General features: G+C 41.0%; 1 protein-coding gene and 1 pseudogene across 1 annotated transcript; one reads left to right on the top strand and one right to left on the bottom strand.

Annotated features, from left to right (window-relative positions):
* Positions 1 to 18,730: 18,730 nt before the first annotated feature.
* LOC138922036 (regulator of DNA class I crossover intermediates 1-like) lies at positions 18,731 to 93,258 on the bottom strand (annotated as a pseudogene).
* Positions 93,259 to 93,301: 43 nt separating this feature from the next.
* Positions 93,302 to 114,288, top strand: LOC138922037 (ATP-binding cassette sub-family D member 2-like). Its single transcript, XM_070258821.1, is given in 8 exon segments — positions 93,302 to 93,453; positions 95,880 to 95,983; positions 97,952 to 98,636; positions 98,639 to 99,573; positions 101,117 to 101,297; positions 109,750 to 109,871; positions 113,222 to 113,390; positions 114,128 to 114,288. Coding segments are annotated over 6 exon segments (1,869 nt in total). The 5' UTR covers positions 93,302 to 93,453; positions 95,880 to 95,983; positions 97,952 to 98,278; the 3' UTR covers positions 114,232 to 114,288.
* Positions 114,289 to 144,179: the final 29,891 nt, after the last annotated feature.

Genomic DNA, 144,179 nt, shown 5'->3' on the forward strand with positions numbered 1-144,179 from the left:
TCACACCCGAAACCATGCAACGCCCACAAGAAAGCATAGGCAGTATGCTCTTTGACATCAGTCTTAGCAGCCTAGTTTCAAGTACCACGTCTGACTGGGCAATGCAAACAAAACACAAAAGGAACAAATGGGACTACGTCAAAGTAAAAGAAATCTTCCGCACGGCAAAGGAAACCCTCCACAAAACCAAAACACAACCTAACAGCTGGCAGAAGAGACTTGCAAACCATATATCGGATAAGGGGTTTCTAGCCAAAATACAGAAAGAACTCACACAGCTCAACAACAACAAAAATCAACAACCCAATTAAAAAGACGGGCAAAAGATCTGAGCAGTGATCTCTCCAAAGAAGACATGCGGATGGCCAACAGGCAAATGGAAAGGTGCTCAACATCATTAGCCATCAGAGAAAGGCAGATCAAAACTACAAGGAGAGGTCACCTTCCTCTGCTCAGAACGGCTCTAATTAACGACACAAGAGACAAGTGTGGGAGAGGATGGGGAGAGACGGCAACTCTCCTACACTGCTGCTGGGAGTGCAGACTGGTGCAGCCACTATGGAAAGCAGTATGGAGCATCCTCGGAAAAACGAAGAATCCGTCTACCATATATATGATCCAGCTAGCCCACGGCTGGGTATTTATCCAAAGCACTCGAAAACACCAATGCAGAAAGACACCTGCACCCCTAGGTTCACTGCAGCATTGTTCACAACAGCCAGAACTTGGAAGCAACCTAGGTGCCCACCAAGGGAAGAATGGAGAAAGAAGACGTGGTATGTATACACAATGGAATGCTACTCAGCCCTAAGAAATGGTGAGCTCCGGCCATTTGTGACAACGTGGATGGACCTGGAGGGTATTATGTGAAGTGAAATAAACCAGAGGGAGAAAGTCAAACACCACACGGTGTTTGTGATCTCACTCATAAGTAGAAGATAAAAACAATGACAAACGCACACAGAGCCACGGAGACTGGATTGGTGGTCACCAGAGGGGGAGGGGGGAGGGGAGAGAGCCAAAGGGGTGATGAGGCTCACATGTGAGGTGACGGACTATCATTAGTTTTCGGGTGGTGAACACGATGTAATCCACACAGAATTCGAAATACACTACAACGTACCTCTGAAAGCTACATAATGTTAGAATCCGCTGTTACTGCAATAAAATAAAATAAAATAAAATAAAATAAAATAAAATAGAGAAGTGTTGCAGCCTCAAGAGGCTAACAGGCTTTTGAAAAGTTATTCTAGGGATTTGTATGGCTTAGCTCAGGGCGGCACACACCAGCCTGAGACACAGCTGTGACATAGCCCCTAACTTCAACTAAACTCTATTCCGCCTGGAGGGAAATCAAAACTACTGTAATCATAATTGATTGAAGGCTTCACTTTGTGCCAGATCCTGTGCCAACTGCTTTGCACCAAGTGTCTCATTTAATCCTCACATCCAAAAGGCAGGTTACCGTTATTCTCCCCATTTTCAAGGTGAGGAGGCGGAAGCAGAAAGATGGCCATCTGCCTGGAATTCACACAAGGCTTCTCTAGGTAATGACATGACTTTTGGACAAGATTTAAAGGTTTAACACATTCCAGTGAAGACGCAGATCCCAGTATCACAGAACGTGAAAAACACTGAGTCCTGCCAAATGGATTAAAACACTAACTATGGATCCTCACAATCTCTTGGCCTGTTTTTTCAGAGGAGGGAAAACCCAGGGTGAAAACCCGTTGAGGAGATGTCTGCAGATGAGGACTATGTCTGGTCTTTAAAGCCGGGAACTATCCCAGTAGATTCTGAGTCAGTGGGTCCAGAGTAGGCGTCGAGCGTCTCCGTTCTTTGAAAAAGCCCCACAGGCTACACTTCCGTGCCCTTGGAGTTGGGAAGTACAGTCAGGCCCTACATCGGGACGTTTCAGTCAACAACGGGGGTCCCATAAGATTAGTCCCATAGAGCCTAGGTGTGTAGGAGGCTCTGCCGTGTAGGTTTGTGAACTCCGTGGTGCTTGCACGATCACGCGATTGCCTGACCGTGACGCACTCCTCACAGCTTAGCCCCACTGTCAAGCAAAGCATGACTGTACTGCCTTAGATTCTCCACGGTTCCAGACCCTGCGCTGTTTAGATGACTGCACACGCAGAGGGCACCGTGTCTGAGGCAGAGAGCGGCTGGAATCACAACAGCTCTCGACGGAGAGTCAAGGAAAGGCGTGCTCTGCTTACACGACTCTCTACTTTTCTCTGGGTCTGAACTATTTTACAGCTAATCTACTTTTTTTAACCAAGCAGCTGTGCCAAAAGAATGTTACCAAGCAATACTAAACAAACCAATATCAACCATACATATTAAATAAGCCTAACCCTACTAGGCTACGGAAAAGGCTTTTATTTCCCTGGGATAATTTGGACAGCATTAGATTCTTTCACCAAGAGCAGCCAAGTCGAGGGAGATTATTTCTAAGTCCACAGTGCTGCAGATGCGGTCAGTAGCAACCGCAAGCTGGAAAGGAAACAAAGTTGGGTGTAATCCATTCCAGTTCACACGTTTCACCAGGGACAGCCTCCAAGCCTTGAATACTTATGTACGCATTTATCCATTTCTTTAACCAACCACTACTAACGCCTACCAAAGGCCAGACACTGCTCGAAGTACTTTACGGATGTGAAATATCCTCTAACCTTTACGCTCGCCTACGGAGTGTGTATGATAATCATCCCCGTTCTACAGATCAGGAAACTGACACGCAGAATGGTACAGTAACTTGCCCAAGTTCACACAGCCCGTAGGCGGCAGAGCCAGGACCCATTTGACAGAGTCTGGCCCCAGAGTCCACGTGCTGAATCACCACGCTTAGTCTCCAAAAACCTGTAGAAAGCGCCAGGCTTAATCGAAAAGTTTGGTTTTCCCCACCCCAGCCTACAGTCCCTACGCGGCCCCAGTCTCCAGGGCATTCTTTCAGCTCCTCTGACAGGCCATGCTCCTCCCTTGCCCTGTCCCAACACTCTCCCGCACAAGTCCTCCTTTTCTTTTAGGCATCCGCTCTCGGCTTCCACATCACTGCCTAAGTCACAAAGTCTAACAGTAAATGCTGCATTTCTCAGCACTCAACACAAAATTGCTTTTACGTATCTCCTAGGTAATTAGTTGCTGCCTGTCTGTCCTTTCCAACTAGGCTGTGAGGTCCAGTACGTCAAACAGCCTGTCAGTCTTGCTCACCAAGTGTCCAGACCACTGGACACGCACCGACCAGAGGAAAGGAAGGACCGGTCCCCAAGTCAACTCTCCAGACTTTCTGTGGAAGGAGGGAACGAACGGAGCACCCTCGAGCCTCACGCTTTCTTTGCCGGACTTTCAAGTGTGGGACACACACCTGTGCTCACAATGCTCCCCGGACAGACCCCACTGCACCCCTATCAGGTAGACCTCTGCACAGGCAAGGCCTTTGGAAAGCACCGGCTCTGCACACAAATATTATGTGGCCCTCGACAGGCCACTTCCCCCGAACCGGCCTGAGCTTCAGGGCCACAAGAGGCTTCGTGAAGACCCCAACGGAACGTAGCCTCGAAAAGAGGGAGACCTGCACTCCTCAGAACGCATGGAGACCAGTGTCGTTACCGACGTCGCGTCTGTCCTTCCAAGAAGCCAAGACCACGGGTGCCGCTTCAGCGCCCGACTCCCGGGCACCGCATCCCCAGGCTGGCCCCTGGGCAGGTGCCCGGCACACACCGCCCGTTCCACGAACGCGTGAAGGGCACGAAGAGACCCCCTCGCTCCCCGCGCCGCACAGCTGTCCCGCCACCTGACCGGGCACCTCTCGGCGCACAAGCCTATTCCTCAGGGACACGCTCGCCTCCCACCAGCCCCCAGGCCCACGCCCCCAGGTACCTCTCCCAGACGGAATCCTCTTCGCAGGCGCCCTGGTCGTCCGTGTCCGGCGAGCAGGAAGAGCGGGAGCTGAAGGACGGCCTCCTCAGGCTAGCGGCCGGCCGTGGCTGTGGAAGGCCCGGGCTGCTGTGCCCAGCGGGGACACGGAGCGGCGTCCACGGACGCCGGGGCAACGGACGAGCCCGGCCCGGGAGAGAGCAGCAGAGCGCGGCCGGACTCCGCCGGGCTCGGCTCTGGGCAGGCAGGCGCGGCTGGCCGACGCCTCCCCGGACGGCGGCCCAGCAGCCGCGCGCTCCCCGCGCGCGCCGCCGCCCCCACGCTCCCCGGCCGCTGCCCCGCCCCCCCTCCGGCGGTGTGGACTGCGGACAGCCACAGGGACACCCTCCTGGGAGAACTCCTGGGGCCCCGCCCACACGCTGCTTCGGCCCTCCGCGGAGCGGCCAGGTGCGCTGACAGGGACGCAGGGGCCCCGCTACGCTCGCTCTCGGGGAACTGCAGCCTCCTCGGGTTTGACTTGAATGTCACACCCGAAACCATGCAACGCCCACAAGAAAGCATAGGCAGTATGCTCTTTGACATCAGTCTTAGCAGCCTAGTTTCAAGTACCACGTCTGACTGGGCAATGCAAACAAAACACAAAAGGAACAAATGGGACTACGTCAAAGTAAAAGAAATCTTCCGCACGGCAAAGGAAACCCTCCACAAAACCAAAACACAACCTAACAGCTGGCAGAAGAGACTTGCAAACCATATATCGGATAAGGGGTTTCTAGCCAAAATACAGAAAGAACTCACACAGCTCAACAACAACAAAAATCAACAACCCAATTAAAAAGACGGGCAAAAGATCTGAGCAGTGATCTCTCCAAAGAAGACATGCGGATGGCCAACAGGCAAATGGAAAGGTGCTCAACATCATTAGCCATCAGAGAAAGGCAGATCAAAACTACAAGGAGAGGTCACCTTCCTCTGCTCAGAACGGCTCTAATTAACGACACAAGAGACAAGTGTGGGAGAGGATGGGGAGAGACGGCAACTCTCCTACACTGCTGCTGGGAGTGCAGACTGGTGCAGCCACTATGGAAAGCAGTATGGAGCATCCTCGGAAAAACGAAGAATCCGTCTACCATATATATGATCCAGCTAGCCCACGGCTGGGTATTTATCCAAAGCACTCGAAAACACCAATGCAGAAAGACACCTGCACCCCTAGGTTCACTGCAGCATTGTTCACAACAGCCAGAACTTGGAAGCAACCTAGGTGCCCACCAAGGGAAGAATGGAGAAAGAAGACGTGGTATGTATACACAATGGAATGCTACTCAGCCCTAAGAAATGGTGAGCTCCGGCCATTTGTGACAACGTGGATGGACCTGGAGGGTATTATGTGAAGTGAAATAAACCAGAGGGAGAAAGTCAAACACCACACGGTGTTTGTGATCTCACTCATAAGTAGAAGATAAAAACAATGACAAACGCACACAGAGCCACGGAGACTGGATTGGTGGTCACCAGAGGGGGAGGGGGGAGGGGAGAGAGCCAAAGGGGTGATGAGGCTCACATGTGAGGTGACGGACTATCATTAGTTTTCGGGTGGTGAACACGATGTAATCCACACAGAATTCGAAATACACTACAACGTACCTCTGAAAGCTACATAATGTTAGAATCCGCTGTTACTGCAATAAAATAAAATAAAATAAAATAAAATAAAATAAAATAGAGAAGTGTTGCAGCCTCAAGAGGCTAACAGGCTTTTGAAAAGTTATTCTAGGGATTTGTATGGCTTAGCTCAGGGCGGCACACACCAGCCTGAGACACAGCTGTGACATAGCCCCTAACTTCAACTAAACTCTATTCCGCCTGGAGGGAAATCAAAACTACTGTAATCATAATTGATTGAAGGCTTCACTTTGTGCCAGATCCTGTGCCAACTGCTTTGCACCAAGTGTCTCATTTAATCCTCACATCCAAAAGGCAGGTTACCGTTATTCTCCCCATTTTCAAGGTGAGGAGGCGGAAGCAGAAAGATGGCCATCTGCCTGGAATTCACACAAGGCTTCTCTAGGTAATGACATGACTTTTGGACAAGATTTAAAGGTTTAACACATTCCAGTGAAGACGCAGATCCCAGTATCACAGAACGTGAAAAACACTGAGTCCTGCCAAATGGATTAAAACACTAACTATGGATCCTCACAATCTCTTGGCCTGTTTTTTCAGAGGAGGGAAAACCCAGGGTGAAAACCCGTTGAGGAGATGTCTGCAGATGAGGACTATGTCTGGTCTTTAAAGCCGGGAACTATCCCAGTAGATTCTGAGTCAGTGGGTCCAGAGTAGGCGTCGAGCGTCTCCGTTCTTTGAAAAAGCCCCACAGGCTACACTTCCGTGCCCTTGGAGTTGGGAAGTACAGTCAGGCCCTACATCGGGACGTTTCAGTCAACAACGGGGGTCCCATAAGATTAGTCCCATAGAGCCTAGGTGTGTAGGAGGCTCTGCCGTGTAGGTTTGTGAACTCCGTGGTGCTTGCACGATCACGCGATTGCCTGACCGTGACGCACTCCTCACAGCTTAGCCCCACTGTCAAGCAAAGCATGACTGTACTGCCTTAGATTCTCCACGGTTCCAGACCCTGCGCTGTTTAGATGACTGCACACGCAGAGGGCACCGTGTCTGAGGCAGAGAGCGGCTGGAATCACAACAGCTCTCGACGGAGAGTCAAGGAAAGGCGTGCTCTGCTTACACGACTCTCTACTTTTCTCTGGGTCTGAACTATTTTACAGCTAATCTACTTTTTTTAACCAAGCAGCTGTGCCAAAAGAATGTTACCAAGCAATACTAAACAAACCAATATCAACCATACATATTAAATAAGCCTAACCCTACTAGGCTACGGAAAAGGCTTTTATTTCCCTGGGATAATTTGGACAGCATTAGATTCTTTCACCAAGAGCAGCCAAGTCGAGGGAGATTATTTCTAAGTCCACAGTGCTGCAGATGCGGTCAGTAGCAACCGCAAGCTGGAAAGGAAACAAAGTTGGGTGTAATCCATTCCAGTTCACACGTTTCACCAGGGACAGCCTCCAAGCCTTGAATACTTATGTACGCATTTATCCATTTCTTTAACCAACCACTACTAACGCCTACCAAAGGCCAGACACTGCTCGAAGTACTTTACGGATGTGAAATATCCTCTAACCTTTACGCTCGCCTACGGAGTGTGTATGATAATCATCCCCGTTCTACAGATCAGGAAACTGACACGCAGAATGGTACAGTAACTTGCCCAAGTTCACACAGCCCGTAGGCGGCAGAGCCAGGACCCATTTGACAGAGTCTGGCCCCAGAGTCCACGTGCTGAATCACCACGCTTAGTCTCCAAAAACCTGTAGAAAGCGCCAGGCTTAATCGAAAAGTTTGGTTTTCCCCACCCCAGCCTACAGTCCCTACGCGGCCCCAGTCTCCAGGGCATTCTTTCAGCTCCTCTGACAGGCCATGCTCCTCCCTTGCCCTGTCCCAACACTCTCCCGCACAAGTCCTCCTTTTCTTTTAGGCATCCGCTCTCGGCTTCCACATCACTGCCTAAGTCACAAAGTCTAACAGTAAATGCTGCATTTCTCAGCACTCAACACAAAATTGCTTTTACGTATCTCCTAGGTAATTAGTTGCTGCCTGTCTGTCCTTTCCAACTAGGCTGTGAGGTCCAGTACGTCAAACAGCCTGTCAGTCTTGCTCACCAAGTGTCCAGACCACTGGACACGCACCGACCAGAGGAAAGGAAGGACCGGTCCCCAAGTCAACTCTCCAGACTTTCTGTGGAAGGAGGGAACGAACGGAGCACCCTCGAGCCTCACGCTTTCTTTGCCGGACTTTCAAGTGTGGGACACACACCTGTGCTCACAATGCTCCCCGGACAGACCCCACTGCACCCCTATCAGGTAGACCTCTGCACAGGCAAGGCCTTTGGAAAGCACCGGCTCTGCACACAAATATTATGTGGCCCTCGACAGGCCACTTCCCCTGAACCGGCCTGAGCTTCAGGGCCACAAGAGGCTTCGTGAAGACCCCAACGGAACGTAGCCTCGAAAAGAGGGAGACCTGCACTCCTCAGAACGCATGGAGACCAGTGTCGTTACCGACGTCGCGTCTGTCCTTCCAAGAAGCCAAGACCACGGGTGCCGCTTCAGCGCCCGACTCCCGGGCACCGCATCCCCAGGCTGGCCCCTGGGCAGGTGCCCGGCACACACCGCCCGTTCCACGAACGCGTGAAGGGCACGAAGAGACCCCCTCGCTCCCCGCGCCGCACAGCTGTCCCGCCACCTGACCGGGCACCTCTCGGCGCACAAGCCTATTCCTCAGGGACACGCTCGCCTCCCACCAGCCCCCAGGCCCACGCCCCCAGGTACCTCTCCCAGACGGAATCCTCTTCGCAGGCGCCCTGGTCGTCCGTGTCCGGCGAGCAGGAAGAGCGGGAGCTGAAGGACGGCCTCCTCAGGCTAGCGGCCGGCCGTGGCTGTGGAAGGCCCGGGCTGCTGTGCCCAGCGGGGACACGGAGCGGCGTCCACGGACGCCGGGGCAACGGACGAGCCCGGCCCGGGAGAGAGCAGCAGAGCGCGGCCGGACTCCGCCGGGCTCGGCTCTGGGCAGGCAGGCGCGGCTGGCCGACGCCTCCCCGGACGGCGGCCCAGCAGCCGCGCGCTCCCCGCGCGCGCCGCCGCCCCCACGCTCCCCGGCCGCTGCCCCGCCCCCCCTCCGGCGGTGGACTGCGGACAGCCACAGGGACACCCTCCTGGGAGAACTCCTGGGGCCCCGCCCACACGCTGCTTCGGCCCTCCGCGGAGCGGCCAGGTGCGCTGACAGGGACGCAGGGGCCCCGCTACGCTCGCTCTCGGGGAACTGCAGCCTCCTCGGGTTTGACTTGAATGTCACACCCGAAACCATGCAACGCCCACAAGAAAGCATAGGCAGTATGCTCTTTGACATCAGTCTTAGCAGCCTAGTTTCAAGTACCACGTCTGACTGGGCAATGCAAACAAAACACAAAAGGAACAAATGGGACTACGTCAAAGTAAAAGAAATCTTCCGCACGGCAAAGGAAACCCTCCACAAAACCAAAACACAACCTAACAGCTGGCAGAAGAGACTTGCAAACCATATATCGGATAAGGGGTTTCTAGCCAAAATACAGAAAGAACTCACACAGCTCAACAACAACAAAAATCAACAACCCAATTAAAAAGACGGGCAAAAGATCTGAGCAGTGATCTCTCCAAAGAAGACATGCGGATGGCCAACAGGCAAATGGAAAGGTGCTCAACATCATTAGCCATCAGAGAAAGGCAGATCAAAACTACAAGGAGAGGTCACCTTCCTCTGCTCAGAACGGCTCTAATTAACGACACAAGAGACAAGTGTGGGAGAGGATGGGGAGAGACGGCAACTCTCCTACACTGCTGGTGGGAGTGCAGACTGGTGCAGCCACTATGGAAAGCAGTATGGAGCATCCTCGGAAAAACGAAGAATCCGTCTACCATATATATGATCCAGCTAGCCCACGGCTGGGTATTTATCCAAAGCACTCGAAAACACCAATGCAGAAAGACACCTGCACCCCTAGGTTCACTGCAGCATTGTTCACAACAGCCAGAACTTGGAAGCAACCTAGGTGCCCACCAAGGGAAGAATGGAGAAAGAAGACGTGGTATGTATACACAATGGAATGCTACTCAGCCCTAAGAAATGGTGAGCTCCGGCCATTTGTGACAACGTGGATGGACCTGGAGGGTATTATGTGAAGTGAAATAAACCAGAGGGAGAAAGTCAAACACCACACGGTGTTTGTGATCTCACTCATAAGTAGAAGATAAAAACAATGACAAACGCACACAGAGCCACGGAGACTGGATTGGTGGTCACCAGAGGGGGAGGGGGGAGGGGAGAGAGCCAAAGGGGTGATGAGGCTCACATGTGAGGTGACGGACTATCATTAGTTTTCGGGTGGTGAACACGATGTAATCCACACAGAATTCGAAATACACTACAACGTACCTCTGAAAGCTACATAATGTTAGAATCCGCTGTTACTGCAATAAAATAAAATAAAATAAAATAAAATAAAATAAAATAGAGAAGTGTTGCAGCCTCAAGAGGCTAACAGGCTTTTGAAAAGTTATTCTAGGGATTTGTATGGCTTAGCTCAGGGCGGCACACACCAGCCTGAGACACAGCTGTGACATAGCCCCTAACTTCAACTAAACTCTATTCCGCCTGGAGGGAAATCAAAACTACTGTAATCATAATTGATTGAAGGCTTCACTTTGTGCCAGATCCTGTGCCAACTGCTTTGCACCAAGTGTCTCATTTAATCCTCACATCCAAAAGGCAGGTTACCGTTATTCTCCCCATTTTCAAGGTGAGGAGGCGGAAGCAGAAAGATGGCCATCTGCCTGGAATTCACACAAGGCTTCTCTAGGTAATGACATGACTTTTGGACAAGATTTAAAGGTTTAACACATTCCAGTGAAGACGCAGATCCCAGTATCACAGAACGTGAAAAACACTGAGTCCTGCCAAATGGATTAAAACACTAACTATGGATCCTCACAATCTCTTGGCCTGTTTTTTCAGAGGAGGGAAAACCCAGGGTGAAAACCCGTTGAGGAGATGTCTGCAGATGAGGACTATGTCTGGTCTTTAAAGCCGGGAACTATCCCAGTAGATTCTGAGTCAGTGGGTCCAGAGTAGGCGTCGAGCGTCTCCGTTCTTTGAAAAAGCCCCACAGGCTACACTTCCGTGCCCTTGGAGTTGGGAAGTACAGTCAGGCCCTACATCGGGACGTTTCAGTCAACAACGGGGGTCCCATAAGATTAGTCCCATAGAGCCTAGGTGTGTAGGAGGCTCTGCCGTGTAGGTTTGTGAACTCCGTGGTGCTTGCACGATCACGCGATTGCCTGACCGTGACGCACTCCTCACAGCTTAGCCCCACTGTCAAGCAAAGCATGACTGTACTGCCTTAGATTCTCCACGGTTCCAGACCCTGCGCTGTTTAGATGACTGCACACGCAGAGGGCACCGTGTCTGAGGCAGAGAGCGGCTGGAATCACAACAGCTCTCGACGGAGAGTCAAGGAAAGGCGTGCTCTGCTTACACGACTCTCTACTTTTCTCTGGGTCTGAACTATTTTACAGCTAATCTACTTTTTTTAACCAAGCAGCTGTGCCAAAAGAATGTTACCAAGCAATACTAAACAAACCAATATCAACCATACATATTAAATAAGCCTAACCCTACTAGGCTACGGAAAAGGCTTTTATTTCCCTGGGATAATTTGGACAGCATTAGATTCTTTCACCAAGAGCAGCCAAGTCGAGGGAGATTATTTCTAAGTCCACAGTGCTGCAGATGCGGTCAGTAGCAACCGCAAGCTGGAAAGGAAACAAAGTTGGGTGTAATCCATTCCAGTTCACACGTTTCACCAGGGACAGCCTCCAAGCCTTGAATACTTATGTACGCATTTATCCATTTCTTTAACCAACCACTACTAACGCCTACCAAAGGCCAGACACTGCTCGAAGTACTTTACGGATGTGAAATATCCTCTAACCTTTACGCTCGCCTACGGAGTGTGTATGATAATCATCCCCGTTCTACAGATCAGGAAACTGACACGCAGAATGGTACAGTAACTTGCCCAAGTTCACACAGCCCGTAGGCGGCAGAGCCAGGACCCATTTGACAGAGTCTGGCCCCAGAGTCCACGTGCTGAATCACCACGCTTAGTCTCCAAAAACCTGTAGAAAGCGCCAGGCTTAATCGAAAAGTTTGGTTTTCCCCACCCCAGCCTACAGTCCCTACGCGGCCCCAGTCTCCAGGGCATTCTTTCAGCTCCTCTGACAGGCCATGCTCCTCCCTTGCCCTGTCCCAACACTCTCCCGCACAAGTCCTCCTTTTCTTTTAGGCATCCGCTCTCGGCTTCCACATCACTGCCTAAGTCACAAAGTCTAACAGTAAATGCTGCATTTCTCAGCACTCAACACAAAATTGCTTTTACGTATCTCCTAGGTAATTAGTTGCTGCCTGTCTGTCCTTTCCAACTAGGCTGTGAGGTCCAGTACGTCAAACAGCCTGTCAGTCTTGCTCACCAAGTGTCCAGACCACTGGACACGCACCGACCAGAGGAAAGGAAGGACCGGTCCCCAAGTCAACTCTCCAGACTTTCTGTGGAAGGAGGGAACGAACGGAGCACCCTCGAGCCTCACGCTTTCTTTGCCGGACTTTCAAGTGTGGGACACACACCTGTGCTCACAATGCTCCCCGGACAGACCCCACTGCACCCCTATCAGGTAGACCTCTGCACAGGCAAGGCCTTTGGAAAGCACCGGCTCTGCACACAAATATTATGTGGCCCTCGACAGGCCACTTCCCCCCAACCGGCCTGAGCTTCAGGGCCACAAGAGGCTTCGTGAAGACCCCAACGGAACGTAGCCTCGAAAAGAGGGAGACCTGCACTCCTCAGAACGCATGGAGACCAGTGTCGTTACCGACGTCGCGTCTGTCCTTCCAAGAAGCCAAGACCACGGGTGCCGCTTCAGCGCCCGACTCCCGGGCACCGCATCCCCAGGCTGGCCCCTGGGCAGGTGCCCGGCACACACCGCCCGTTCCACGAACGCGTGAAGGGCACGAAGAGACCCCCTCGCTCCCCGCGCCGCACAGCTGTCCCGCCACCTGACCGGGCACCTCTCGGCGCACAAGCCTATTCCTCAGGGACACGCTCGCCTCCCACCAGCCCCCAGGCCCACGCCCCCAGGTACCTCTCCCAGACGGAATCCTCTTCGCAGGCGCCCTGGTCGTCCGTGTCCGGCGAGCAGGAAGAGCGGGAGCTGAAGGACGGCCTCCTCAGGCTAGCGGCCGGCCGTGGCTGTGGAAGGCCCGGGCTGCTGTGCCCAGCGGGGACACGGAGCGGCGTCCACGGACGCCGGGGCAACGGACGAGCCCGGCCCGGGAGAGAGCAGCAGAGCGCGGCCGGACTCCGCCGGGCTCGGCTCTGGGCAGGCAGGCGCGGCTGGCCGACGCCTCCCCGGACGGCGGCCCAGCAGCCGCGCGCTCCCCGCGCGCGCCGCCGCCCCCACGCTCCCCGGCCGCTGCCCCGCCCCCCCTCCGGCGGTGGACTGCGGACAGCCACAGGGACACCCTCCTGGGAGAACTCCTGGGGCCCCGCCCACACGCTGCTTCGGCCCTCCGCGGAGCGGCCAGGTGCGCTGACAGGGACGCAGGGGCCCCGCTACGCTCGCTCTCGGGGAACTGCAGCCTCCTCGGGTTTGACTTGAATGTCACACCCGAAACCATGCAACGCCCACAAGAAAGCATAGGCAGTATGCTCTTTGACATCAGTCTTAGCAGCCTAGTTTCAAGTACCACGTCTGACTGGGCAATGCAAACAAAACACAAAAGGAACAAATGGGACTACGTCAAAGTAAAAGAAATCTTCCGCACGGCAAAGGAAACCCTCCACAAAACCAAAACACAACCTAACAGCTGGCAGAAGAGACTTGCAAACCATATATCGGATAAGGGGTTTCTAGCCAAAATACAGAAAGAACTCACACAGCTCAACAACAACAAAAATCAACAACCCAATTAAAAAGACGGGCAAAAGATCTGAGCAGTGATCTCTCCAAAGAAGACATGCGGATGGCCAACAGGCAAATGGAAAGGTGCTCAACATCATTAGCCATCAGAGAAAGGCAGATCAAAACTACAAGGAGAGGTCACCTTCCTCTGCTCAGAACGGCTCTAATTAACGACACAAGAGACAAGTGTGGGAGAGGATGGGGAGAGACGGCAACTCTCCTACACTGCTGCTGGGAGTGCAGACTGGTGCAGCCACTATGGAAAGCAGTATGGAGCATCCTCGGAAAAACGAAGAATCCGTCTACCATATATATGATCCAGCTAGCCCACGGCTGGGTATTTATCCAAAGCACTCGAAAACACCAATGCAGAAAGACACCTGCACCCCTAGGTTCACTGCAGCATTATTCACAACAGCCAGAACTTGGAAGCAACCTAGGTGCCCACCAAGGGAAGAATGGAGAAAGAAGACGTGGTATGTATACACAATGGAATGCTACTCAGCCCTAAGAAATGGTGAGCTCCGGCCATTTGTGACAACGTGGATGGACCTGGAGGGTATTATGTGAAGTGAAATAAACCAGAGGGAGAAAGTCAAACACCACACGGTGTTTGTGATCTCACTCATAAGTAGAAGATAAAAACAATGACAAACGCACACAGAGCCACGGAGACTGGATTGGTGGTCACCAGAGGGGGAGGGGGGAGGGGAGAGAGCCAAATATAGTAACCAAAGAATATAGTAACTAAGGATAATTTAACCAAGGAGGTGAAAGACCTGTATACTCTGAAAACTATAAAACACTGATGAAAGAAATTGAAGATGACACAAATAAATGGAAAGACATATCGTGCTCATGGTTTGGAAGGATTAATATTGTTAAAATGTCCATACTATGCAATGCAATCTACAGATTTAATGCAATCCTATCAAAATTCCAATGGCATTTTTCACAGAACTAGAACAAACAATCCTAAAATTTGTATGGAACCACAAAAGAGCCCGAATAGCCAAAGTAACCTTGAGAAAGAAGAACACAGCTGGAAGTATCAAGCTCCTTGATTTCAAAGTATACTACAAAGCTATAGTAGTCAAAATAGTATGATACTGGCACAAAAACAGGTACCTAGGTCAACAGAACAGAGAACCCAGAAATAAACCCATGAGTTTATTTCATTGTCATTTAATCTATGACAAAGAAGGCAAGAATATATAATGAAGAAAAGACAGCCTTTTCAATAAATGGTGCTGGGAAAACTGGACAGCTACATGCAAAACAAAAAGAAACTGGACCACTATCTTACACCATATACAAAAATATATTTGAAATGGATTAAAAGTTTGAATGTAAGACCTGAAACCATTAAACTCCTAGAAGAAAACATAGGCAGTATGCTCTTTGACATCGGTCTTAGTAATATTAGTAATATTTTTTTAGACCTGTCTCCTCAGGCAAGGGCAACCAAAGAAAACATAAACAAATAGGACTAAATCCAACTAAAAAGCTTTCAAACAGTGAAGGAAACCATCAACAAAATGAAAAGGCAAGCTACTGAATGGGAGAAGATATTTGCAAATCATATATCCGATGGGTTAATATCCAAAATACATAAAGAAGTTATACAACTTAATATCAAAAATCAAACAACTTAACAAAAAATGGGCAGAGGGCCTGAAAAAACATTTTTCCAAAGAAGACATACAGACAGCTAACAGGCACATGAAAAGATGCTTAACATCACTAATCCTCAGTGAAATGCCAATCAAAACCACAATGAGATATCACCTCACATCTTTTACAATGGCTATCATCAAAAAGACAAAAAATAACAAGTGTTGGCAAGGATGTGGAGAAAGAAAACCCTCATGCACTGTTAATGGAAATGCAAATTGGTGCAGCCATTGTGGAAAACAATATGGAGGTTCCTCAAAAAATTAAAAATAGAACTACTATATGATTCAGCAGTTCCACTGCTGGGTATCTATTAGAAAACAAAAACATTAATTTGATAAGATATATGCACCCCTATGTTCACTGCAGCATTATTTACAATAGCCAAGATACGAAAGCAACCTAAATGTCCATTGATAGATGAATGGATAAAGATGATGGGGTATATATACAAAGAAATATTATGCAGCCATAAAAATGAATGAAATCTTACCGTTTGTGACACCATGGATGGACTCAGAAGGTATTATGCTAAGTGAAATAAGTCAGACAAAGATAATTCCTTTACAACTTCAGTTATAGCGGAATCTAAAAAACAAAACAAGCAAACCAGCAAAACAAAAGAGGAACAGACTTATAAACAAACTGGTGGTTGCCAGAAGGGAGGAGGGTTGGGGGTAGGTGAAATAAGTGAATGAGATTAAGAGGTGTAAACTTTCACTTATAAAATAAAGTCATGGGCATATAATGTATAGGGAATATAGTCAATTATATTGGAATAACTTTGTATGGTCACAGATATTTCAGTTAAATATGTGTTGGAGCTCCTTACTCTATTCTCCTTATTAACTCTCTCTCATATTTTCTACTACTTTTTCTCTCCTGCATTCTGGATAATTTATTCTGATGTATATTTCATTTCACTAATTCTTTCTTCATTTATGTCTAATATGCTGCTAGACCCACTTATTGAGTCTTCAGCAGGTGGCAGAAATGGAAAACTGGGACTAGAGACTTGTAAAAGTGAAAAAATTAGCAATGTTAACATCTGAGTTATACCTATAAAAACAATTCATTCATCCATTTGTCATGGTTCCTAACCTGTCAACGTGGATTACACCAGGAGCAAACCCTAAGTCAAGTATTCAAGTGCAGGTAGTTTATTTGGGGTGAAACACTGGACTGGAATTAGAGAAGTTAAACAGGAAAGGAAGGAAGTTAATAAAGGGTTTATTATCAAGAAAGTTAACACTGTAAGCAAGTGAAGCTTAATCCTTGTGGAGAACTCTGGAAGAATGGTGTTTCTCCAACTTCAAAGTGCACAACATCACCTATTTAAGCAGAGATTCCTAGACCTCACTCCCAGAGATCCTGATTCAGTAGTTTTGGGGTGGGTTTTGTGAAAATAAATACAGGAAACCAAATTTAAAATGGAGCTGGGGAGCCCTGAAGGGGAGCTTTCATGCACTATCACTTGCCATACCTTACAGACCCCAAACAGGAAAAAGCATACCTCACAATCCCCAACAGGAAGAGGCTTACCTGACACACCCCAGCAGGAGGAAGGAAGAATTTCTCTTTGCCCAGCAACAGCGTGGCCAATGAGAAACCATCACACTCAGTCAATGAGAAGTCATTACCACCATGAACTCAGTCTCCTCCAAAAGACTTTTGTTCAAAACAGCCCCTCCCAGCTTTCATCTTTCCTCTGTAAAAGCAAGCCCATCTCCTCTCTTCTCTGGACTTGCCTATGGGTAGCCATAGTTTGCATGTCCCAAATTACAAGTCCTCCGCTCTTCCCAAATACATTCATTTTGCTGGTAAAATAACAGGCTCTTTTGTTTTTTAAGGTCAACAGTTCTAAGAATTTGTATTTCTAACCAACTCCCAGGCAGTAGTGATGTTAATGCTACAGGTCAGTGGATCACACTTTGAGTAAGCAGTAGTATAGAACACACTTCTGAGGGAGTTATCTTGCCCAAGAGGCAAGGAAACTGGGGTATTTATCCAACAACTCCCAACAGTCATTGTTTTACAAGGCTGCTCTCAAACAGCATTAATTCCCTGGTACTTCCTGCCTGACTGCACATTGGCAGAGCAGGTGTCTGCAGCCAAGAGAAACCCCTCAGGAAATGAGTCACATGTGCTGGCAGCTGAAATCAGTTTGGCATGTGTTGACATGGAAAATGCCAAGGAAATGTGAGCAGATCATTGACACCATTTGCTACACTGCTATGTATAGTGTCATGGGGAAAATACACATTAAGCAAGAAATTACACAAATAAATTACAATGATAAGTGGTATAAAAGTAAATTACATGAGGCTCCCACTAAAGATAACCTCATATTATTTCAGATGGCAACCTCCTAGAGTAGTTGATGCTGACCAAAACAATGCACTTTTACAACTCTGTTAAACACCAACTCCAGATCGGTATTGTATACATCTGCCATTACTGAATGCACAGTATCTTATTTGAAGTCACTGTGATTGGCAGTTTACATTACAAATGTGTGCGTAATTATTATTAAGTTTTCCATTTGTTTCATTTGGATAAACCTTAGCTAAGATTTACTTTGTTTTATAAACCTTAAATTGCAAATATGAAAAGCAAGCTATGTTTATTTACTTCAATTATTTTTTTTATTAAATGGTTTCACCAAGAGAAAACCTAAACCAGTATTGTATTTTGAGAAGTATGTTATAACTTATTCTATGTCTTTTTTATTTTGTAAATCTATACTCACTTTCCTTCCTAAATATATTTATCTCCTTAAAGCATCTAAAGAGTTAGCAACTGCAAAGTTAGGGAACAGTCCACAAAACTATCCTTACTTCAGTGGTTTCAAGCGCACACTCAGATTTGATAATTTGCTGGAAGCACTCACTGAAAGCTGTTGTACTCACAGTTACAGTTTATGACGGGGAACGGATATAGATTAAAATCAGCCTAGGTTAGAAACACATAGGACAGAGCCTAGGAAAGGAATAAGTGTGGAGCTTCCAGTTGGCCTCTTCTATGGACAGTGTTATTTTCATGGTATCAATGTGTGACAACACCCACAGAGTACTGCCAAACAAGGAAGCTCATCTGAGCCTTGGTGTCCAAAGCGTTTATTGAGGCTCCGTAACAGTCCCATGGCTGATTGCCCACATGGCTGATCTCATTTTCTAGCTCCTTAAGAAGTCAAGCTGATACCGCTTGACTCTAAGTACCATCCTAAATCACACTGTTACTATCTGGCTTGGCCCAAGGTCCCCCCGCAAACAAAAACATTTCTGTCAGGCATGATATCCCAGGGCTTAGCAATTACCTCCCAAAAGCCAAGAGTTCAGGCCAGATTTCTTTTTGGGCAAGTTTAAATTCTCTACTACACTGTGCCTTACTCATTTACATGTAAGTAGCTAAGAAAATCTTATAATGAGGTTAGAAAACATATTTGATATTTAGTATTATTTTGTGTCTTAAAATCTTGGAAGAGAACATTTTGACTAAAACATGCAAATGCACCAAATCTAACAATAAATGTGACAAGAAAGCAAGTAAACATATTTTTAATCCACAAACAGCAGCATATCATAGTATAATGAATAATCACCATAAGAATGATAGTAAATTTACATATATATTATTTTCTAAAAACTTGAAGATACTAAAGAAATATCTATGCAAAGCAAATGGATAAATTAATAATATTAAAATGTTTAAAAATAAACCATAAATATATCTTGTGACTACTTCCACCTTGTGCTTAGCTGCATTTTCTCATTCCTTATTATGTTAATGAAATTCTGAACATTAAGTGAAATGCTAAATCTCAGGCTGAGATCTTAGCATATTAGTTGTTCTTAAGGATTTCCTGCCCTCCAGTGGTATCTGCCTTAATATTTTCACTGCACCTTTCAACATTACAAAGAGAAGACACATCACTTATACATTTACATTTTGAAATTATATCACACTGTATGGCAGCATCTAACTTTTCTTTCATTACAGGTTCACTCTCAGTTTGTACCCATGCATCACATCTTGCAACTTGTACAGTGCAATTACTGCTTTTGTTTTGCACAATGTGTGCTGAATCACACTGAGACTGTGGAAACTGATCTGTCTTATCTTTAAGTGAGAACTGGTGAAAATTCTCATTTTGTTTATGAATTTTGGCATTGTTTTTAGCAATCCTATCATGTGGAAGTTTTGCCATCCTTTCTAAATAAAAACTGTTAGTTGTTTCTTTGGTTTTGATGGATCTCCTATTTGAATCTTCAATTTGCTGCAATATTTGATCTTCATCTTCAGACAGCTAAAAGAAATTTAGTAATTTTGCTGTAAATGATGCTTTAATTTTAAAAAATCATTCAATGACTTCAAAGCAGACATTCTTAAATTCACATCATGGAAAATTTCAAAATACAGAAGAGACTTTGGCAGGTGGCAAGTCAACCTGGACTTTTGATTTTTAAAAATCATGGAGGTTATGGATTTTTTAAATAACAAGAACAATAATGATAATGACAATCCTTGTATTACAAATTCAAAAGAAAGGGTCGGCCCTGTAGTGTAGTGGTTAAGTCAGGCGGGCTCCACTTCAGCAGCCCAGGTTCATGGGTTCAGATCCCATGGACCTACACTACTGCCAAGCCATACTGTCTTGGCAACCCATATACAAAATAGAGGAAGATCGGCACAGATGTTAGCTCAGGGCTAATCTTCCTCAGCAAAAAAAAAAAAAAAAACCAAAGAGGAAGATTAACAACCGATGTTAGCTCAGAGAGAATCTTCCTCACCAAAAAAAAAAAAGGAAAGAAAGCAAAAGAGCTAAAAAAGAGAAGGGGAATTTTGTCTCTTATCAGTCTCTATAATCACAGGCTACATCATCCCCCTACCCTTTCACACAGAGGAAACGATATACACCACACTCTTCAACCACTTAAAAAGAATGGAGTAGAAGTAATAACTTCGAAAGAAACAGTTGACACATATAACTTGTTCAACTATTCACTCATTGACTTTAGTCAAAAAATATCTATATTGTATCTTTTATGGGCCCAGTCTCATAAAAGAAACAACTTAAGGAGAGTATCGGCTAAGAGAAAATCAAATAGACAAAAGGAAAATTAAACAGCAATAAATATCACAACTGCTACATAAAAAGTCAAATTTTAAGTACTTTTAATAGGTTTATATTTCAATTTACTAGCTTGAATTTTTCAACTTCACAAAAAATTTATCTCTTAATTACTGCACTAACCAAAATATTCTTTTAGTGAAAATCTTATATAAAAGTACTGATTAGCCAAGCTAAAAAAAAAAAAAAAAAAGAGGCAGAGTTAACATTAAAAACCAAAATGAGGTATACGTCTCAGTTGTTTGGCACTGAAATAGGAAAAGTAAGCCCAAGAAACAGCATTAAGACTGGCTGCACACAAATTAGAGAAAACAAGCTCAATACATTTGTTTATTCAAGAAACAAGTATTTTTTAGCATCTGCAATGCAAGTGAAGCAGACACAGTTGCTGCCCTCTTAAAGCACACGTTCTCATTGGTGGAAGTGGCATTAACCAAATAATCACACGCGTGCATATGTAATGACAGAATGAGAAAAGCACTATGAAAAACAAGCATGAAGGACCTTGAGAGGATAATTGAGGGGCCTAATTTAGATTGAGGAACCAAAGAGGGGCTTTCAGAAGCAGCGACATATTTACGCTAAGACCTAAAGGATGAGTAACAGCAAGGCAGAGGAAACAGGATATATAAATAAATGCCCTGAAGCAGAAAAGAGACTGATAAACTAAGGAAAGTGAAATGTCGTACGTGTGGAGTGTGGTGAGAGAGGGAGAACACCAGAAGTTGAAGATGTAGCCAGACTCTAAAGTAAAATAGAAATCCACTCATAGGAATAACATGATTCAATTTAAGTTTTCAAAAGATCACGATGACTGCTAACTGGAGAAAAAGTGGAACAAGAGTGGAAAATAGATCTCTTAGGAAACAACCACAATAGTTCAAGAACAAGATGATGGTACCTTAACTAGGGTATTGACACCAGAAGTTGAGGAAGTAGATAAATATGCCAAGTATTTCGGAAGTACAATTGACTGAATGAAGTGATGGAATGAATGGGGTTAAGGAAGGCAGATGAGGCAGAAAGAAATGACAGTTAATTACTAAGTTTCTAGAGTGAGCAATTGAGTGGACAAAAAGGTATCACTAATATAGGAAATATCAATAAAACTGACTTGGGGAGAAGAACAGGGGAATTCAGTTTGAGGAATAAAAATAAGGAGATTTTTGTGAAACATCCAAGAAGAGGTATCCGCTAGGAAACTGGACATCTAAATAAGGATCTGGGCTAAAGTCATAAAGCTGAGAACTGTCATCAACTAGACAGTATATAAGTCATTGGAGCACATAACATCATCTAGAGTTTGGAATGTAGGTTAAGAGAAGAAAAGGATCCTGCAGCAAACCATAAACACTATGACATTTATATAGGAGGAAGGGTGGAAAAGAAGTAGACAAAGGCATAAAGTAGCACTCAAAGAGGTATGAAAAAACCAAAAGAGTGTGTTATCATAAAAGCAAAGAGAAGAAAATGTTTCAAAAAAAAGAACATAATTTCTATTAATATTACTAAAAGTTCTTGTAAAATAAAAACTTTAGTGTCCAACGAATTTGACAAAATAGAAATCACTGGGGTCCTTCCTTAGCAAGAGCAGTTCAGATGGAAAGTGAGAGACAAAAGGTGGACGAAATGAATACGGAAGAATTGATGGAGGAGAATTCCATTAAATGTGATTTATGAGAAATGCAGCATTCCCACTCAGAACATAGCATGTCATTCCAATTATTCAGACGACAGTCTTCAGTAACACTTTAGTGTTTTCTTCATATAAGCCTTAAGGTTTTCTTTTTTCTATGTATTTTTGGTTGTTTTAGGGTTTCAATTCTTATGAGTGGGTTCTTTTAAAAACTCTTTTAAAAGAAACACAACTTTATCATATACACACACACATATCCTGATAAGATTGGCTTTTGTCAATAATAATGAACACATTCATTTATACTTTAATTTTATATTTCTGTTTACGTTCTTACATTTTTAATATTTTTCATTTTTCGTTTACATTTATATTTCCACTAGTTATTGTCTCAACTATTTGTTTCAGAATGTAAAGGTACACTATGAGATATACAAAGAATTCTAAACTAGTATAGCATATATTAATAAGCAAAAAAACGAAAAGCATACCTTACCATCTCTGAACTAGAACTGAAACAACTATCTGTGGGCCTTGGAGAGTAACTGGTAGACCAACTACTCTGTGAAGACTCAAGATCTGAAAACGAACATTTAACTCATGAAGAATGGTATTTATTAATACTCTACTAATTATATACACAGGCAGCAGATATCAGCTGGTAAAATAAGTTTAGCTAACATACTGCAGAGCATTTTAAAAGTGTGCCAAAACTAGTTAAAACTTGAGAAACTCCGCATCTTGGATTTCTGACAGAGTATTACGGGTTTATTCTACACTTAAAAGTTTTTCATCTACAAGTAAAATAAGGGTACATAAGGCAAGAAAGGAGAACAGAGAAAATTCAATTGATTTTTTCTAATATACGAACAATGTTTTATGAACAAATAATTTAAATAATAATTTAAAGTGTCAACCTACAGGAAGGAGGAATAAGGCAATTTATTAAGTCCAAAAGCACCAGATATTTGCTAATCTAATAAACGAAGCTTCCTTGTACAATAAAAGCTGTATTTAAAAAATCAACTCAAAGCATCCAGTCCGATATTCTTTCATTATGTGCTTAATGTGTTCTCTTATGATAGCAAGTAAAGTTTAAAAATAGGCCTGAGAAGTAGGTCATGACTCCTCACAATGCATAAATACTGTAGACCAAGAGGGACGTACATTCACACGAAAGTAGCAACAAAAACAACAAAAAGTACCTACCACCAAATCTAACAAGAGACATGCAGAATCTACTTGAGGAAAACCTTAAAGTGCTTAAAGGTGTTCTAAACAACTATTAAAGATACAAAATTAGGCTGAATTAACAAAAAGACATCCCTTGTTCTTAGATAGGTCTACTCAACATCATTAGTATGATAATCCACACTAAATCAATATATACACTTAGCATTTTCCTGATAAAACTAAAATATTTCTTTGGAGCTACACAAGTTGATTTTAAAGTTTATATAAAAAATAATCAAAATTAGCCAGAAAAATTCTTTAAAAAGTACAAAGGGAGGTGTAACTGTTTTAGAAATTAAGCATACTATAAAGCACTTACCATAAAAATAGTACAGTATTAGCACACAAAGATTAGGAAAGACCAGTAGAACAGTAAAGAAAGCCCAGCACATATGAAAAGTTAGTACATAAAAAAGGTGGTATCACAAATGCCTAGGGAAAAGACGCATTTTAAAAACCTGAATCAATGCACATCTCACACCTTTAATCACAATAAACTCTAAACGGATTAAAGATTTAAGCGTAAAAATATAAAATCATACTAACACTAGAAGAAAACATTAAGTGAATTCATTTAACCTGGGAGTGTAGAGTCTTTCTAATCAAATCCAGAAGTATAAAAGAAAAGATGAATAAAATCAACCACATAAAAAAATACATTAATCCTTTGGCAAAGCAGGAGATATCATAAGCAAAGTCAAAACAAATCAAAAACCAATAATAAACTAGGAGGAAATATTTGTGACATATCACAAAGACCTAAATCTCTTTAATATATAAAGAGTTCTTAAATATCAAGAAAAAAAATACCAAAAATTCAATTGGTCAAAAGACATGAATGGAGACTTTAAAGAAAAAGAAATGAAAACAGACATTAAATATTTTTAAAAGACGCTCAACTTCACTTATAGAAAAAGAAAAGCAAACTTAAACTGCCATCTATCCGTCTGTCTACCTATCTATTTTTATAAAACTCACAAAAATTCCCAAGTTTGAACACAATCCCTATTGGTGAGGCTGTGGAATAAAAAGGCACATTTCTGGTGAGATTGCCAAATGATGCAACAGGGAATTTGGTAATATCTATCAAAATTGAATTTTGGCAATAATAACTACACAAAAAAACAATGTATCCCCCCTTTGACACAGCAATCCTACTCCTAGAAATTATCCTGAAAATGTACCTCCACAATTAAGAAACATATACACAAAGTTGTTCACCAAGCATTGTTTATAAGAACGCAATACTGGAAACAAGCCAAATGTCCACCAACAGGGCATGACTGAATAAACTATAGCCCATCCACATAATAGATTACCAAAATTGTCATAAATAAGGGATGAAGAAATGTCTAGTACTAAGATGGAGAAATCTATAAGAAACTTACTAATAAATGAATCCATTTAATTCATCTATAAAATATCCTATATTATACAAAATATCCTATACTACATTTAAGTGAGAAAAGTGGAGAACTAAGACCCATGTGAATATGTGTGTTTATATATTCTTAGGCTTTATTTTGAAGAAAAACAGAACACAACAAAACATAGTAAAACGATAAACCATAAACCAATAAAAAAGTTACTCATATGAGGCAAAAGGAAACAGGGCAGACAAGATAGGATAGAAACCAGACTACTGGTTTACACTTCAAAAATTTAAATTAAATCCAAAAGAAAAAAGTTGATAAAGATTTCTAGGTATCCTAGCAAAGTAGATATCCGAAAGAATCATTCCATCACAGAATATCTAAAAAGTACCACAAACTATTTTTCATAAAAAGACAGTATAGACTAAAATGACCACTCAAATATGAAGTATTTGCTACACACAGCCTACAAGCAATTAGAATCTAGTATATATATATGAAAGATATATAGGATATATACATATATATCTACATATAGAAAAGATATATCCTATAAGGAAAGCCAAACTTTCTAAAAGAAATATGACCAATAGACATGAAAGGTATTTCACAGATAAACAGGGGTGGCAAATCAACCTAATTAATAATGGGAAATATAAATTAAAATTACAATGAAATACCAGATTCCAACAATGATAAAAAGCTGATCCAGTGTTAGTGAGAATATGGAACAACTAAGAGTCTTAGCTCCTGCAAGTGGGAGTTTAACCTGGCACAACTACTTTATAAAACAATTTTGTATTACCTAGAATAGATGAAGATGCGCATAACATTTGAACTAGCCAATTCTACTCCTTGACTCATATTCAAGAGAAATTTTTTATACATGTGTGCCAGGAGAAATGTCAAGAATTGTCCAAGTAGCATTGTTTATTATAGCAAAATATTCAAAACAATCTAAATAACCAATGCCAGAAAATGTATAAATTGAGGTACATTCACACAACAGAAGGTTGCATAGCAGTAAATAAATAATCAAGTATATTAGAGTCACAAATATCAGAGTGGGTGAACAAAGAAAAGCAAGTTGAAGCAAAATATATAGCATTTGCCTCAATCTGTGAACAGTTCAAAACCAAGCAATGTAAAAGTCTATGTGTGATACCATAAAAACAAATTCAGGATAATAGTTACCTCTAGGGGGCAGGATAGGAAATGCAATTGAGAAGATCTTCAAATGTACTGATTACGTATTATTTCTTAAGCTACAAAGTGAGTACAAGGGTATCTATTTTACTACTATTCGCTAAAATGTACATATATGTTACATATATTCATCATGTATAACACATTTTATAAAAGATAAAAGTAGTTTTGAAGACAATTGCATTACTAGTACATTCTAAGATATCTAGGAAACATATTTGCCGGCAAAAACCTAAAAAAAAAGCACTTAAAACAATTTCCACTTAAATGTTAGTTTTTTTTAAAGAAAAAAATTCACTTATACTGACAGACTTTCATAGTAGAGGTTGGCCTGCCTTTTAAAGAACACATTCCTCCTTTTTCCATCAGAATCTAAAAGAAAAATAAAATTTAAGAACTCCTAAGTATACACAATAATATCCACTTATAGCTCCCTTTTCACCCCAACAAATCATTTTACAGTACTCTTCCTTCATATTACTTTAATTCCACAAAGATAATTTTAAACTCCCAAAGAAAAATTTGCCTATGACAAACAATAAAACAAAACAAAATTGAAATTCATTTAGAAACAGCAAGCAACAGAAGAGACACTTGATAATAAATGAATTGACAAAAAAGAAAGGATTCAGGTAATCATAACAAATGCAGCTGAAAAAAGGAAAAGATACTAAAGCAATTTGGAGATTTATTCTGTTTTTCTTTTTCTAATTTGTTAAGTTGGATATCAGTTCATTTATTTTCAGGTTTTTTAAATAGTAAAAGCTCTTAGAGGTATCAATTTTCTACAGAACACACCATTGGTTTTGGTTTTCATCAATTTCTATGTAATTTGTGATTTATTTTCATTTCCTTTTCTTTTTTTCTTTTTCAAAACCAGAGTGTTTCTTAATTTTCAAGAAGATAAGGGAGGTTAAGCAACTTCTTTTCCTCTTCTTTAGTTCTAATTTAATGAATTTTTTATTAGAGAATATGGCTATGAATCTCTCCTTAGATAAATCTCTTAGACTTTCTTTGTGGCTTACTACATGAATTAGGTTTGCAAATATAGTAGGGACTTATAGAACACATATATTCTCTGTTGGTGGGATATACAGTTTTTGATAGACAGATAGGTAGCATAAAGGAGAAACCATCTAGTTGTTCACCAAACATGTTTCCCTTTCCTTTTAAGCATACAGCTAAAACACATTTCCTACCCTCCCTTGGAGTTGGTTTGGACACGTGATTTAAGTCCTGGTCATGGGCAAAGTGGTGTACACCACTGCCAGTGCTGGCCCATAAAAATTTTCTCCACAATCCTCCACTTCCTTTTCCCTTCCGCTATATCCAGTATCAACAAGTTGGAAACCTACCAGTTGAAGATACCAGAGTCCCTACCAGCTTGGAGCCCTGAATAACTTTGTCGAGCAAAGCCTCTTTTCTAACCTCACTATTTAATCATTTAAAAAGCCTTGTACATTCAACTCTTAGAATATTCAAGCCCCAAACCTGCACCAGTAAGACACAAGCTGAGAAAGCTATATAGACCCCCAAGACAGGCAAACACTCCAATATCCACTTCAGATCTGTTGATAGAGGATAACAGACAAATAAAATGGTCCCAAAGAGAAGAAACTAAATTATTTAAGGAATTTCCCCATCCTCTAGGATAGCAAGATTTTCACACAATGTCTGCCCAGCAGGATTTCATGATCGGTATGGATCAGTAACTCTGTATCACCTCTTCTTCTCCTTTCTGAATGGGCTTTTCATTGAATTTTTACTCTCCTTGTTTCAATAATATATATTTTATTTATATATATCTTGCCATCTTTTTATTTTTAACCTCTATTATTATGTTCTACATGTTTCTTGAAAAACTATAAAGATTATTTTTTCTTCTCAATTTGATATTCTTTGAATCTTGTTAAGAAAAATCAACCTCTTTATATTTCACATATTAATTGCTAAGCAGGTTTCATTCCTTACATTTTACCTTTCCCATTTATCTAAACGTTATTTCATTCTTTCCCATCTTGATCAGGTTTCCTAGTGTGACATCCCCACTCCCTTGAATTCTGAATATCTTCTACGTGTCTTTATTTCTCTAGTGATTACCTTCCCATTGGTAACAACCATAATTTAAATCTTATTCCTCTACTACTTTAAAATTAAATAAGTTCCAGTTCAAGATGGCAATGTAGGAGGATCCTGAACTCACCTCCTCCCACAGACACACCAAATCTACAGCTACATACAGAACAATTTCCTCTGAAAGAAACCCCAAAACAAGCTCAGAGACTCCTATACATCAGGGGAATGAGAAAAAACCCACAGTCAAATGGGTAGGAGAGGCCGAGACACAATCTTACCATAACCCCACCCTGGGCATGGTGATCCACAACCAGGAGGGAACCCACAACTCTGAGCTTCTCCCCAAGGAGTGAATGGCTTGACCCTCATATCTGGTACTTGAACTTTTAAGACCTTCACCAAAGAGATAAGCCCCCAAAACGTCAAGTTGTGAAAGCCAACAGGGCTTGTGTCCATGAGACCCACAAGGCTACACGGAACTGAAAAACAGTTCCTAAAGGGCTCGCACAGGCTCACCATGCTGCACCCCAGGGCCTAGAGCAGAGGCAGCTCACTGACTATCCAGTCTTTCTGTGAAACAAGCCTATTAGCTTATCCTCATAGCTGCAAACTAAGAGTCAGGCTTCTAATTAAATTCACATCTAAGGGCTGACTGTAATCCTCTCCAGTGAACTCGGAGGCTGGGTACCATCTTTCCACTCTCCCGCTGCCTCGCTCATGGTCACCAGTACCTTGCAGAATGGAGCTTACATTGGAGGGTCCCACAGGACTGTAACAAATGGAGAAAGAGTTCCTAACTGGCTACCCTCCAGGGCAAAGCAAAGAGACAGTAGATTGAATCGCACCCCAATCCTTCTGTGAGAGAAGCCTATTTGCTTATCTTAAATCTTTGGCCTAAGGAGCAGGCTTCTAATTTAACACACATCTACAGGCCTACTGAAATATTCTCCAAAGACCATAGAGCCCAGCGGGCACCATCTTCACAGTCCAACTCTGCCTTGCTCCAAGTCACCAGTATCTCCCAGAAAAGAGCTTGTGCACATTGTCTGGAGGCCCAGTTTTCGCAGCTGCCACCCATGGGATGCCCCTTGATCAGCTGGCTCTGGTAGCCAGCAAGGCTTTGAAGGGGATCAGAATTGGCCATCTGAGCCAGCCCTGATGGCCTAGTGGTTGAAGTTCGGTGTGTTCCACTTTGGTGGCCTGGGTTTGGTTCCCGGGCATGGAACCACATGACTCGTCTGTCAGCAGCCATGCTGTGGTGGCAGACCACATAGAAGAACTAAGACTTACAACTAGAATATACAACCATGCACTGAGGCTTTGGGGAGGGGAAAAAAAATGAAAGAGAGAGGAAGATTGGCAATAGATGTTAGCTCAGGGCAAATCTTTCCCAGAAAAAAAAAAAAAAAGAATTTGCCACCCCAAAATGTGTCTCTTTGCCTTGATTATTTTAAGGACAAAAGAGTCTTTCACTCTTTGAAAGAAATTCAGACCTTCCCCCTAACTGCCTGAAAGAATTTAAGATAGAAGGGCCTGTCCCAGGAAGGAGATATCACCATAGATAATTCTAGGTGTGGTAGACAGAAAGACATCTAGCAAGGGCCATTTTATCAAAAGATCTCTTTCAGTTCCCATTGTCTACAGATGGCCCAGCAAACACTTGTTTATCAAACATTTCCATTTCCATCGTCATGTAAATTGCCTTCCTCTCCTTTGAAGTCCCAAACCACTACCCCCAATATCCTCCTTTATCTTTAGCTGAAGATGGTATTCAGGTGGCAATTTCAGCCACTCCAGCAAGATTTTCCTGGGTTTCTCCCATGTACATATGTTATCAAACTTTGATTTTCTCCTCTTATTCTGTCTCATGTCAATTTAATTCTTAGACCAGCCAGAAGGACCCAGAGGGTAGAGGAATTGTTTTCCTCCCCTACAGTTTACGTTCACAGGTCCCACAGGACTATAATGAACAAAGAAAGAGTTCCTAACCAGCTACCGGTCCAGGGCGCAGCAGTGAGGCAGCAGACTGAAATGCCAGTCTTTCTGTGAAAGAAGCCTATTAGCTTATCTTCATACCTGTGGCCTGAGGGACAAGCTTCTAACTAAGCACAGACCTAGGGGCTAATTGCAATCCTCTCCAGAGACCAGGAAGCCCAGTGGTTACCATCTTCACACTCTCCATCTGTCCCACCCTAGGTTGCTAATGTCTCCAAGAAAGGAGATTGTGCACATATCTAGCACCAGGGTTTCTGTGTCAGCTGCCCAAAAGACACATCCCTTGATAGCCTGGCTCTGGTGGCCAGCAGGGCTTGTGTTCATAGATTCAACAGGATGTCAGCAAACAAACAGTTCTTATATGGCTATCACACCAGGGCTCAGTGCAGACGAGCACACAGAAATGCTCATGTCAAAGTCTTCCCATGAATGAGGTATATTTACATACTTCAAAAGCTGCTGCATCAGGGTCCAGTTTCCAATTAGACTGAATCTAGATGTTGACTGAGATCTTCCCTATTGGGACAGCGGCAGGTTTTTGCACACCCTCAAATACTGGGAGCCACTAAAAATAAAGTAGACTGCTTGAACAAGCACAAAGGTTTGAGAGACAACCAAGAGCTACAGCAGGGTTGAAACATAAGGTTCATCTCCTGCACGAGGCCACTTCTTCAAGACTAGAGAGGTGGCTGTTTTACAGAATGCATGGAAACCAACACAGAGAATCAAGGAAAATAAAGAAACAGAAGATGACATTCCATATGAAAGAACAAGATAAAGCCTCAGAAAAAGACCTTAATGAAATAAGTGATTTACCTGATAAAGAGTTCAAATTAGCCATCATAAAGATGCTCACCAAGGTCAGGAGAAAAATACACGAACAAAGTGAGAATTTCAACAAAGAGAACATAGCGTAGAAAGTATAAGAAAAACACCAAAAATAAATCACAGAGCTGAAAAATACAATGGAAAGGTACAAAAGAAGACTAGATGAAGCCAAAGAAAGGATCAGTGAACAAAAAGACAGGGCAGTGGAATTTACCCAATCAGAGGAGCAAAAAGAAAAAGGAATGAAAAAGAATGAAGATAGCACAAGGAACTTATTGACAACATCAAGTGGACTAATATTTGTATTATAGGGGTCCCAAAAGAAGAAAGGGGCAGAAAATTTATCTAGAGAAATTATGACTGAAAATTCCCTAACGTGGGGAAAGAAACAGACATCCAGATCCAGGAAGCCCAGAGAGTTCCAAATGAGATGAACTCAAAGAGACCTCACCAAGACACATTATAATTAAGTTATCAAAAGTTAAAGACAAGGAAAGAATCTTAAAAACAGCAAGATAAAAACAACTTGTTACATCCAAGGAAACCCTCATAAGACTATTAGCAGATCTTAAGCAGAAACTTTGCAGGCCAGAAGGGAGTGGCACAACATATTCAAAGTGCTGGAAGAAAAAAACTGCTAGTCAAGAATACCCTATCCAGCAAAGCTGTCCTTCAGAATAGAAGGAAAGATAAAAAGTTTTCCAGACAACCAAAAGCTAAAAGAGTTTATCATCACTAGACTGGCCTTACAAGAAATGTTAAAGGGACTTTAAGCTAAACCGAAGGGCCCTAAATCAGTAACAGGAAAACATATAAAATTATAAATCTTACTGGTAAAGGTAACTATATAGCAAAATTCAGAATAATCTAATGTTGTAGGTGATGGGTTAATCACTTATAAAGCTAGTATGAAGGTTAAAAGACAAAAGTACTAAAAATAACAACTACAATGATTTGTTAATAAATACACAAGATAAAAAGATATAAGTTGTGACATCAAAAACATAAAACTTGGGAGGGCAGTAAAAATTTAGATCTTTAGAATGCATTCAAACTTAAGTTTTTAAGAACTTAGAATGTTATAAGTTGTTTTACAGAAGCCTCATGGTAACACAAAGCAAAAACCTACAGTAGATACACAAAAGATAAAGAAAAAGGAATCCTAAGCACACCATTACAGAAAATCATCAAATCACAAAGAAAGAAAAAAAGAAAAAACAAAGGAATTACAAAACAGTCAGAAAAAAATGAACAAAATGGCAATAAGTCCACACCTATTAATAATTACTTTAAATGTAAATGGACTAAATTCTCCACTCAAAAAATATGGAGTGGCTAAATAGACTGAAAAAACAAGATCCATCTATATGCTGCCTATAAGAAACTCACTTCAGAGGTAAGGACACACACAGTCTGAAAGTAAAGGGACAGAAAAAGATATTCCATGCAAATGAAAACCAAAAAAAAACCTGGCATAGCTATACGTATATCACACAAAATAGACTTTAATACAAAGAGACTTGGAGACAAAGAGAGTAATAAGAGACAAAGAAGGTCATTATATAGTCATGCACCACATAAAAACGTTTCAGTCAACAACAGACTGTGTATACAACAGTGATCCTTTAAGAAAAGTAACATATAGTCTAGGTGTGTAGCAGGCTATACTGCTGGGAGCCGTGGCTACATCATTTGATCGGCTGTTTGACAGGGTCCAGCTGATTAACGCTGAGGGGTGCAGGGTCGCCCCTTGGTGAAGAATAACCGGCCAGCCCCTCACATAGTTCTGAAACCTGTGCTGCTTCTAATTGCCCTTCATTCCTTTTCCTTTCTTAACCTCCAGTTTTCACTCCTTTGGGTGGCTGCTTGGGAGGCACTACCTCCTGGGAAAATTAGATATAGTAAGAGAATGTGACCACCTGCAGGTAACTTTCAAGATATTTTTCAGTTAATTAATGGAGGAGCACACAGTCCCATTTGAGACAATCAGAAAGGAATCCTGCCCAGATAAGATGTCGAATTAGGTTTATGGCCTCCATCTGGTTAATGTTTCCTTCTCCCTCCAGTTCTTTGTCTAAATATACATATGCATCGTCCTTCTAAGTTTGTTGGCTAATTGGTTGATCAAGAAGTATCTATATATTATTCTTGACCTTCTGCTTTCTGTTAAAATGTTATAGAGGTTTTCTCCTAAAAGCAATAAATAATAAATAATTGGTGAGTAGAAGGGCCGAGGGGTGCAAGAATGCCCCTCGGTGAAGGATGGCCGGCCAACACCCCCAATATTTTCTGAATTATATGCATGCTTTCTATCAAGGTTATGTGTATACTTATTTCTCTTTTTTATTCTTGAAGATATATAGTTTAGTTTAGCTTTTCAGCCCTTTACTTTACTAACAATATGATACTTTCTCCGGCAGTGTACTTAAGGGACCGTTAGCTCTACAATCTAAAAGACAAAGGAATGCTTCCACCCCCTAAAGGGCGCGGAAAAAGTAAAGATGTTTAACTGCCCGCTGAGAATGCAGATAGCCCTGGGGATAAGACACCCTGGAGTCGCCTTTTGTTCCCATTAACCATCTACACTAATGGCGTAAATGATTGAGGGAGGCAGGGATGGCTCCACCAGGATGTAACCAGAGGGGCTGCTGTCCTGTCTGGAGGCCTGGACCTTCTCTCTTTGATTTAACTTTACCATGAATTACAACAGACGCCTAGGTACCTATCTCCTTTAGCTTAGAGACAACAAACACTAGTTAATTGCAGAGAAGACGATCATTAACCTTATACTCTATAGAATGGAATGCTAATAAATATTCTTGTGCTCGTTTCTTACTTCCTTATCTCTCTGAGAATATCTGTAAAACTATTTCTGTACTAATCCTGAAAAATATATAAACGACACTTGTGCACAGTAAAGTCAGACTTGCTAACACCAACCCAAGTCTCACGTCCCCTTTATTTTCCCCCTCCCTCATCGCGCCGACACCATCCATCCCTCAGGAACCTGGACTCCACCGGGGCGGGACCCCGGCACTATACCATTGAGGTTTGTGTAAGTACTGTAAGAGAGGAAGAAATTTTCCTCTACTCTTCTAGGTTTTTCTGGCTGATCTAAAAATTAAATTGACACGAGACAAATTAACAGGAGAAAAACAAAAGTTTAATAACATGTACACATGTGAGAAACACAATAAAACCAAGTAACTAGCCAAAGCCTTCAACTTAAATATCATCTTCAGGTAAAGACAAAATAAGATGTTGGAGATGAAGAGAGTCAGGGACTTGAAAGGGAAAGAAGGCAATTCACAGGTAAGTGAAAAGGAGCAAATGCTTAGAAAACAAGTGTTTGGCCACAGAAACAGAAGAACACAGAAGGGAGTCCAAAAATCAGGCTTTTCTAGGTGCCTTCCTGTCTATCACCTAGTTCATGTTATGCTAAGGTGATGGCTTGCTTCCTGAGACAGCTTTTTTTAATCTGAATTCTTTTAGGAAGTTAAGGGGTAGGTTACAAGACAAACTTTCTAAGTCTTTTTTTCTCAGAAATAGTCAGCCTAAAACAATCCTCACGTGGGGCTGGCCCCGTGGCCGAGTGGTTAAGTTCGCGCGCTCCGCTGCAGGCGGCTCAGTGTTTCATTAGTTCGGATCCTGGGCGCGGACATGGCACTGCTCATCAGACCACGCTGAGGCAGCGTCCCACATGCCACAACTAGAAGAACCCACAACGAATTAATACACAACTATGTACCAGGGGGCTTTGGGGAGAAAAAGGAAAAAATAAAATCTTTAAAAAAAATAAATAAATAAATAAATAAAAATAAAACAATCCTCACGTTAAAGAGACATATTTTGGGATGGCAAATTTTGTTCCCCTTTAGTATGCTCTATGAGGTTCTCACAATGATGAAATTGCCTACTGACATATTTCTCAGAATGTATCCCGTCAGTAAGCAATGCATGACTGCATAATAATAAAGGGGTGAATCCAACAAATGGATATGACATTTGTAAATATTTATGCACTCAACACAGGAACACCAAAATAAATAAAACAAATATTAACAGACCTAAAGAGAGAAAATATACAACAATACAACAGTAGGGGACTTTAATACCCCACTTTCATCAAAGGATACATCATCCAGTCAGAAAATCAATAAAAACATATTGGCCTTACATGGCACTTTAGACCAGATAGACCAAACATACATACACAGAACATTCCATCCACAAGCAACGGAATACACATTCTTCTCAAGCACACAAGGAACATTCTCCAGGATAGACCATATGTTAGGCCACAAAACAAATCTTAATAAATTTAAGAAGACTGAAATCACATTAAACACGTTTTCTAACTGCAATGACGTGAAACTCAAAATCAATTACAAGAAGAAAACTGGAAAATTCACAAATATGTGGATATTAAATAACATGCTCCTGAACAACTAATGGGTCAAAGAAGAATCAAAAAAGAAATTTAAAAAATATCTTGAGACAAATGAAAATGGAAATACAACATACCAAAACTTATGGGATGCAACAAGAGCAGTTCTAAGATGGAAGTTCCTGGTGATAAATGCCCACATTAAGAAACAAGAAAGATCTCAAATAAACAACACAGCTTTACACCTCAAGGAACAAGAAAATGAACAAACTGAACCTAGTTAGTAAAAGACGGAAATAACAAAGATCAGAGTGAAAATAAATGAAACAGACACTAAAAGACACTAGAAAAGATCAATGAAACTAAGAGCTGGTTTTTTGAAAAGATAAACAAAATTGACAAACCATTAGCTAGACTTAACAAGAAAAAAGAGAGAGGACTCAAATAAATAAAATCAGAAATGAAAGAAAAGCCGTTACAACTGATATCACAGAAATAAAATGCATCATAAGACACCATTATGATTAATTATACAACAACAAACTGGACAATCTAGAAGAAAAAGATAAATTTCTAGAAACATACGACCTACCAAGACTAATTCATGAAGCAATAGAAAATATGAATAGACTTATTACTAGTAAAGACATCAAACCAGTAATCCAAAACTTCCCAATGTCAAAAGTCCAGGACCAATGGCTTCCACTGGTGAATGCTGCCAAACATTCAAAGAAGAATTAATACCTATCCTTCTCAAACTATTTCAAAAAAGAGAAGAGGAGACAAGTCTTCCAAACTGCTTTTATGAGGCCAGCATTACCCCGATATCCAAACTAGTCAAGGACACCACAAGAAAAGAAAATCACAGGACAATATCCCTGATGAACATACATACAAAAATCCTCAATAAAACATTAACACTTCAATCTAGGTGAATGGCACTATCGCATCAACTACCCATTTACCCAAATAATAAATCCAGGTCTCCTTCAATGTGTTCCTTCTCCCTTAACTAATCAACAACAACTATCAAATCAAGATCTTCTAAATCTTTGTGATAGCTCTTCCCTCATTTCCATCCTTACTTACACTGCTCAACTTCAAGCCCTCATTATTTTTTGCCCTGCCTTGAGTCATGCCACTTCTCAAATCTCTCATTGTTGCTAGAGTCAACTTTTTAATACTCAGATGTCATCAAACTCCTCTACTAAAATTTTTTCAGTGGCTCTGTTTGGTGACAGAAAATAAAACTGGTATATGTCATGTAAAGTCTTTTATGACCTAGCCCTTTATATTGTCTAGAATTATCTTTTGCCATTCCGCCATCGCTTGTAATTTACACTATAGTAGTACCAATAACAACAACTGGAATGAAGTTACTTTGCAGCTTCTAAAATAAGCTATACTCTCTCACTTGTTAGTTTCTATCTATGTTGCTTCTTCATAGTATGAAGGCAGTTTGTCCATTTGGTAAACTTATTAATTGATATCCAGATCAAAAGTTTTCTCCTCTATTACATCTTCCTCCTGACTAGCCATGAAACTTAGAATTATTTTTTACTTGTCTCCCACTGCCCTTTGTACAAACCCCAATTGGAGCAATTTATCTAAATGTATTATATTTTTTTCTGTTTCTGTCTAGACCATAGCTTCCTAAAAACAGGTCCCATGTCCCTTCATCTCTGTACCTTGCAGAGTCTAGTGCATAACACAATATAAGCTTCATAAGAACAAAAACTGTTTCTTCACCACTGAATCTTCAGTGTCTAGCATATAGGAGAACGACAATAAATTCTATTAAATGAATTCATGATATGTACTCAATGTACATACTGAAGACAAAAAGACAAAACAATTAATATAGTTGAAAATATACAGTCAGATAAGACAAAAGTTTGAATCCTGGCTCAAATGTGTAACTGTGAACAAGTTATTTAATCTTTCTGAACTTGAGTCTCTTTTGCTGTGAAGAGCTTACAGGATCCGGCTCTTGTAGATTAGAACTAAGTGAAACAGAAACTAGTGACCTACTCAACAAGGAATTCAAACAAAATATCATGAGGATGCTCACAGATATGTGGAGAAGAATGGATGAACACAGTGAGCACATCAGCAAAGACTTGGAAGATATAAAAAAAAAACAATCAGAAATGAAGAATACAATACTCAAAATGAGAAATTCACTCGAGGGACTCAATAACAGAGTAGAGGAAGGAGAAGAACGGATCAGCGAACTAGATGAAAGACTAGAGGAAATCACCCAAGCAGAACAGAAAAGAGAAAAAAGAATTAGACAGAATGAGAAGAGAGTAAGGGAACTCTGGGACAATATCAAGCGTGCTAACATTCGGATTATAGGGGTCCCAGAAGGAGAAGAGAGAGACAAAGGGACAGAAAGTTTATTTGTAGAAATAATAGAGGAAAATTTTCCTAACCTGAGGAAGGAAACAGACATCCAACTTCAGGAAGCACAGAGAGCTCCAAACAAGAGAAGCCCAAAGAGGCCCACACCAAGACATATTATAATCAAAATTCTAAAATTAAAGACAAAGAGAGAATCCTAACAGCAGCAAGAGAAAGGCCGCAAGTGCCATATAAAGGGAAGCCCATCAGACTATCAGTGGACTTCTCAGTCGAGACCCTACAGGCAAGAAGAGACTAGCACGACATATTTAAAGGCTAAAGGGAAAAAAACCTACAACCAAGAATACTCTATCCATCAAGGTTGTCATTCAGAATGGAAGGAGAGATAAACAGCTTCCCAGACAAGCAAAAATTAAAGGAGTTTATCACCAAGAAACCAGTTCTGCAAGAAATGCTGAAGGGACTTATTTAAGCGGGAAAGCAATAACCACAAATAGAGATAAAAAAAAATTATCAAAAAACCCCAAAACAACAACAACAAAAGACAGGCAATAAAATCACTAGTAAGGTAAAAGGACAGTAAAGGCAGCAGATCAACTACCTGTGAAGATAATATGAAGGTTAAAAGACAAATGTACTAAAATCACCTATTTCAATGATAAGAGGGTAATAGATAGACACACACTAAACACAAGACTATATATAATGTGAAAAACATAATGTGGGAGGAGGGGAGTGAAAAAGTAGAGCTTTTAGAAAGAGGTCAAGCTAAAGAGTCTATCTACTCAATATAGACTGTTACATGCACAGTATATTAAATAGGATCCTCATGGTAACCACAAACCAGAAACCTACAACAAGCAGGACAAAAAGTAAGACAAAAGAAATCAAACACATTACTAAAGATAACCATCAAACCACAAGGGAAGAGAGCAAGAGAAAAAGAAAGGAACTGAGAAGAACTACTAAAACACCCAAAAAAAGAAAAAGTGACAAAATGGCAATAAATACATATTTATCAATAACTACTTTAAATGTCAATGGACTAAATGCTCCAATCAAATGCCATAGGGTGGCCAACTGGATAAAAAAACAAGATCCATGTATATGCCGCATACAAGAGACACACTTCAGACCTACAGACACTCACAAACTGAAAGTGAAAGGATGGGAAAAGATATTCCATGCAAATGGCAAAGAAAAGAAAGCAGGGGTAGCAATACTTATATCAGACAAAATAGACTTTAAATCAAAAACTGTAATAAGAGACAAAGACGGGCACTACATAAAGATAAAGGGAACAATCCAACAAGAAAATATAACACTTGTAAATATCTACGCACCCAACATAGGAGCACCTAAATATATAAAGCAACTATTAACAGACATAAGAGGAGAAATAGACAGTAACACAATAATAGTAGGGGACTTTAACACTCCACTTACACCAATGGATAGATCATCCAAACAGAAGATCAATAAGGAAACACTCGCCTTAAAGGACACATTAGACCAGATGGACTTAGTAGATATATACAGAACATTCCATCCAAAAACCACAGAGTACACATTCTTTTCAAATGCCCATGGAACATTCTCCAGGACTGATCACATATTAGGCCACAAAACAAGTCTCAATAAATTTAAGAAGATCGAAATAATACCGTGCATCTTTTCTGACCACAAAGGTATGAAACTGGAAATCAACTACAGAAAGAAAACCAGAAAAGCCACAAAAATGTGGAGATTGAACAAAACGCTACTGAACAATGATTGGGTCAATGAAGAAATCAAAGAAGATATCAAAAAATTCCTGGAGACAAATGAAAATGAAAACATGACACGCCAAAATCTGTGGGATACAGCAAAAGCGGTTCTACAAGGGAAGTTTATAGCAATTCAGGCCTACCTCAACAAAGAAGAAAAATCCCAAATAGACAATCTAAAAGCATACCTAAAGGTACTGGAAAAAGAACAACAAACAAAGCCCAAAATCAGAAGGAAGGAAATAATAAAAATCAGAGCAGAAATAAATGAAATAGAGACTAAGAAAACAATAGAAAAAATTAATGAAACCAAGAGCTGGTTCTTCGAAAAGATAAACAAAATGGACAAACCCTTAGCTAGACTCACCAAGAAAAAAAGAGAGAAGGCTCAAATAAATAAAATCAGAAATGAAAGAGCAGAGATTACAACGGACACCTCAGAAATACAAAAGATAATAAGAGAATACTATGAAAAGCTATACGCCAACAAATTGGATAATCTAGAAGAAATGGATAAATTCTTAGAAACATACAACCTTCCAAAACTGGACCAAGAAGATGTAGAAAATTTGAATAGACCGATCGCCAGTAAGGAGATCGAAACAGCAATCAAAAACCTCCCAAAAAGTAAAAGTCCAGGACCAGATGGCTTCCCTGGTGAATTCTACCAAACACTCAAAGAAGAGTTAATACCTATCCTTCTCAAACTCTTCCAAAAAATTGAAGAGGAGGAGAGGCTTCCTAACTCCTTCTACGATGCAAACATTATCCTGATACCAAAACCAGACAAGGACAACACAAAAAAAGAAAATTACAGGCCACTATCACTGATGACCATCGAGGCAAAAATCCTCAACAAAATACTAGCAAATCGAATACAACGATACATTAAAAAGATCATACATCATGATTAAGTGGGATTCATTCCGGGGATGCAGGGATGGTTTAACATCTGCAAATCTAACAACGTGATACACCACATTAACAAAATGAAGAATAAAAATCACATGATCATCTCAACAGATGCAGAGAAAGCATTTGACAAGATACAGCATCCATTTATGATAAAAACTCTAAATAAAATGGGTATAGAATACCTCAACATAATAAAGGCCATATATGACAAACCCACAGCAAATATCATTTTCAATGGAGAAAAACTGAAAGCTATCCCTCTAAGAACAGGAACCAGACAAGGATGCCCGCTGTCACCACTCTTATTTAACATAGTATTGGAAGTCCTAGCCAGAGCAATCAGGCAAGAAAAAGAAATACAAGGGATCCACATTGGAAAAGAAGAAGGGAAACTGTCATTCTTTGCAGACGACATGATTTTATATCTAGAAAACCCTAAAGAGTCCACTAAAAAACTTTCAGAAATAATAAAGGAATATAGTCAAGTTGCGGGATACAAAATCAATGTACAAAACTCAGTTGCGTTTCTATACACTAACAACGAAGTAGCAAAAAGAGAAATTCAGAATACAATCCCATTTACAATTGCAACAAAAAGAATAAAATACCTATGAATAAACTTAACCAAAGAGGTGAAAGATCTCTACACCGAAAACTATAAAACATTGTTGAAAGAAATCGAAGAAGACACAAAGAAATGGAAAGATAGTCCGTGCTCTTGGATTGGAAGAATTAACATCGTTAAAATGTCCATACTTCCTAAAGCAATCTATAGATTCAACACAATCCCTATCAAAGTTCCAACAACATTTTTTACAAAAATAGAACAAAGAATCCTACAAGTTATATGGAACAACAAAAGACCCCGAATAGCCACAGGATTCCTGAGAAAAAAGAACAAAGCTGGAGGTATCATACTCCCTGATTTCAAATTGTACTACAAAGCCATAGTAACCAAAACAGCATGGTACTGGCACAAAAACAGACACACAGATCAATGGAACAAAATTGAGAGCCCAGAAGTAAACCCACACGTTTATGGGAGCCAAGAGCATACGATGGAGAAAGGAGAGTCTCTTCAATAAATGGTGTTGGGAAAACTGGACAGCCACATGCAAAAGAATGAAAGTACACCATTCCCTTACACCATGCACAAAAATCAACTCAAAATGGATTAAAGACTTGAATGTAAGACCCGAAACCATGAGACTTCTAGAAGAAAACATAGGCAGTATGCTCTATGACATTGGTCTGAGCAGCATATTTTCAAGTCCCATGTCTGACCAGGCAAGGGAAACAAAAGAAAAAATGAACAAATGGGAGTACATCAAACTAAAAACCTTCTGCACAGCAAAGGAAACCATCAACAAAACGAAAAGAGAACCTAACAATTGGGAGAAGCTATTTGCAAACCATATATCAAATAAGGGGTTAATATCCAAAATATACAAAGATCTTATATAGATCAACAACAAAAAAAACCAACAATCCAATTAGAAAATGGGCAAAAGATCTGAACAGAGATTTCTCCAAAGAGGTCCAGATGGCCAACAGGCATATGAAAAGATGCTCAACATCATTAGCTATCAGGGAAATGCAAATCAAAACTACAATGAGGTATCACCTCACTCCGGTCAGAATGGCTATAAATAACAACACAGGAAACAACGAATGTTGGAAAGGGTGTGGAGAGAAGGGAACCCTTGTTCACTGCTGGTGGCAGTGCAAGTTGGTGCAGCCACTATGGAAAGCAGGATGGAGTATCCTCAGAAAATTAAGGATAGATCTACCATACGATCCAGCTATTCCACTGCTGGGTATTTATCCAAAGAACTTGAAAACACAAAGGGATAAAGATCCTTGCACCCCTAAGTTCACTGCGGCATTATACACAATAGCCAAGACTTGGAAGCCACCTAGGTGCCCATCAAGGGACGAATGGATAAAGAAGATGTGGTATTTATACACGATGGACTACTACTCAGCCATAAGAAATGACGAAATCCGGCCATTTGTGACAACATGGATGGACCTTGAGGGTATTATGCTGAGTGAAATAAGTCAGAGGGAGAAAGTCAAATACCATATGATCTCACTCATAAGTAGAAGATTAAAAACGACAAAAAGAAAAAAAAAAACACATAGCATTGGAGATTGGACTAGTGGTTACCACTGGGGGAGGCAGGAGGGCAAAAGGGGTGATTAGGCTCACATGGGAGGGGATGCACTATAATTAGCGTGCGGGCGGGGAACATGATGTAATGTACACAGAATTCGAAATACGATGTACATCCGAAAAAAATAAAAATTTAAAGAAATAAAGAAATAAATGCATCTAGATTGGTTTTTCTCAAATAAACACATTATAGTTTCTGAAAAGGCAATAATTTTATTTCTAGACCTAAACTATAATTTCTCCAGAGTAAGGAAAAGTAGCCTAAAAAGAAATTTTTCAATAAAAGCTAACCTTAAATGAAAGTACACTGCAAATACTAAAATATGACATGAATTATCAACTGACTTAATTGGAAAGATAATGTAAAATGTACTTTACCTCACCAAGTCCAAAGTTCCACGACTGCTTAGAAGGCAATTCTTTCAAAGGGATGTTACCCCTAGGGTCACAAATAAGACAGTATTAAAGTTTGATTTATTCTCTCTGAAAATTATTGTTCTAAATTATGGTTCCCAAAGTTGGCTGCAGATCAGAATTATAAGGGAAGCTTTTTAAAAAATAAATAAGCTCCATCCTAAGGGTGTGGGTCAAATTTGGTATTTTGTATTTTAAAATCACCCCCTTGAGTGATTCAGTTCTGCACCCAGCTTTGAGAACCATGTTCTAAAATCACTTTCATAAAGTACATTTTAAAATTCAAGGTCTAACATGCTAATTTTTATTCATAAGTTTCTGAATACCTGGAAGTTTGACAGCAAAGAACCTAATTTTTTTATTTTATTAAATAAGTTCTGAATGTTTTATTCGTTGTGCCAATCCCATAAAAATGGCATATAGGTATTCTTTTTACAAATAGATATTTTAAATATTTCCATAAGAAAGTACTTCTAAAATAAAAACCTATTCTAATTCATGATTGTTAATTACCAAGATTTGACTAAACCACAATTATTACCAAGAAAGTTAGGACTATTCCGAAACTACAAGTTTTCTTTAATTAAGTATAACTGCAGTCCCATAAACTCTTGATATGTTTGCTTATGCCATTAGCATCTGAATTCTATTACTCCCTTGTTCTGATTCTATACTAACCAAGCCACCTTCCCATGGAGAGCTGCCAAAAATTAGAAAACATGCTTATCATGCCAGTAAACATTCCTATATAAGTAACCCTTCTATTTCTTACTGTAAATTAATAAATTGACATTCTGGTGAGTGTGTAAGTTTCTTGAACACATAAGTCAGTTTTCTCAAATCTAATTAACACTAAGATTCAGATAAGATGACGGCTTTGTGCTGGCAAATACGAGCACCATACTCTCAACTAGGATGATATTACTAAGATTCTGACAACTGGTAAGCCTTTGTAGAGGCCAGTCTGCCCACTCTGAGACAGCAACACCCCTACCTCACATTGCATCAATTCAACCCTTCAATACGCATTATACTAGATGCTGAATTGCATTCCCCAGATTTACCTGAAAACTTACAAACGGTTCACTGGATATATCTGGATTGTCTTCTGTGGTGCCTTCTCTTGGTAATCACTTTCAAATTTTCCTTTAAAAATAAAAGTATGCATTGAACTAAAACTCTAGCACAGACTAGTTCTTTTTTTTAAATTGGAAGCTTATTAGCATGACCCATATGGAACGAAATCACTGGTCCACACAATGTCACATAATAGACAGTCACTCTATTTTCAATTTTATACTCCTCCAAATACACACACACACACACACACACACACACACATATCTATATTATATATAAATATGTACTAAAAACAAAAAGACCAATAGATTATTACCCTTCTCGCGTATAACACCAACCTTTTTTTTCAGAGCTGGCTGGGAAACTATCCTTCTCAAAAGATGTACTAAGATTATTTCTTTCATGATCGTTATACTCTTTCTGATAGTTCTTGTTTGGCTGACACTTTTCTGGGTAACTTGTCTTATTAAAAGTAGAATTACTAAAAGTCAACTCTGGATTTGTAAAAGTACTTCTAATGCATCTCTCAGTGGAATGGTTTTTATCAGAACTAGTGACTGCACAAATATCTCCCATACTGTCAAAACCACACTTGTCAAAGGTTTTCTTTATACTCCACTGATCTATGTTTAATAAATTGATCACATTTTCACTAATAAAAGAGTCACAATTCTCTGACAGAAGGCTGGGTGTTGGCTGGTTCGCATCTTCAAGAAAACTTGAAATCTCTTTCCTATTTTCTTCCAAAATATGTTGTACTGACTGTTTTTCAATAATGAAGTCTGACTGTCTTCTCTCATCCATGGTTCCACAATCTTCACCTGTAACTATATCAGGTCTTTCAGTAAGGAAATTCCGATTTCCTGGACTTTGAGATAAATAAAAACATATTTAACAAGAAAAGCATAGAAAATTTTCATTTAGAAACTTAAAGTTAAATTCTTAGAGAACATACTGAGTAGCTACTAACATTTACCTGGACTATGTTTTCAGTTTTTTATTTGAATAAATAATATTTTTTTTGGGTGGAAATTTGTCTAATGTGCCTCAGTGAGTATGAAAATAATCTACACTTAGTTTTGTATTTCAACACAAAAAAATGTGTTGAAATGAAGTATGATGTGGTTCAATTCACTGTTATATTAACAAAATATGACCAACCTATATCATGTCTTCTGTAATAAGGTCTAGTGAATACCCTAGACAACCACTGCATGTAACTGCTGCTCTGTTTAATCAGAGAAAGATATTTTGAACACACTGCAGGGAAAAATTATCCCCAGTGTTAAAACATCAAATCAGAGTTATCAGAACACTATAACAGATATCTCTCAACCTAACAAGGATATAAAAACAACTCTGAAGTTCCCAAGGGAGAGCAATACAGATACAAATGCATATATATGTAATAAAGCCAAGAGATAAGACGAATTAGATGAAAAGGTTAGCCTAGATAACTTATAAGTTCCCTTCTAATGTATAAATCATAATTCTAAGTTATGTCCAACTTGTATAAAAGAATCAAAGCTATTATACGAAATAATTAAAAATCAAGATATTCTGGGGCTGGCCCTGTGGCAGAGAGGTTAAGTTCACACGTTCCACTTCGGAAGCCCAGGGTTTCGCCAGTTCAGATCCTGGGTGCGGACCTAGCACACTGCTCATTAAGCCATGCTGACATGGCGTCCCATATAGCAGAAGCAGAAGGACCTAAAACCAGAATATACAACTATGTACTGGGGGGTTTTGGGGGTAAGAAGAAAAACAGAAATAAATAAAGATTGGCAACAGATGTTAGCTCAGGTGCCAATCTAACAAAAAAAAAAAAATCAAGATACTCTGGACTTTGTTGCCATTGACTATCCACAAATTTACTTAGGGGTGGGCTGTTCCAGAGATTGGAGGTACCAAAGAAATTTAGAAAAGAAACATAGACCGCTAAAACTGATTGATTTCCAATTTTATTTTTTAAGTTATTCATTAAACATCTAATGAGCAGGTCCACCTGCCGTGTTCCAGGCACTATGCCACGTATTGGGGACAGAGAGAGAAAAGAATTCAGTTTGGCATTAAGGAGAGAGAGAGATTTTGTCCAGGAATGTTCATAGACCGTGATCCTACACTGTTTCTCAATACGGGTCTTAGTGGTGTTTTGAGCAGAATAATGTTATTCTGTGATATCAAAGGCATAACCTATAGCACACAATAATATACACCATTCACACCAGAGAAACTGTATTACTTTAAATGAGAAAATAAATGTAAAAGCACTTCATAAATTAGAAAGCACACTACAAATGTAAATAATCATTTTTAAACAGCATTTTAAGCATTCTGACTCAGAAGAATCACTCACTGAGAGATCTGGAGAACAGAGAAATGTATAATGCACAGTTATTGCTCACAAGAAATAGTCCGGAAGGGGAAAGAAAAACTAGAAAGTGATAAGTGCTATTCTACAGTGTTACGACAGTAAATAAAAGAAATGCTTTTACTTGAGAAAAATCAAGTTGGTGGCATTTGAGTTGGGGACTGAATGTTGGGAAGGATTGCTACTTGTAAAGATGACAGAGAGAAATGATGCTAAAAATATAAAAGCCTTACTAAGATAAATCGATCCAACTTCTTTAACACTTTTTCCTATAGATAAAAGTTCATTCATTTACGGACTACAATATGGATAAATTCATTATCTAAATAAGCCTTTTATGTGCATTAAATAGATATTTAATGTATGCCTGCCATGTGGTAGGGAGATAATACAGCTTATATTCTAGTGAAGGAAGATAATAACAAATAAATAAGATAACTAACCATTAATAAGTACAATGGATAAAAGAAATAAACAAATAAAAAAGATAATTACAGCAGCTTTATAGGTGCTACAAGATCAGACGATGGAACAACTTGTGTTGGAGGTCCTTTTCAGATAGCTGGTCAGGAAAGTTCCTAGCAAAGAAGTGATAAATAAGCTAAAGATACAGAATGATTAGACATATAAAGAGAGGAGTATGCATACTGCAGGGGGATGGAATAAACACAAATACAAGATTTGCAGCACATGTGAGAAACAAAAAGAAGAGGAGTAAAGCTAGAATAGAATCAGTGAAAGAAAACTTACGGCCTAAGGCTTAAAAGGTACAAAAGGGCCCAGATCATGTAGAGCTTTATTTTGGAAAAGAGCAATAAGAAATATTGAAAATTGCTAAGTACAAAAGTAAAACTCTCTTGCTTTTTGCCTTAAAAAATATCAGTCTGACTGCTGGGTGAATACGAATATGCTGATTTCCATCTGGCCAAAATGAAGTTAGAGAAACAAGATTTAGCCTCATTGACTGACAGAATTATAAAACTGGACAAACTGTATGAGACAATGGCTTTCAGACTTGGGCCATTGGATAGAATAGGATAACGATCCCTGACAGAGAGAAAACAAGTAAGGTGAATTCTATGACTGCTCCTAGCTTATTGCTTGGAGAGAGTATCCAAGCCACAGAACAGAGAGGGGAAATCCAGTTGGAGCCCACAGATTCCCTTTGTTGAGGAAAGAGCACTGGAAGGTCAGGAAGACTGCAGAGAACAGAGTATGCAGGGCAGAGTACCATGAAGGAGAGTGCTTCAAAGAGAGAGGGCTCCAGAGATCTACAGAAAGTTCTCAAATCTTCAGCTAAGTACTGATCAGCACATGCGTATGAAGTAATTACCCAAGGCTGGGAAAAGCAACACCCAAGATGAGAAGATTGAACAATTCCAGGAACTCAAACAGAAATGGGAAAATTTTGTGTTTCCACCAGTTAGAGTGGAAAACCTCTTAATTCAAAGGAACTCTAAGAATACAAGAAGGATATTGCCTTAGCAGGGGGCAAAATTAGCCACAGAGTGAAGGTGTATCTGGTCCTGTTTAACAAAGTTTAAAGCAAGCCTTAATAAGATCATACTGTTTCCAAGCAACTAAAATCCCAGAAAAACCTCAGGAAAATTTATAGGAATACAAAAATTTCCAGACCAAAAAGATGAAATTCATAATGTATACAATCTAAAAAAAAATTATCAGGAATGCAAAAAAGTAGAAAGTTACAACCCATAATGAAGAGAAAAATCAATTATTAGAAATAGACCAAGAAATGACACAAATGATAGAATTCGTAGACAAGGACATTAAAAGAGTTATCAGAACTATATTCCCTACGTCCAAAAAGATAGATGAAAGACTGAGGATGTTGAATAGAAACATGGAAGATATAAAGAAGAGTCAAAACAAACTTCTAGAGATAAAAAATATACTGAATAGATTTACACAGAGATTAGACACCAAAGAAGATACAACTAGAGAATCTGAAGAAAAAGCAATATAATCTATATAAAATGAAACAATGAGAGAAAAAAAGATGAAGATAAATAAACAGAGCATCAATAAACTGTGACACAACTTCAAATGGACTAACTTACATGTTATTAAGGTCCCCAAAGAAGAGAGGAGAGGAATAAAAAATATCCAAAAAATCAATGGCTGAATTTTCCACATTCGATAAAAACTAAGTTCACAGATCCAAGATGCTCAATGCAGCTCAAAGACAAGAAATAAAAAGAAAAGGAACATCCTAATCAATGGATAGAAATCTATGATAGAAAATCCACCATGGAGAATCTATGATAGAAAAATCTTAGAAACAGAGAAAAATTATATATTAGATATATAGATATTAAGATAAGAATGACAGCAACTTCTAGTAGGAAACAATGCAAAAGATACCTTTCAAAAAGAAAAGAATAAAAACTTACAAATACACAGAAGCTGAAAGAATTAATTACTAGCAGCCCCACACTATAAGAAATGTTAACAAAAGTCTTTCAAGGAAAATATCACCACACGGAAATCTAGATCTACACAAAATAACAAAGACCACCAAAAATGATAAATTTGTGCTTAAGTATAAAAAACATATTTTCTTAATTTTTAACTCTCTTTAAAGCAAAAGGAACAATAATATATTTTTGGATTTATAACATTTATATAAGTGAATGTATGAATACAACACCACAAAGGCCAGAGGGGAGAAACGGAAGCATACCATTACAGGGTTCTTACACAATACTTGAAGTAGTATAACACAACTAGAATATAGTCTGTCATAAATTAAAATATATACAATAAATTCTAAAGAAACCACTGAAAAACAAAACAGAGTTATAGATAACAAGCCAACAAAAGGATAAAGTAAGTCATAAAAAAGACTAAAATCAAATAAAGGCAGAAAAGAGGGAAAGGGAACAAAGATTATATGGGAGAAATAAAAAATAAATAGCAAGAGAACAGACAAATCCAATCATATATCAATTGTTGCACTAAATGTAAACTATATTCATAACCATAATACAAGTCTCAATAAATTTGAAAGGATTCAAATCACACAAAGGATGTTCCCTGTCCACAATGGAATTAATTTAGAAAGATAACAGAAAAGTCTTTAGGAACCAAATAACAAATTTCTAAATATCTCATGGAGTGAAGAAGAAATCAAAAGGAAAACTAGAAAGTTTTTTAACTGAATGAAAATAAAACAAAACATATCAAAATTTGTAGGATGCAGCAAAGCAGCAGTTATGGAAAATTTACAGCACTAAACACGTGCATTAGAAAAGAAAAATAGTCTCAAGTCAATGACCTCAGCTTTCACCTTAAGAAATCAGGAAAAAAGGAGTAAATTAAATCCAAAGTAAACAGACAAAAGGAAATAAAGATAAGAGCAGAATTCAATGAAATAAAAACAAAAGAAATACGTGACACTGAAAGATGATTCTGTGAGAAAATAAATAAAATTGGCAAGTCTCTAATCAGAATAATCACTGGGAAAAAGGGGAGAAGAAACAACTTACCCATATTAGTAATGGGAGAAAAGACATCACTACAGAAGTTAAAGATTTCATACGCATAATAAGGAGATATTATGAATAACTTTAAGTCAATAAATTTTACAACATAGATAAAATCGATACATTTTTTGTATGACACAAACTACCAAAGCTCACTAAAAAAATAATAATCCAACTAGCCTTCTATCTAGTAAAAAATGGAAATTATAGTAAAAAAAAAAAACCTTCTCACAAAAAGAACTTCATACCAACTGACTTCACTGATGAACTCTACCAGACATTTAAGGAAGAAATGTACCAATCCTACACAAACTCTTTCAGAAAATTACACAGGAGGGAATACTTCTCAACTCATTCCATGACACCAACATTAGGCTGATATCAAAACCAGACTAAGATATTACAAGATATTACTAGAAAGTAATCTCCCTCATGAAGACTAATGTAAAAATCCCTAACAAAATTTTGGCAAATCAAATCCAATGAATGCATAACAAGGTTAGCACATTGTGACCAAGCAGGGTTTATCTCAGGAATACAAGGTTGGTTTAACATTCAAAATTAATCAATTGTGGGGCCAGACTTCTGGAATGAGAGACTGAGAAACCTGGCAAATCTTGTGCCCTAAAAGCAGTAACAGAACCAGATAACACTCACCAAAAAAATCATCTCAAATATGGGGAGTGACCAATGGCATCCAATAAACTGTGAAGCAGTACTTCAAGAAAAACTACTCAACCTTAGTAGAACCAGTGGGAGCCTGTGGAGTTTTAGCCTTAGGCTGCCACCATCCCTCCACCCCCAACTCCATGGCTGGTAGCCTACCAAGGCTGAGCTTGTCTGGAGAGGGTCGGGAAGGTGGGAGACTCATGCCCAGGGAATTTGTCAAAAATAATCATGGTCTTGGTGGCAAACTATCAAAGAAGCCCAAAATTGCAGCTGCCTGAGGCTGAGATATTTGGAGCAAGCAAAAACCATCCAGAAATTTCATAGAGAGATCCAGAAAACAAAAAGGTACAAGAGGCTTTGATAAACTCCCAGACCCTCCTGGTGGTCTGGAAGGTTGCATACATGTGTAAGGCTGAGTGCAGACTCAGGAGAGACCAGAAAGAGCTACAGGTATCTACTCATCCCTGGCTGAGTGTAAGGTCTTGTGCAAGGGAGGAAGCCTTGTTAGCTGAAGGTACTTAAACACAACCTCCAACTAATCATTGGTTGGCCTCTAAGCACTGCTTAGAGGGAAATTTATACCTTTTAATGCCTGTATTAGGAGAGAAGAAATATATCAAATCAGTAAGTTAAGCTTGCACTTTAAGAAACTAAAAAAAGACAGGCAAACTAAGCCAAAAGCAAGCAGAAAAAGGAAATCATAAACATTAGGGCAGAGATCAATGGAATGAAAAACAGAAAAATAGAGAAAATTGATAAAACCCTAAACTTAGTTCTTTAAAAAGACCAATAAAATTAGCAAATCTTCAGCTACACTGACCAAGAAAAAAAGGAGAAAAGACACAGATGTAGAACTCAAAAAGGGACATCAACACCAACCTGACAGAAACTGAAAGGATTTCAAGGGAATACTATAAATCACCTTATGCTAACAAATCATACAACTTAGATGAAGCGGATTAATTCCTAGAAAAACACATATTACTACAACTGATTCAAGAAGAAATTAGAAAATCTGAATAGATCTTTACACAAGTAAAAAAAATTAGTAAAAAGCCTTCCCACTAAGAATAGCCCTGATGCAAAAACATCTAAAGAATCCACAAATTCTTCTATTAAATAGAGCAAACACTTTACACTTTATTATATGAGGCCAGTATTATCCTGATATGAAAGCCAGACAAAAAACATAAGAAGAAAAGAAAAATTCAGACCAATTTTCCTAATGAATATGGAGGCAAAAATCATAAACAAAATATTAGCAAACCAAATCCAGCATTACATGAAGAGGTTTATATATAATGACCAAGCAGCTTTTAACCCAGGAGTGCAAGGTAGTTTAATACTTCAAAAGACGGTAATATATTACATGTTAATAGAATAAAGGAAAAAACTAGATGATAATCTCAAGGGACACAGAAAGAGCATTTGACAAAATCCATGATAAAAACGTTCAATGAACTAGGAATAGAAGGGACTTTCCTCAACCTGATAAAGGGCACCTACAAAAAAACCTACAGCTAATATCATACTTAATAGTGAAGGCTAAATGCTTTTTCCCTAAGAGTGGGAAAAATGCAAGCATGTCCACTCTTGTCACTGCTATTCAACACTGTACTAGAGGTTGTAGTCACTCAGGCAAGAAAAACAAGTAAAAGGCAACCAGATTGAAAAAGGAGAGATAAAAACACCTTTATTTATAGACAACATAATCCAGTATGGTGAAACTCCTAAAGAATCCACAAAAATACTACTAGAACTAATAATGATCTCAGCAAAGTTGAAGGATACAAGATCAATATACAAAAATTAATTGTATTTCTATACACTAGCAATGAACAATCCAAAAATGAAATTAAGAAAATAATTCAATTCACAACAGCATAAAAAGAATAAGATACTTAGAAATAAATTTAACAAAAGCAGCACACTGCTTATATATTGAAAACTACAATACATCACTGAGGGGCCAGCCCAGTGGCCAAGTGGTTAAGTTCACACGCTCCACTTCAGCGGCCCAAGGTTTTGCCGGTTCGGATCCTGGACGCGGACATGGCACCACTCATCAGGCCACATTGAGGCAGTATCCCACATGCTACAAGTAGAAGGACCCACAACTAGAATATATAGCTGTGTACTGGGGGGATTTGCGGAGAAAAAGCAGGACAAAAAAAAGATCGGCAACAGTTGTTAGCTCAGGTACCAATCTTTAAAAAAAAAAATCCATTACTCAGAGAAATTAAAGAAGATCAAACACAATGTAATATGGTTCAGCCATAAAAAAGGAAATCTTGCCATTTGTGACAACATAGATGAAGAGGGAGAACATTATGCTAAGTGAAATAAGTCAGACACAGAAAGACAAACACTATATGATTTCACCCATACATGGAATCTAAAACGTCACACTCGAAGCAGAGAATAGAATGGTGGTTGCCAGATGCTGGCGAGTAGGGGAAATGAGATATTAGTCAAAGGGTACAAATTTCCAGTTATAAGATGAGTAAGTTCTGGGGATCTAATGTACAAGATGATGACTATAGTTAATAATACTATATTGTATACTTGTAAATTGCATATTTGTTAATAGAGCAGATCTTAAGTGGTCTGATCACATACCCAAAAATGGTAACTATTTGAGGTGATGAATGTGTTAATTAGCTTGACTGTGGTAATCATTTCACAATGTATATGTATAGGAAATCATCATCTTGAACATCTTAAATATATACAATTTTTATTTGTCAATTATATCTCAATAAATCTGGAAAAATAAAACTCTTCAAACACACTGGAAGGTTCTCTCATGCCCCTCCAAGTCCACACCTCCCAACAGTAACCACCATTCTGAGTGCTATCACCATTCATTAATTCAGCCAGGTTCTGAACTCCACATAAATGGAATTACACAATGGTCCTCTTTTTGTGTTGAGATTCTTCCATGGAGATGCTTGTTACTGCATGTATCAGCAGTTTATTTTTTTTCATTTCTGTGTATTATTTCACTGCATGAATATTATATAATATTCTATTCTTTTGTGTGTGTGTGAGGGAGACTGGCCCTGAGCTAACATCTGTTGCCTATCTTCCTCTTTTTGCTTGAGGAAGATTGTCACTGAGCTAACCTCTATGTCAATCTTCCTCTATTTTGTGTGGGATGCCACCACAGTGCGGCTTGACAAGTGGTGCTAGGTCTGCACCTGGGATCCAAACTTGCAAACCCTAGGCCACCGAAGTGGAGCACGCAAACTTAACCACTATGCCACCAGGCCAGCCCCATAATATTCTATTATTAATGGACATCTCGGTTAGTTCAAATTTGGGACCACTATGAATAAAGCTGTTACGACATTCAAAAAAAAATGAATAGGAGAAACATTTCATGTTCATGGATTGGAAAAATCACTATTGTTAAGATGGCAATTTTCCCCAAATTGATCTACAGATTCAATACAATCCCTATCAAAATCCAAGTAGGCTTTTTTTATTTCCAGAAACTGACAGGTTGATGCTAAAATTTACATGGAAATGCAAAGGACTAAGAAAAGCCAAAACATTTTCAAAAAAGAACAATAAACTGGAAGACTAATACAGTTCTCAATTTCAAAACATACAGTAAAGCTATAGCAATCAGGACAGTGTGGCACTGACATAAAGATAGACATAATTAACCGATGGAACAGAACTGAGATTCCTGGGGGAAAAGAAAAACAACTTACATTTTTGGTCAATCGATTTTCAACAAAGGTACCAAAGCAATTCAGTGGGGAAAAGATATTCTTTCCTTTCCACAAATGCAAATGGTGAATTTAGACCCTTACCTCACACAATACATAAGAGTTAACTCAAAACAGATCAGAGACCTAAATGTAAGATCTAAAACTACAAGACAGAAAAAAACATAGGAAAAAATCTTCATGGCCCTGGCTTAGTCAAAGACTTGTTAGCTATGACAACACACAAACAATTTCTAAATGAAAAAATTAATAAACTGTATCTCATCAAAATTAAAACCTTTTTTACTTCAAAAAGACACCACTAAGGAAAGGAAAAAGGTAAGCATTTCACCAAAGATACACAAATGGCTGATAAGCACATGAAAAGATGCCAACATCATTAGTCATTAGGGAAATGCAAAATTAAAACCAAAGTAAGATACTATTACATATTGATTAGAATGGCAGATATATTTAAAAGACTGACTTTACCAAGTGTTGTCAAAGGTATGCTGCAACTGGAACTCTCATACACTGCTGATGCGATGTAAAATGGTACAAATCACTTTAGAAAACAGTTTGTCAGTTTCTTAAAAATTTAATCATATACCTACCATATGACCCAGCCATTCCACTCGTAGATATTTCCCCAAGAGAAATGAAAGCATATGTCTAAACAAAGACTTCTATATGAACTTTCATAGCAGCTTTATTTGGAATAGCCAAAACTTGGAGAAAAAAGCCAAATGGTCATCAACAGATGAATAAACTGTGCTATGGCCATACAATGGAATACTACTCAGCAATAAAAAGGAATGAACCATTGATATACACAACCAACGACATAGATGAATCTCAAATTATGCTAGGTCAAAGAAGCTAGACCAAAACAAGGAAAACATACTGTATTAATGCAATTTATATAAAATTCTAGAAAATACAAACTAATCAACAGTGATAGAAAGCAGATCAGCAGTTGCCTTGGGATGGGAGTAAGGGATGTAAAGTAGCCAGAGGAAGGGATTACAAAGGTGCCCAAAGAAACTACTGGGGATGATGAATGGTCATTATTTTTGACATATGTCACAACTTACCAAAGTGCACATTTTAGATAAGTTCAGTTTATGGTATGTTGATTATACATTAATAAAGTGTGAAAAAAAATAGACCTAAGGACAAAGAGGAAACAAAAAGAACTGTTATATGGCTATTACAATTCTAGGCAAGAGGCAGTGGTGGCTTAGACTGAAATGGAACCTGTAGAGATGGAGACATGAGTAGATAACTTTAAAGTTTATTAGAATACAGAATTGACAATACTTTGTGAAACAGATATTGGGAGTTGAAGGAAAGGAAGGAATCAGGTACAACTTTTTTTTAGCTTAAGCAACTGAGTGAATAGTGGTGCCATTTACTAAAACGAGGAAGACTGAGACAGAATTACAGAGTCAAAGTTTCTCATTATGATTACCAAGAGTGATTCAAACTGGTTTTACAAGTCTAATGTCTTTTAAAACAACAAACCAGAGTTTAAATACAGACACCTAGAAAATAAAAATGGGGCACTGATCAACTACCATAAATATGAAAAAAATATTATTATGTTTATGATAAAGAAAAAGAAAGTAGTAATTCATAAAACAGGGATTATAAAACAGATGCAAAGCACCTTGGCCCAAAATTTTTTTTAAAATAAATAAATGAAAGGTAGATATGTACATCAGAAAATCGTTACTTATAACTACTTTAATTAAATGCTACATTTTACTTACAGTGGTTTTTTTTCCTTAGAAGTTTTACTTAGGTCTGTTTACATTTCTAACTAAAACTACTTCTGTCCAGTAAAATCAAATTAATAACTCAAAGAAAGCATGCTACAGGTTCTTTATTTCCTTCAACATCTTTGCTTACCTGTTTAATCTTTCAAATAATGTTCCAAATTGTGCTGTTTTATATGATGGACTGAAAGCATCTTGATTTTTGTTTAATTCGGAAATCACGGAATTAGAATAATTAACATTACTGAGCTGAAAAAAAAAAAGGAAGAACCTGCCAAAAGGGTAAATGTACATATATACAATTTAAATAATTTACCGTAAAACCTCATTTAAGTAGACATCTATAGTTTAAAAATGTATTTTTTAGTCTAAAAGAAAGAGTGTCCTTATTGAAAACAAAATAAATAGTGTTCTAATAATGAAAGCAGTGTCAGTATTTGAATGACTGCTAAAATAACAGGGTTGATCTATGGTGAGCTAACCATTTTCTCAGAGGTAAAAAAAGATTAAAAAAAAAAAGACCCGGAACACCAAGATCTTGAGTAAATAAAAGTTAAATATCGCTGACAGAAAATAATGATTTCTCCCAAGGAAACAACTGTACTTATCTCAGTTCCTCCATTTACTAAGTAATTTTAGACTGCTACTTTAATCTTTTGTTTAAAAAAAGATTTTATCTTTCTTCTTTCTCTCCAAAACCTCCCGGTACATAGTTGTGTATTTTTAGTTGTGGGTCCTTCTAGTTGTGGCATGTGGGACACCGACTTAGCATGGCCTGACGAGCTGTGCCATGTCCACGTCCAGGATTCGAACCGGCACAACCCTGGGCCGCCGTAGTGGAGCGCGTGAACTTAACCACTCGGCCACAGGGCCAGCCTCTGCTACTTTAATCTTTCTGAATATCGCTACCACTGAGTGCAAAACGGGGAAAGTATGGACAGACTCTTGTGAAAAGCAGATGTGATAACCCATTTGTTAATGAGGAAGGTACCATATAAAGATATTATAATGGCCCAACACTAATCTATCCAGCAATAATAATTCATATCTGTAGTATATTTTATGTATAAGCCATGAAACACAGAAACGAGACGTCCAAAGACAAGCAATGACAGAAAGAGTCAGAAAAAAAAAAGCGTGCAGGCAAAAAGAGATACTAAAAGTCTTTTTTTAAAAAAACGTCTAAAATCAACAAAAGCTGAAAATAAAGTCTGATAACACATCTCATCTCAGCCTCAGAGAGACAGTGTCAATGGTGCAGGGACAATGTCATCCCTTGAAGCGAGAAACACACAAACAAATCAAAACAGAAGAGAATATTATATATTGGCTCAATCTACTTCTCCAGGGACTAGTAAGCCCCAGACCACTTTTTATTCTAACCTGTTTTTCAACTCATTTTCTTATGTAAGTTATAGTCTCATTTTAATTTTCCTGAAATCTCTCCAAATATATATCCAAATAAATAAATTCCCTAATACTTCACAATGTGACACCACACCTTACCAGGGACGTTAGCTTCTCTTTTCTCTCTTCTGCCATATGAAGTACAACATTATTTACCCCTTTGGAGATAATCACTAACCTGCAGTCTCTAAGTAGAAGATTATTCAAGTATAGATTACACAGGGTCTCATTCTCTATCCTATAAACTATTTAACAAAGCAAGGATGAGTTAAAGCTGATGTAGGATGCAAGTTTTAGTCTTATAAAATACAAATGGAATGGGTAACTGAATGTTTTTCATTGCATCACTCGAAAATTATTGGGGGGCCAGCCCAGTGGCATAGTGGTTAAGTTCCCACACTATGCTTCGGCGGCCCAGGGTTCACTGGTTCAGATCCTGGGCACAGACCTACATACCACTCAACAAACCATGCTGTGGCAGCAACCCATATACAAAATGGAGGAAGAGGGCCACAGGTGTTAGCTCAGCAACAATACTCCTCAAACAAAAAGAGGAAGACTGGCAACAGATGTTGGCTCAGGGCCAATCTTCCTCACCAAAGCAACAACAAAAAATTATTGGGTCCTTAAATTAATAAGCCTAGCACAATACTTCATTTTCCCTTCTCTGAAAAGCAGAAAACATACTTCAATAAAATTGAATATCATTACATATTGTATATAACTATAATACTGTAATATATAACTACAATTTATAAATTATCATAAATTTGCTAATTATAAATTAATTTAGAAATAGTACACAAATATGACATAAAACCACCTCATGCTAAAAATGGGAGAGATTCAAAACTAAATATTCTTGTTAACCTTGTTAACAAGATAGAGCGTTTACATAACCATTTTACTCACTACCATTATATATTAGTATAGTAACCTTTAATAATTTTATATTTTTTAACTCTATGTAAACTTAGTAAAAGATCATTTCTTGGTATGTTCTATGGCGTATATATTTCAAACTTTAAAAATTTGGATGTTTTTATAATTTTAACTATAGAGACTACAAGGATTGAACATTTTAGCACTAAATATCTCTATCTATATACATATATGTGCATAGTCTTGGATGGAAGTGCATATAACCAGCTATCTTTCAAGTCATAGAAAGAATCAAGCCATCACAACTTATACTTTAACAGATTACTCTGACATCACTGAGATTATGTACTGCTATTCACAGGATCCTTTCCATATCATGTATACTGGGCCATCATGACATCACCAACTACTCCTTTACTGTGATTACAATCAAGTATTACATAACACATTGAACTATGGTCAATTTTACTATCAATAATTTTATAAAAAGATGATGATTTCAAAGACTTTTAAAGAACATTCCAGTTTTGGGATTCATAATCTTCTACAGCCCAGAGAATTAAGTTTTTGACCTAAGAAGAATTATTATACTTAATTTCTCTCCTAATTTGGCTATATCTATAGCAACCCACAACTAATATTTTTTCAATCCATAAAAAGAAAAAAAGAGCATATCACAAAAATATAAAATGCTAAGAACTAGTGATTGAAAGGGACCTGTTCACAAACAACCAACCCACTAACTGGGAAAAAATATTGGCAAGTCATATATCTGACAAAGGCTTAATATCCATAATATGTAAAGAACTCACACAACTCAACAACAAAAAAAATCAAACAACCCGATCAAAAAATGGGCAGGAGACATGAACAGACATTTCTCCAAAGAAGAAATACGGATGGCCAAATAGACACATGAAAAGAAGTTCCTCATCGCTGATCATCAGGGAAATGCAAATCAAAACTACACTAAGCTATCACCTTACACCCATTAGAATGACACAAATAACTAAAACAAATAGTAACAAATGTTGGAGAGGTTGTGGAGAAAAAGGAACCCTCATACACTGCTGGTGGGAATGCAAACTGGTGCAGCCACTATGGAAAACAGTACGGATATTCCTCAAAAAATTAAAAATAGAAACACCTTATGACTCAGCCATCCCACTACTGGGTATCTATCCAAAGAGCTTGAAGTCAGCAATTCCAAAAGTCCCATGCACCCCAGTGTCCACTGCAGCATTATTTACAATAGCCAAGATGTGGAAGCAACCTAAGTGCCCATCAACAGATGACTGGATAAAGAAGATGTGGTATATATATACAATGGAATACTACTCAGCCATAGAAAAGAACAAAATCGTCCCATTTGCAACAACATGGATGGACCTTGAGGGAATTATGTTAAGTGAAATAAGCCAGATAGAGGAGGACAATTTCTGTATGACTCCTCTCATATGAGGAATTTAAAAATGTAGACAAAGACAACAGATTAGTGGCTACCAGGGGAAAGATGGGGTGGGGGTTGGGCACAAAGGGTGAAGGGGTGCACCTACAACACAACTGACAAACAATAATGTACAAATGAAATTTCACAAGATTGTAACCTATCTAACTCAATAAAGACTTGTATTTAAAAAAAGAAAGGTACCTGTTCATTCTGCTTTTTTTTCATATGCAACTTTCTGAGGACTAGGCACTATTCTGGGAATAAAATCTTGTCCTGTAATATCTCTGTTAGAAGCTAATTCTGCTGACAAAGATGGTGGTGTGAAGCTGCAGTTTTCTATTCTGCTCAATTGAGGTTCGAACATTGGATATGAGTCCATGACTTGTGAGGACTACAGGAAAGAAGATACAATCATGTGATTTGCCAAAATATATAAACTAGAGACAAGGAAAGTTAAAATAAAAGTGAAAAAGGTCACGAGTTAGAGAAAAAGTCCCAAGTAAAGGCAAGTCATCAGTAACTGACAGTCCTTACTAAGACAAGAGAGGTTATCAACTAAGATTATACTTGAGCTCCTTTCCATCTGCCTTTCTCACCGATGGTCCCCTCTACCCTCAAGCTCCATACCTGCATGTCATCTCCTAATGACAGGAAATCTAAGTTTCATTTATCTACAATTCAGGTGAAAGATTTCCAAGAGATTTTAGTATCACTGCCATTATCTTTCTGACGTAGCTTAACTTTGGCTATTCAAAGGAAAGAATAATTAATAATATGGCATTGGACTTTCACATTTCAAGCTTTAATCACAATCTATGTGTTTTCTAATTGATTAAAGTCTTATTTGCTAAAAAATAATTATTTGAAATATACTTTGAAAGAAAAATAATCTTGGGATCAACATGAATATTGAAAATCACAATTTGATATAAAATAAAACAGTCGGGTCACCACGTTTGAAAACATGAATCGCTCAATGATCACATGAACCCAAAGGAGAACTCCCCAAATGAATTATCCTTTGCAGCTCTTCAGTGACAGGCAGAATCAAATGCTTTGCACACAAAGGCCTAGTCTACATTACCAGAACTCCAAAGGGTTTCTCATAAGCAATTGTTAAAATATTCTTAAGGTATAGGTTTCTTACATTAAAAACTTCTAAAAGAACAATTTTAAAGACTAAAAATTTTTTTAAAGGATAACTAATTTTCTCTGATTCTCAAAAAATTTATATCACTTGATGGTGAAACTGGCAGAAAGTGAGCCACTGATGATTAAGTAGCTAGGAATTAAAGTTTTTTTCCCTTTTGCAATTACTGATTATAGCTTTTAGCTGTTTAACCCACTCATTGTTAATTGTGCTGTTTAGGCAATATGCTGACTCCCGCTAGGCTCCTATAGGTAACATCTTCCTGGTGCCTGCATCACCATGGTAATGCGTGTGTGAGCTGTTTTTCAGGAATTGGAACTCCTTGTCCACTTCAGGCCAGTTGAGACCACCAACTCATCAACTGGGCCCACGGAGATGTCCGACAGGTGACTTGAAGGGGCTAAAAACTCTCCCCTCAGATCATGCTGATGTCGCCATTTTGTGAACATGGGTCCTGTGAAGAGGCATCAAGTCTGACTACGCTTGTGCAGCTCATCATTACCTCACCTCTCCTCACCTCCAATCACCTCTCTCCACATGTCAGACCACGCTGACCCCGGCCCATATATATCCCTGAGTCTCTCTTTTCGGGGAAGCAAATTTCAGGCTCATGAGCTCGCTTCCTCACATGGCTACCTTGTGAGTAAACCCTCTCTCTGCTGCTATCTCGTCATCTCAGTGTTTGGCTTTCTGGGCGGCGGGCAAAAATGAACCTGGTTGGGTAACAGTGGCATGTCACAATTGTTAAAATAACTTAAAAAAATTTTTGTTTAACTCTCACCTTAACTGGGCCAAGTTCTTCCTTGCTGCCTTGTCTTTGATAGTGTAAACTAATGAAAAGAAAATGTAACAGTTAAACACATAGGTGGCAATAAAATTGATTATCTTTTATAAATATTTAAAATTCATACTGTTCTATACAAATATGAAAACATATGGAACTCTTAAGTAAATCATTCCAGGGTTATAATATTACTGTGTTTTATAAAAATTACATTATTACTAGAGAGAGATTTTTATGATAAGGAAAGTCAAACTATGCATCCAAAGAACACTTAGCATGGATATTAGTTCATTGACTAAGGTCTTAATAGTTTAATAATACTGCTAACAGTCAAACAAACAAAAACTGGAGCTAGGATAATCCCTTTATACATTTTCCAATGAATAAAACAGAGTTGATAATGACTCTTTCAAATACCTAATAATATGCAACCTAGCTAAAACCTACTTGTTTTCCATATCATCAATGCAGAGGTTAGACGGGACAAGATGAGGCGACATTGGAAGTTCTAAATCATGTTTTCTCAGGGGCATTTTTATGTCTCTATTCATATTCACATGATCGGTTTTCTCACAGTTTCTATAATGAAAAAGTTGCAATTAAAAATTAAGAATGAATAATAAAATCTTTTAAAAGCACTGGTTGATATACCATGGTCATTAAGTAAATGTACATCTTAGATATTTACTAAAACCACCTATATTCTATACATGATAGAAGACATTACAGTACTAGCAACTATCACAGATAATTCAAATCATCTTTTTCTTCATCATCTTACATTCTCCTCATGAAAGGGGCCCTACAAATTTTGCTTTATTTATTTATTTATTTTTTTTTTAAAGATTTTATTTTTTCCTTTTTCTCCCCAAAGCCCCCCAGTACATAGTTGTGTATTCTTCATTGTGGGTTCTTCTAGTTGTGGCATGTGGGACGCTGCCTCAGCGTGGTCTGATGAGCAGTGTCATGTCCGCGCCCAGGATTCGAACTAACGAAACACTGGGCTGCCTGCAGCGGAGCGCGCGAACTTAACCACTCGGCCACGGGGCCAGCCCCGAAATTTTGCTTTATTTTTTGATTCCTTCAAAACTCCCCTAACCCCTAGACTGTATCAGTTGCTATATTACACTTTCCCATAGCACTACATATGTTCTCTATTATAGCACCTACCATAGTTTACTGTACTTGATTAACTCTATCTCCCTCACTAGATTTTTAAACTTTAGATGCAGCAGCCTTGTCTCTCCTTATAGACGATATAACTATTTTGACCGCTTAGTACTTTTAATTATGATCCTTTTCCAGGAAATGCTTTTTACACATGCACAAACTACAGAGTTGCAGTGGAGAGCTTCTATCTTCTTATATAACCCTGCTTCCCTGGAAAAAATAATTGGTTTAGTGGCAACCACCTGCCACTCAATAATGGTATTACACCCCTCTGGTTATAAGTAATTGTTCCAGCGCTGAGACCTGACACCAGCAGAGCAAGGCAACCTCCTTCCAGCGGAATTAAAAAATTCAGAATCAGAGAAGCAGCTCTCAGTATTTCCCTGGTGGTGAAATTGGAGAGATGAGCAATGTCAGTTCATAGTGGGGTTTTTTTGGATTTTATTTTTCCTTTTTCTCCCCAAAGCCCCCTGGTACATAGCTTCTAGTTGTCAATGTTAGTTTTTTAATGTCACATTTTAAGCTTCATTGATGAAGACAGTCTGAGAGAATAAAACTAGTATCTGAAGTGAAAAAGAATCTTGGTAGTATTCAATTTCCTGACTCAAGCAGTCTCTGAGGTCCAGAGGCACCACTACCCTTCCTTTCAGTTAAGTGTCTTAGTCCGTTCAGGCTGCTGTAACGGACTACCATAGACTGGGTGAACTATACAAAATAGAAATTTATTTCTCAGTTTGGAGGCTGGGCAGTCCAAGATCAAAGTGCTGGCAGATTCGCTGTCTGGTGAGGGCTCGCTTCCTGGTTCACAGACAGCTGTCTTCTCCCTGTGTCCTCACACAGTGGTAGAGGTGAGAGAACTCTCTGGGGTCTCTTTTACAAGTGCACTAATTCCATTCATCAGGGTCCACTCTCCTGACCCAATCACCTCCTAAAGGCCCAACCTCCTAATATCACATCAACATATGAATTTTGGGGGCACACAAACATTCAGTCCACAACATTAAGTAAGTAAGTAAATATATATTTTTCAAGTTTCTGTAATTTGCAGTCATGAGTCCTAACTAATAAAATCTTGCTTTGGTAGAGGAGGAAAAATCTTTTCTCTCTACCCTTCTAAATTATCAGCTGGGGGCCTGTAACAAAAGACAGATTAACAAGAGAAAAAGCATACAAATTTATTTAATATAAGTTTTATGTGGAAAACTTTGTAAGGAAATGAAGACCCAAAGTGGTTAAACCTGAGCATTTTTAAGCTAGGTTTGATGAAGAGCGGAAAGTCCTGGGGAAATGGGACAGGACAAAAAGGGGTATCAGCTAAGTGTAGTAAACTGAGGGAAACAGCAAGGTCTGTTCATTAGAGTCCTCTCGGTGTTCCCTCTGCGTTGGAGATAACAACGTTCCTTTTCTTGGGGTATAGCGAGGGCACCTCTCACATGAAAATCCTTCCTGCACATGCTGCTTCCTCAAATTCCTCAGCTCAAAATATTCAATATGCCAAGGTGCCTTATTTTTTGGTAGTGTGGGGGATCAGAATTGGCCACCCCAAAATGTGTCTCTTTGGCATGAGGATTATTTGGGGCTGATTACTTTTAAGAAACTGCAGACAGGCGAGAAGCTCTGAAAAGTAGAAGCTACCCTCTGTAAAACACATTTACATTTGTAAGGGAAATCTCCATTTGTAAAGGTAACTCCCTCTCTGTACCAGGAAGAGGGGGGATGTCCTTATGTCCAGAAACTCCTATCAAGGCAGAAGGCAAGGACTTAAATCCGCATAATAACCTTTCTCTTGTTTACTGTCCTTTTCTGGTAATCTCCCATAACTGACTCCCTCCCACCCCCAACATGCTCCTTTGTCTTTAGCCAAAGACGGTATTTAAGATGACAACCTTAGCCAGTCTGGGAGTTAACCAGTTTTCCTGGATTTTTCCCATGATACATGTTACAAAGCTTTGTTTGATTTTCTCCTTTTATTCTGTCTCATGTCAATTTAATTCATAGCCCAGCCAGAAGAACCTACAAGAGATAGAGGAATTCTCTTCCTCCCCTACAGCAGCATGTCCTGCCCCTGTTATTTTCTGTTCTACATCCAGAATCCAATACAATACTTAGGGTAAGTACTCAAAAAACATATGTTCAATGTATGAATGAAAACAGAGTGAGGGAGAAAGGAAATATATAAAGTTAAATACATCACTGGACAGCCACATGTAAAAGAATTAAACTGGAACCCTATCTTACACCATACACAAAAGTCAACTCAAAATGGATTAAAGACTTAAATACAAGACCTGAAACCATAAAACTCCTAGAAGAAAACATAAGGAATAAGCTCCGTGACATCAGTCTTCATGATGATTTTCTGGATTTGACACCAAAAGTAAAAGGAATAAAAGCAAAAATAAACAACTGGTCCTACATCAAACCAAAAAGCTTCTGTATAGCAAAGGAAACCACCAACAAAATGAAAATGCAATCTAAAGAATGGGAGAAAATACCTGCAAATCATATTGTCTGATAAGGGATTAATATTCAAAATACATAAAGAGCTCATACAACTCAATATCAAAAAACAAGAATCGATTAAAAAATGAGCAGAGGACCCTCTGAACAGACATTTTTCCAAAGACGACATACAACTGAGCAACAGGTACATGAAAAGGTGTTCAACATCACTAATCCTCAGGGGAATGCATTCAAAACCACAATGAGACATCACCTCACACCTGTTAGAATGACTATCATCGAAAAGACAAGAGAGGGGGCTGACCACGTGGCCGAATAGTTGTTTGTGTGCTCCAGTTCAGTGGCCCAGGGTCCGCCAGTCCAGACCCTGTGCACAGAGCTATATACTGCTCATCTAGCCATGCTGTGGCAGCATCCAACATAGAAAAACTAGAATGACCTGCAACTAGGATATACAACTATGTACTGGGGCTTTGGGGAGAGAAAGAAAGAAAAAGAAGAAGATTGGCAACAGATATTAGCTGAGGGCCAATCTTCCTCACAAAAAGTAAAAAAAAAAAAAAGACAAGAGGTAAGAAGTGTTTGCAAGGATGTGGACAAAAGGGAACCCTTGTGCATGGTTGGTGGGAATGTAAATTGGGGCAAGCTCTATGGAGAACAATATAGAGGTTCCTCAAAAAATTAAAAATAGAACTATCATATGATTCAGCAATCTCACTTCTGGGTATATATCCAAATAAAATGAAAACAAGATCTCAAAGAGATATCTGCACTCCCAAGTTCACAGCAGCATAATTCACAGAGCCAAAATATGGAAACAACCTCAGCGTCCATCAATGGATGAATGGATAAAGATGGTGTGGTGTGTATATGTGTGTGTGTATATATACAATGGAATATTCCTGAGCCATGAGAAAGAATGAAATCCTGCCATGTGTGACAACATGGACGGAGCTAGAAGGCATTATGCTAAGTGAAATAAGCCAGACTGAGAAAGACAAATACTGCATGGTATCACTTACATGTGGAATCTAAAAAAAAAAAAAAAGTCAAACTCATAGAAACAGAGAATAGAAAAGTGGTTGCCAGGATCTGGCGACTGGGGGATAGGGAAAGGTTGGGAAAAGGGTACTAACTTTCAGCAAAATGATGAATAAGATCCGAGGATCTAATGTAAGACATGGTGACAACAGCTGATAACACTATTACACAAATGAAGAAAAAGAACTAAATATAGCAAATATATTTACAACAGAAACTTTTATTCCTAAAGTTTATTAATAATGTATTTACTTCTACTAAAGTGTGACTACATTTACTTGTGACAACTGTCATCTGTGGAGAAACAAAAATAGCACAGAAAGGAAAAGAGGAGACACTAACAATACTGTGATCAATTTCAATCCCTTTTTATGAACTCAGTTCTTAAGCTCTCATTTTAGCACTTGTTTTAAAAATTAAATATCAGACACAAGTTTCCTTGAGAGAGAAAAAAATACTCTGATTAAACTTTTTATTTACTTGAAGAATCAAAGTGCAGGCCAAAATGAACTTTATTTTGAAGTATTAGACTACTATAGTTAACATCCCAAGAATGTCTAAGGAATTCAAGTTATGAGATAGGAAACTAATCATTGAGGCAAAAACTTGTTCAGCTCTTCCTTTCAAACAAATTCTCCAAATAGGATAAGACAGTAAAGATATTTATTCCCTGCTCTTTAGCCAAACTTTGGTAACTATCTGCCTAGACAAAATAACATAATAATTGAAACAACGCTATAAGTTTAACCATACCTTATAAAATTAATTTTATATAACACACCACCTAAAAAAAAATAAATGGATTAAACAATAAAACATTTTAAGCAGAGACTAACAAAGCTTCTAATTTAAGAGGGCAATCAAGTTTTAAAATTACTTTCCACATCCTTTGAGTTCTAAAATTACAAAATTATTGGAAAACTAAACATTATGATCACATCAGACTCAAAACAAAATGTTACTGGAGAGGCTGACTTACCAGGTCTTTTCTTCTGGCAAGATATCTGATTTACCATATACAGGTTAAGGAGGTCTAAACTGACAGCAGAATTTTTGACAGGGGATAAAACTCCCCGTAATTTCATTTTTGATTTTAACCTTTTCTTTTCAAAATATTCCTAAAAAAATTAAAAATAAAAAGTTCTTCTAGCAACCATATAGTTTCAGGCAGAATCATCAATAATAAAAAGCAATAATGCTATTAAATAATTGACTTGATATTTTTTATATTTCTGTGACACCTCCTTTACATGTTTACATGTAAATTAAAATGAATCATGATAACTTGTAGTTTGCCCAAAGACTCTAAATTACAGCTTCTTATAATCTTTCTTTTGTTAAGCGTAATGCCTTTAAAACAGAACTGTATAAAGCCATTCCCAGGTATCAAAAGATTAAAAAAAATTATCTGAATGTGGAACGTTTTTAAAAACCTGATAAAACAAATGCGATAGGCTAAAAACTTGTTTTTCTGCAAAGTATGCTATACCACAGATATAAAAAGCCTAAAGATACGCATAGCTGTGTGCCAATAAAAGTCAACTGAAATGAGAAGAGAAAAACAAAAAGAAGCTATGTGAGAACTTATCTGCAGCCAAAGCTAACTTAATTCTGTTATCTCCCCATGACTCCTAGATTTTCTTTTATACCAGACTTGTAAATAATTATCATTTTTCATTCAGTATTTATTTCTGATTGAGCAGAATTATTCTTATTTTCATTCTTTTTCTCTCAGATTACATCCTTAATTTAAGAAGTTCAAAGGCATTTGTTCAAAATTTGTTTATTGAGCAACTATTATGTATTAGACACTATAACAAATTGTGAAAACATCTTCTTCACTATATAACTCATAACACAATGGCATAAACGTGATTATAAATGTGAGATATAAAAAGTGAAAAAAGTCCAAGATGGTAAAAAATTTAATGCAAGAGGAAGTATCATTTTTCCAAGAAGTTAAGGTTTTATCACATTAATATTTCAGAATATTAATAATAGACTTTTAAGATTCTAAAAAACATAAGAACTGTAAGAGACTTGCCAGCTATCAAGCAAAAAAGTAAATGCTGCATTTTTATGCAAACTTAACCACAGATAAAAAAGTGTTTCGTTTGAGTGATGTGCAGCTCCACATTGGGGCTTCTTTAAAAAGATCACACTATGGTCAGCAATGAAATGACAGAACCTTCAGGATGTAAATATTTTTCCCCTTTGAAAAACATGACTCTGGATCATATAATTGACAGCGTCTTGGAATTAAGATATTATTTCCTAAGGCACTGTACTCTGTGAAGGATAAGACCATAATCAGAAAGAGAATGACACAAACAATTACAACTGAGCATCAGGAGTATGTAAACTACAGGTAGATGTGGGGAGAGTTGGCAGAGGGAGGGCAGGAGGAGAGGGAAGCTTTCTTAGAAAATGACTTTTTTCTAAGATAGATGGATGAGTCAGAGTTAGCCAGAGTGTGGGAAGATAATGTTCCAGGAATGAAGAAGAACAGTACAAACACTGTGTATGAAGGGAGCAAGCCTTTACTCCAGGGGACACGGCTGAAGAGGTTGAACCCTCATAATCTATCCATCATGATAACCTCTGATCTTTCTTTTCCTAGAGAGAACAAAGGTATGTAACTAATTTACCTGACAAGGTTAGGCTCAACTTTTTTTGGGGGGGTAACTTTTGCAGACAATTTCACTATTTTATTATTTGATATCAAATAAACAATAAATTCAAAACACATTTCCAATCTTTTTAGCACATTATCAAAGTTGTTAGGACAGTTAGACCTCCACATACAATTCCTATGGGGATATCTAAGACAAGCAAATCTTTATTTAGTAAAAAATGTACTAAAGCATGAGTATAAAAGACAGATTGATAAAATATTTAAAATATGTTATATGTATAGTTATGACTTCCAATGGCTTTTGGTGACATATTTCATATTATAGGATATCAAGTTTATTTCTAAATATTTTTTGTGTGGTATTTTAACTTTTTATTAAGATTATGATAGTTTACAACCTTGTGAAATTTCAGTTGCACATTATTGTTAGTCATGTTGTAGGTGCACCACTTCACCCTTTGTGCACTCCCCTCACCCCCCCTTTCCCCTGGTAACCACCAATCAGTTCTCTTTGTCTATATGTTTAACTTCCACCTATCAGTGGAGTCATACAGAGTTCGTCTTTCTCTATCTGGCTTATTTAATTTCACATAATACCCTCAAGGTCCATCCATGTTGTTGTGAATGGGACGATTTTATCCATCTTTATGGCTGAGTAGTATTCCATTGCGCGCGCGCGCGCGTGTGTGTGTGTGTGTGTATACATATATATACCATATCTTCTTTATCCAACCATCAGTTGATGGGCACTTAGGTTGCTTCCACATCTTGGCTATTGTAAATAATGCTGTGATGAACATAGGGGTGCATGGGACTTTTGGAATTGCTGACTTCAAGCTCTTTGGATAGATACCCAGTAATGGGATGGCTGGTTCATAAGGTATTTCTATTTTTAATTTTTTGAATAATCTCCGTACTGTTTTCCATAGTGGCTGCACCAGTTTGCATTCCCTCCAACAGTGTATGAGGGTTCCTTTTTCTCCACAAACTCTCCAACATTTGTCACTTTTTGTTTTGGTTATTTTTGCCATTCTGACAGGTGTAAGGTGATATCTTAGTGTAGTTTTGATTTCCATTTCCCTGATGATGAGTGATGATGAGCATCTTTTCATGTCTATTGGCCATCCGTATATCTTCTTTGGAGAAATGTCTGTTCATGTCCTCGGCCCATCTTTTGACTGGGTTGTTTGATTTTTTGTTGTTAGGCTCAACTTTTTTTAACAAGTCTCATTTGGTAGAGACAAGTAAAAAATAATTAGAAGATAAATAGAAAACTTCCAGAAGACAATCAAATTTTAAATTGAAAATAGACATTTAAAAGGAGCAGCCAGGGAGACAAATAAAATCTTAAGAACGTGTCAAAGGAAGCAAGGGAAGAGCTTGTTTCAAGATGAAGGGAACGGGCAGCAGTTCTCTGAAAGAAGACTGTTCACTTCATGAAGTGCTAAATAAAGTTTGTATCACCAAAACAAAAAAGATGAAGGTTATGGAAAAGCAGATGATGACACATTAAAGTATATGAAAAATATCTTTGGAATTGAATAACATAAAGTTCAAATTTTTTTATTGAATTTTAGTTAACATAGAACATTATGTTAGTTTCAGGTGTACACGTAGTGATTTGACATTTACACACATTACGAAATAATCACTACAATGATTCTACCAACAATCTGTCACCAAAGTCATTATAATATTATTGACTATATTCCCTACATTGTATATTATACCCCCATGGTTTATTTACTTTATAACTGAAAGTTTGTACTTCTTAATCCCCTTCACCTATTTTGCCCAACCTACCACCAGCTTCACCACTGGCAATGACCAGCCTGTTCTCTGTGTCTATGAGTCTGTTTCTGTTTTGTTTGTTCATTTGTTTTGTTTTTTAGATTCCACATATAAGTGAAATCAGATGATATTTATCTTTCTCTGTCTGACATATTTCACTTGGAATAACACCCTCTATATCCATCCATGTTGCTACAAATGACAAGATTTCATTCTTTTTTACGGCTAATATTCCACTGAATAAATATATGCCACATCTTCTTTACCAATATATCCACCGATGGACACTTAGGCTGCTTCCACATCTCGGCTATTGCAAATAATGCTGCAATGAACATAAGGGTGCATATTTCTTTTCAAATTAGTGTTTTTGTTTTCTTCAGGTAATACCCAGAAGTCAAACTGCTGGGTCATATGTTAGTTTTTAATGTTTTTAGAAGCTTCCATACTGTTCTCCATAGTAGCTGCAACAGTATACATTCCCACCAAAAGTGCGCGAGGGCTCCCTTTTCTCCACATCCTCACTAACACTTGACATTTATTGTCTTTTGATGGTTTTGATTTGCATTTCCCTTAGGATTAGTGATGTTGAGCATCTTTTTACATGTCTGTTGGGCATCTGTAAATGTCTTTGGAAAAATGTCTATTCAGTTCCTCTCATTTTTTTATTGAATTATTTTTTTGATATTGAGTTGTATGAGCTCTTTATACATTTTGGACATTAACCCTTTATCAGATATATCATTTGCAAGTATATTCTCCCATTTGGTAGATTGCCTTTTCATTTTGCTGATGGTTTCCTTTGCTGTGTAAAAGCTTTTTAGTGTGACGTAGTCTCATTTGTTTATCTTTGCTTTTGTTGCCCTTGCCTGAGGAGACAGATCCAAAAAATTATTAAGACTGATGTCAAACAGTTTACTGCCTAAGTTTTCTTCTAGGAGTTTTATGGTTTCAGGTCTTACGTTTAAGTCTTTAATCCATTTTGAGTGTATTTTTACACATACCGAAAGAAAGTAGTCCAGTTTCATTCTTTTGCCTAGAGCTGTCCAGTCTTCCGAATATCATTTATTGAAACAGCTGTCTTTTCCCCACTGAATATTCTTGCCTCCTTTGTTGTAGATTAATTGACGATATATTTGTGGGTTTATTTCTGGGCTTTCTATTCTGTTACATTATCTCTGCATTTGTTTTTGTGCCAGTATCATAATGTTTTGATTATTATAGCTTTGTAGTACAGTTTGACATCTGGAAATGTGATACCTCCAGCTTTCTTCTCTCTCAAGATTGCTTGGCTATTTTGGGTCTTTTGTGGTTCTATACAAATTTTAGGATTATTTGTTCTAGTTTTGTGAAAAATACCAATGGTATTTTCATAGGGGTTGCATTGAATCTGTAGATTGCTTTGGGTAGTACGGACATTTTAACAGTATTAATTCGTGAGCACATACATCTTTCCATTTATTTGTCTTCGGTTTCTTTCATCCATGTCTTATAGCTTTCAGAGTATAGGTCTTTCTTCTCCTTGGTTAAATTTATTCCTATGTATTTTATTGTTTTTGATGCAATTGTCCTGGGAGGGTTTTCTTAATTTCTCTTTCTGATAGATCGTTATTAGTGTATAGAAACCCAACAGATTTCTGTATATTAATTTTGTATCCTGAAACTTCACTGAATTCATTTATCCTAATAATTTTTGGTGGAGTTTTTAGTGTGTGTGTGTATATATATATAAACAATATATATAAAATAAAAAGTATATATATATATTTAGTATAAAGTATCATGTCATCAGTAAACAGTGACAGTTTTACTTATTCCTTTCCAATCAGGCTGGCTTTTATTTTTCCTACTAATTGCTGTGTTAGGACTTCCAATATAATAAAAGTAGTGAGAGTGGGCATCCTTGTCTTGTTTCTGATCTTAGAAGAAATGCTTTCAGCTTTACACCATCGAATATGATATTAGCTGTGGGTTTGTCACATACAGCCTTTACTATGTTGAGGTAGGTTCTCTCTATACCCACGTTGTTGAGAATTTTTATCATAAATGGATGTTGAATTTTGTCAAAAGCTATTTCTGCATCTATTGAGATAATCATACAATTTTTATTCTTTGCTTTGTTTATGTGGCATATCACAATGACTAACGTGTGCATACTGACCATCCTTGCATGCCTAGGAAAAAATCCCACTTAATCATGGTGTATGATCCTTTTAATGTATTGTTGATTTTAGTCTGCTAATATTTTGCTGAGGATTTTTGCATCTACATTCATCAGGGATATTGGCCTATAATTTTCTCTTTTTGTAGTGTCTTTGTCTGGTTTTGGTATCAGGGTAATGTTGGCCTCATAGAATGAGTTTGGAAGCATTCCTCCCTCTTCAATTTTTTGAAATAGTTTGAGAAGGACAGGTATTAATTCTTTAAATGTTTGGCAGAATTCACCTGTGGAACCATCTGGTCCTAGACTTCTGTTTCTTGGGAGATTTTTGACTACTGAGGCAATTTATTATTAGTAATCAGTCTGTTCAGATGTTCTATTTCTTCCTGATTCAGTCTTAGAAGACTGTATGTTTCTAGGAATTTATCTATTTCTTTTAGGTTGTATAATTTGCTGGCATCTAATTGTTCATAGTAATATCATGATATTTGCATTTCTGAGGTGTCAGACATAACTTCTCTTTCATTTCTGATTTTACGTATTTGGGGCCTCTTTTTTTTTCTAGATGAGTCTGGCTAAAGGTTTATCAATTACCTTTTCAAAGAACCAGCTCTTAGTTTCATTGATCTTTTCTATGGTATTTTTTCAGTTTCTATTTATTTCTGCTCTGATCTTTACGATTTCCTTCCTTCTACTAATTTTGGGTTTTGTTCGTTCTTCCTTTTCTAGTTCCTTTAGTTGTAAGATTAGACTGTTTATCTGAGATTTTTCTTACTTCCTTAGGTAGACATGTATCATTTACTTGCTCTTTGATTTCTTCAATGACACACTGGTTGTTAAGCAGCATGTTGTTTAGACTCCATGTTTTGTTATTTCCAGTTTTCTTCTTGTAGTTGATTTCTAGTCTCATACCATGGTGCTCAGAAAAGATGTTTAATATGATTTCAATCTTCTTCAATTTACTGAGACTTGTTTTGTGGCCTAACATATGCTCTATCCTGGAAAATGTTCCGACCGACTTGAAAAGATGTGTATTCTGCTGTTTTGGGATAGAACGCTCTGCATATATCTAGTAAGTCCATCTGGTCTAATGTGTCATTTAAGACCAATATTTCCTTATTGATTTTCTGTCTGTATGATTTATAAAGTTCAATTTTGACACTAGTAAGAGCTGTACAGTGAAGTGGACCAAGGAACAAATGGGAGATGAGAGTGAAAGGGCATAGCAGGAAAGAGAAAGGACCCAGAGACACCTTTACTTGTCTAATAGGAGAAAATTCAGTATGTGTAAATATCAATGGAAAGCGGAAGTAAATGGAATCCAGATCACAGACAGAGAGACCTTCCTTTGATCAGAGGGAATTACTTCTGTAGTTAGAGGAGGGAAAGAGAAGATGGATGAAGAAGGAAGGTGGTTTATAGAACTGGTGGTAGAAATTTGAGATAATTCTCATCTGATAGCTTCTATTTCCTCTGAACTATGATACAAGGTCATTTAACGAGCATGAAGGGATAAAGAATAGTGTTGGGAAAGAGAGGTTTGGGGAGGTAAAGGAAGGTATGAAATTTTCAAAGAAGAGAAAAGTGACACGATTAGAGATCAACACCTTGGGAAGAGCCATGTGTCTTTCCCTTTCTGACAAATATTCAAAAGAATGATCCAGATAGAGTTAGATTACTTTTTAAAAACAGTCTTGGGACAGCCTTCATTCATAGTTTATTTATTATTGAGTGTCTATGTTATTGCTAGAGAGAGTTCAAGGCACAGGAGATAGAAAATGAACAAACGTGGTAAAATCCTTCTTCTCATGAAGATATTTTAATGGGGGGACAGAATAAACAAATTTCTAAGAAAATATAGGATTATGAAAGAGTGACAAATTAAAGAGGGTAAAGGAGAGACAGCATTTGGAGGGCAGGGAGCTATTTAGATGTAGTGATCAGAGAAGGCCAATCTAAGAGGACATACTTTTGCTGAGACTCAAATGTTGACAAGCCAGACATGCAAATATCTCGAGGGAGACTATTCCAGACAAAGAACAGTGGCAGAAAGAAGGTCAGTGTGGCTGAAATAAAATGAATAGGACAAGTAGTAAGAAACAAGGTCAGAGAGGCAGGCAGGGTGCAGATCCTTCTGGTTCTTTTAGACTTTGGTAAAATCAGATTTCATTCTAAGAGCAATGAAAAGCAATTGAGGCTTTTAAGCTGGGGAATGATAAATTCTGATTTGTGCCTTTAAAAGATCATACTAACCACTGTGTCACAGACTACAAAGGAGTAAAAGATAAAGCAGAAAAACAGTGATAAATTCAATTACATTAAAATTAAGAACTTTTCTTCAAAGACAGGATTGAAAAACTAAAATTAAAAGCCAAAGGACAAATATACCTGACAAATAATTCCTAAATACATAGACACAATAAGAAAAAGACAAACAACTCAAATAAAAAATGAAAAAACTACTTGGAAAAGTACCTGACAAAAGAGGAAACCTGAATGACAAGATAGTCAGTCTCATTAGTAATCAAGGAAATACAAGTTAAATTTACAATGAAGCATCAATTCACTGAGTTAACAACTATCCTGCTTTCATAATAATCACTCCCTTGCTTTTCTTTAAATTTTACTACCTTCGAACATATTTGTTCTGTTTTGGAACTTTTTGTACACGGAATCTTACTGCTTGTATTCTTCTGTGAGTTGCTTTCTTTATCCAACTTTATGTTTTTGAGATTCATCCACACTAATTACGCGTAGTTGAAACATTTTCACTGCTCCATCATTACTTGGGTATGCCACTATTTGCTTAACCATTTTACTGCTAATGGACATTTGGGTGGTCCCCTTTCCTTCCTCCTCCCCGTCCTTCTTTCTCTCTTTCTCCTCCTTCTCTCTCTTTTTTTTGTTTGCTACTTAACAACAACAATATCCAAACAAGCTTGTACATGTCTCAAAGTTCACAAGTGGAAGAGTTTCACTCAGATATATACTGCTGAGCTGTAATGTACATACGTGCTCAACTTTACTGTGTAATGATCAATGTAATTAAAAAACAAAAAAAGGTGGTAGGTTATAAGGCCATTATACTACTCTAGGCAATAAATGATGACGATTTGAATCAGGGTGCTAATAGTATAGGTAGTGAGAAGTTATCAGACTTGGGATACATCTTGGAACTAGAATGACAACAAGAATCAACAAGGTCCTTAAGTCTCTGCCTAAGCAAAATGGTTGGTTATCAACCTATCTACAAGGTTGAGAAGGCTAAAGGAAGAGAGTCTTCCAATTTCACTTAGTTATTACCCTTGGAAAAATGCTTTAGAAGATCACTTTTTTCATAAAGCTAACACAAATAAACATATTCTCTTTACCTTTTGCTTTCTCCTTTCCTGCTTGATCAGAACCCTGGTCCTGAAAAAGGAAACAGGATAAAAAACACAATGATTAAAGAAATGGTCTCTAAAATGATTGTTGAGCCAGCCTGGTGGCAAACTGGTTAAGTTCACATGCTCCACCTTGGTGGCCCAGGGTTCCTGGGTTCAGATCCCAGGCACGGCCCTACACACTGCTCATCATGCCATGCTGTGGCAGCATCCCACATACAAAATAGAGGAAGATTGGCACAGATGTTAGCTCAGGGACAATGTTCCTCAAGCAAAAAGAGGAAGATGGGAACCAGATATTAGCTCAGGGCCAATCTTCCTCACCAAAATAAATACATAAATAAAATAAAATGATGTCATTTTAGTTGAATTAAAGATTTGGAATTAAAATCTAAAAGTATAGTGATAATTATGCTATTTTATGAAAAGAAACTATGAAAATGTTCTCAAATGTTATAGTATATACTGTTTCACAAAATTTTCTTAGATAGAAAATCCAAGAGCTAATAAGAAAGACTCTACACCTATCATTAATAATGAAGCATAAAATACATCTGAATTATAAAATCAAGATAAGCAATGAGAAATCAATGCATTGGCAAGGAGGTACCACTGAAACATTCTCATATGATAGCACTATTCTTGGTCAATGCTGCCATTTTAATTTTCCTTGTATTTCAATATTCTACTTCTATCAACAGGAAGTAGAGAAAGGACCAAAATCTATATAGGATTGAAAGAAATGTTAAGTTTATTATTAGAGCAATTCAGTTACATTACTATATCAGCTATGCATACTTGAAATCTCATAACTTCTTTAAAACACAGCTAGCTTTTATGGATGTGCTTCACAACTATGATCTCTGTGCCAAACACTGCAACGAATCCCATGATAGTGCAATATTTAATGGTTATAAATTATTTGCTCTATTAATAATAGTAGAATGCCATAAAACATTCATGACAAGATAAGCGGATATGCACAATAAATCTTTTGGATATACATGAAACTATGATCTCAAATTCAAGATTTATACAAGAATTATAAGTAAAATGACAAAATGTATTTTAGCTACATGAGATTATATAATAACATGAAAATAATAATTGCTAATGATGAGTACCATATGTCTTGCACCTTTCTAGACACTTCAGATACTTTACGTGTACAAACTCATTTAATCTTCACAGGAACTCTGTAAGGTAGGTTCTATTTTTATCCCCATTTTACTGATGAAGAAACTAAGATGCAGAGAGGTTAAGTAACTTGCCCAAGGTCACACTGCTAATAAATGGTAGAGCCAGACTGAAACCTAAGCATTTTGGTTTTGAAGTTTTCAACCAGATATTATACTGTCTTCCAAGAATTTCAACTGTGAATATACAAAGCTGTTCATTTTCCAAATGATTTTCATAAACTACATGAATGACAGTTACTGAATACCCCCAGACTTTGGTACTTACTGAACTTGTACTTTAACATACTTCCAAATAGCTATGTCTTAATTGACCATTTTGAGTTCACTGAGCAAAGAATTTGATCTGCCCAGATCCACGCAGCATAAGTGCACTGCTGGCATTCAAACTTTAGAAAAGAAAAAGGAAATAAATCACATTTCATTGACCCATCAAACGCTAAGGCTAGAGAGGACATTAGAGATTAGTTTATTCTCCATCATTTTAAAACTTAAGGCAAAGAAAGCAAAGTGGGGGCTGGACCGGTGGTGCAGCAGTTAAGTGTGCGTATTCCGCTTTGGCAGCCTGGGTTTCACCGGTTCGGATCCCAGGGTTGGACATGGAACCGCCTGGCAAGCCATGCCGTGGGAGGCGTCCCACGTATAAAGTAGAGGAAGATGTGCACAGATGTTAGCTCAGGGCCAGTCTTCCTCAGCAAAAAGAGGAGGATTGGCAGCAGTTAGCTCAGAGCTAATCTTCCTCAAAAAAAGAGAAAGCAAAGTGACTTTTCAAAGTCCTGAAATATAAGAAGTATGACAGAGCCAGCAGTATTAAACAATCCAGATTACAGAGACAGTAGGAAGAAAAATCAATTCTATAAGAAGTTCCCACATTATAAAGATCAATAGAATTAGGGACTAGCCAAAGCCTAAACACAGTCTTCATATATGTATAAATCAAGTGATTTTACTCCAGGCTGATTTTCCATTATCCAGGACGCTCTTATGGCTCTCACCAAATTCTATGTACTCCATAATCCCTATTCCTATGTGCCTAAGGAAAAATTAATTAGGATTTCAAGACCAATTGCTAGATTAGCCTACTAATACTAGACCACAGTGAAAGTGAAAAAAGATCCTAACGTATAAGTCAAAGGCAATTTCATAAAAAGAACATTTTAAATTATTATTAAGGCAACCAATGCTACTAAATAGTACTATATGTCTAAATGTTTTACCAAATATAGTCACTCTCAATTACCTGCACTAGAAAAGAAAACTGCATCAGTTAGGATTCTTAAGTTACAAGAAATTGAAAGCTCCTTTGGTTAATTTAAACAGAAAATAAATTTATTAAAAGAAAATCAGGTAACCAACAAACATGTCAACAAGGCTGAGGAAGCACGTTTGGCACCTGGCAAGAACAAGGAAGTCTAGGGAGCTGTGGCATCATAGTCAAAATCAAGCCATAATTAGCCTCCTAAGAACACCACTGCCAGCACTGGTGAACACTAAACACCACTGACTGCACCAGTTCCACTCCTGGACAGTGAACACCACCCCCTGGCATCACTGGCATTAAAATTCAATCCTGCTGCAGCTCTTGCAACTGCTTCCAACTACAATAGAAGCTCTGTAGTCCCTACTTCTTTGTGTTACTAGCTTCTAATTCAAAGTACAGGACAAGAGCATCTAAGTCTCAGCTTAGGTCACATGCCTATTTGCTAGCTGCAAAGCATAGTGAAACAAATGTCTGGGTTTTTTCCCCAAGATTCCACATAGGGAGGTGGTCTGTGCCTATCACCAAAACTCATAAGGTAGGAAATACCCCCACACATAGATAAGGGGCTCAGATGCTTGGCTGCCAGTGAGTACAAATGTCCACTAAAGAGATGCAGATTAAAATTAAACTAGTTGACAATCCAAGTGACTTTTTACTTGGCTATGTCAGTGGAAAAAAAAAATATATATATATATAGTCCTAATAGTTGCTTCTAACAGTTTTGCTTAGGCTAACTTAAAATAAAACTGTAAAATTGTTTTTTTTTCTCCCCCAAGTGTTGACCAAGATGATGATATAGGAGGATCTTGAGCTCCCCTCTTCCCACAGACACACCAAATGTACAGCTACACTTGGAGCATTCTCTCTGAAAGAGATCCAGAAACTAGACTAGCGACTCGTACACACGGGACAAATGCAAAAATACCCAGGTTGAAACAGGTAGGAAAGGCTGAGACACACTCTCATCATAATCCCCACCCCTGCCACAATGCCATACAGTCAGAAGGGAATCCCCAACTCCACCTTCTCCCTGAGAAGCAAAGGGTTTGACCTCCACATCTAGTGCTCCAAATTTTAAGACTCTCACCAAACAGACAGACTCCCAAAACACCTAGCTCTGAAAGCCAATGGGCTTGAGTCCACAGGACCCACAAGACTATGGCAAATAAATAAGCATTCTTAACAGGAATGCAGCACTCACCAGAGCTATCCCCTCAGGGTTCAACATGGAGTGAGCAGGCAAGTATGTTTTAAGTAAGCCTCATGGTAACCACAAAGTAAAAGGCTAGAGGAGATATACAAGACAAAGAGAAAGTTATCAAAGTATACCATAGAGAAAATCATCAAATCACACAGGAAGAGAACAAGAGAGGAAGAAAGGAATAGAAGAATTACAAAACAACCAGAAAACAACAAAACGGCCATGGTAAGTCCATCCATGTAAATAATTACTTTAAATGTAAATATTTTTTGGCTGAAAGGAGTAAAAAACATGACCCAAATATATGTTGCCTACAAGAGACTCATCTCAGCATTACGGACACAAACAGACTGAAAGTAAAGGGATGGAAAAAGATATTACATGCAAAGGGAAACCAAAAGCTATGGTAGCATAATTCTCAGACAAAATAGACTTGAAGACAAAGACTGTAACAAGAGACAGCAAAGGCCATTACAAAATGATAAAGGAGTCAATTCATCAAAAGGATACAAAAACTGTAAATATTTATGCACCCAACATTGGAGCACCTAAATATATAAAGCAAATATAAACAGAACTAAAAGGAGAAATAGGCAGCAATAAACAATAGCAGGGGACTTCAAAACCCCACTTTGAACAACAGATTGATCATTGTGATATTGTAATTTACAATAAGAAATACACATTTGGATGCAACCAACATAGGAGCACCAAAGTACATAAAGTAACTATTAACAAACCTAAAAGGAGAAGTGAACTACTACATAATAATAGTAGGGGACCTAAACCCCACTTAGATCAATGGATAGATCATCTAGACAGAAAGTCAACAAGGAAATAATGGAATTAAATGAAAAACTAGACCAGATGGACTTAATAGAACATATATAAAAACAGCAGAATACACATTCTTCTCAAGTGCACATGGAACATTCTCAAAGATAGACCATATGTTGGGAAAGAAGGCAAGCCTTAATAAATTTAAGAAGACTGAAATCATATCAAGCATCTTTTGTGACCATAATGCTATGAAACTAGAAACCAACTACAAGAAAAAAGCTACGAAAGTGACAGATATGTGGAGGCTAAACAACATAGTACTGCACAACCAATGGATCATTGAAGAAATTACAGGAGAAATCAAAAGATATCTGGAGACAAATGAAAATGAAAATACATTATACCACACCAACTCATGGGACGCAGCAAAAGTGGTCCTAGGAGGGAAAATCATAGCAACACAGGCTCACCTTAAAAAACAAGAAAAATCTCAAGTAAGCACTTTTAAACTGCACGTAACAGAAATAGAAAAAGAAGAACAAACAAAACCCAAAGTTAGCAGAAGGAGGGAAATAATAACAATTAGAGCAAAAATAAATGAAATTGAAGCCACAAAAATGGTAGAAAGGATCAACGACCAAGTGCTAGTTCCTTGAGAAGATAAAATTGACAAACCCTTAGCCAGACTCACTAAGGAAAAAAGAGAGGAGGCTCAAATAAAATTAGAAATGAAAGAGGAGAAATTAACCGATACCACAGAAATACAAAGGATCATAAGAGAATACTATGAAAACTATATGCCAACAAATTGCAAAATCCAGAAGAAATGGATAAATTCTTAGACTCATACAATCTGCCAAAGCTGAATCAAGAAGATATAGAGAATTAAAAAGACCAATCACAAGTAAAGAGATTGAAACAGTAATCAAAATCCTCCCAAAAAATAAAAGTCCAGGACCAGGTGGCTTCTCTTAAGAATTCCACCAAACATTCAAAGATTTAATACCTATCCTTCTCAAACTATTTCAAAAAATTGAAAAAGACTGCATACTTCGTAAGTCATTCTACAAGGCCAACATCAAGCTGATACCAAAGCCAGACAAGGATAACACAAAAAAAGAAAATTACGGGCCAATTTTGCTGATGAACAGAGATACAAAACTCCTCAACAAAATACTGGCAAACCGAATACAGCAAAATCTTAAAAGGACCATACACCATGATCAAGTGGGATTTATACCAGGGACACAGGGATGGTTCAACATCCACAAATCGATCAATGCGATACACCAAATTAACAAAATGAGGAATAAAAAACGTGATCATCTCAGATGCAGAGAAAGCATTTCACAAGATCTAACATCCATTTATGATGAAAACTCTCAATAAAATGGGTATAGAAGGAAAGTATCTCAACATAATACAGGCCATATATGACAAACCCAAGCCAACATCATACTCAACGGGGAAAAACTAAAAGCCATCCCTCTGAGAACAGAAACAGGACAAGGGTGCGCACCCTCACCACTCGTATTCAAAATAGTACTGGAGGTATAGCCAGAGCAATTAGGCAAGAAAAAGAAGTAAAGGGTATCCAAATAGGTAATGAAGAAGTGAAATGCTCACTGTTTGCAAACGACATGATTTTATATATAGAAAACCCTAAAGAATCCATTGGAAAGCTATTAGAAATAATCAACAATAACAGAAAAATGGCAGGGTACAAAATGAACTTGCAAAAATCATTTGCATTTCTGTACTCTAATTACAAACTAAGAGAAAGAGAACTCAAGAATACAATACTATTTGCAATCACAACAAAAAGAATAAAATTTCTAGGAATAAATTTAACCAAGAAGGTGAAAGACCTATACAATGAAAACTATTAAGGCTTTATTGAAAGAAATTGATAAAGACATAAAGAAATGGAAAGATATTCCGTGCACATGGATCGGAAGAATAAATACAGTTAAAATGTCCATACTCCCTAAAGCAATCTGCAGATTCAATACAATCCCAATCAGAATCCCAATGACATTCTTCACAGAAATAGAACAAAGAATCCTAAAATTCATATGGGGCAACAAAAGACCCCAAACAGCTAAAGCAATACTGAGAAAAAAGAATTAAGCTGGAGGCATCACAATCCCTGATTTCAAAATATACTACAAAGCTATAGTAATCAAAACAGGATGGTACTGGTGAAAAAACAGACCTACAGATCAATGGAACAGAATTGAAAGCCCAGAAATCAAATGACATATCAGATTTAATGCAATCCCTATCAAAATTCTAGTGGCATTTTTCACAAAAATAAAACAGACAACCCTATTATTTGTATGGAACCACAAAAGATCCCAAATAGCCAAGGCATAATTGAGAAAGAAGAAAGCTGGAGGCATCATACTTCCTGATTTCAAACTATATTACAAAGTGACAGTAATCAAACTGTATGGTATTGGCATAGAAACAGCCAGACAGACCAACGGAATAGAATATCCAGAAATAAGCCAGAAATATATGGTCATTCAATTTATCACAAAGGAACCAAGAATACACAGTGGGGAAAGGACCGTTTCTTCAATAAATAGTGTTGGGAAAACTAGACAGTCACATGCAAAAGAATGAAACTGTAACCGTTATCTTACACTGTACACAAACATCAACTCTAAATGGATTAAAGACTTGAATATAAGACCTGAAACCATAAAATTCCTAGAAGCAAACACAGGGGGTAAGCTCCTTGAAATTGGTTTCGGCAATGATTTTTTGGATTTGACACCAAAAGCAAAAATTAAAAAGTGGGACTACATCAAACTACAAAGCTTCTGCACAGCAAAGGAAACCATCAACAAAATGAAAAGGGAACCTATGGAATTGGAGAAAATATTTGCAAATCTTATATCTGATAAGAGTTTAATATCCACAATATGAGGAACTCATACTACTCAACAGCAAAAAACAAATAACCTAGTTAAAAAATGGGCAAAGGACGTAAATAGGCATTTTTCAAAAGAGACATGCAAATGATCAACAGGTACAGGAAAAGGTGCTCAATATCACTAACGCTCAGGGAAATGCAAATCAAAACCACAATGATTTATCACCTCATGTCCTTTAGGATGACATGCATCAAAAAGAAAAGAGAGAACAAATATTAGGATGTGGAGAAAAGGGAACCCTTGTGCACTATTGGTGGGAATATAAATTGGTGCAGCCATTATGGAAAACAGCATGGAGGTTCTTCAAGAAATTAAAAGAACTACCATTTGATCGAGCAGCACCAATTCTGGGTATATATCCAAAGAGAAATCAACATCTCAAACAGATATCTGTACTCCCATGTTCATAGGAGCCTTATTCACAACAACCAAGGTATGAAGCAGATTAAGAGTACATCAATGGATGAATGGATCAAGAAAATTTGGTATATATATACACCATGGAATATCATTCACCCTTTTAAAAGAAAGAAATCCTGGGCCAGCCCAGCAGCATAGTGGTCAAGTTCGCATGCTGTACTTTGGGAGCCCGGGGTTCACAGGTTCAGATCCCAGGCACAGACCTAGCACCACGTGTCAAGCCATGCTGTGGCTGCATCCCACACAAAAAGTAGAAGAAGACTGGCACAGATATTAACTCAGCAACAATCTTCTCAAGCAAAAAGAGAGAGATTGGCAACAGATGTTAGCTCTGGGCCAATCTTCCTCACAAAAAAAAGAAAGAAATCCTGTCATTTGTGATAACATGGATGAACCTGGAAGGCATTAGATAATTAAGGCAGACAGAGACAAATAGGACATGGTACCACTTATATGTGGAATCTAAAAAAAAGTTAAAATCATAGAAACAGAGAACAGACAAGTGGTTGCTGGGGGGTCAGGTAAATAGGGAGAGGTTGGTAAAAGCATACAAACTTTAAGTTATAAGATGAATAAGTTCTGAGGATAACATGGTAACCATACCATTTGTTAATACAAAATAACATTGTATTGTATAATTGAAATCTGTTAAGAGAGTAGAACTTAAATGTTCTCACCAAAAAAGAGAAATATCTGAGGTGATGGATGTGTTAATTAACTTTCACAATGTATGCATATATGAAACCATCACATGGTATACTTTAAATATCTTACAATTTTATTTGTCCATTATACCTCAATAAAGGTAGAAAAAAATAAGATAGAAAAGACGGGAGAACAAATGAATATATCCCCAAATAATGGGGTAAACTAGATGGAATTTTATATCTGAGAAAAAGAAAAACGTGCAGATAATTAAAATAGCTTGCTATATATAAAATGTGAATCCTCAGAAGTCATTTGCTACTTTGACTACTGCAATATTAAGTATGTAGCTAGCTACCATAATTATACATTAAAGAGTCTCCTTGATTTTATGCAAATGTTCTCCTATATTTCTTACTACATTGGTAATAGCAATAAAACACAGCTCTGATTATCACTTAGGGACGTGACTTCCATTGCCTGCCCCAACTTAGATTTCAACTTTGTTTTCCATTCCTGCGTTTCATGTATTCCAACACCCGACCAAATGAAAATATAGTTTTTCTTCTCCATATATGGAGACTCCTCCCACCATATTTTGTACTGAAAACTTTCAATACCTTCAAGACCCCATTCAAACATCAGTTTCTTCATGAAATTTATATGCACTTTATAAAAAACAATTTTAAGAGTTTCTCTAATTTTTGTCCGGAAATTTAAATTACCAGAGATTTAGGTGTGGGGAGGTGGGAATGAAGCTCATCTCTTTAACAGTAATTACTATGTTATTCTAGAAAATGGATTTTTAAAGAAATATATTGCAACCATCTCTTTCAGTAAAAGTTTAAGTGAACAATATTAGTTGCCATTATAGCTACATACTGAAAATAAAATCAAAAGGCCATAACTTCTTCATAGAACACTCCACAAGTTATCAATTGTGGGAAGCAGGGATATAGATTACACTACCTTATTCTTCATTAAGATAGAAAGAATAAAGTAAAATAGAGAAGTGTAAAGAGGTTAAGAAAGGGAAAGAAGAGAAGAGAAGGGAGGGAAGGGGAGAAGGAAAGAAGAGAGAGAGAAAGGAAGAAATAAAACCATACTGACTACAAAAATATAACAGGGCATTCTGCCCCTTGCCATTCTTTCTAGTAAGCAAAGATTTAAAGGAAAACGCTAAAGAAATACTTTCTTTAAAAAAAAAAAAGACAGGCAGTAATGTGGTCAAGGAAACATCAAGAACAACACGAACGTACATTTTACATGGAGTACGCAGGAGATGTTGAAACTACATTAGGGATTAAATACTATGGGTGTCACATATCTTAACTGTCAGCTAGTCTTGAATTTTCTTTTTTGTTTATTTTGTTTTGCTTTTTATTTTTCTGCTTAGTTTATCTTTTTAGTGGCGAGGTGCCATGCAAAAGAAACCGTTTCCAGATTGTTACAATCTTGTAATAACATCTTAAGTGTGATTCAAAGTGAAAAATGTAAACAAAATTAATAAAGCAATAACTAACAATTGAAAAAATTATTTTATGGCTTGTGTCACAGTGAAATTAATATTAACCTAAGACATCATAATGTTAACATTGTTAGCTAGCAGACTTATTAAGATTCAGGACAGTAACTAGCCTAGAAAAAGTACTTAGGTTGGTTTTCCACAAAACTAAAGCAGGTCCACCTGATGTGTCAGGAATAGTAATGATATACATTAGAATGCTATGGCTTTCATATAAATTCTTCTCTTGCAATACAAGAAAAAGTTTTTAGAGTAATATGAATTACAAAAGGTATGGTATTGAGAAAAAAAGTGTCAATCGATGAGGCAGAAATCCACCTAATATTCAGAATACAGAGCCTAATTAAAATAAGTTCTTAGAGATTGAATTCTTATAGTACTTTCACATGGAAAATATTGTTTCATAGTTACAGGCTGTAATGATAAACATGAACAGCCATCTCCTGGGTCATACAATGGAAGAGATCTTAGATTGTGAATGATAGCCCAACACAGATGTGTATTTCAGGTTATTCACAATTAAATCTTAAAAACTTTATTTCAACAATTATAATTCACTAAAAGCTTCTAAAGTTGAAGTTTTTCACTCCATTTATGGGATATTTTGAATAAATATTTTCAACTGTTTTTGAATAAAATGTCATCAAAATTTAGAGGACTTGCTTGCAAAAATGTTCAATAACAATGCAGGATACATAGATTGATTTATCAAGTAACTCTTCAAAGAGTCAAATGTTTATGAAATCCAATTAATAAAAGGCAACAAAGAAAGCAAGCTTATAACAACACGCCAAAGTATTCTTTTTTGGATTCAACATCAGTATTGTCTCAAAAACAGTGTAATTCAGTTACATTAACTGTGCATATAAAAAAATGAAAATTTTGACAACTGTAGCTTTGTTCAGTAAAATATCAAGCCTCTTTGACTACAACTGTGAAATATACATGAACTACAACCAATTCCAAGTGTATCTTGGCTACACAGGTTACATAATTTAGTAAGAGTCCTGTTTTACCCAAGATGCTATGATCCATCAAATTTCTATTTATATTATCATTGCAGAAATAATTTTATCTTTAATGTTCTGCAGTTACATGCGTCAAACTATTGTCTGCAGCTATAATCTCCTTAAAATAACTACCAAATCTGAAAGTAACTCCTGATGCTTTTTCAGCAGATTTGGGCATTCAGATTGTCATGTGACCATGAGAGATGCTAAATGCTGGCAAACATTTTGTGTACTAGTTATAGATTCATCAACTCAAATGAAAAACAAAACATCAGTATTTATCATTAAGCATTAATTTTCCTTTATTTGAGCTCCCTGCTGCCAAAAGGTTACAAAAGCATTACTAAACACTATGAAAAAGGAAACGGTTGTTGACAAAACCACTGTAGCAACAACATTCCTACTACTCTTTGTAGGCACTCTGACAGGACTGATTAGCCTCTATTCCTAGCAAATATTTCACTTACACCTAATCTAAAATTTTCCATGTTTCCTATTGACCCCACTCCCAGGCATGGCGGCTATACAAATCTCTCAGACCTTAGAATGCAATGTTACAACTAGCTGGTACAAGTGGCTAGCAGAGACAGCAGCATTAAATACTTCTCCCATCCCATCCAGCAAGTTAGTTGTACCCAGCCACTCATGTCTCAGCACACTTTATCAGCAAGTGCCCTTCATGCTATCTTTAAAAGAAGCTGTTAGTTACTTTCTATCTGGAAAGTGCCAGGCCTGGGTTATCATTGGATGTCTTCAGATTTAACCACATGTTAAAGTGAGAACGTTCTTCACCGCACACGTTGCTCATGCACTAATACAGACCATGGCAGAGGTTAAAATAAAAAAAAGGATGTTCACTGAATCTATCTGGGTTCATTTTAACGGAACCATTAATGGTAGCTTATATTTAATTAAAAAACAAAAACTCCGAAAACAAATGCTAAACTGGGCGTGCCACTAGGATCACAGGCATAAACCATGACTGTCCTAGGCAAACTGGGATGATGTTCACCGTACATTTAAGTGTTATCCCCATTTAACAGATGAAGAAAGAGATGCAGGGACAGAGGCTAATTCACAGTAAAGAGAATTTATTGTAAAGCTAATTAAACTTAAGTTCAGAGCCCTTCATCTGCATATTCCCCTTCCAAGCCCTATACCTAATTTTGTAGTCACAATTTTGTATTCTTTTTTCCATTATGAAGGTCCCTCACAACCTGATCTGCTCCTATACAGAGAGGTTTAATAATTAACCCAAATTCACATAGGACTGGTGTTTTTGCTTGCTTTTTGGGGGGTTGTTTTGCTTTTAAAGATTTTATTTTTCCTTTTTCTCCCAAAGACCCCCAGTACATCGTTGTGTATTTTTAGTTGTGGGTCCTTCCAGCTGTGGCATGTGGGACACCACCTCAGCATAGTCTGATGAGCAGTGCTATGTCCGCGCCCAGGATTCGAACTGGTGAAACCCCGGGCCGCCGAAGCAGAGCGCACGAACTTAACCACTCGGCCACCGCGCCAGCCCTAGGACTGGTTTTGATTTGATCTGGAAAATATATAGTCATACAAGAAAATGGAAAAATAGTATTCATTATTTTTCCCCAGAAGAATCCTAACTGGTATCACTGTCTTGGAGTCTTTCACCACTATATTCCAAACTACACACCACTAGCACCACAAACAAACAGTCATAGAATACTACTTTCACTGTGGTACTTCTGAATTTGAATGACTCCTCAATATCCAACAGATCAAATTTCAACTTCTCAGTCTGGTTTTCAACCTCACCATCACGCAGACACATATACACATTTTTAAGTATTTAAATAAGTAATCTTATCTCCAACTATTTACATAACATTTATTTTATTCTTTTTCTCCATCAAACTTTCCTTTAGCCTTGTTTCTGATTTGCCAAACTCTCAGCTAAAACTTTCCTATGTTCTACTATTGTTCACACTGTTTTTTTTAAATCATATATTCTGGCCCCTGATCTTTCAACATTTTCAAACTTTATGGAATGTCATATTCGCCCCCCCCCCCCAATAAGCTATAAATCTCTCAGAAAGAGACTAAATTTCAGTTACTTTATACTCTGACCTGGCACAGTGCCTGGTACATAGCACTCACTAAATACTTTGCACAGGTGAATATTCTAGGCCTACATTTACAAATGCAAACCTCTCCTTCACCTAAATTCAAACAGGATTTTATCTGTGCCTTCTTATGACACGGGTTGCATTCTTCAATCTAAGTTATAGAAATAAACCTCCTCCAATTAAAACAAAAAGTCTTCTTACACTGAATGTATAGTGCTGTATTTCAGATCTATAGTTGATCCCATTCTGAATAGCATATCGAGGCCCAAAGACTGGTCACATCTTTATCTTCTCCTTTCTCTCTTCTCTTACTACCACCTTCATGTCTGAGGTGGCTATGAATTTGGTGAAACAAGTCGTCAATCACCAAATACTGAAAATAAAAGAGAATCTTTTCCAAATTAAAAAGATCAGTGCTTATACCTGTCCTCTTTCAAATTTACAACTCAATGTGACTAGGAAAACACAGGGTCTCAGTGCTGACGTAAAAGTACAAAACAAAGATTAGAGTTCTAGGTCAATGATTCCCAGACAACTAAAAAAAAAAAATTTATTTAATTGGTAAGACTGACAAATGATTCATATTTTTAATTTTGTCAAGAAAGGACTTGGGACCAGCCCCGTGGCCGAGTGGTTAAGTTCGCGTCCTCTGCTTAGGTGGCCCAGCGTTTCACTGGTTCAGATCCCGGGCGTGGACATGGCACCGCTCATCAGGTCACACTGAGGTGGCGTCCCACATGCCCCAACTAAAATATGTACTGGGGGGATTTGGGAAGAAAAAGCAGGGGGAGAAAAAAAGAAAGGACTTAAAATGGGAGGGGCATTTTAAGTCCAAAAAAGAATATAATTTTAGGAAAAAAAGAAAGAACCCATTAAATTGGAAAATCTGACATTATGGCTGATTAGCAAGTTTCAGGGAAGTAGACTGGGAACTGCTATCATAGATATGTCAATTAGTTTCAGCTTAGACCAAATCTCTTTACCCTAAATGAGACTTTGTTTGAAATGAAATGTTATATCTTCAAAGACGTCCACAAAGCATAACACTAAAGCCAAACCAAGTAATTTAAAAATCAAAATAAGGAAAGCTTATTTCTTCCCTAGCCACCAGTCCCTTCCCTCACAAAAAAAAATCTTACATGTGACTGGTAGACTCCCCAAACAGAAGAGCAGCAAAAAGTTAAATGCCAAGTTTCTTTTATGCCAAGAAAACTTGCAAAGACCTTTGCAATTGTAAAGACGCTCCTATCAAATGATTCCGCAATTAAACTGTATATCAGGTCCCTATAATACACAACAAGAATACCCTGGTTTGATTTAGTGTATACGATCAGGTTGCTACAACCAAAATACAAACTTGCTATAGCCTGCTTCATTCATTTCCTTGGAAAAAAGGTATAAAGCCTCTTTGCAAGTGTTTTCCTGTCTTAATGCAGACCAATCTACTGTCTGCCAAATAATCCTTTCAGGTTCTTTAATACTGCCCTCCCAACCCATCTCTTCTAAGAAGCCTTGGTAAAAACTAGGTCTCCAATTTGATAATTATTTATCTCACTTCCTTTTCAGCTTTTAAGAACCTGTGTTTCATTGTTTCTCTGTAGCGCTTGTTCTGTGCAACACTGTTATCCTTCAAGGTTTAAGGTAATTTCTCTGTTCTCTAAATATCCATAGCCCTCTACATGTGCCACTTTCACAATACTCGTATTTCTACACTGCATAGCACAGCATAGCCATTAAGCATATGGTTCTCAAATAACTGTCATTGATTAGCTGGGTGACCTTGGGCAAGCCACTTAACATTAACAGTGCCTCAGTTTCCCTATCAGTAAAATGAGGATAACATTTGTACATACCTCATAGGGTTCTTCTTAAGAGTAAATGAGCTAATATACAAAAAGTTCTTAGAACAGCACTTGTTATATATTAAGTACCATTTAACTATCTAGTCTTAAAATCATTCACCTAATTCAAATCTCACCATTCTACCATAAATTCTTTTTGTGGTCCAAAGTTTTATCTTTTTCTCTTTTGAATCCCACTATACAGCTTGACAATGCCCTAAACAGGGAGGCAAGTAAAAACGTATTTGTTGAATTAATTAATGCCGAATTCTCTGATGGAGCAGCTCTGAGAGAGCTTTGTAAATGTTCTCTAGTTACTCGTCTGTATTTTAAGTTCCTAACAGTTCTCAAAATTTTCAAACAAAAACTAATCCTACAACAGAGGGAAATAAACAAGTACTCAAGGATGGTCTGAGACAAGGATTAAAACTTCTACTCTATAGCAGCTCCAATCAACTGCTAGTGATTACTAAGCACTGTCTCAGATTCTGAGGCCCTTACGGCCTCATGGTCAGAGCGCCATGATCAACTAATCTTGTCTACCTTTGTTTGCTGGGATAGTACAAAGTGGACACACTCATTTTTTCATTACCAATCTGGAGTTTGACCCTAACGAGCCCAACCTCCCCAAGAAAATTTATTTAAAATTCCATATTTTCTCTTACAACTTCACACAAGTTTTGCCTTTTACTCTATAACATATCCATGTTTACTTAAATTAAAAAATATATTTTCCTCCGATCTGTGAATAAAACTGATGCTCCAGGGAGATGTGTCACGTTTCTTCTGTGGTTTCTTAACCCCCTGGTACCTAATATCTCCAGGTGCAGCACTACCTCATTTTGAGAAACACAATCCTAGACTACACGTTTCCTGCAGTACATTGCTTTTGCATCCTCCCACTAGCAACCAAAATACTACTCCCTGAATAACCAGAAGTTATATGACAGAATAATAATAGCACCTATATTTTAATACTGCTTAAGCGTTTGTAAGATGATTTTCTATCTCATTTAATATTCACATTTTAAAGAATTCAAAAACATCAAATTATAATCATGTATCAACTAAATTGTGTGACGTTTGTAAGTGAGTTTTCACTTTTCTCCAAAGTGGAAGCATGATGCTAGAACATTAGCTAGGAATAAATCAGATAAACTTCTAAAATACGATGCTAACATATCTTCAACAGGATAAATGCTATTGCTAAAATTATCAGACATCGTTACAATACTTGAACACAAAAGCTGTCTTTCCTCTTATAAAATTCCTAATAATTTAAATGTGTTATATTCTAACCATATCATCACTGTCCTGGGTCTACTTGTGACAAAAATTGTATTTAATGGCTTAATGTTTCAATCAAAACAATTCTTTTCGTCAGGGAATTTGATCAAACGAAATTACAGGCCCACATGATTTCCATCCTAGTGGACTTGAAGGTCAACAGCAATGAACAGGTTACATAAAGCTAAATTGTCAACTCATCCTCCTTTATGTGATCAATTCTAAATACAAAACAAATTGCAAATTCTCTTGTAAGTTAAAGCAAAAAACGCTTCACTTTCCCTCCCTTGCAAAAACAAACTAAATTGGATTTATGGTGGATACGAGCCCCCACCAATGGATTTAAGGGCAGCAGGGAATGGCCTCTTCCATAACGCCTTACAAATTTGTGCAAAGACGATATATTGACGCAAAGAAATCCCTTCAAAAAGGGAGAAGCAGGGGCGAGAAGAGGGCTCAGCTGCTCAGAGGTCTCATTAGAGGAGGAGGACCCGGGAGGCGGGGGAGGGAGAGCAGAGAACCTCACCCACGGCGGGCCCCACATGTGAAGCTTTTGGAAAGACAGTGGGGGAAAAGCTGAGCTGCTTTCGGTTTAAGAGCAGAGACATGGCGCTAGGGTCCCCCGGCTTGGGGAAGATTAAAAGACCTCTCCTAGCAAGTTGCCCCCAGGCAAGGCTGTGCCCTCCCCTCCGAGGCCTAGGAAAGAGGCGCCATGACGGGAATGCACGTCCAGGGACGCAAGGCTACAGTCTCAAGCTCCAGCAGCACGACTCACCTGGAGCCCCCGACCCAGTTCATCTCCCCAAAACTTCTGAGAAGACACTGGGGTTCTGACAGCTGCACTTCAGACGGCTCCGTTCAGGGCTAAGCCACAGCTTCCTCGGTTTCAGCCCGCTCCTCTCCGGCCCACGGACCTATAGCCCAGCCTCCCTACAGCCTTTGCGGCCTGGTTAGGCTCCTTCCGCGTCTCCCGGCAGCCTCTGCGGTTTCTGCGGCGACGCTGTCCTGATAGGGCCGCAGGGGACGCCGTGGGAAAGCAGCGCGTCCGAAGGAGGAAGAACACAGCAGTTTCAACCGGTCGGGCGAAGGAACCCTCAAGAAATCAAGTGTCGGGCTGTGGCCGCAGGGTTAGTGTTTGAAACCACCCCCACCATAGTTTTATTTACTTTGGTGTAGGTCTCAGCCTTTTTCTTTTTAGGTCAAAGAACAGACTGAGGGGAGAAAAAGAAGGCAAGAACAAAGATATGGATCCGTAATCCTCAAGATGATGTTTCCATTCCCACATCACTCCACATCCAAATCCTTTAAATATCTTTCACGTGCAGTTTCAATATTCAGTACACAGTTGTTTATTAGAAATATTGCGCTGTAGTAACTTACCATTTTGTGGGTTTCTTAGAGAGCTTGATCAAAACTGGGTTTAGCTGTAAAGACCCAAAGACTTTAAACACCTTACCGAAAAAAATCTCAAAACGAAAGTTGGATTTTAGTGATCGTTTCTGTGTTATGTTTGTATATCCTCACAAAATGTTTATCTTACACACTGTTCTATGATATTTTGGTTAGAAACTAGAAATCTCCTGTACCAAACAAATGCACAAAATGGTTTTTTTCCCCCAATTGTCATGATTGTTTTCCAGATTTTTAATCTGGGCAACCTCTCATTTTCAAATATGATACATTTTCTGTTAACTCATTGGGAAATAGTGCCTAAAATATAGTTGCCTAAAATAGGATTATGTGCCCTGGTAGACATCGTTTAATCATAGAAATACTGATTTTTGTCACAAAAATTCACCAAAGTATATCTATCATTGGTTTGAATTAAACCAAGTGAGTATAGCATTTCAGAACAAATTAGTCTTCGTCATGGAGTAGCTCATCGTTTTTCAGTAACTAAACCATACAGTCGAGTCAGAAGCAATGGCCCAGTGCGTTAGCCTTTCCTACTTTCAACATTTTGAAACAGGTACAAATTAACTAAATTAACTAGAAGGGGAAAATAATTTTATAGAGGATTGACTGACCTTTTAAAATATATTCTATAGGTAGAGACATAAAGGACAGGTTGACCAATCTGTTGAGAAGAGTCAAGAAGTGGGAGCTGGATAGAACCGTGTCTTCTCTCTGACTAGAGTCACTGCTTTCCTTCCAGTCACAGAGAGGCAGTGGAAGTGGTCAATTAGGCTAAGGAAAGATTAATCTATGAGATACATCCTCAGACAAGATATTTGCTGGGTTTTCCTTCACAGCAAAAGACATTTCATTATGAACCAGTTATTAGGTGGTTATTTGTAACAGATGAAATATTGACCTAAGATCTCATCTTCATTGTGTTTGTGGCTCACATGAATAAGGCTAGCATGACTGGTAGATAATGAGTCAAATGCTGTGCTATTTTAGGGCCAGTAGGGCAATTAGGTAATCTCGGGTCAGGAAACAGTTCAAGAAAGGAATACAGCACAGATAAAATACTACTTAGCATTTGCTGAGAAGGAAATGCATCCCAAATCTTAAACCTTAATTTGTCTTTACTGCTAAAAATTATTTACTCTCTGGTGATTTACTATCTAAACACATAATACATATTATCTACATTATACATTTTTATTCATATACTTATATATGTAGGTCTCTTTATTATAAAAATTTATTTCTGATGTTTTACTGTTTAGAAAGCATGTAGTTTTCCTAATATATGTGTATATATATAGTCTCTAATATATATATAAAGTCTATTTAATCCTGCTCTTCCATGGTTGTTGGTAATGTCCACTGTGACACTGACATTGAGAGTATCACACTTGAGAACAGAGTAATTTGATAATTATTGCTTATTTTTTAACTTTCATTCATTTTCAAGATCTTTTTTTAAGATTATTTCTCCTCTCTTAAGAAAAATTTTAATGCTTTCCCATGTAAACACATGTAAAGTTGAGAAGATTGAGTGGAAATTAGGCTGAATTATGTTTACTATAGTAACAAGTGACTTTTTTTCACTCTTTTTTTCTCACCTAGTTTGAAATTCAAACTAAATTAGCATTCTTTCTGCTTTAATTGCATGGCAATATAAAAAATGAAAGAAGTATCTTGACATTCTTAGTTTCTTACTTAAATATCATATATTTCCAACTGGAATTATGTATCTGTTTTCCTATCATCTTGAATTCTTCCTCTGCCTTCCCTGAAGTCTTGAGCTTGGTCTCAGATGCTAGGACCAACCCTGACTCTTGGGGGTAGGGTAGAGTGAAGGGTGGGAGTGGAATTAAAATGGTGATAGTTACATCTGTACTTAAGTGGCTCATCATTAGGTCAAATCTCACATTAACCTTTTCCCCAGTTCTAGTAACTGGCCTCCAACCTTCCCTGCACCACAATTCCGGTAACCAAATTTCTGTCTTTCTATCTTGATTATTTTCCTCATTCTAACAAGTCTTTCACTCAAGCCAATAAAAGCTTGTTCCTATACCCTAGCTTCATTATCAGTTGATAAACTGACCTACCTACAACTAAGTGCAGGCCTGATTTGATCTCTAACCTTCTTTGCTTCTAGATTTCCCACTGCCCTGCTCCTCCCCTGATGTGGCTGTCCTATGCCAGTGATGCAGGCCACTTGCCTCGACTGCCAGCTGCTTGCTGACCGGCGTAACCCTCTGTGTAAGTGTTCTGCCTGGCTGAACATCCTCCTATCACCCCCAGCTAAGTTTACCCTGGCCCTCCACCTGTCTTATCACAGTCAGGAGATGTGACATAAAGAATTAAAGTTTATAAGGGTAAGAGATCCTTACTTTGACACGTGAGAAACGTGAGATTAGGAATAAAAGATTTTGAAAATAACCACTATAACACTATGATCTCTACATACAGACTTAGAAAGTCTCAATGGAATGAATGATAGATTGTGCTGCTAATATGGTCAGCTATAAAAGAAATTTGCATGAATTTGCCACTCATGTATTAGTCAATCTGCTGAATTGAATGCAAACAAATGAAAAGAGACCTGTGATGATTCTTGAAATTCATATAGGTACATGGGAAAGGAGTTTTAAAAGTTTAAGGCTATTGTTACTTATGAAAAGGAGAATAGTTCTTTATTCACAGTAAACTGAATAATGAAGATCATTCAACACTGAAACAGGTTTTATATTCTAGCACAAGGGTTGGCAAACTTCTTCTGAAGAGGGCCAGATAGTGAATATTTTAGGCTCTGTTTCATCTATCCAGCTCTGGCTCTGTGGCTTGCAAGCCATAGAAAATAAGTAAATAAATAAATGGGTGTGGCTGTGTTCCAATAAAACTTTATTTATGGACACTGAAATAAAAATTTCATGTAATTTTCATGCACCACAAAATATTATTATTCTTGTGATGTGTTTTCAACCATTTTAAAATGTAAAAACTGTTCTTATCTCAAGGGCCATAAAAAAATAGGTGGCAGGCCAAATTTGGCCCACTGGTTGGGTTATAATTTGCCAACCTCTGTTCTAATTTAATGCATATCTTCCCAGGCTTCCAGTTGACTAGAAATGTGTATGTATGTTGTGGGGGGTGGTGGGTGTGGGGAAGCAAAAATGCTTTTGCATATTCGAAAACACACTCATCCTTACCTAAACATTTTACATATTTAAAAGTATGCAGAATTTTGCTTGACTGTTTAGCAGTTTAAGTCCTCTATTAGGGATGTAGGGAAAATTTTTTTAACACTCTTTGTTTGAATCAAATAACCAAAGTGGGAAGTAGCCAATAGGTTATCTCTAAGCCTAAACAAAACAAGCAAAACAAAAGTTTGCAAAAGACAAAGAACTCTCAAAAAAGGTCCCAGAGAAGCTATTTCCACCATCTAACTCCAGTTGGATTCCCAAATGGTTAACTTTAGGTTATAAAGTCACACACCTCCAAGTAACAACTATCTAAAGGACGCAAGAGGGTGGTAGAAGTGAAACACTGCTTTTTTTTATTCAATAGTCACCTTGTAAATAAATACCAGTGCATCAGATCTCCATTGCTAAAAATAGCAGTTGTGGGGCTGGAAGATTTTTATTGTAAGGACAAGTAAACATAGAGATGGAGATATAGCAAAGAACTATTTTCTATAATGCAGAAGACTTCTCTCCTATTTATTTACAAAATATGCCCTCAATTACGACTTGTCTGATAGATTCTGGGACTTCATGAGAAACACAGGCAGAAAAAATAAAATAAAATGGGACTGAAAAACAGATCTAATTATTTGATAGTTTGCTTTCTCCAGTGTCCCTCCCGCTTGTCTCTTTCCTCTCTCTCCCTTTCAGATTCAGTCCATACCCTTTCACATTCATTTCATGTTGGTCCTCTTGCCCCTCCTCCCTCATCTCCCTAGCTCCTTCTGCCTCATCTCGTTTTATAGCGCTTGGAAATTTCCTTTTCTTTCTGCTCTTCCCCTTGTGGTATCTACTAAAACCTTAGAGGAGTGATGTATATTCTGAAACTTCTGTGCGTTTCTAAGTGACGCTGAGCATGCTCAGTAGCTGGGGCAGGTTTTGTCGCCCGCAGCTGCCCTGATTCGACCTTTCCCAAAATAGACATTTAACTCTTTGGACTCCTGCCTAAGGATGTAATTCGCTTTGCTTTCTCCTCATTTTCAAGGTTCAAAGGGAAGCGGCGAGGATTCCAAGGTCCCACCATCCTCACAGCCAATGAGGGGCCTGTGAGGGAGGAGCTTGGGGCAGCTTAGTGCAGCTTGAGCTTCTGAGGGAATCATCCTCAGTAGGTGCAGTGGAGTCTGAGCTCCGCTGCACCTGTCACAGCAGAACAAAATTGAAAAAAACAAAAGCAAAATTTAAGAAAAGAAGAGAAGAAATGCTGCGGACTATGGAACCCTGTAGGACTTTCTGAAACATTTGCTGGGGATTCTGGTGGATCATGATCTTTTAAAACCAATTCTTTTTGAAGCCGGTTTGGGTAATTGGGAAAATGACACATATGCTAAATGCAGCAGCTGATCTAATGAAATGGACCAGATCTAGCGCTGCTAAAAGGGCTGCCTGCCTGGTGGCTGCGGCATATGCTCTGAAAACCCTCTATCCCATCATTAGCAGGCGTTTAAAGCAATCTGGCCACAGGAAGAGAAAAGAAGCAGCTTACCCGACTGCAGAGAACAGAGAAATACTGCATTGCACCGAGACCACTTGTAAAAATTCTTCGCCTGGAGTGAATGCAGATTTTTTCAAACAGCTACTAGAACTTCGGAAAATTCTCTTTCCAAAACTTGTGACCACTGAAACAGGGTGGCTCTGCCTCCACTCGGTGGCTCTGATCTCGAGAACATTTCTGTCTATGTGGCTGGTCTGGATGGACAAATCGTGAAAAGCATTGTGGAAAAGAAGCCTCGGGCTTTCATCATCATATTAATCAAGTGGCTTATGATTGCCATCCCTGCTGCCTCTGTGAACAGTGCGATAAGGTACCTGGAGTGCAAACTGGCTTGCATCATCAAATTACTCAAGTGGCTTATGATTGCCATCCCTGCTGCCTCTGTGAACAGTGCGATAAGGTACCTGGAGTGCAAACTGGCTTTCATCATCAAATTACTCAAGTGGCTTATGATTGCCATCCCTGCTGCCTCTGTGAACAGTGTGATAAGGTACCTGGAGTGCAAACTGGCTTTCATCATCAAATTACTCAAGTGGCTTATGATTGCCATCCCTGCTGCCTCTGTGAACAGTGCGATAAGGTACCTGGAGTGCAAACTGGCTTTCATCATCAAATTACTCAAGTGGCTTATGATTGCCATCCCTGCTGCCTCTGTGAACAGTGCGATAAGGTACCTGGAGTGCAAACTGGCTTTGGCCTTCAGAACTCGCCTAGTAGACCATGCCTGTGAAACCTATTTTACAAATCAGACTTATTATAAGGTGATCAATATGGATGGGAGGCTGGCAAACCCTGACCAGTCTCTTACTGAGGATATTATGATGTTCTCCCAATCTGTGGCTCACTTGTATTCTAATCTGACCAAACCTATTTTAGATGTAATCCTGACCTCCTATACGCTCATCCAGACTGCTACATCCAGAGGAGCTAGCCCAATTGGGCCCACCCTATTAGCAGGGCTTGTGGTATATGCCACTGCTACAGTGTTGAAAGCCTGCTCTCCCAAATTTGGTAAATTGGTGGCTGAAGAAGCTCATAGAAAAGGCTGTTTGCAGTATGTGCACTCCAGAATTATAGCCAAGGTTGAAGAAATTGCCTTTTACAGAGGACATAAGGTAAGATAGAAATTAAGATGATGGGTGAAATGTGAGACTGTTCGAGCTGCCACTGCAGTGCTAGATACCATCTGTTGTACTGTTGATGGACCCACTTCTTTAGCGTTTTAGACTCCGATGACATCTAAACCTGTACTAGAATGTATGCTTCCTTACCCTTTTTACTCACAAGTTGTTAAAGAATTATAGAGTGCAAACTTTTCTAAAGTTTCATGAGAATAAAATTTTCAGCACTCAGTCTACTTAGCCTCAGTTACCCAAACATGCTCAGAATTATCTCTGAAGCATTTTCTTAAAACTTAAATCCTAATTGGTTGTAGAACATTAGAAGAAAATGTGTTTGGAAACTGAGTAAACACATGTCCATTGAGATGGAAAATTTAGGATGGTATTCTCTTGGTGTTACTATTGAGGGCCCTTTGTTTTTAAGAGGAAAAAAGACCCTGTCCTTTTACATGAAAGACAAGTTTAACAATTTTGCATGCCTGGTCAGCAATGGAGGGTCCTCAGTCCTAAGAAGTGCAGGAGAGTGTGTCTCACAAATGGCATTTCCAACTCTTAGTTAATGTTCAGCACCATGTTTGACACAAATAAAAAGAGGCAGTGAAATGAAATTTTGTCTGGCTTTGAGAGAAAAGCTAAGATTAGAGAAGAAATGAGGAGGAGAAAAGGAATTTCAGAACGTTATTTCTGAATACTAAAGATTTTCGACATTAAGCAGATCCCTAAAATAGTTAGCCTAATTACATAAACTTCCAGAGCATTGAAGTAACCTCAGAATATTAAATACGACCAAATTTTTTAAGGTGATGCATCTGAAATCTTAATACAAATGACTTAGTACAAATGAAATATTCAGGTATTCTTAAGTTGAAATGGTATTTTAATTCCCAAGCAGAATTATTTACTTTTTGAAGCATCATTAGTTATCAAGACAAACGTTTACAGTAGTAGGAATCTGAAGAAGAAAATTTAAAGCAAATTTAGGACTTCTACTCCCCCTTGAAAATTGTCCTTATATGTTGTATTAGTCATATTGACTTGTGATTCTTCTTGAATCATTGAACTCAGTGATTTAAATTATACCATGCTGTAGGCTTCCGGCATTTAAGACAAAATCCAGCAAATTGAGTTAGTTCGAAAATGGAATCTAATTACACATATGTGTGTCATGTGTTTATTTTCAAATATTTTTGGTGTGATCAAGAAGGATAAAGTTCTAACATTGTTTACTCATGTCTTATAGAATATCGTTTAATTTTAACCTCATGCATGTAATTTTGAAATAAAAATTATAAATCACTGACATGTACTTTATATTTACTAAGTATCATGGGTTTTTTTCAATAATATAGGTGTGACCAAATTAAACAATAATGACTCATTCTTATATTAATCTGTATTTTTTAGTTGTTAGAATCATAGATCATACTATACTAAGTAAAACAAAATAATGTGTACCTATCTTTAAAGAAAGCCTTCAGACATACAGTATTTACTTTTGTAACTCATGCTGGGTTCTTGCCTCTTTTTCCCTCTATAGGTGGAAATGAAGCAACTCCAGAAAAGTTACAAAGCTTTAGCCGATCAGATGAACCTCATTTTATCCAAACGTTTGTGGTGCATCATGATAGAGCAGTTCTTGATGAAGTATGTTTGGAGCAGCAGTGGACTGATTATGGTGGCTGTACCTATTATCACTGCAACTGGCTTTGCAGATGGTGGTAATGACATTTATGCTTAATCTTCAATATATGTTTAGGATTATTTCTCTTGAAGGTGTCACTGCTGGTTTTGTGTGAGTGAAACTGAATATGTAGCCATTTTTCTGTGGTCATTAATGGTCAGAAACAAAGGCAGACTTTGCAACATCCAATAATAATACCTGCAATGTGAAAGGAGATAAGTGGCTCAAAAGTCCTTTCCAGTTGTGAGATATTTCAAATTAATATCTTGAAAAGCAGTGTAAGTTCTCTCCATGTGTTTTAAACTTCAGTTCTGCACATCCCATGTATTTAGTCTATAAATATTCTATAACTGGATCTGCCCTGTTTTGTGATTTGAAGAGTTGGTTGACTACATTAGGCAACTAGGAATATTGTTTTAGGAAGTGCTTCACACCATGGAAGGAGATCTCCTCTACTTGTAGGTAACATAGATAAAGCTCCTATGTAGCATGATTTGGTGGCATTGTGGGGGTAGGGGTTGTCAAGCTGCCCCTGTCTAATTCTAGCTATCACCACCCCAGTGGTTTTTACCAACATTTTTCATCTTTGGGATAACTAAGAAAGATAAGGACAACAAGAACAATATTAAAACGTTCTGTAATACTTGAGATGGGAGTTTGGGTCTTAATGGGCAGAGACAAAGGGGAGTTAATTAAATTAGCAGCATTTTCTGCTCTTCCTCCAAAATAAAACGTTCCCCCTTCTCTTTAAAAACCACTTGGTCAAAATTGGCCTTAGTGTTGAAGTAACTAAATAAAAGCATGGGCTTTGTAGTAAGACAGAGCTTAGCTCAACTCTTGGCTTTCCCTCTTCCTGCCTGTATCCTCTCAGTCATGTTAATTAAACTCTGAACCTCCATTTCCTCATCTGTAAAAGGAGAATTGGAAAGGCTACTTCAGAGGACTGTTGGGAGGATTTAACAGAATAATGTTTATAAAGTACAGAGCATGCTCTTGACGTTCTTGATATAGAGTGACAATTATTACCTAGGAAACAAAAGGCAACACTGAGAATAAGGTAACAGAATTCACACTATTTTACGGCTATTTTTGGTGTAGAATTAAGAATTAAGTTATTTGTTTGAAGTCATCTAATAAAAACAAGTAAAAGAATTACCCTATACTTTAATATTTTGAAACAGTGCTTCAATGCTTTAACCAATTATTACAAAAAAACTTGTCAAATTTGAGTCATTCTTAACCTAAAATTGTTCATTTTAGTAAATTGGAATTTGTCAATCCCATGTGATAAGACTGTAGATATACCAAATATACTCCACAACTCAACTGTCTAATACTGTGTTTAGACCACTGGGAAACTGAATTTTATCTATTTTTATGTTTTCAAAGTTTTATTTTTCAAAAAATCATTTAAAAAGTTTATATTGAATAAGGTGTTGTTGGTAATAGTATTTTTAGACATAATCCTTTCATTATAAGATAAAATAAATTGCTTTTTCAAAAAAGTATTGGAGAAAAAAATGACACAAAAATTTATGGTCTTGAGATTAGTTTTAGTAAGACACAACAAAATTATCAGATATTCATAGTGGGTCTAAGTATATGGATGTTTTAAAAGGTTCGTATATAACGTATAGAGACAACACCAATGACAAGATCATGGTGTAGTTCTCTTAGTGCTTGGAAGCACGGGTCTTATTACAAAACCCCAGAGTATTCAACATAGAGCAGAGAAAATGCAGCTATTAATGGTGACAAATTAACCCCACAGAGACCAGTAAGAAGTAAACAGTATATGCAAAGAATCTAACAATCTTATTTCTATGGGTGATGTAATAAGATATTTAAAAATAAATCCTGAAAATATCATATTAAATTAAAGAAACAACATTAAAATTTCACATTGAAATTATGATAATCACAGTGATGCAAGTAAAATAAAGTAATTCTTAAAGCTTCTTTTCAAAAGAGGATTTTATACAAAGAGAAGCAGTATAAGAATGTCATAGAAGAAAAAAATAAATTCGTATGACAGCATTATTATGAGAAGGTGCTTCAATATCTTCTGTAATTTCTAATGTTACTATATATACGCTTATAATGTTTGTACGTATTTACTAAAGACATTTGACCTACAATGATTTAACACATGAAAATATTGTTAGCGTTTTACTCATACAAAATTATTTTTTCTAAATAATGATATATCTTTGAGGCTTTAGGTCTTGGAATTACATATCATATATTCTAATCTAATCTTCAGTCTTAATTTACACTTATGCCCTGAGTTGTCCCTTATGTTAGAGATGAATTAAATACATGATACTGTATATTTTAAAGCAAAAATAGGTGGAAAAAGTGGGTGAATGAGAGAAGAATGGCAAAGAGAAAAGGGAGAAAAAGTAGGATAGAGGAAAAAAAGACAATACAATAAAGAAGCAGGCCACTGTTCAGATCTTGACTCAGCTATTTAGTAGTTATCCATCCTTGAGAAATTTGCATAAACTTTATATGCCTCAGTTTTCCTCTCTTAACCATAGGTATAGTAATATATATCTTACAGAATTATGAAATTGTATATAATGTATTTAATGTGCTTTGAAACAGTTCTCAGCAAGTAGTAAGAATTTAGGTGGATCATTGTTAATATTTATTCTATTCTTACCATGTGGGCTCTGGCATCAGATTGCCTGGGTTCAAATGCTTACTCTTTTGCTTACTAGGCTATGACTATGGGCAAGTCATTTAACCTTCTTGTGCTTCAATTTCCTCATTTCTGAAATGGGAGAAATTATAGCAGGGTTGTTAGGAGGATTAAAGAAGAGTACATGTGTAAAACTTAGAACAATGCCTGCTTCATCGAAAATGCTCAATAGACATTTGCTGGCACGATTATTGTTGTTAAGAGAGCAAGATATTTAAAAGTGATTAGGAAGTCAGAGGTAAAAGTGCAGATAGGAGGAAGAGCCTGCATAGTTTTTTTGGAGGAGAAAAGAAAAATAGTTTTGTAGTAGATTTGTTATACCACCCACCTACAACTTCAAGTGAAATCTTATGGTTAGGACAGGATTATGTTTATATTCAAGTTCACATTACAAAATTGCATGTGGAATCATGCCATTTTCACTCAGACGAGGAGCTTAGAGGTCATCCAGTCTGGAGCCCCAGATTTGCCTCAGGGCACACAGATGGTTAGTGGAAGCACTAAGGATAGAAGACATTATGTGATTCCTAGTGTGTTACTTTTCTTACCTTCATCACGCTACCTCCGTTTAGCTATATTGGAACTTAGTCTATAAGGGACTTAACTTAGTTTGAGACCAAGCAATCGTGGGAGCTAATGCTTGAAATAGAGGCATTGAAATAGTTAATTATATATAGTTTCTGTTATATTTTCTTAGAGGACATTACCCCTTTCTTTGCTTTGTATTAAGAGAAAGACTGAAATTATGTCAAGAAAATAGTTACCTGGGAGCTGTATCTCAATTTTTTAATATTATAGGCCACTTTTCTTCTCTTCATATCAAAAGCAGTTCTGGGCAAGGCCAGGGAAAGCTACTTATAGGTCCCTTCTGCCGGACCTTATCACAGACACCTGACAGGCAGTGAACAGTGCACCTAAGCCACTAGCACTGCCAGTAGCGTCCACATGTTGGTGATCTGCTAACGTGAGGTGGCACCTCAGAAGTAGCAACTGAAAGCACTCTTAGGAATGGAACTGAACTCTACCATAACCCTCATAACATGGGTGATATTTTATTCCTAAAATGTACTTCCAACAAGATGATCTCCATAGCTCCTGCTGCAGGAGTATGTCTCATATTCAAATGCCAAATTGTTGAAATATAATTTTGTATTTGGGTCAGTTTATATATGACTACTCTCTTGTTGACCAATTATTGTCACAGTAATTATCAGTACATATCAAAGACATACTTTGTAGCTGTAATTAGCTATTCGTGTCAGGAGCTATAATTTTTAAAGTATAACATACATGCCCACAACGGCACAATCATTAGTGTACCACTCGGTGAACTGTCACAAAGTCAACCCATACACGTAAGCACCACTGAGAAGAAACAGAACCTTACCTTCATCCTAGAAGCTCCCATCCCAGAAACCCCTTCCCAGTCTTATCCTCATCTTCAGCCTCCTACCCCCATCCCCACTTCCTCCTGCCCCTGCCCCCATGCCACAGCAAAGGCAGGCATTTTACCGATCATTCATTAGTATTTGCTGGGTTTTGAGCCTTATATAAATAGTATCATGCAGTACGTATGAGAGTTTTAGTTGCTCCACATCTTTGTCAATGTTTGATGTGAGTCTTTTTCCTTTTAGGCATTCTTATGAGTGTATAAGCGTGCTTCATTGTAGTCTTAATTTGCATTTCTCTGATGACTGAGGAGGTTAAGCACTTTTCATTTGTTTATTGGCTACTTGGATAGCCTTTTTTATGAAGTACCGATAAGTTTTTTCTTCATTTTTAAACTGGCTTATCTGGTTTTTGCTTGTTCATTTGTAAAGCTCTTGTGTATTCTGTAATGAGTAGTTTGTCAGATACACACACACACACACACACACTCAAATCTCTTTTCCCACTCTATTCTTGCCTTTTCAGTCTCTTAAGTGTCTAAGAGAAGTTCATAATTTTAATATAGTTCAATTTATCAATCATTTTCTTTGTTGTTAGTGCTTTTTTTGTCCTGTTTAAGAAATATTTGTGTCACCCAAGGTCATAGAGTTATTCTCCTATTTTTTTTTTTTTTTTTTTTTGAGGAAGATTAGCCCTGAGCTAACTACTGCCAATCCTCCTCTTTTTTTTTCTGAGGAAGACTAGCCCTGAGCTAACATCCATGCCCACCTTCCTCTACTTTATACATGGGACGCCTACCACAGCATGGCGTTTGCCATGCGGTGCCATGTCTGTACCCGGGATCTGAGCCAGCGAACCCCAGGCCATCGAGAAGCAGAACGTGCCAACTTAACCGCTGCACCACTGGGCCGGCCCTCTCCTATTTTATCTTCTAGAAATTTATTGGTTTTTCATTTCACATTAAGATCATCAGTTAGAATTGATGTTTATATATGGTATGAGGTAGGGTAAGATTCAGATTTGTCAAGGTGGCAAAGATAAAACATAAATGACAAGAAATAAACTCAGATTGTAAGTCCAAAGAAAAAAGTACAGAAGGGTAGCCTGCTTTTTTAATTTTTAAAAAATTAATAGACAATTTTCTTTAGAATAGTTTTAGGTTTACAGAAAAATTGAGCAGAAAGTGTTCAGTTCCCAAATTTCCCCTCCTCCCATAATTTCCCTTGTTATTTACATCTTGTATTAATGTGATACCTTTGTTATAACTGATGAACCAATATTTATACATTAGTAACTGAAGTCCATAGTTTACATTAGGATTCACTCTTTGTATTATACAGTTCTATGGGTTTTCACAAATGTATTACATAACCTTAGTTTTAAATCCTTTCTCACCTTTTCAGTGAAATAGCAACAGATGTGACCGTGTTTCAATATATCCTTTTATTAGCAGAGCTGAAAATAGCAGTAAAATGAGAAGATATAATGTTAAATATTAAATCCTTAAGTGAGGCACTTTTGACAACGTATTCAAAATATTTGGTGAGGAAGATAAAATGTGTTGATCTGGGATACAAAATAGGTGAGTGCTTTAGGTCATGAATTTATATCTCTGACACTGAGGAATGTACCCTTCTCACAGAGGCTATGCAGTTGGCTGTTGTGAGCATGGCAAAATACTACTGGCACTGCTCTCACAGTACTTTCCAAAGAACAATCCGTAGAATAAAAGTCAAATGAAATCTGTCCAGAGCTATTTGTAATTTTGTTGCTAAAAGCACGAAGAAAACCCAATAGGCATTAATCTGCTAAAGCGACGTGGAAAGTACCATGCCATGTCAAACACCAGTTCATCTGTGCTAGTGTTTTTACTTCTTAACAGAGACTGTCAGTAAAAGCTACTATTTAAACCGCTTTTAACCCAAATTCATAAAATCCCATGATTATTTTAGATCACCAGCCAGATTCTCTATGAGCCAAAACTATTCTTAGTGCTTTAACTGATTCAGCAATTCACTATTTTGGTAGCTTGCTGAGAATCTTTCGGTAATTTTTTTGTGTCTATCTAAATTTTGTCACACATTTAAATGTAAGAATATCTACATTCTGTTTCCAGTCTATTTATTCAATCACATTTTTCACTCCTCACTTATACCAGCACTCAAAGCCTTTCTTTTTTCATTCCTCAGGGAAACTCACTCACTTCAAGGGGGCTAACAGGAGTCCTCTAGAGCAGTGACAATAGTAGGGCTAGGAGGAACCACATTGGACTATTTGTCCTCTTTTTTTTTTTTTAAAGATTGGCACCTGAGCTAACAACTGTTGCCAATCTTCTTTTTTTCCTTCTTCTTCTTCTCCTCCACAAAACCCCCCAGTACATAGTTGTATATTCTAGTTGTGAGTGACTCTGGCTGTGCTATGTGGGACACCACCTCAGCGTGGCCTGCTGAGCGGTGCCGTGTCCGCGCCCAGGATCCCAACCAGCGAAACCCTGGGCTGCCAAAGTGGAGCTCAGGAACTTAACCACTCGGCCACCGGGTGGCCCCTAGACTATTGTAAAAGGGCCCCATGAACTCATGGTGATTCTCATACTCGGGTGAAATCAGTGCCTGACACCAACCCATGCTGTAACTTGATCAAGCTGTTTATCATTCAGTTGGCATTGCTTGAAGTTTCCCTTCTCTGTCCTGTTGCTTATACTATACTTATGATCTATTGAAATTATATGTGGTCTTCAAGGCCTCACTCACAGTCTACTCCTCCATGAAGCATTTCCTGTCTCTTGCAGCAAGAAATGATCTTTGCCTCCTCTAAACACCTCCCATTAACTCTCTTCATAGGCTGCCCTGCATAGTTATTTGGGAACTTATCTTCTCTCTCCTACCAAACTGTAGGCTCCCTAAGGAAAGAGTCTGAAAATCACATTTATCCTTGCATGTCCTATAGCACCTTGCCTAATTTCTTGCATATCTAGGTGTTCAGTAAATATCTGCTGAGTGCATTTTACCTTATATTATGCGTGGATCTCTTTCAAACCCAGCTGAGCTGTCTGTGAGCAAGTAAATATGAAATTATCTGGTAGTCATAATAGGGCATAAGTTAAATATTTGCACTGATATGGAGAAAAAAAACCTTTGCACTGAGATAAGTCAGAGAACAATAAATATCAAAGTTAGACTATGACTATCTATATCACTCTAATTTCTTCATTAATTTTCAGCTTTTAATTTAGAACTTTGGAAATAATCTATAGACGGGCCAGATAGAGACTCAAATTGTTGGAAAGATTAAAATAATGACTTGGAGAGAACAATTTTGAAGAATGAGACTAAATTAAATAGATATGCGATAATAACTAGAGAAAATAATAACAGCTAACATTTAGAGAACTTATTATAGGCCATAGATTAGACTAACACTTCATTTGTATTTCACCTTAAAACAACTCTTTGAGATAGAATTGTTTGAGATAGTATTATTGTCTCCCTCATTTACAAATGAGAAAATAGGCATGGAGAGGATAAGTGGCAAGTTCTACTTACCTTACTACCTGCCAATAAGTAGTAAAGCCTGGATTCAAACCTAGTCTGACTCCTCTTAACTGTAATTCTGCATTGACAGTAATTTAGGATGTTCATTCATCTATCCATCCCATCCGTGCATCCATGCATCCATTCAATACACATTAAGGAGTACTATGTGCTGGAGACTCTGCTGAGTACTAGGAATAAAGAATAAAACACACATTCTTGACCCTTAAGAAACTTAAAGTCCATTGGAAAGGCCAGCAAAAGTTTCCAGGGAAACCTTTACTAAAGAGTTAACTCTTGAAGAAAGAGCTAGACAAAGAAGGAAGAGAAGTATATTGAAGTCAGAAGAAATCATGTATGCAAATAGCAGAGGATAAATAGAGTGTTGCATGTTTGGGCTGCCGCTAGACTGTAGAGTGAGGGTTGGTTGAAACAGGTAGACAGAGGCTGGATTATGAGGGTCAGCTAACTTGCATTTCTATTAAAGGAACTACACTAGAAATATTTGCTTGTATTCCTATTAGTAGTATTTTATTGACCAAATCCATAGTATTTGATTGCCTAGCTGTAATAAGGGCAGGGAGTTGAATTTGGAAAAAGTTAAAAGAATGCTAAGTGAAAATAGTCATAATTCCTATAGACTTACTTTTGTTCCAAGTCTCCTTCTAAAAAAATAATGAAACAAAAGAAAGCTTTAAATAAAATCTCGTACAAATATTGTATTTTCAATAATTCATTAAATTTCTAAGAAATTGCTGGTACTAATGAAAAATTTACATGTGGTTGTTTTGGCCATAATTTCATCTGTATAAAATAAAACATTTAGTTACTTGAAAAAACTCAATAGTTTTGTAGTTTGCTTTTAGATCTAGAGGATGGCCCCAAACAAGCTATGGTTAGTGAACGGACAGAAGCCTTTACTACTGCTCGAACTTTATTGGCCTCTGGAGCTGATGCTATTGAAAGGATTATGTCTTCATACAAAGAGGTACTTGCATTTCTCATCATCAATTTGATTAAAATAAGATATATGAAAATCAAGCAAAATGTAAATTACAAGATATACTTAGTATTTTGGAAACATTTTTCTCTACCAAACATTGCTAAGAGTAAGGCAGCCCTCCCAAGTATATTGCTGCTAATAACCTTTAATTTTTACACTTTCAATTATAACTCCTCTTTTTCTGTCTATAGTATGATGTATTTGTTTTTAATTAAAAAAAAAACCCACACCCCTAGGTGTGGATTCTGGAGCCAGAGTGCCTAAATTTAAATTCTTGCTCCAGTATTTACAAATTATATGAACTTACTCAAATTCCTTAACCTGTCTGTGTCTGTTTCATCATCTGTGAAATAAGGATAATGATAGCATTGACTTTGTAGGGTTGTTGTGAGTTAATACATGTAGAATGTTTAAAACAATACATATTAAGCAGTCACTAAATGTTAGCCAATAATATTACTTATATACCTTGCAAACTTTTACTCATCCTTCCTGACAAGTCAAGCCTCACCAACCACCTCTAAAACCCTCTTGTGATTCCACCTTCTTTCCGCCTTCGTTGCAGAGTCTGGCTCTACCTTCTCTGTGTTCACAGTACACCTGGTGCTTTACCACATTGTAATTGACTATCCCCTGCACCAGGCCCTGAGTGGAAAGCAGGAACTGTCTTACTCAGCTTTACATTCTTAATATCCATTTTAATGCTTGGAATGTTGTACGTGGTCAATAAATACTTGCTGAAAGAATGGTAATGACCTGCAAATATCACAGTGTTAAGACTGGAAATCATTTTATTCAGTTCAGATGTTACATAATATTCCCATGGACAGACATTCTCACTATTAATTACTCTTGTGGCTTTTGTATCAATATAAATTGCCAGAGCATCTTTATAAATTTAGCTGCCTATTAAATAAGCCTCGAATAAGCCATATAAAAGAGTTACAAAGTTTGTGATTTACCCACAAAACTTTTCAGTCTCATTCAACAACTGATTTCTTGAATTGGGTTAAAAAAATAAAAGTAAAACCAGTTGTTTAGGGCCACGTACCAAACCAACTCAATTTTAAAAAATTTTTCAAATAGTAATTTTGATAATCTGAAGACACAGTTTTGAGGATAGGTTTTTTGATTAATAAATTACTTATTAAAATTAAATGACAAATCAAAATTTTGGCCATCTCACATTAAAATACTTTGGTATCTAAGTCACAGAAAGAATATCAATTAGTTTTTCTACATTGTCTCCGACACAAAAACTGATTGCATTTTGCTTTATTTTGGCTGACTGTGCTTTGAATCACAGAATGTTCACTTCTAAAGAATCTTATTGCTGCTATGACAGCACATGAAAGCATCATGCATTCTCTGCTAGCTCCAGAGGGAGCAAGGGTCCTTTTTAGAGTTAGAGTTCAAGGGCAAACCCCCTGTCTTATATCCCAAAGTAATTTGTCCACAGTCACATTCTCAGGTTTTTTCAGACACTCTTGGCCCGCTCCACCCTGACTCCTGGTCTACTAACTCCTTGCCTCCTGCTTTTCTTTAATTGACCTCTACATTTGGTTTTGGACTTTTTATTTTTTTATGCAAATATATTTAGCCAGGTTTCTTTTGAATCCATATTTTGTTAATCCTTAGCTCTGTTTTCCTCTGCTTGAGAACTCAGGAGATTTTTGTGGATAACATTTGAGAAATTACCCTTTAAATAGCTATAACATTAACATATAGAAATGCGATACTAATCCAGCTACAGACCTCTCACACAGTAGAAACACGGTAGAAAGCTTTTGACAGTAATATGCACTCTTTTACTGCTTGTTTTGCACACACAAAAATCTTACACAAATGTCAGCATTGTTGTATTATTCCACAATTTATTGTTTAAGAGACATTTACTAGTGACCTGCCTCGCTTACTGGTTCCAGTTTCCTAGTAAACATTTCTGTAAGGGAATGGTTTTTGTGCTTTCCTTTTCACTGAGAAAGATGGTCTTGACAGGAGATGAGTCACCTTTCACAGTACCCTGACAACAAGGTGTTCTTTTAATAGAAAAACAGCAGGAGATTCAGCCTAAATTGGATCACTGGCAGGATAGGAGCAAGGTACCACTCTATTGAGCCTTATGGACTAAAGCAGAGATTTATCTCATCTTATCTTTAATCTCACCTAGAAAACAGTCATATTTAATGTTTTTCTTTGGGCATATAAATCATGTTTGGCTTGAAAAGAAGCTGAATTGTGGAATTTGGACTGAAAAGGAGTTGAAGATTTACATTGAGCTCACTCCCAATTTTGGTATCCTCTAGCAGGGATATTTTCTCTGCCAAGCTTAGGAATTTTGACAATCAATTTGACTCAGAAGCATTCATTTCTAATAAGAAAAATATGTATTTTTCTTCTATTTAAACCCTATTTTAAATTGAAAAAAGATATCAAAATAAAGGATCATAATTTCATTGAATGAACTTAAGCTTTTCACAAAATTTCTAATTTTCTGGAAATGAAATCTGTCATTTGAACGAGTCAAATCAGAAATTTGACTAAAGATTTATTTATTTATGAAGATTTTATTTTTTCCTTTTTCTGCCCAAAGCCCCCCGTACATAGTTGTGTATTTTCAGTTGTGGGTCCTTCTAGTTGTGCTATGTGGAACGCTGCCTCAGCATGGCTTCATGAGCAGTGCCGTGTCTGTGCCCAGGATTCCAACTGGTGAACCCTAGGCCGCTGAAGCAGAGCGTACAAACTTAACCACTCGGCCCCGGGGCTGGCCCCAAAAGATTTGTTTTTTTTAAGATCGGTACCTGAGCCAACATCTGCTGCCAATCTTTTTTTTCCCTTCTCTCCAAAGCCCCCCAGTACACAGTGTATATTCTAGTTGTAGGTCCTTCTGGTTCTGCTATGTGCGATGCTACCTCAGCACGACTTGATGAGCGGTGCTAGGTCTGCACCCAGGATCCAAACCGGCAAAACCCTGGGCCGCTGAAGTGGAGCGTGAAAACTTAACCACTTGGCCGTGGGGCCAGCCCCTTGACCAAAGATTTTTAAGTCTCACTAATATTCTGAAATCTTTACATTTTGTTTTTAACCGTGACTTGAATGAATAATTTTTTATGTGTTTTATAATCCCAATCAAACTTACATTGACACGTTGCTATGTTGCTCTCTTGAGAAACTTTTTACCGTTACTTGTTTTAGTTATCAGATATGTTATTTATTTTTCATGTATAATAAAATAGGATCTTTAATATTAAATCAAAAAGCTTATATGATTGCATATTTTTTTAAGTCTGTCTTGAGTATATTAACTCTATTTTATTTCTCTGTGTTGGTTTTAGATCACTGAATTAGCAGGCTATACTGCTCGAGTGTACAATATGTTTTGGGTCTTTGATGAAGTGAAAAGAGGCATTTATAAGAGAACTGCTGTCATGCAAGAGTCTGAAAACCATAGCAAGAATGGAGCTAACATAGAATTATCCCTCAGTGATACGTTGGAAATCAAAGGTATTAGACTCAAATTTTTTTGTATTTTTCCTGTATTTAAGTGTTTATCAACAGAACTAAAGTTTTTTAGAAGCTAGTCTTTAACAGATAAAAGAAACCAACATTTATTTATTTAAATAGTTATTCCTAAACTTAGTATTGCAGTGTGAGGAGTGGTGACTAACATTACCATTAAAAAAAAATTGTTACCTTTATTTAGAACAAAATTTCTAGAATTATTTTTGGAAACTGCACATATGGCAGAATGAATTGTTTGCTTTTAAAAATCAAATAACAGAATTAGAACTAATGTCATATTGTTCTTCATCATCCTATGTTTTTAAACTTATTTGGTTATCATATTTTTAAAAATTATATATAAATGTCTTAATTCCCTTTCTGGGGCACCGTGTTTTTTCTGTAAGAAAAGTTAATTTAGAGAAACAAGTAGTTGTAAAGAGTATGGCTGGGTTATATCAGATAGAGTTTAGCTTTGCTCTCATTATGATGTTGACATTAGGTTATTGGTAAGTAATGTTTCTGAGAAAGATTTTCCAAGTAGATGTGTCAAAACGTCCAAATTTACGTTAAACTTTTCTTTAGATATAGATATCTATATTTCACTTGGTTTTCTGATTTGTTACTGTGAATTATCTTTATAACGAATTTATCTATGTTGCATTATACTTTAAGTTATTTACGTAGTTAAGAATAACGTGTGATAGCTTTTGTAACTTAAGTCGTTCCTTAACTTATAGGAGAAGTTATTGATGTGGATCATGGAATTATTTGCGAAAATGTTCCCATACATACACCAACGGGAGAAGTGGTGGCTTCCAGGCTAAACTTCAAAGTAAGATGATATTCAAAAATCTTCTGATTGTTGCCATCACACTAATAAAAAACAACACAGAATTCATGTACATTTGTTAAATACATGGAGGAGCATATGGAAAGAGGGGAAATCAAGGAAGGTATGCACAGTGGCTGAATTACAAAAGCAGTTAATTCCTCAGAAAGCAGAAAGAAAGAGAAATTTGATGTCTACTGCTTTATTGCCAGGTTGAAAATTAAAATTACAGTTCACTGAGAGCCTATACAAGGTTCCCAAACGGTTTTTCACACTGCGTTTTCCCTCACCTGAAAAAACAGGCCAAGAGATTGTGACGATCCATAATTAGCGTTTTAATCCATTTGGCAGGACTCAGTGTTTTTCACGTTCTGTGATACTGGGATCTGCGTCTTCACTGTCATGTGTTAAACCTTTAAGTCTTGTCCAAAAGTCATGTCATTACCTAGAGAATCCTTCTGTGAATTCCAGGCAGGTTGCCATCTTTCTGCTTCCGCCTCCTCTCCTCACCTTTACAATGGGGAGAATAACGGTAACCTGCCTTTTGGATGTGAGGATCAAATGAGACAGTTGGTGCAAAGCAGTCGGCGCAGGATCTGGCACAAAGTGAAGCCTTCAATAAATTATGATTACAGTAGTTTTGACTTCCCTCCAGTCGGAATATCGTTGAGTTGAAGTTAGTGGCTATGTCACAGCTGTGTCTCAGGCTGGTGTCTGCCGCCCTGAGCCAAGCCGTAAAAATCCCTAGAATAACTTTGCAAAAGCCTGTTAGCCTCTTGAGGCTCCTACACTTCTTTATTTTATTTTGTTTTATTTTGTTTTATTTTACTTTATTGCAGTGACAGTGGATTCTAACATCACGTAGCTTTCCAGAGGTACGTTGTAATACATTTCGAATTCTGTGTAGATTACGTCGTGTTTACCGCCCAAAAACTAATTATAGTCCGTCACCTCACATGTGAGCCTCATCGCCCCTTTGGCTCTCTCCCCTCCCCCCCTCCCCCTACGGTAACCACCAATCCAATCTCCGTTGCTCTGTGCGTGTTCGTCATTGTTTTTATCATGTACTCATGAGTGAGATCACACGGTGTTTGACTTTCTCCCTCTGATTTATTTCACTTCGCATAATACCCTCAAGGTCCATCCACGTTGTCACAAATGGCCGGATCTCATCGTTTCTTAGGGCCGAGTAGCATTCCATTGTGTATACACACCACATCTTCTCTGTCCATACTTCCCTTGATGGGCACCTAGGTTGCTTCCAAGTTTTGGCTGTTGTGAATAATGCTGCAGTGAACCTAGGGGTGCATGTGTCTTTCTGCATTGGTGTTTTCCAGTTCTTTGGATAAATACCCAGCAGTGGGCTAGCTGGATCATACATATGGTAGATGTATTCTTAGTTTTCTGAGGATACTCCATACGGCTTTCCATGGTGGCTGCACCAGTCTGCACTCCCACCAGCAGTGTAGGAGAGTTCCCTTCTCTCCACATCCTCTCCGACACTTGTCTCCTGTCTTGTTAATTAGAGCCATTCTGACCAGAGGAAGGTGACCTCTCCTTGTAGTTTTGATTTGCCTTCCTCTGATCGCTAATGATGTTGAGCCCCTTTCCATATGCCTGTTGGCCACCCGTATACCTTCTTTGGAGAAGTCACTGCTCAGATCTTTTGCCCGTCTTTTTAATCGGGTTGTTGATTTTTTGTTGTTGTTGAGCTGTCGGAGTTCTTTCTGTGTTTTGGATATAAACCCCTTATCCGATATATGGTTTGCAAGTATCTTCTCCCAGTTGTTAGGTTGTGTTTTGGTTTTGTGGATGGTTTCCTTTGCCGTGCAGAAGATTTTTTTTCACTTTGATGTAGTCCCGTTTGTTCATTTTGTACTGTGTTTCCATTGCCCAGTCAGACATGGTACTTGAAAGTAGGCTGCTAAGACTGCTGTCAAAGGGCATACTGCCTATGTTTTCTTCTAGACGTTGCATGGTTTCGGGTGTGGCATTGCAGTCAGACCCGAGGAGGCTGCAGTTCCCCGAGAGCGAGCGTGTGGGCGGGGCCCCAGCAGTTCTCCCAGGAGGGTGTCCCTGTCCCTGTCCGCAGTCCACCACCTGAGGGGGGGGGGGTGGGGCGGGGCAGCGGCCAGGGAGCCTCTGGGCGGCGGCGCGCGCGCGCGCGCGCGGGGAGCGCGCACGGCTGCTGGGCCGCCGTCCGGGGAGGCGTCGGCCAGCCGCGCCTGCCTGCCCAGAGCCGAGCCCGGCGGAGTCCGGCCGCGCTCTGCTGCTCTCTCCTGGGCCGGGCTCGCCCGTTCCCCCGGCGTCCCTGGACGCCGCTCCGTGTCCCCGCTGCGCACAGCAGCCCGGGCCCTCCACAGCCACGGCCGCTAGCCTGAGGAGGCCCTCCTTCAGCTCCCGCTCTTCCTGCTCGCCGGACACGGACGACCAGGGCGCCTGCGAAGAGGATTCCATCTGGGAGAGGTACCTGGGGGCGTGGGCCTGGGGGCTGGTGGGAGGCGAGCGTGTCCCTGAGGAATAGGCTTGTGCGCCGAGAGGTGCCCGTCAGGCCGCGGGACAGCTGCGCGGCGCGGGCAGCGAGGGGGTCTCTTCGTGCGCTTCACGCGTTCGTGGAACGGGCGGTGTGTGCCGGGCACCTGCCCAGGGGCCAGCCTGGGGATGCGGTGCCCGGGAGTCGGGCGCTGAAGCGGCGCCCGTGGTCTTGGCTTCTTGGAAGGCCAGACGCGACGTCGGTAACGACACTGGTCTCGATGCGTTCTGAGGGGTGCAGGTCTCCCTCTTTTCGAGGCTACGTTCCGTTGGGGTTTTCACGAAGCCTGTCGTGGCCCTGAAGCTCAGGCCGGTTCAGGGGAAGTGGCCTGTGGAGGGCCGCGTAATATTCGTGTGCAGAGCCAGTGCTTTCCAAAGGCCTTGACTGGGCAGAAGTCTACCTGTTAGGGGTGCAGTGGGGGCTGTCCGGGGAGCATTGTGAGCACAGGTGTGTGTCCCACACTTGAAAGTCTGGCAAAGAAAGCGTGAGGCTGGAGGGTGCTCCGTTCGTTCCCTCCTTCCACAGAAAGTCTGGAGAGTTGACTTTGGGACTTCCTTTCCTCGGGTCGGTGCGTGTTCAGTGGTCTGGACACTTGGTGGGCAAGACTGACAGGGTGTTTGACGTACTGGACCTCGCAGCCTAGTTGGAAAGGACAGATAGGCAGCAACTAATTACCTAGGAGATACGTAAAAGCCATTCTGTGTTGAGTGCTGAGAAATACGGCATTTACTGTTAGACTTTGTGACTTAGGCAGTGATGTTTAAGCTGAGAGCAGATGCCTAAAAGCAAAGGAGGACTTGTGCGGGAGAGCGTTGGGACAGGGCAAGGGAGGAGGATGGCCTGTCAGAGGAGCTGAAAGCATGCCCTGGAGACTGGGGCCGCGTAGGGACTGTAGGGTGGGGAAAACCAAACTTTTCGATTAAGGCTGGCGCTTTCTATAGGCTTTCGGAGACTAAGCGTGGTGATTCAGCACGTGGACTCTGGAGCCAGACTCTGTCACATGGGTCCTAGCTCTGCCACCTACGGGCTGTGTGAACTTGGGCAAGTTACTGTACCATTCTGTGTGTCAGTTTCCTGATCTGTAAAACGGGGATGATTATAACACACACTCCATAGGTGAGTGTAAAGGTTAGAGGCTATTTCATGTCCGTAAAGTACTTAGAGCAGTGTCTGGCCTTCAGTAGGCGTTAGTAGTGGTTGATTAAATAAATGGATAAATGCATACATAAGTATTCAAGGCTTGGAGGCTGTCCCTCGTGCAACGTGTGAACTGGAATGGATTACACCCGGCTTTGTTTCCTTTCCAGCTTGCAGTTGCTACTGACCGCATCTGTGGCACTGTGGAATTAGAAATAATCTCCCTCGACTTGGCTGCTCTTGGTAACAGAATCTAATGCTGTCCAGATTATCCCAGGGAAATAAAAGCCTTGTCAGTAGCCTAGTAGGGTCAGGCTTATTTAATAGGTATCGCTTATATTGGTTTGGCTGGTATTTGTTGGTAACTTTTTCTTGGCAAAGCTGCTCGGTTAAAAAAAGTAGATTAGCTGTAAAATAGTTCAGACCCAGGGAAAAGTAGAGAGTCGTGTAAGCAGAGCACGCCTTTCCTTGACTCTCTGTCGAGAGCTTTTGTGACTCCAGCCGCTCTCTGCCTCAGACGCGGTGCCCTCTGCGTGTGCAGTCATCTAAACCGTGCAGGGTCCGGAACCGTGGAGAATCTAAGGCAGTGCAGTCATGCTTTGCTTAACAGTGGGGCTAGGTTCTGAGGAGTGCGTCACGGTCAGGCAATCTCGTGAGCGTGCAAGCACCACGGAGTTCATAAACCTAGATGGCAGAGCCTCCTATACACCTTGGCTCTATGGGACTAATCTTTTGGGACCCCCGTTGTTGACTGAAACGTCCTGATGTAGCGCCTGACGGTACTTCCCAACTCCAAGGGCACGGGAGTGTAGCCTGTGGGGCTCTGTCAAAGAACGGAGACGCTCGAGGCCTACTCTGGACCCACTGACTCAGAATCTACTGGGATAGTTCCCGGCTTTAAAGACCAGCCATAGTCCTCATCTGCAGACATCTCCTCAACGGTTTTCCACACCGGGTTTTCCCTCACCTGAGAAAACAGGCCAAGAGATTGTGAGGATCCATAGTTAGTGTTTTAATCCATTTGGCAGGACTCAGTGTTTTTCACGTTCTGTGATACTGGGATCTGCGTCTTCACTGTCATGTGTTAAACCTTTAAGTCTTGTCCAAAAGTCATGTCATTACCTAGAGAATCCTTCTGTGAATTCCAGGCAGGTTGCCATCTTTCTGCTTCCGCCTCCTCTCCTCACCTTTACAATGGGGAGAATAACGGTAACCTACCTTTTGGATGTGAGGATTAAACGAGACAGTTGGTGCAAAGCAGTCGGCGCAGGATCTGGCACAAAGCGAAGCCTTCAATAAATTATGATTACAGTAGTTTTGACTTCCCTCCAGTCGGAATATAGTCGAGTTGAAGTTCGTGGCTATGTCACAGCTGTGTCTCAGGCTGGTGTCTGCCGCCCTGAGCCAAGCCGTAAAAATCCCTAGAATAACTTTGCAAAAGCCTGTTAGCCTCTTGAGGCTCCTACACTTCTTTATTTTATTTTGTTTTATTTTGTTTTATTTTACTTTATTGCAGTGACAGTGGATTCTAACATCACGTAGCTTTCCAGAGGTACGTTGTAATACATTTCGAATTCTGTGTAGATTACGTCGTGTTCACCGCCCAAAAACTAATTATAGTCCGTCACCTCACATGTGAGCCTCATCGCCCCTTTGGCTCTCTCCCCTCCCCCCCTCCCCCTACGGTAACCACCAATCCAATCTCCGTTGCTCTGTGCGTGTTCGTCATTGTTTTTATCATGTACTCATGAGTGAGATCACACGGTGTTTGACTTTCTCCCTCTGATTTATTTCACTTCGCATAATACCCTCAAGGTCCATCCACGTTGTCACAAATGGCCGGATCTCATCGTTTCTTAGGGCCGAGTAGCATTCCATTGTGTATACACACCACATCTTCTCTGTCCATACTTCCCTTGATGGGCACCTAGGTTGCTTCCAAGTTTTGGCTGTTGTGAATAATGCTGCAGTGAACCTAGGGGTGCATGTGTCTTTCTGCATTGGTGTTTTCCAGTTCTTTGGATAAATACCCAGCAGTGGGCTAGCTGGATCATACATATGGTAGATGTATTCTTAGTTTTCTGAGGATACTCCATACGGCTTTCCATGGTGGCTGCACCAGTCTGCACTCCCACCAGCAGTGTAGGAGAGTTCCCTTCTCTCCACATCCTCTCCGACACTTGTCTCCTGTCTTGTTAATTAGAGCCATTCTGACCAGAGGAAGGTGACCTCTCCTTGTAGTTTTGATTTGCCTTCCTCTGATCGCTAATGATGTTGAGCCCCTTTCCATATGCCTGTTGGCCACCCGTATACCTTCTTTGGAGAAGTCACTGCTCAGATCTTTTGCCCGTCTTTTTAATCGGGTTGTTGATTTTTTGTTGTTGTTGAGCTGTCGGAGTTCTTTCTGTGTTTTGGATATAAACCCCTTATCCGATATATGGTTTGCAAGTATCTTCTCCCAGTTGTTAGGTTGTGTTTTGGTTTTGTGGATGGTTTCCTTTGCCGTGCAGAAGATTTTTTTTCACTTTGATGTAGTCCCGTTTGTTCATTTTGTACTGTGTTTCCATTGCCCAGTCAGACATGGTACTTGAAAGTAGGCTGCTAAGACTGCTGTCAAAGGGCATACTGCCTATGTTTTCTTCTAGACGTTGCATGGTTTCGGGTGTGGCATTGCAGTCAGACCCGAGGAGGCTGCAGTTCCCCGAGAGCGAGCGTGTGGGCGGGGCCCCAGCAGTTCTCCCAGGAGGGTGTCCCTGTCCCTGTCCGCAGTCCACCACCTGAGGGGGGGGGGGGGTGGGGCGGGGCAGCGGCCAGGGAGCCTCTGGGCGGCGGCGCGCGCGCGCGCGCGCGGGGAGCGCGCACGGCTGCTGGGCCGCCGTCCGGGGAGGCGTCGGCCAGCCGCGCCTGCCTGCCCAGAGCCGAGCCCGGCGGAGTCCGGCCGCGCTCTGCTGCTCTCTCCTGGGCCGGGCTCGCCCGTTCCCCCGGCGTCCCTGGACGCCGCTCCGTGTCCCCGCTGCGCACAGCAGCCCGGGCCCTCCACAGCCACGGCCGCTAGCCTGAGGAGGCCCTCCTTCAGCTCCCGCTCTTCCTGCTCGCCGGACACGGACGACCAGGGCGCCTGCGAAGAGGATTCCATCTGGGAGAGGTACCTGGGGGCGTGGGCCTGGGGGCTGGTGGGAGGCGAGCGTGTCCCTGAGGAATAGGCTTGTGCGCCGAGAGGTGCCCGTCAGGCCGCGGGACAGCTGCGCGGCGCGGGCAGCGAGGGGGTCTCTTCGTGCGCTTCACGCGTTCGTGGAACGGGCGGTGTGTGCCGGGCACCTGCCCAGGGGCCAGCCTGGGGATGCGGTGCCCGGGAGTCGGGCGCTGAAGCGGCGCCCGTGGTCTTGGCTTCTTGGAAGGCCAGACGCGACGTCGGTAACGACACTGGTCTCGATGCGTTCTGAGGGGTGCAGGTCTCCCTCTTTTCGAGGCTACGTTCCGTTGGGGTTTTCACGAAGCCTGTCGTGGCCCTGAAGCTCAGGCCGGTTCAGGGGAAGTGGCCTGTGGAGGGCCGCGTAATATTCGTGTGCAGAGCCAGTGCTTTCCAAAGGCCTTGACTGGGCAGAAGTCTACCTGTTAGGGGTGCAGTGGGGGCTGTCCGGGGAGCATTGTGAGCACAGGTGTGTGTCCCACACTTGAAAGTCTGGCAAAGAAAGCGTGAGGCTGGAGGGTGCTCCGTTCGTTCCCTCCTTCCACAGAAAGTCTGGAGAGTTGACTTTGGGACTTCCTTTCCTCGGGTCGGTGCGTGTTCAGTGGTCTGGACACTTGGTGGGCAAGACTGACAGGGTGTTTGACGTACTGGACCTCGCAGCCTAGTTGGAAAGGACAGATAGGCAGCAACTAATTACCTAGGAGATACGTAAAAGCCATTCTGTGTTGAGTGCTGAGAAATACGGCATTTACTGTTAGACTTTGTGACTTAGGCAGTGATGTTTAAGCTGAGAGCAGATGCCTAAAAGCAAAGGAGGACTTGTGCGGGAGAGCGTTGGGACAGGGCAAGGGAGGAGGATGGCCTGTCAGAGGAGCTGAAAGCATGCCCTGGAGACTGGGGCCGCGTAGGGACTGTAGGGTGGGGAAAACCAAACTTTTCGATTAAGGCTGGCGCTTTCTATAGGCTTTCGGAGACTAAGCGTGGTGATTCAGCACGTGGACTCTGGAGCCAGACTCTGTCACATGGGTCCTAGCTCTGCCACCTACGGGCTGTGTGAACTTGGGCAAGTTACTGTACCATTCTGTGTGTCAGTTTCCTGATCTGTAAAACGGGGATGATTATAACACACACTCCATAGGTGAGTGTAAAGGTTAGAGGCTATTTCATGTCCGTAAAGTACTTAGAGCAGTGTCTGGCCTTCAGTAGGCGTTAGTAGTGGTTGATTAAATAAATGGATAAATGCATACATAAGTATTCAAGGCTTGGAGGCTGTCCCTCGTGCAACGTGTGAACTGGAATGGATTACACCCGGCTTTGTTTCCTTTCCAGCTTGCAGTTGCTACTGACCGCATCTGTGGCACTGTGGAATTAGAAATAATCTCCCTCGACTTGGCTGCTCTTGGTAACAGAATCTAATGCTGTCCAGATTATCCCAGGGAAATAAAAGCCTTGTCAGTAGCCTAGTAGGGTCAGGCTTATTTAATAGGTATCGCTTATATTGGTTTGGCTGGTATTTGTTGGTAACTTTTTCTTGGCAAAGCTGCTCGGTTAAAAAAAGTAGATTAGCTGTAAAATAGTTCAGACCCAGGGAAAAGTAGAGAGTCGTGTAAGCAGAGCACGCCTTTCCTTGACTCTCTGTCGAGAGCTTTTGTGACTCCAGCCGCTCTCTGCCTCAGACGCGGTGCCCTCTGCGTGTGCAGTCATCTAAACCGTGCAGGGTCCGGAACCGTGGAGAATCTAAGGCAGTGCAGTCATGCTTTGCTTAACAGTGGGGCTAGGTTCTGAGGAGTGCGTCACGGTCAGGCAATCTCGTGAGCGTGCAAGCACCACGGAGTTCATAAACCTAGATGGCAGAGCCTCCTATACACCTTGGCTCTATGGGACTAATCTTTTGGGACCCCCGTTGTTGACTGAAACGTCCTGATGTAGCGCCTGACGCTACTTCCCAACTCCAAGGGCACGGGAGTGTAGCCTGTGGGGCTCTGTCAAAGAACGGAGACGCTCGAGGCCTACTCTGGACCCACTGACTCAGAATCTACTGGGATAGTTCCCGGCTTTAAAGACCAGCCATAGTCCTCATCTGCAGACATCTCCTCAACGGTTTTCCACACCGGGTTTTCCCTCACCTGAGAAAACAGGCCAAGAGATTGTGAGGATCCATAGTTAGTGTTTTAATCCATTTGGCAGGACTCAGTGTTTTTCACGTTCTGTGATACTGGGATCTGCGTCTTCACTGTCATGTGTTAAACCTTTAAGTCTTGTCCAAAAGTCATGTCATTACCTAGAGAATCCTTCTGTGAATTCCAGGCAGGTTGCCATCTTTCTGCTTCCGCCTCCTCTCCTCACCTTTACAATGGGGAGAATAACGGTAACCTACCTTTTGGATGTGAGGATTAAACGAGACAGTTGGTGCAAAGCAGTCGGCGCAGGATCTGGCACAAAGCGAAGCCTTCAATAAATTATGATTACAGTAGTTTTGACTTCCCTCCAGTCGGAATATAGTCGAGTTGAAGTTCGTGGCTATGTCACAGCTGTGTCTCAGGCTGGTGTCTGCCGCCCTGAGCCAAGCCGTAAAAATCCCTAGAATAACTTTGCAAAAGCCTGTTAGCCTCTTGAGGCTCCTACACTTCTTTATTTTATTTTGTTTTATTTTGTTTTATTTTACTTTATTGCAGTGACAGTGGATTCTAACATCACGTAGCTTTCCAGAGGTACGTTGTAATACATTTCGAATTCTGTGTAGATTACGTCGTGTTCACCGCCCAAAAACTAATTATAGTCCGTCGCCTCACATGTGAGCCTCATCGCCCCTTTGGCTCTCTCCCCTCCCCCCCTCCCCCTACGGTAACCACCAATCCAATCTCCGTTGCTCTGTGCGTGTTCGTCATTGTTTTTGTCATGTACTCATGAGTGAGATCACACGGTGTTTGACTTTCTCCCTCTGATTTATTTCACTTCGCATAATACCCTCAAGGTCCATCCACGTTGTCACAAATGGCCGGAGCTCATCGTTTCTTAGGGCCGAGTAGCATTCCATTGTGTATACACACCACATCTTCTCTGTCCATACTTCCCTTGATGGGCACCTAGGTTGCTTCCAAGTTTTGGCTGTTGTGAATAATGCTGCAGTGAACCTAGGGGTGCATGTGTCTTTCTGCATTGGTGTTTTCCAGTTCTTTGGATAAATACCCAGCAGTGGGCTAGCTGGATCATACATATGGTAGATGTATTCTTAGTTTTCTGAGGATACTCCATACGGCTTTCCATGGTGGCTGCACCAGTCTGCACTCCCACCAGCAGTGTAGGAGAGTTCCCTTCTCTCCACATCCTCTCCGACACTTGTCTCCTGTCTTGTTAATTAGAGCCATTCTGACCAGAGGAAGGTGACCTCTCCTTGTAGTTTTGATTTGCCTTCCTCTGATCGCTAATGATGTTGAGCCCCTTTCCATATGCCTGTTGGCCACCCGTATACCTTCTTTGGAGAAGTCACTGCTCAGATCTTTTGCCCGTCTTTTTAATCGGGTTGTTGATTTTTTGTTGTTGTTGAGCTGTCGGAGTTCTTTCTGTGTTTTGGATATAAACCCCTTATCCGATATATGGTTTGCAAGTATCTTCTCCCAGTTGTTAGGTTGTGTTTTGGTTTTGTGGATGGTTTCCTTTGCCGTGCAGAAGATTTTTTTTCACTTTGATGTAGTCCCGTTTGTTCATTTTGTACTGTGTTTCCATTGCCCAGTCAGACATGGTACTTGAAAGTAGGCTGCTAAGACTGCTGTCAAAGGGCATACTGCCTATGTTTTCTTCTAGACGTTGCATGGTTTCGGGTGTGGCATTGCAGTCAGACCCGAGGAGGCTGCAGTTCCCCGAGAGCGAGCGTGTGGGCGGGGCCCCAGCAGTTCTCCCAGGAGGGTGTCCCTGTCCCTGTCCGCAGTCCACCGCCTGAGGGGGGGGGGGTGGGGCGGGGCAGCGGCCAGGGAGCCTCTGGGCGGCGGCGCGCGCGCGCGCGCGCGGGGAGCGCGCACGGCTGCTGGGCCGCCGTCCGGGGAGGCGTCGGCCAGCCGCGCCTGCCTGCCCAGAGCCGAGCCCGGCGGAGTCCGGCCGCGCTCTGCTGCTCTCTCCTGGGCCGGGCTCGCCCGTTCCCCCGGCGTCCCTGGACGCCGCTCCGTGTCCCCGCTGCGCACAGCAGCCCGGGCCCTCCACAGCCACGGCCGCTAGCCTGAGGAGGCCCTCCTTCAGCTCCCGCTCTTCCTGCTCGCCGGACACGGACGACCAGGGCGCCTGCGAAGAGGATTCCATCTGGGAGAGGTACCTGGGGGCGTGGGCCTGGGGGCTGGTGGGAGGCGAGCGTGTCCCTGAGGAATAGGCTGGTGCGCCGAGAGGTGCCCGTCAGGCCGCGGGACAGCTGCGCGGCGCGGGCAGCGAGGGGGTCTCTTCGTGCGCTTCACGCGTTCGTGGAACGGGCGGTGTGTGCCGGGCACCTGCCCAGGGGCCAGCCTGGGGATGCGGTGCCCGGGAGTCGGGCGCTGAAGCGGCGCCCGTGGTCTTGGCTTCTTGGAAGGCCAGACGCGACGTCGGTAACGACACTGGTCTCGATGCGTTCTGAGGGGTGCAGGTCTCCCTCTTTTCGAGGCTACGTTCCGTTGGGGTTTTCACGAAGCCTGTCGTGGCCCTGAAGCTCAGGCCGGTTCAGGGGAAGTGGCCTGTGGAGGGCCGCGTAATATTCGTGTGCAGAGCCAGTGCTTTCCAAAGGCCTTGACTGGGCAGAAGTCTACCTGTTAGGGGTGCAGTGGGGGCTGTCCGGGGAGCATTGTGAGCACAGGTGTGTGTCCCACACTTGAAAGTCTGGCAAAGAAAGCGTGAGGCTGGAGGGTGCTCCGTTCGTTCCCTCCTTCCACAGAAAGTCTGGAGAGTTGACTTTGGGACTTCCTTTCCTCGGGTCGGTGCGTGTTCAGTGGTCTGGACACTTGGTGGGCAAGACTGACAGGGTGTTTGACGTACTGGACCTCGCAGCCTAGTTGGAAAGGACAGATAGGCAGCAACTAATTACCTAGGAGATACGTAAAAGCCATTCTGTGTTGAGTGCTGAGAAATACGGCATTTACTGTTAGACTTTGTGACTTAGGCAGTGATGTTTAAGCTGAGAGCAGATGCCTAAAAGCAAAGGAGGACTTGTGCGGGAGAGCGTTGGGACAGGGCAAGGGAGGAGGATGGCCTGTCAGAGGAGCTGAAAGCATGCCCTGGAGACTGGGGCCGCGTAGGGACTGTAGGGTGGGGAAAACCAAACTTTTCGATTAAGGCTGGCGCTTTCTATAGGCTTTCGGAGACTAAGCGTGGTGATTCAGCACGTGGACTCTGGAGCCAGACTCTGTCACATGGGTCCTAGCTCTGCCACCTACGGGCTGTGTGAACTTGGGCAAGTTACTGTACCATTCTGTGTGTCAGTTTCCTGATCTGTAAAACGGGGATGATTATAACACACACTCCATAGGTGAGTGTAAAGGTTAGAGGCTATTTCATGTCCGTAAAGTACTTAGAGCAGTGTCTGGCCTTCAGTAGGCGTTAGTAGTGGTTGATTAAATAAATGGATAAATGCATACATAAGTATTCAAGGCTTGGAGGCTGTCCCTCGTGCAACGTGTGAACTGGAATGGATTACACCCGGCTTTGTTTCCTTTCCAGCTTGCAGTTGCTACTGACCGCATCTGTGGCACTGTGGAATTAGAAATAATCTCCCTCGACTTGGCTGCTCTTGGTAACAGAATCTAATGCTGTCCAGATTATCCCAGGGAAATAAAAGCCTTGTCAGTAGCCTAGTAGGGTCAGGCTTATTTAATAGGTATCGCTTATATTGGTTTGGCTGGTATTTGTTGGTAACTTTTTCTTGGCAAAGCTGCTCGGTTAAAAAAAGTAGATTAGCTGTAAAATAGTTCAGACCCAGGGAAAAGTAGAGAGTCGTGTAAGCAGAGCACGCCTTTCCTTGACTCTCTGTCGAGAGCTTTTGTGACTCCAGCCGCTCTCTGCCTCAGACGCGGTGCCCTCTGCGTGTGCAGTCATCTAAACCGTGCAGGGTCCGGAACCGTGGAGAATCTAAGGCAGTGCAGTCATGCTTTGCTTAACAGTGGGGCTAGGTTCTGAGGAGTGCGTCACGGTCAGGCAATCTCGTGAGCGTGCAAGCACCACGGAGTTCATAAACCTAGATGGCAGAGCCTCCTATACACCTTGGCTCTATGGGACTAATCTTTTGGGACCCCCGTTGTTGACTGAAACGTCCTGATGTAGCGCCTGACGCTACTTCCCAACTCCAAGGGCACGGGAGTGTAGCCTGTGGGGCTCTGTCAAAGAACGGAGACGCTCGAGGCCTACTCTGGACCCACTGACTCAGAATCTACTGGGATAGTTCCCGGCTTTAAAGACCAGCCATAGTCCTCATCTGCAGACATCTCCTCAACGGTTTTCCACACCGGGTTTTCCCTCACCTGAGAAAACAGGCCAAGAGATTGTGAGGATCCGTAGTTAGTGTTTTAATCCATTTGGCAGGACTCAGTGTTTTTCACGTTCTGTGATACTGGGATCTGCGTCTTCACTGTCATGTGTTAAACCTTTAAGTCTTGTCCAAAAGTCATGTCATTACCTAGAGAATCCTTCTGTGAATTCCAGGCAGGTTGCCATCTTTCTGCTTCCGCCTCCTCTCCTCACCTTTACAATGGGGAGAATAACGGTAACCTACCTTTTGGATGTGAGGATTAAACGAGACAGTTGGTGCAAAGCAGTCGGCGCAGGATCTGGCACAAAGCGAAGCCTTCAATAAATTATGATTACAGTAGTTTTGACTTCCCTCCAGTCGGAATATAGTCGAGTTGAAGTTCGTGGCTATGTCACAGCTGTGTCTCAGGCTGGTGTCTGCCGCCCTGAGCCAAGCCGTAAAAATCCCTAGAATAACTTTGCAAAAGCCTGTTAGCCTCTTGAGGCTCCTACACTTCTTTATTTTATTTTGTTTTATTTTATTTTATTTTACTTTATTGCAGTGACAGTGGATTCTAACATCACGTAGCTTTCCAGAGGTACGTTGTAATACATTTCGAATTCTGTGTAGATTACGTCGTGTTCACCGCCCAAAAACTAATTATAGTCCGTCGCCTCACATGTGAGCCTCATCGCCCCTTCGGCTCTCTCCCCTCCCCCCCTCCCCCTACGGTAACCACCAATCCAATCTCCGTTGCTCTGTGCGTGTTCGTCATTGTTTTTGTCATGTACTCATGAGTGAGATCACACGGTGTTTGACTTTCTCCCTCTGATTTATTTCACTTCGCATAATACCCTCAAGGTCCATCCACGTTGTCACAAATGGCCGGAGCTCATCGTTTCTTAGGGCCGAGTAGCATTCCATTGTGTATACACACCACATCTTCTCTGTCCATACTTCCCTTGATGGGCACCTAGGTTGCTTCCAAGTTTTGGCTGTTGTGAATAATGCTGCAGTGAACCTAGGGGTGCATGTGTCTTTCTGCATTGGTGTTTTCCAGTTCTTTGGATAAATACCCAGCAGTGGGCTAGCTGGATCATACATATGGTAGATGTATTCTTAGTTTTCTGAGGATACTCCATACGGCTTTCCATGGTGGCTGCACCAGTCTGCACTCCCACCAGCAGTGTAGGAGAGTTCCCTTCTCTCCACATCCTCTCCGACACTTGTCTCCTGTCTTGTTAATTAGAGCCATTCTGACCAGAGGAAGGTGACCTCTCCTTGTAGTTTTGATTTGCCTTCCTCTGATCGCTAATGATGTTGAGCCCCTTTCCATATGCCTGTTGGCCACCCGTATACCTTCTTTGGAGAAGTCACTGCTCAGATCTTTTGCCCGTCTTTTTAATCGGGTTGTTGATTTTTTGTTGTTGTTGAGCTGTCGGAGTTCTTTCTGTGTTTTGGATATAAACCCCTTATCCGATATATGGTTTGCAAGTATCTTCTCCCAGTTGTTAGGTTGTGTTTTGGTTTTGTGGATGGTTTCCTTTGCCGTGCAGAAGATTTTTTTTCACTTTGATGTAGTCCCGTTTGTTCATTTTGTACTGTGTTTCCATTGCCCAGTCAGACATGGTACTTGAAAGTAGGCTGCTAAGACTGCTGTCAAAGGGCATACTGCCTATGTTTTCTTCTAGACGTTGCATGGTTTCGGGTGTGGCATTGCAGTCAGACCCGAGGAGGCTGCAGTTCCCCGAGAGCGAGCGTGTGGGCGGGGCCCCAGCAGTTCTCCCAGGAGGGTGTCCCTGTCCCTGTCCGCAGTCCACCGCCTGAGGGGGGGGGGGTGGGGCGGGGCAGCGGCCAGGGAGCCTCTGGGCGGCGGCGCGCGCGCGCGCGCGCGGGGAGCGCGCACGGCTGCTGGGCCGCCGTCCGGGGAGGCGTCGGCCAGCCGCGCCTGCCTGCCCAGAGCCGAGCCCGGCGGAGTCCGGCCGCGCTCTGCTGCTCTCTCCTGGGCCGGGCTCGCCCGTTCCCCCGGCGTCCCTGGACGCCGCTCCGTGTCCCCGCTGCGCACAGCAGCCCGGGCCCTCCACAGCCACGGCCGCTAGCCTGAGGAGGCCCTCCTTCAGCTCCCGCTCTTCCTGCTCGCCGGACACGGACGACCAGGGCGCCTGCGAAGAGGATTCCATCTGGGAGAGGTACCTGGGGGCGTGGGCCTGGGGGCTGGTGGGAGGCGAGCGTGTCCCTGAGGAATAGGCTTGTGCGCCGAGAGGTGCCCGTCAGGCCGCGGGACAGCTGCGCGGCGCGGGCAGCGAGGGGGTCTCTTCGTGCGCTTCACGCGTTCGTGGAACGGGCGGTGTGTGCCGGGCACCTGCCCAGGGGCCAGCCTGGGGATGCGGTGCCCGGGAGTCGGGCGCTGAAGCGGCGCCCGTGGTCTTGGCTTCTTGGAAGGCCAGACGCGACGTCGGTAACGACACTGGTCTCGATGCGTTCTGAGGGGTGCAGGTCTCCCTCTTTTCGAGGCTACGTTCCGTTGGGGTTTTCACGAAGCCTGTCGTGGCCCTGAAGCTCAGGCCGGTTCAGGGGAAGTGGCCTGTGGAGGGCCGCGTAATATTCGTGTGCAGAGCCAGTGCTTTCCAAAGGCCTTGACTGGGCAGAAGTCTACCTGTTAGGGGTGCAGTGGGGGCTGTCCGGGGAGCATTGTGAGCACAGGTGTGTGTCCCACACTTGAAAGTCTGGCAAAGAAAGCGTGAGGCTGGAGGGTGCTCCGTTCGTTCCCTCCTTCCACAGAAAGTCTGGAGAGTTGACTTAGGGACTTCCTTTCCTCGGGTCGGTGCGTGTTCAGTGGTCTGGACACTTGGTGGGCAAGACTGACAGGGTGTTTGACGTACTGGACCTCGCAGCCTAGTTGGAAAGGACAGATAGGCAGCAACTAATTACCTAGGAGATACGTAAAAGCCATTCTGTGTTGAGTGCTGAGAAATACGGCATTTACTGTTAGACTTTGTGACTTAGGCAGTGATGTTTAAGCTGAGAGCAGATGCCTAAAAGCAAAGGAGGACTTGTGCGGGAGAGCGTTGGGACAGGGCAAGGGAGGAGGATGGCCTGTCAGAGGAGCTGAAAGCATGCCCTGGAGACTGGGGCCGCGTAGGGACTGTAGGGTGGGGAAAACCAAACTTTTCGATTAAGGCTGGCGCTTTCTATAGGCTTTCGGAGACTAAGCGTGGTGATTCAGCACGTGGACTCTGGAGCCAGACTCTGTCACATGGGTCCTAGCTCTGCCACCTACGGGCTGTGTGAACTTGGGCAAGTTACTGTACCATTCTGTGTGTCAGTTTCCTGATCTGTAAAACGGGGATGATTATAACACACACTCCATAGGTGAGTGTAAAGGTTAGAGGCTATTTCATGTCCGTAAAGTACTTAGAGCAGTGTCTGGCCTTCAGTAGGCGTTAGTAGTGGTTGATTAAATAAATGGATAAATGCATACATAAGTATTCAAGGCTTGGAGGCTGTCCCTCGTGCAACGTGTGAACTGGAATGGATTACACCCGGCTTTGTTTCCTTTCCAGCTTGCAGTTGCTACTGACCGCATCTGTGGCACTGTGGAATTAGAAATAATCTCCCTCGACTTGGCTGCTCTTGGTAACAGAATCTAATGCTGTCCAGATTATCCCAGGGAAATAAAAGCCTTGTCAGTAGCCTAGTAGGGTCAGGCTTATTTAATAGGTATCGCTTATATTGGTTTGGCTGGTATTTGTTGGTAACTTTTTCTTGGCAAAGCTGCTCGGTTAAAAAAAGTAGATTAGCTGTAAAATAGTTCAGACCCAGGGAAAAGTAGAGAGTCGTGTAAGCAGAGCACGCCTTTCCTTGACTCTCTGTCGAGAGCTTTTGTGACTCCAGCCGCTCTCTGCCTCAGACGCGGTGCCCTCTGCGTGTGCAGTCATCTAAACCGTGCAGGGTCCGGAACCGTGGAGAATCTAAGGCAGTGCAGTCATGCTTTGCTTAACAGTGGGGCTAGGTTCTGAGGAGTGCGTCACGGTCAGGCAATCTCGTGAGCGTGCAAGCACCACGGAGTTCATAAACCTAGATGGCAGAGCCTCCTATACACCTTGGCTCTATGGGACTAATCTTTTGGGACCCCCGTTGTTGACTGAAACGTCCTGATGTAGCGCCTGACGGTACTTCCCAACTCCAAGGGCACGGGAGTGTAGCCTGTGGGGCTCTGTCAAAGAACGGAGACGCTCGAGGCCTACTCTGGACCCACTGACTCAGAATCTACTGGGATAGTTCCCGGCTTTAAAGACCAGCCATAGTCCTCATCTGCAGACATCTCCTCAACGGTTTTCCACACCGGGTTTTCCCTCACCTGAGAAAACAGGCCAAGAGATTGTGAGGATCCGTAGTTAGTGTTTTAATCCATTTGGCAGGACTCAGTGTTTTTCACGTTCTGTGATACTGGGATCTGCGTCTTCACTGTCATGTGTTAAACCTTTAAGTCTTGTCCAAAAGTCATGTCATTACCTAGAGAATCCTTCTGTGAATTCCAGGCAGGTTGCCATCTTTCTGCTTCCGCCTCCTCTCCTCACCTTTACAATGGGGAGAATAACGGTAACCTACCTTTTGGATGTGAGGATTAAACGAGACAGTTGGTGCAAAGCAGTCGGCGCAGGATCTGGCACAAAGCGAAGCCTTCAATAAATTATGATTACAGTAGTTTTGACTTCCCTCCAGTCGGAATATAGTCGAGTTGAAGTTCGTGGCTATGTCACAGCTGTGTCTCAGGCTGGTGTCTGCCGCCCTGAGCCAAGCCGTAAAAATCCCTAGAATAACTTTGCAAAAGCCTGTTAGCCTCTTGAGGCTCCTACACTTCTTTATTTTATTTTGTTTTATTTTATTTTATTTTACTTTATTGCAGTGACAGTGGATTCTAACATCACGTAGCTTTCCAGAGGTACGTTGTAATACATTTCGAATTCTGTGTAGATTACGTCGTGTTCACCGCCCAAAAACTAATTATAGTCCGTCGCCTCACATGTGAGCCTCATCGCCCCTTCGGCTCTCTCCCCTCCCCCCCTCCCCCTACGGTAACCACCAATCCAATCTCCGTTGCTCTGTGCGTGTTCGTCATTGTTTTTGTCATGTACTCATGAGTGAGATCACACGGTGTTTGACTTTCTCCCTCTGATTTATTTCACTTCGCATAATACCCTCAAGGTCCATCCACGTTGTCACAAATGGCCGGAGCTCATCGTTTCTTAGGGCCGAGTAGCATTCCATTGTGTATACACACCACATCTTCTCTGTCCATACTTCCCTTGATGGGCACCTAGGTTGCTTCCAAGTTTTGGCTGTTGTGAATAATGCTGCAGTGAACCTAGGGGTGCATGTGTCTTTCTGCATTGGTGTTTTCCAGTTCTTTGGATAAATACCCAGCAGTGGGCTAGCTGGATCATACATATGGTAGATGTATTCTTAGTTTTCTGAGGATACTCCATACGGCTTTCCATGGTGGCTGCACCAGTCTGCACTCCCACCAGCAGTGTAGGAGAGTTCCCTTCTCTCCACATCCTCTCCGACACTTGTCTCCTGTCTTGTTAATTAGAGCCATTCTGACCAGAGGAAGGTGACCTCTCCTTGTAGTTTTGATTTGCCTTCCTCTGATCGCTAATGATGTTGAGCCCCTTTCCATATGCCTGTTGGCCACCCGTATACCTTCTTTGGAGAAGTCACTGCTCAGATCTTTTGCCCGTCTTTTTAATCGGGTTGTTGATTTTTTGTTGTTGTTGAGCTGTCGGAGTTCTTTCTGTGTTTTGGATATAAACCCCTTATCCGATATATGGTTTGCAAGTATCTTCTCCCAGTTGTTAGGTTGTGTTTTGGTTTTGTGGATGGTTTCCTTTGCCGTGCAGAAGATTTTTTTTCACTTTGATGTAGTCCCGTTTGTTCATTTTGTACTGTGTTTCCATTGCCCAGTCAGACATGGTACTTGAAAGTAGGCTGCTAAGACTGCTGTCAAAGGGCATACTGCCTATGTTTTCTTCTAGACGTTGCATGGTTTCGGGTGTGGCATTGCAGTCAGACCCGAGGAGGCTGCAGTTCCCCGAGAGCGAGCGTGTGGGCGGGGCCCCAGGAGTTCTCCCAGGAGGGTGTCCCTGTCCCTGTCCGCAGTCCACCGCCTGAGGGGGGGGGGGGGGGTGGGGCGGGGCAGCGGCCAGGGAGCCTCTGGGCGGCGGCGCGCGCGCGCGCGCGCGGGGAGCGCGCACGGCTGCTGGGCCGCCGTCCGGGGAGGCGTCGGCCAGCCGCGCCTGCCTGCCCAGAGCCGAGCCCGGCGGAGTCCGGCCGCGCTCTGCTGCTCTCTCCTGGGCCGGGCTCGCCCGTTCCCCCGGCGTCCCTGGACGCCGCTCCGTGTCCCCGCTGCGCACAGCAGCCCGGGCCCTCCACAGCCACGGCCGCTAGCCTGAGGAGGCCCTCCTTCAGCTCCCGCTCTTCCTGCTCGCCGGACACGGACGACCAGGGCGCCTGCGAAGAGGATTCCATCTGGGAGAGGTACCTGGGGGCGTGGGCCTGGGGGCTGGTGGGAGGCGAGCGTGTCCCTGAGGAATAGGCTTGTGCGCCGAGAGGTGCCCGTCAGGCCGCGGGACAGCTGCGCGGCGCGGGCAGCGAGGGGGTCTCTTCGTGCGCTTCACGCGTTCGTGGAACGGGCGGTGTGTGCCGGGCACCTGCCCAGGGGCCAGCCTGGGGATGCGGTGCCCGGGAGTCGGGCGCTGAAGCGGCGCCCGTGGTCTTGGCTTCTTGGAAGGCCAGACGCGACGTCGGTAACGACACTGGTCTCGATGCGTTCTGAGGGGTGCAGGTCTCCCTCTTTTCGAGGCTACGTTCCGTTGGGGTTTTCACGAAGCCTGTCGTGGCCCTGAAGCTCAGGCCGGTTCAGGGGAAGTGGCCTGTGGAGGGCCGCGTAATATTCGTGTGCAGAGCCAGTGCTTTCCAAAGGCCTTGACTGGGCAGAAGTCTACCTGTTAGGGGTGCAGTGGGGGCTGTCCGGGGAGCATTGTGAGCACAGGTGTGTGTCCCACACTTGAAAGTCTGGCAAAGAAAGCGTGAGGCTGGAGGGTGCTCCGTTCGTTCCCTCCTTCCACAGAAAGTCTGGAGAGTTGACTTTGGGACTTCCTTTCCTCGGGTCGGTGCGTGTTCAGTGGTCTGGACACTTGGTGGGCAAGACTGACAGGGTGTTTGACGTACTGGACCTCGCAGCCTAGTTGGAAAGGACAGATAGGCAGCAACTAATTACCTAGGAGATACGTAAAAGCCATTCTGTGTTGAGTGCTGAGAAATACGGCATTTACTGTTAGACTTTGTGACTTAGGCAGTGATGTTTAAGCTGAGAGCAGATGCCTAAAAGCAAAGGAGGACTTGTGCGGGAGAGCGTTGGGACAGGGCAAGGGAGGAGGATGGCCTGTCAGAGGAGCTGAAAGCATGCCCTGGAGACTGGGGCCGCGTAGGGACTGTAGGGTGGGGAAAACCAAACTTTTCGATTAAGGCTGGCGCTTTCTATAGGCTTTCGGAGACTAAGCGTGGTGATTCAGCACGTGGACTCTGGAGCCAGACTCTGTCACATGGGTCCTAGCTCTGCCACCTACGGGCTGTGTGAACTTGGGCAAGTTACTGTACCATTCTGTGTGTCAGTTTCCTGATCTGTAAAACGGGGATGATTATAACACACACTCCATAGGTGAGTGTAAAGGTTAGAGGCTATTTCATGTCCGTAAAGTACTTAGAGCAGTGTCTGGCCTTCAGTAGGCGTTAGTAGTGGTTGATTAAATAAATGGATAAATGCATACATAAGTATTCAAGGCTTGGAGGCTGTCCCTCGTGCAACGTGTGAACTGGAATGGATTACACCCGGCTTTGTTTCCTTTCCAGCTTGCAGTTGCTACTGACCGCATCTGTGGCACTGTGGAATTAGAAATAATCTCCCTCGACTTGGCTGCTCTTGGTAACAGAATCTAATGCTGTCCAGATTATCCCAGGGAAATAAAAGCCTTGTCAGTAGCCTAGTAGGGTCAGGCTTATTTAATAGGTATCGCTTATATTGGTTTGGCTGGTATTTGTTGGTAACTTTTTCTTGGCAAAGCTGCTCGGTTAAAAAAAGTAGATTAGCTGTAAAATAGTTCAGACCCAGGGAAAAGTAGAGAGTCGTGTAAGCAGAGCACGCCTTTCCTTGACTCTCTGTCGAGAGCTTTTGTGACTCCAGCCGCTCTCTGCCTCAGACGCGGTGCCCTCTGCGTGTGCAGTCATCTAAACCGTGCAGGGTCCGGAACCGTGGAGAATCTAAGGCAGTGCAGTCATGCTTTGCTTAACAGTGGGGCTAGGTTCTGAGGAGTGCGTCACGGTCAGGCAATCTCGTGAGCGTGCAAGCACCACGGAGTTCATAAACCTAGATGGCAGAGCCTCCTATACACCTTGGCTCTATGGGACTAATCTTTTGGGACCCCCGTTGTTGACTGAAACGTCCTGATGTAGCGCCTGACGGTACTTCCCAACTCCAAGGGCACGGGAGTGTAGCCTGTGGGGCTCTGTCAAAGAACGGAGACGCTCGAGGCCTACTCTGGACCCACTGACTCAGAATCTACTGGGATAGTTCCCGGCTTTAAAGACCAGCCATAGTCCTCATCTGCAGACATCTCCTCAACGGTTTTCCACACCGGGTTTTCCCTCACCTGAGAAAACAGGCCAAGAGATTGTGAGGATCCGTAGTTAGTGTTTTAATCCATTTGGCAGGACTCAGTGTTTTTCACGTTCTGTGATACTGGGATCTGCGTCTTCACTGTCATGTGTTAAACCTTTAAGTCTTGTCCAAAAGTCATGTCATTACCTAGAGAATCCTTCTGTGAATTCCAGGCAGGTTGCCATCTTTCTGCTTCCGCCTCCTCTCCTCACCTTTACAATGGGGAGAATAACGGTAACCTACCTTTTGGATGTGAGGATTAAACGAGACAGTTGGTGCAAAGCAGTCGGCGCAGGATCTGGCACAAAGCGAAGCCTTCAATAAATTATGATTACAGTAGTTTTGACTTCCCTCCAGTCGGAATATAGTCGAGTTGAAGTTCGTGGCTATGTCACAGCTGTGTCTCAGGCTGGTGTCTGCCGCCCTGAGCCAAGCCGTAAAAATCCCTAGAATAACTTTGCAAAAGCCTGTTAGCCTCTTGAGGCTCCTACACTTCTTTATTTTATTTTGTTTTATTTTATTTTATTTTACTTTATTGCAGTGACAGTGGATTCTAACATCACGTAGCTTTCCAGAGGTACGTTGTAATACATTTCGAATTCTGTGTAGATTACGTCGTGTTCACCGCCCAAAAACTAATTATAGTCCGTCGCCTCACATGTGAGCCTCATCGCCCCTTCGGCTCTCTCCCCTCCCCCCCTCCCCCTACGGTAACCACCAATCCAATCTCCGTTGCTCTGTGCGTGTTCGTCATTGTTTTTGTCATGTACTCATGAGTGAGATCACACGGTGTTTGACTTTCTCCCTCTGATTTATTTCACTTCGCATAATACCCTCAAGGTCCATCCACGTTGTCACAAATGGCCGGAGCTCATCGTTTCTTAGGGCCGAGTAGCATTCCATTGTGTATACACACCACATCTTCTCTGTCCATACTTCCCTTGATGGGCACCTAGGTTGCTTCCAAGTTTTGGCTGTTGTGAATAATGCTGCAGTGAACCTAGGGGTGCATGTGTCTTTCTGCATTGGTGTTTTCCAGTTCTTTGGATAAATACCCAGCAGTGGGCTAGCTGGATCATACATATGGTAGATGTATTCTTAGTTTTCTGAGGATACTCCATACGGCTTTCCATGGTGGCTGCACCAGTCTGCACTCCCACCAGCAGTGTAGGAGAGTTCCCTTCTCTCCACATCCTCTCCGACACTTGTCTCCTGTCTTGTTAATTAGAGCCATTCTGACCAGAGGAAGGTGACCTCTCCTTGTAGTTTTGATTTGCCTTCCTCTGATCGCTAATGATGTTGAGCCCCTTTCCATATGCCTGTTGGCCACCCGTATACCTTCTTTGGAGAAGTCACTGCTCAGATCTTTTGCCCGTCTTTTTAATCGGGTTGTTGATTTTTTGTTGTTGTTGAGCTGTCGGAGTTCTTTCTGTGTTTTGGATATAAACCCCTTATCCGATATATGGTTTGCAAGTATCTTCTCCCAGTTGTTAGGTTGTGTTTTGGTTTTGTGGATGGTTTCCTTTGCCGTGCAGAAGATTTTTTTTCACTTTGATGTAGTCCCGTTTGTTCATTTTGTACTGTGTTTCCATTGCCCAGTCAGACATGGTACTTGAAAGTAGGCTGCTAAGACTGCTGTCAAAGGGCATACTGCCTATGTTTTCTTCTAGACGTTGCATGGTTTCGGGTGTGGCATTGCAGTCAGACCCGAGGAGGCTGCAGTTCCCCGAGAGCGAGCGTGTGGGCGGGGCCCCAGGAGTTCTCCCAGGAGGGTGTCCCTGTCCCTGTCCGCAGTCCACCGCCGGAGGGGGGGGGGGGGGGGTGGGGCGGGGCAGCGGCCAGGGAGCCTCTGGGCGGCGGCGCGCGCGCGCGCGCGCGGGGAGCGCGCACGGCTGCTGGGCCGCCGTCCGGGGAGGCGTCGGCCAGCCGCGCCTGCCTGCCCAGAGCCGAGCCCGGCGGAGTCCGGCCGCGCTCTGCTGCTCTCTCCTGGGCCGGGCTCGCCCGTTCCCCCGGCGTCCCTGGACGCCGCTCCGTGTCCCCGCTGCGCACAGCAGCCCGGGCCCTCCACAGCCACGGCCGCTAGCCTGAGGAGGCCCTCCTTCAGCTCCCGCTCTTCCTGCTCGCCGGACACGGACGACCAGGGCGCCTGCGAAGAGGATTCCATCTGGGAGAGGTACCTGGGGGCGTGGGCCTGGGGGCTGGTGGGAGGCGAGCGTGTCCCTGAGGAATAGGCTTGTGCGCCGAGAGGTGCCCGTCAGGCCGCGGGACAGCTGCGCGGCGCGGGCAGCGAGGGGGTCTCTTCGTGCGCTTCACGCGTTCGTGGAACGGGCGGTGTGTGCCGGGCACCTGCCCAGGGGCCAGCCTGGGGATGCGGTGCCCGGGAGTCGGGCGCTGAAGCGGCGCCCGTGGTCTTGGCTTCTTGGAAGGCCAGACGCGACGTCGGTAACGACACTGGTCTCGATGCGTTCTGAGGGGTGCAGGTCTCCCTCTTTTCGAGGCTACGTTCCGTTGGGGTTTTCACGAAGCCTGTCGTGGCCCTGAAGCTCAGGCCGGTTCAGGGGAAGTGGCCTGTGGAGGGCCGCGTAATATTCGTGTGCAGAGCCAGTGCTTTCCAAAGGCCTTGACTGGGCAGAAGTCTACCTGTTAGGGGTGCAGTGGGGGCTGTCCGGGGAGCATTGTGAGCACAGGTGTGTGTCCCACACTTGAAAGTCTGGCAAAGAAAGCGTGAGGCTGGAGGGTGCTCCGTTCGTTCCCTCCTTCCACAGAAAGTCTGGAGAGTTGACTTTGGGACTTCCTTTCCTCGGGTCGGTGCGTGTTCAGTGGTCTGGACACTTGGTGGGCAAGACTGACAGGGTGTTTGACGTACTGGACCTCGCAGCCTAGTTGGAAAGGACAGATAGGCAGCAACTAATTACCTAGGAGATACGTAAAAGCCATTCTGTGTTGAGTGCTGAGAAATACGGCATTTACTGTTAGACTTTGTGACTTAGGCAGTGATGTTTAAGCTGAGAGCAGATGCCTAAAAGCAAAGGAGGACTTGTGCGGGAGAGCGTTGGGACAGGGCAAGGGAGGAGGATGGCCTGTCAGAGGAGCTGAAAGCATGCCCTGGAGACTGGGGCCGCGTAGGGACTGTAGGGTGGGGAAAACCAAACTTTTCGATTAAGGCTGGCGCTTTCTATAGGCTTTCGGAGACTAAGCGTGGTGATTCAGCACGTGGACTCTGGAGCCAGACTCTGTCACATGGGTCCTAGCTCTGCCACCTACGGGCTGTGTGAACTTGGGCAAGTTACTGTACCATTCTGTGTGTCAGTTTCCTGATCTGTAAAACGGGGATGATTATAACACACACTCCATAGGTGAGTGTAAAGGTTAGAGGCTATTTCATGTCCGTAAAGTACTTAGAGCAGTGTCTGGCCTTCAGTAGGCGTTAGTAGTGGTTGATTAAATAAATGGATAAATGCATACATAAGTATTCAAGGCTTGGAGGCTGTCCCTCGTGCAACGTGTGAACTGGAATGGATTACACCCGGCTTTGTTTCCTTTCCAGCTTGCAGTTGCTACTGACCGCATCTGTGGCACTGTGGAATTAGAAATAATCTCCCTCGACTTGGCTGCTCTTGGTAACAGAATCTAATGCTGTCCAGATTATCCCAGGGAAATAAAAGCCTTGTCAGTAGCCTAGTAGGGTCAGGCTTATTTAATAGGTATCGCTTATATTGGTTTGGCTGGTATTTGTTGGTAACTTTTTCTTGGCAAAGCTGCTCGGTTAAAAAAAGTAGATTAGCTGTAAAATAGTTCAGACCCAGGGAAAAGTAGAGAGTCGTGTAAGCAGAGCACGCCTTTCCTTGACTCTCTGTCGAGAGCTTTTGTGACTCCAGCCGCTCTCTGCCTCAGACGCGGTGCCCTCTGCGTGTGCAGTCATCTAAACCGTGCAGGGTCCGGAACCGTGGAGAATCTAAGGCAGTGCAGTCATGCTTTGCTTAACAGTGGGGCTAGGTTCTGAGGAGTGCGTCACGGTCAGGCAATCTCGTGAGCGTGCAAGCACCACGGAGTTCATAAACCTAGATGGCAGAGCCTCCTATACACCTTGGCTCTATGGGACTAATCTTTTGGGACCCCCGTTGTTGACTGAAACGTCCTGATGTAGCGCCTGACGGTACTTCCCAACTCCAAGGGCACGGGAGTGTAGCCTGTGGGGCTCTGTCAAAGAACGGAGACGCTCGAGGCCTACTCTGGACCCACTGACTCAGAATCTACTGGGATAGTTCCCGGCTTTAAAGACCAGCCATAGTCCTCATCTGCAGACATCTCCTCAACGGTTTTCCACACCGGGTTTTCCCTCACCTGAGAAAACAGGCCAAGAGATTGTGAGGATCCGTAGTTAGTGTTTTAATCCATTTGGCAGGACTCAGTGTTTTTCACGTTCTGTGATACTGGGATCTGCGTCTTCACTGTCATGTGTTAAACCTTTAAGTCTTGTCCAAAAGTCATGTCATTACCTAGAGAATCCTTCTGTGAATTCCAGGCAGGTTGCCATCTTTCTGCTTCCGCCTCCTCTCCTCACCTTTACAATGGGGAGAATAACGGTAACCTACCTTTTGGATGTGAGGATTAAACGAGACAGTTGGTGCAAAGCAGTCGGCGCAGGATCTGGCACAAAGCGAAGCCTTCAATAAATTATGATTACAGTAGTTTTGACTTCCCTCCAGTCGGAATATAGTCGAGTTGAAGTTCGTGGCTATGTCACAGCTGTGTCTCAGGCTGGTGTCTGCCGCCCTGAGCCAAGCCGTAAAAATCCCTAGAATAACTTTGCAAAAGCCTGTTAGCCTCTTGAGGCTCCTACACTTCTTTATTTTATTTTGTTTTATTTTATTTTATTTTACTTTATTGCAGTGACAGTGGATTCTAACATCACGTAGCTTTCCAGAGGTACGTTGTAATACATTTCGAATTCTGTGTAGATTACGTCGTGTTCACCGCCCAAAAACTAATTATAGTCCGTCGCCTCACATGTGAGCCTCATCGCCCCTTCGGCTCTCTCCCCTCCCCCCCTCCCCCTACGGTAACCACCAATCCAATCTCCGTTGCTCTGTGCGTGTTCGTCATTGTTTTTGTCATGTACTCATGAGTGAGATCACACGGTGTTTGACTTTCTCCCTCTGATTTATTTCACTTCGCATAATACCCTCAAGGTCCATCCACGTTGTCACAAATGGCCGGAGCTCATCGTTTCTTAGGGCCGAGTAGCATTCCATTGTGTATACACACCACATCTTCTCTGTCCATACTTCCCTTGATGGGCACCTAGGTTGCTTCCAAGTTTTGGCTGTTGTGAATAATGCTGCAGTGAACCTAGGGGTGCATGTGTCTTTCTGCATTGGTGTTTTCCAGTTCTTTGGATAAATACCCAGCAGTGGGCTAGCTGGATCATACATATGGTAGATGTATTCTTAGTTTTCTGAGGATACTCCATACGGCTTTCCATGGTGGCTGCACCAGTCTGCACTCCCACCAGCAGTGTAGGAGAGTTCCCTTCTCTCCACATCCTCTCCGACACTTGTCTCCTGTCTTGTTAATTAGAGCCATTCTGACCAGAGGAAGGTGACCTCTCCTTGTAGTTTTGATTTGCCTTCCTCTGATCGCTAATGATGTTGAGCCCCTTTCCATATGCCTGTTGGCCACCCGTATACCTTCTTTGGAGAAGTCACTGCTCAGATCTTTTGCCCGTCTTTTTAATCGGGTTGTTGATTTTTTGTTGTTGTTGAGCTGTCGGAGTTCTTTCTGTGTTTTGGATATAAACCCCTTATCCGATATATGGTTTGCAAGTATCTTCTCCCAGTTGTTAGGTTGTGTTTTGGTTTTGTGGATGGTTTCCTTTGCCGTGCAGAAGATTTTTTTTCACTTTGATGTAGTCCCGTTTGTTCATTTTGTACTGTGTTTCCATTGCCCAGTCAGACATGGTACTTGAAAGTAGGCTGCTAAGACTGCTGTCAAAGGGCATACTGCCTATGTTTTCTTCTAGACGTTGCATGGTTTCGGGTGTGGCATTGCAGTCAGACCCGAGGAGGCTGCAGTTCCCCGAGAGCGAGCGTGTGGGCGGGGCCCCAGCAGTTCTCCCAGGAGGGTGTCCCTGTCCCTGTCCGCAGTCCACCACCTGAGGGGGGGGGGGGTGGGGCGGGGCAGCGGCCAGGGAGCCTCTGGGCGGCGGCGCGCGCGCGCGCGCGCGGGGAGCGCGCACGGCTGCTGGGCCGCCGTCCGGGGAGGCGTCGGCCAGCCGCGCCTGCCTGCCCAGAGCCGAGCCCGGCGGAGTCCGGCCGCGCTCTGCTGCTCTCTCCTGGGCCGGGCTCGCCCGTTCCCCCGGCGTCCCTGGACGCCGCTCCGTGTCCCCGCTGCGCACAGCAGCCCGGGCCCTCCACAGCCACGGCCGCTAGCCTGAGGAGGCCCTCCTTCAGCTCCCGCTCTTCCTGCTCGCCGGACACGGACGACCAGGGCGCCTGCGAAGAGGATTCCATCTGGGAGAGGTACCTGGGGGCGTGGGCCTGGGGGCTGGTGGGAGGCGAGCGTGTCCCTGAGGAATAGGCTTGTGCGCCGAGAGGTGCCCGTCAGGCCGCGGGACAGCTGCGCGGCGCGGGCAGCGAGGGGGTCTCTTCGTGCGCTTCACGCGTTCGTGGAACGGGCGGTGTGTGCCGGGCACCTGCCCAGGGGCCAGCCTGGGGATGCGGTGCCCGGGAGTCGGGCGCTGAAGCGGCGCCCGTGGTCTTGGCTTCTTGGAAGGCCAGACGCGACGTCGGTAACGACACTGGTCTCGATGCGTTCTGAGGGGTGCAGGTCTCCCTCTTTTCGAGGCTACGTTCCGTTGGGGTTTTCACGAAGCCTGTCGTGGCCCTGAAGCTCAGGCCGGTTCAGGGGAAGTGGCCTGTGGAGGGCCGCGTAATATTCGTGTGCAGAGCCAGTGCTTTCCAAAGGCCTTGACTGGGCAGAAGTCTACCTGTTAGGGGTGCAGTGGGGGCTGTCCGGGGAGCATTGTGAGCACAGGTGTGTGTCCCACACTTGAAAGTCTGGCAAAGAAAGCGTGAGGCTGGAGGGTGCTCCGTTCGTTCCCTCCTTCCACAGAAAGTCTGGAGAGTTGACTTTGGGACTTCCTTTCCTCGGGTCGGTGCGTGTTCAGTGGTCTGGACACTTGGTGGGCAAGACTGACAGGGTGTTTGACGTACTGGACCTCGCAGCCTAGTTGGAAAGGACAGATAGGCAGCAACTAATTACCTAGGAGATACGTAAAAGCCATTCTGTGTTGAGTGCTGAGAAATACGGCATTTACTGTTAGACTTTGTGACTTAGGCAGTGATGTTTAAGCTGAGAGCAGATGCCTAAAAGCAAAGGAGGACTTGTGCGGGAGAGCGTTGGGACAGGGCAAGGGAGGAGGATGGCCTGTCAGAGGAGCTGAAAGCATGCCCTGGAGACTGGGGCCGCGTAGGGACTGTAGGGTGGGGAAAACCAAACTTTTCGATTAAGGCTGGCGCTTTCTATAGGCTTTCGGAGACTAAGCGTGGTGATTCAGCACGTGGACTCTGGAGCCAGACTCTGTCACATGGGTCCTAGCTCTGCCACCTACGGGCTGTGTGAACTTGGGCAAGTTACTGTACCATTCTGTGTGTCAGTTTCCTGATCTGTAAAACGGGGATGATTATAACACACACTCCATAGGTGAGTGTAAAGGTTAGAGGCTATTTCATGTCCGTAAAGTACTTAGAGCAGTGTCTGGCCTTCAGTAGGCGTTAGTAGTGGTTGATTAAATAAATGGATAAATGCATACATAAGTATTCAAGGCTTGGAGGCTGTCCCTCGTGCAACGTGTGAACTGGAATGGATTACACCCGGCTTTGTTTCCTTTCCAGCTTGCAGTTGCTACTGACCGCATCTG

The sequence above is a fragment of the Equus caballus genome, unplaced genomic scaffold (assembly GCF_041296265.1).
Source record: "Equus caballus isolate H_3958 breed thoroughbred unplaced genomic scaffold, TB-T2T haplotype1-0000035, whole genome shotgun sequence".
Taxonomy (NCBI): domain Eukaryota; kingdom Metazoa; phylum Chordata; class Mammalia; order Perissodactyla; family Equidae; genus Equus; species Equus caballus.